Source organism: Hevea brasiliensis, chromosome 2, assembly GCF_030052815.1.
Source record: "Hevea brasiliensis isolate MT/VB/25A 57/8 chromosome 2, ASM3005281v1, whole genome shotgun sequence".
Taxonomy (NCBI): domain Eukaryota; kingdom Viridiplantae; phylum Streptophyta; class Magnoliopsida; order Malpighiales; family Euphorbiaceae; genus Hevea; species Hevea brasiliensis.
Genome location: NC_079494.1, coordinates 30054904 through 30199082, shown reverse-complemented (window position 1 = coordinate 30199082; position 144179 = coordinate 30054904).

Below are 144179 nucleotides of genomic sequence, written 5' to 3'. Positions count from 1 at the left end.
TGAATTTGTAACTTAAATGAATAAAAGTTATGTGTATGTCCACCATGATTTTTCGTAGCCCTAGAGAAGGAACATGATTGAGTGTCTTGATGGACTTAGAGTGAACTAGAGAGTATGTTTAAAATATATATATATATATATATATATGTAAGGAATGAAAGTGATTAATTAAGGTAGTTGTGAAAATTTATAATGGAAATTAGGGTTTTGAGGTGTGAAACTTGGATTTAGCTTATGAAATTTTGAAAGAACATTATAAGGGTCAATTAGTAACCATTTTAGGTAAGTTGACCATAATTTGGACTGAAATGTAGCATGGCAAAGGGAATGAGTAGGCTGCCTTGTAAGTGCAAAGCAGGTGATCAAATTTCAGTCCACTTGGACTGCCATATCTTGGGCTGTGTTGGTCCAATTGGTGTTTGGCCAATTGGACATGAAACTAGGCTTATAATGGCACATTTTTGCTGAAGAAACCATGCCCAAAAGACCAAAGCAAGTGGACCAAAAGTTGGCCCCAATCCGGATACCCTGCAATAAAGACTGCAGAAATGACCAAATGAACAAGAATCGCTCATTTGGCCATAACTCACTGTAGAGTTGGTCAATTGACCTGAAATTTTACAGCAACAAGATATGATATAGACAAACAACTTTCATGAAGAACATCACCCCAAATTATGCCATTAACCCATTCAAATTATTGAACAAACTTGAGTTATCAAACCTGCAACTCTGCAGATTTACATTTGAACAGTAATGTTTGGATGGCTATAACTCTCTCTAGAAAACTCGGATTTAGGCGATTCTTGAACCGATAGAAACCTAAGGCATGGTAGAACATTTCATATGAAGAAAGTTAGACCAAATTATGAACTCAACTTGGTCAAATTACTGACCAAATTTGGACCAAAATCTGCCCAAACCCAAAATTTCAGCATGAACAGTACACGTGAATAGTAAACTTATTTTGGCCATAACTTGAGCTACAAAACTCCGAATGGAGTGATTCAAAAAATGAAATTCAACTAGACAAAATAAGGAACAACTTTTATGTTTACCATTTCCTCAAATTCCCACTGTAACAGTGCTTAATGGAATAGTAAAGTTAAGCTTTAAAAACTAAAAATTTTGTTTCCCTTGGTTTAAGCCTAGAAATGGTAATGGTAATCACTTCCAACAAGTTTTAAATGAAAAATGTGGTATGTTTGAAGTGCCAAAGTCAATGTACCTACTTTCTATGCAAAAGTCAACTTTCTTGTTGACCAATGAAATGAATAGTGACACCAAAAGTTGAAATTAAAGATTGAAGAATTTTAAAGTATCAAATACCCTAGTATACCTAACAAGATTGGTTTGGATAATTTGGCATGCCAATAGGGTATTGTTTTAGCAGTACTGCGAAAGGCTTTATGCCCGTATTCATGGCTTTTATGCCCATATTCATGGCTTTTATGCCCGATTATGTGATATCATGGCTTTTTAGCCATACTGACTGCATACGTGGTAGACGTTCTGTGTCCCATGATATGACGGCCCGAGGCACCGCGTGTCCAACGACCGTTATCCATCCAATCGTCCAAAGATAGGTTACTTAGGCATGGAAAAGTATAACTGTGATTGAACTGATTATTAAAGAAAATACGAAAATTAAGAATCAGGAATGATTACAAAAATACAAAGAAGCTCAAGATCATGAAGAAAATAATTAACGAAATGCATGAAGAAGTTAATATCATAAATAATGATTAGCCCTCGACTAAACAATAAGTTAGTAATTATTCATTTCTTATGAACACAATAGCAAGGAAATTATTATTTTTATTTGCATATTATATTTTCTTGTATTATTTGCACCACTAAGCTTTATGCTTAGCGCGTCGCTTTTGCAACGCGTAGGTACTGAAGATTTGGACAGAGTGCCCAGTAGACCACAGATTCGGTAAGGCGCTCACGCTCAGATAGTATCCGTGTCACCTCACCTTCCACAGTGCATTGGTAGGACACTAGATTTCATTTTGATATTTTGTAACTAATTTCTATTTTCTCATATGTATTTGAACTTATGTAATGTATTTTGATATTCATGTAAATAATGAAAATTGTATTTGTGAATGGAAGAGTGAGTGTCTATTTATGACCTATACATGATTAATAAATGAGATGAATGATTAAGAAACGAATGGTTGAAAAATATTGAGATTTTGATATGGGAGTTTGTGAATGGATGAATATGATTATTAGAAGTGTTTTTCACAGGTTCCGAAGAACTGTTTTCTCCATTTTTAGCCAGACTCACTGAATTTTCTTTAAAATTTTCGGAACCTCAAATAAATTACAATTTCAATAAATGAATTATATTTCACAAGTTATATTCATAACTACGATAAAAATGAATTAAGATAAAATAGAGTGCTCTGGCACACTGAGTGACATAACTTGCTCGGCTACACTGTAGTCGAGTAAGGGGTGTCACATTTAGTGGTATCAGAGCGCGGTTTAGGCGTTTCTAGACCTAGATAGATTCATATCATGCATTGCATTCATAAGAGTCGAGGTGACACTATTGCAGATCTGTATTTCCTGTTTATTTTAGGTTAAGGTATGGAATAAGAGAGTGAAGAGACAATGAGATAGCAAATGGAGATGAGAAAGAGACTGTATTTAAGATGAAAAAGGATAAGTACATAACTGTTTGAGGATAGGATTGAGACTAAGGAGAAAGTGAAGTAGGATAACACGGAAAGGTGAAGAAATAAAGAGGTAGTAGCTCCTTGGCTATTTACATTGGGTAAATTTCGAGGACGAAATTTAAATAAGAGGGGAAGAGTTGTAACACCCTCCTCAGAGCAACTCCGCATACCATCGCTTTGTGACCGGTGTCGGTCCGGATAGCTAGAATGTCCGGAAAAATATTTAAACTAAAGCGAGAAACCATAAATAACTCAAATATTGACAAGAAAAATTTAGTAAAAATTTTAGAAATAAAATGCAACTAAGTCAAACGAGCCGGTGCCCAAGCGATGGGTAACCAGAGGTAAGTTGCAGTTCTCGCAACGAGGAGCCCTAGACCCGGGAAAAAATTCATAAAATAATTTTTGGGACTCCAGAGAAGAGTCATTGAGGTTTCTATGGCATTAGAATGCCAAGAAAATATTTAGAAAAAATTTTCAATCAGATGCATAATTTTGACCCGTTAAGCCAAATGGAGGGCATTTTGGTCATTTCGCCTTCAGAGGTGATTTTTGGCCGACTTGTCCAGTTAAGTAAATAATTAATATGACATAAAATATGAATAAACATTACTAAAAATGAAATTGGAAATGAGTAGTGGATAAATGAAAAGGAAAATGAAATAAAAAGCAATTTATGACATCTTGATGATGTCATTTAAAAGCCATAACCAATCACAATTAAGTAACCATTTGACTAATTAATAAAAGAGATAAATAAAGACCAAGGAAGACCAAAAACAAGCAGCCATCTTCTTCTTCAAAACGTGATCCTCTCCTCCATAACCCTCCATGGAAGTTTTCTTTAATTACTTCCATTTTCCCATGAATTTGCACTATAAAACCCTAAGTCCCTTCACTAAAAGCTTGTCTCTACCTCTTGGGAAGTGTTTGGCAGCCCAGAAAGTGAAGGAAAGTGAAGTTTTAGCTTGGAAAATTCTGCCCTACAAGAGGTTAGTGCACATATATACTTAAAACTCTTTAATCCCATGCTAGAGACTTGAAACAAGTATGAATTTGTAACTTAAATGAATAAAAGTTATGTGTATGTCCACCATGATTTTTGGCAGCCCTAAAGAAGGAACATGATTGAGTGTCTTGATGGACTTAGAGTGAACTAGAGAGTATGTTTAAAAAATATATATATATATATGTAAGGAATGAAAGTGATTAATTAAGGTAGTTGTGAAAATTTATAATGGAAATTAGGGTTTTGAGGTGTGAAACTTGGATTTAGCTTATGAAATTGTGAAAGAACATTATAAGGGTCAATTAGTGACCATTTTAGGTAAGTTGACCATAATTTGGACTGAAATGTAGCATGGCAAAGGGAATGAGTAGGCTGCCTTGTAAGTGCAGCAGGGTGACTGAAATTTCAGTCCACTTGGACTGCCATATCTTGAGCTGTGTTGGTCCAATTGGTGTTTGGCCAATTGGACATGAAACTAGGCTTATAATGGCACATTTTTGCTGAAGAAACCATGCCCAAAAGACCAAAGCAAGTGGACCAAAAGTTGGCCCCAATCCGGATACCCTGCACAAAGACTGCAGAAATGACCAAATGAACAGTAACTGTTCATTTGGCCATAACTCACTGTAGAGTTGGTCAATTGACCTGAAAGTTTTACAGCAACAAGATATGATATAGACAAACAACTTTTATGAAGAACATCACCCCAAATTAAGCCATTAACCCATTCAAATTATTGAACAAACTTGAGTTATCAAACCTGCAACTCTGCAGATTTACATTTGAACAGTAATGTTTGGATGGCTATAACTCTCTCTAGAAAACTCGAATTTAGGCGATTCTTAAACCGATAGAAACCTAAGGCATGGTAGAACATTTCATATGAAGAAAGTTAGACCAAATTATGAACTCAACTTGGTCAAATTACTGACCAAAATTGGACCAAAATCTGCCCAAACCCAAAATTTCAGCATGAACAGTACACGTGAATAGTAAATTTCTTTTGGCCATAACTTGAGCTACAAAACTCCAAATGGAGTGATTCAAAAAAAGAAATTCAACTAGACAAAATAAGGAACAACTTTCATGTTTACCATTTCCTCAAATTCCCACTGTAACAGTGCTTAATGGAATAGTAAAGTTAAGCTTAAAAACTGAAAATTTTGTTTCCCTTGGTTTAAGCCTAGAAATGGTAATGGTAATCACTTCCAACAAGTTTTAAATGAAAAATGTGGTATGTTTGAAGTGCCAAAGTCAATGTACCTACTTTCTATGCAAAAGTCAACTTTCTTGTTGACCAATGAAATGAATAGTGACACCAAAAGTTGAAATTAAAGATTGAAGAATTTTAAAGTATCAAATGCCCTAGTATACCTAACAATATTGGTTTGGATAGTTTGGCATGCCAATAGGGTATTGTTTTAGCAGTACTGCGAAGGGCTTTATGCCCGTATTCATGGCTTTTATGCCCGTATTCATGGCTTTTATGCCCGATTATGTGATATCATGGCTTTTTAGCCATACTGACTGCATACGTGGTAGACGTTCTGCGTCCCATGGTATGACGGCCCGAGGCACCGCGGTGTCCAAAGGCCAACGACCCATTATCCACCCAATCGCCCAAAGATAGGTTACTTGGGCATGGAAAAGTATAACTGTGATTGAACTGACTATTAAAGAAAATACGAAAATTAAGAATCAGGAATGATTACAAAAATACAAAGAAGCTCAAGATCATGAAGAAAATAATTAACGAAATGCATGAAGAAGTTAATATCATAAAAGATGATTAGCCCTCGACCAAATAATAAGTTAGTAATTATTCATTTCTTATGAACACAATAGCAAGGAAATTATTATTTTTATTTGCATATTATATTTTCTTGTATTATTTGCACCACTAAGCTTTATGCTTAGCGCGTCACTTTCGCAACGCGTAGGTACTGAAGATTTGGACAGAGGGCCCAGTAGACCACAGATTCGGTAAGGCAGTTCACAGTTCTGCATAGTGTCCGTGTCACCTCACCTTCCACAGTGCATTGGTAGGACACTAGATTTCATTTTGATATTTTGTAACTAATTTCTACTTTCTCATATGTATTTGAACTTATGTAATGTATTTTGATATTCATGTAAATAATGAAAATTGTATTTGTGAATGGAAGAGTGAGTGTCTATTTATGACCTATACATGATTAATAAATGAGATGAATGATTAAGAAACGAATGGTTGAAAAATATTGAGATTTTGATATGGGAGTTTGTGAATGGATGTATATGATTATTAGAAGTGTTTTTCACAGGTTCCGAAGAACTGTTTTCTCCATTTTTAGCCGGTACTCCGCCGGATTTTCTTTAAAATTTTCGGAACCTCAAATAAATTACAATTTCAATAAATGAATTATATTTCACAAGTTATATTCAAAACTACGATAAAAATGAATTAAAATAAAATAGAGTGCTCCGGCACACTGAGTGGCATAACTTGCTTGGTTACACTGTAGTCGGGTAAGGGGTGTCACACAGTGAGTACGGAGTTGCCCCACTTGATGTTCTTACAGAGGTCCGGTATGCATGAAGAGCGTTGGGAAGCATATCATGCCAATCCCTATACGTGACCGTCATTTTCCGGATTATCCTCTTGAGATTTTTGTTTGCGGCTTCCACTGCTCCATTCATCTGGGGACGGTATGGGGAGGAATTAAGGTGTCGAATCTTGTATTGATCACATAACTTCTGGATCTTTGGACCATTCAAATTCTTGGCGTTGTCAGTGACGATTTCATTGGGGAGGCCATGCCGGCAGATGATATTATTTCTGAGGAATTTGAGAAATGTGTTCTGTGTAATGTGAGCATATGATGTTGCTTTGACCCATTTAGAAAAATAGTCGATTGCTACTAGGATAAACCTGTGCCCATTGGATGCCTTAGGGTTGTGGGGCCAATCACATCGATGCCCCACATTGCGAAAGGCCATGGTGAAACGAGGTTGAACAATTGGCGAGGCGGAACATTTATCGGATCTGTGTAGATTTGACACTTATGGCACTTTCGGAAATACTCAACATAATCTTTTTCCATGGTAGTCCAAAAATATCCTCGTCTCATGATTTGTTTAGCCATCATATGCCCATTGGCATGGGTTGCACAGTTTCCCTCATGAGTCTCGAAAAGGATTCTCTTCGCCTCTTTTGCATCCACACATCTCAACAATTCGCCGTTGGAGCTCCTTTTGTATAGGGTTTCTCCACTGGGGAAGTATCCCAATGTTAATCTCCGAATCATCCTCCTTTCATTTTTACTTGCCCCTGAAGGGAACTCTCTGGTTCTGATGTAAACCAGGATGTCATGATACCAAGGTTTACCATCAGGTTCTTCTTCGATCATGAAGCACTAAGCCAGCTCATTCCTTGCTTTAATCTTTAATACCTGAGTCGTCTGCCCTTCTTCAATTTGAGCCATAACAGCCAAGGTGGCCAAGGCGTCTGCAAATTGATTCTTGTCTCGACTAAGGTGAGTGAAAGAAATTTCCTCGAATTTCTTAATCAGCTCCAGTAAATACTTCTGATATGGAATTAGCTTCGGATCCTTAGTTTGCCATTCTCCCTTGACTTGATAAATGATCAGGGCTGAGTCTCCATATACATCCAACTTCCTGACTTTCATTTTGATGGCAGCCTGTAGACCCAATACACAAGCTTCGTATTCTGCAATGTTGTTGGTGCAGTCAAATCTCAACTTAATAGCTATCGGAAAGTGTTTTCCATTCGGGGATACCAATACAGCTCCGATTCCATTACCGAACAAATTGACAACTCCGTCGAAATACATTTCCCATACATCAGCTGGCTCTTATTCTTTGCAGTCTACTTTGTTAATATGCTCATCAGGGAACTCAAAATCCAGAGCCTCGTAATCCTGGATAGGGTTTTCTGCTAGGAGGTCAGCGATCACGCTACCTTTCACTGCTTTCCGGGTCATATAGATAATGTCATATTGAGATAGTATGACCTGCCATTTGGCTATCCTTCCCGGCACGAATGGGCTTTCGAATACATACTTGATAGGATCCATTATGGAAATGAGCCATGTCTTGTGATTCAACATGTAGTGCTTGAGGCGATTCGCTGTCCAGGCTAACGCGCAGCAAGTTTTCTCTAGGAAAGAATACCTTGATTTACAATCATTGAACTTTTTGCTCAGGTAATAAATAGCCCTTTCCTTTCGACCGGTATTATCATGTTGCCCCAAAACACATCCCATTGAGTTTTGTTGGACTGCCATATATAGAATCAGAGGCCTTCCTGCCACCGGCGGAACCAATACTGGTGGGTTGGACAAGTACTGCTTGATTTTCTCAAAAGCCCCTTGACAAACTGAATCCCATTGAGTGGTGTTGTTCTTTCGGAGTAGCCTAAAAATAGGTTCAGCTTTAGCGGTGAGATTGGAAATAAACCTTGATATGTAGTTCAACTTCCCCAGGAAACTGCGCACCTCTCTTTCTGTTTTTGGGGATGGCATCTCTTGAATGGCTCAGACTTTGTCCGGATCAACTTCTATTCCTTTCTCGCTCACTATGAATCCCAACAATTTCCCAGATCTAGCTCCGAATATGCATTTGGCAGGGTTCAGTTTCAGCTGATATTTCCTGAGTCTCTCAAATACTTTCCTCATCACCTGCACATGACTCTCTTCTCCCCTAGATTTGATGATCATATCATCCACGTACACCTCCACTTCTTTATGCATCATATCGTGGAATAATGTGACCGTAGCGCGTTGGTAGGTAGCTCCAGCATTCTTTAACCCGAAAGGCATGACCCGATAGCAAAATACCCCCCATTGGGTGATAAAAGCAGTTTTCTCCTTGTCTCCCTCGTCTATTGGGATTTGATTGTATCCCGATGCCCCATCGATACACGAACACCTGCCCAATCCCGTAGCATTGTCTACTAACACATCAATGTGAGGGAGAGGGAAATCATCTTTCAAGCTCGCTTTATTAAGATCCCTATAATCAACGCACACCCTAACTCTCCCATCCTTCTTCATTACTGGGACAACGTTAGCTATCCATTGGGGATACTTGACTACTTCCAGAAACCCAGCATCATACTGTTTCTTGACCTCATCCCTAACTTTGAGCAGTGTGTCAGGATTCATTCTTCTTAATTTCTGCTTTACCGGGATTGTTCCTGGAATTAGGGGAGTTTTGTGCGTCACTATATGAGGGTCCAAACCAATCATATCGTCATAGCTCCATGAAAATACATCCAGGAATTCTTTGAGCAAACTGATCATATCTCCTAATTCTTCACTCTCTACAACCTTAAGTTCCCTTTTTACTTCTTCAGTGCCTGAGTTTATTGTATGCATTTCGTCTACACAAGGCACTAGGGAAGGTTCATCCCTTTCATCCCTTTCTTCTATGAGCTCCACCTCAGAATCACTTGATGTAATGGCAGTTATGGGTATTTCAAAATTAACCAGAGGAATTTCTAAGTCTATTGAATTATTAGGTGTTAATTGATGAATGGTCCTGAATGAACAAAAATAGAATATATTATAAGGATGGAATTCAAAAGGAAAGAAAAGGAGAATTGGATATAAAATGCGCTATTAATTCATTAAGATTTATGACATAAGAAAAGGCTCCATTTACAATATTACACTTGCCACCATGGACAAAGTGATCAAGTGTGAATAACCAAAGGTACTTTACTCAAAATTAAGTATAGGGATGTCCTCCGCTGTCCAGTTGTCCAGTTCTTGCCCTTCAGCCATTGGGGATACCAGAGCCTCATATAAGGAATCCAAGTGGATGACATCGATGGATGGTTCATTGGGTGATTCTTCCACCTCTGCCGGATTTTCAATGACCAGTTTAGTGAAGACTTCCATGATTCTCGGGACTACCTTCATCCTCCTAATTTTCTAATCGAATCTCTGATCCCGAAGTCTGTTCCTCATCCAAAATCGCCCATCCATGAGGGCATCCTCCTCATAACCCAAACCGCAATGGCCTACCTTCTGGATAGCCGGTATAGGTTCGACAATCCCTTGCAATGCAGCGCCTAGGCCTTTGCCCTCTTCATACCGACTCTTTGACATCACCTTGGCTACCATAGCCATAGCCCCTTCATTTTTTGAGATAGTTTCTTGTAATTCGAGGGCTTGGAAGGAGCTTTCCAACCACTCCTCAGCAGCTTCCACATAAGGAAGTGATTGTGGCTTGGTGACTAATATGGCTTCTTCCCCTCTCACAGTGATGATTTTGCCGTCCATAATGTACTTTATCTTCTGATGCAAAGTTGAAGGAACGGCATTCGCTGAATGGATCTAAGGCCTCCCCAGCAACATAGTGTAGGTCGGTTCAATGTTCATCACTTGGAATGTGACGTTGAAGGTGCATGCGCCAATTTGGAATGGCAAGTCGATGTCTCCTAGCACTTCTCTCCTTGTACCATCAAAGGCTCTTACCACCATAGCACTCTGATATATATCGGACCGGTTAACTGGCAGCCTAGCCAAGGTGGCACTAGGCAGTACATTGAGTGTCGATCCATTGTCAATAAGGACCTTGGCCACTATACAACCTTTACATTTCACTGTCACATGCAGAGCTTTAGTGTGCGTTAAGCCTGCAGGGTCTATCTCTTCTTCAGAAAAGGTAACAAAACTGGATGCCTGGATTTGTCCCACTATCTTCTCAAACTGCCCCAGTGTGATGTCGGGGTCCACAAAGGCCTGATCCAGAATTTTCTGCAGGGCTTGACGGTGCACCTCTGAGCTCAGAATTAGTGATAATAGTGAAATTCGGGCAGGTGTCTTTCTTAACTGCTTAACCACGTCATATTCACTCTGCTTCATTATTTGAAGCAACAGCTCCTCCTCTTCTTTAGGCCCGGCGGGTTCTACTTCCTCCGTTTTCTCAACCTCATCTTCTGTACTCTTCTGTAACTCTCCCATTTTTACTTTCGCTCTCTTCTTTTCTTTTTCATCAGACCCATAACATCTCCCACTTCTGGTTATAAACTCCACCTCTAATTCAAGCGGGGAAGATTTTGTGGCAGTGGCAGGCTGAGGATTAGGTTGGGGAGTAGTACTGCTGGTAGGTCCGACGTAAGTCATTCTGAAATGCTCATAGGGAGTGAAGCACGGTTTTGGAGGTGCCGGAGGTGAAGCAAGATTAGGAGCCAACGTACTGCTTGACGCTCATTGGGTGAAAACTTAGAAATTATAATTCCAAGGTATGGCATGGGTATTGGTGACAGGGAGCTGAGGCAGGGTTCGGATAATCGTCACTGGTGGTGAGGCTACTGGGGGTGAGAAGGTGATTCTGGGTTTAGAGGTGGAAGCATTTTGGCTGAATCTAGCTATGTTCACTCCCCCTTCCATCTTTGACCTTGTCTGACATCTCAGAACTTTGAGGGACAGTAAGTTCTGAACCTCTTGCTTAAACTCCTCATAATTTTACAGCTGGTGGTTAGCTGCCTCTCCATGATAGGAGCAACCTGCCCCATCTTCAGGTTCTGGTGCTTGAGGGTAGAGGTAACCTTCCCTTACTACCATCCTAAAAATTGCCTCAAAGTGAGGAATCTGATTATCTACTTCTGGGGTTGACCCTTCTCCGTCAGACTCTATCATATTTACACCATTGCCCGCATTATGATTGGGCAACGGATTTGAGGTAACATTGGGGAGGGAACCATTTCCCTCAATCTTCAACCACCCGTTCCTGATTAAAGCGTGCACTCTCCCTCTGAGTGCCCAGCAGTTGTCAGTTGAATGCCCTTGTGCCCCTCCATGATATTCACAACGGGCAGTGGCATCATACCACAGGGTATGGTGGTGGAATTAGTCTAGGGAACCAGTACTATCTGGTTTATACCGATGAGGTATCAATATATTTCACTGAGTGGGAGGGGAAGGGGTGGATCAGGGTTTCTTGGTGGTCTGGGGTTATTTTGAGGTGGTCTGGGTTGGGTAGGTGGAGGAGGCGGCCTGGGTTGATAATTCGTAGGCGGTGGATACTTTGGGCGTGGGTGCGGATAATTCGGGAAAGGGGGTAGAACGTTTGCAATGGTTTGGCCATGAGGGGGAGGATATGGCCGGTAGTTATTTTGAGGAAGTGGGGAGTAATTATTTTGCCGGGTGATGGAATGCACATCACCCTCCTTCTTTTTGCCAAAGCGCGATTTTCTTCGCAGATTCTCGGTCAACTCTGCCTGGTCCCATCCTTAAATTAGCCTCTATTCTCTCACCAGCTTGGATGATGTCCGAGAAGCTGTTAGAAGTGTTTCCAATCATCAAATTGAAGTAAGGAGCCTTCAATGTTTCGATGAACAGGGAGCATAGTTCATTGTCGGTTACTGGAGGATATACTTCTGCAGCCTTCTCCCTCCATCTTTGAGCATATTCCTTGAAGCTTTTCTTGTCTCTCTGGACCAGGTTTTGAAGGTCCCTCCTTGTGGGGGCCATCATCACAGTTAAATTTATATTGCTTTAAGAAGGCATCAGCTAAATCCTTTCAGGAGCGCAGTTTGCTACTGTCCAACTGTATACACCATCTCAGGGCTGCTCCGGAGAGGCTCTCATGAAAGAAGTGGACAAGAAGTTTGTCATCTTCTGTCAAGGCAGACATTTTGGCAATGTAGGTTGCTAGGTGAATGCGGGGATCTGAGTTCCCAGTATACTTGTCGAAATCTGGGACTTTGAATTTGGGTGGCACCACCACATCTGGCACCAATCTAAGTGACGCCACATCGACTGAACCATACATGTTCAACCCCTCTATTGCTCTCAACCTTTCCTCTAGAGCAGACAGCTTCTCATTTTCCCTGGTCTTATTTTCTCCTCCTAGTGCGTGAAATGCTCCCCCAGTTGGGAGATGAGGGGCGGAGTGAACCGAAGGAATTAGTATTGAAGGGTATGGGTCGGCATTTGAGACGGCTGGGTAATGGGAGAAAGGTAGGTCATTGTTTATGGTAGTCGGATTGACAGTGATTGTCGGATCCGGGATAGGTGACTGAAAGGTGAAAGAGGTTGAAGCCTGATGGGGATCCATTGTTGTAGGTAGTGGGGGAGGTAGTGGTAAGTTAAGTTCTGAAGCTGGTTTATTTTGGGACATCTCCCTCATTAGTCTCATAAGTTCTGAGACCTGATCTTTCAGCTCGGACACTTTCCCATGTAGGTTTTGTACTTGTTCCTGGTCTTCCATTAGTCTTCTTGTTCGTGATCTTGTTAAGTACACTCGTCTGGGTTGAACTGCGTGTTTGGTCAGACTTGCTATGTTTGAAGCAATGTTCATTTTCTGTAGGGAAGTAAAAAAAGCTTTTAATAAATTTTGAATTTTGTAAAAAAAACTAAAGGTACTAGTTCGGACAAAGGATACAGTGGCATTTGGGAGCCAAAATGAAGTCTGTAGAAGGATAGTTGCATCAATTTCATCAATGCATCGTTCGATAGTCTGATTGTGAATGACTGGATTAAATGCGCATCTATGATACCTGTCCATATGGCACATCCAATTTTTTGCATAACCCTGGCGAGGGGGTTCCTACGGGATTCATACTATTCATTCATAATTTTGCTAAACAATGGCCCAAAAATCATTCTATTAACTGAATAATTCATACACAGCATTCTTTACATCGGCCTAGGCTCAGGGAGGTTCTTTATAATGAGATTACATTTTCTGAGATACTCATATAACCTTTCTTCTTGTCTGGCAGGGTTGAACACTTTCAGAGCATATTCGGATTCAGGTAGGAGTTCTTGTTTTCCTTGTGCTATCATTCTCTCCAGCTGGTCAACATTCTCTTTCAGCTCCTGATAGAGAGCAGCTTGTCTTTCTTTTTCCTTTCTTTCCTTAGCACATTCTTTCAGAATATCGTTGATGAGTAGTGCCTGTTCCTTCAATTCGAGCTTCTTCTTTTTGTTTTCTTGTTTATACTCTTCTACGAGTATCTCTTGGTATTTCATTTTTTCCTGAAGCTTACTATTTTGTACTTCTACTTCTTTTACCAGAGCTTGGAGAGAGCTTTTTTCCTTTTCCCACCGTGCCTCTTGCTCTTCGAACCCCATCTTTTCGGTTCTTGCCTCTTCCCTGAGTCTTCTTACTTTTCTTTTAAGGTTCTGCTGTTGATCCTCCAACTGTTTTATTTGTTCTTGCAGTTGCGAGTTCTCGGTGTTTTCCTTCTGTAGTGAGTCAGCCAGATGATTATTAGCTTCTTCTGATAGGACATTTCGGCGAGGGTCGCTGTCTTCGAATTTTGTTGAATCTGCAGTTAAGTGTTCTTGGTCCCTGTCAGCCCTCCATTTAAGATAATCGCCCATGGCACTCAGACCTTTAGGCAACCTCTCCATCAGAGTGATGTTTTCCTAAAATTTGCGAGCTATTTTCAACCCCTCCTCTTCCTTGAGCTCATGGTGGAAATGACCTTGGTGGTATTCTTCAATGTTGATTCTAAACTGTGTTGAGCCAAACTGTCTCATTACTAATACCGGAGTGTAACTTGTGCATCCAGTCACTCCGAATAGGGATACCGATTGATTACCCCCCGTGCCGATCAAAATGGATTGACCCGACGTCCACAACTTCCTCCAGCAGTAGTATGGCTATTGAAGCTCAAAATCCGTTCTTGCCACTGCGGCTCATCCTTCGGGCTGATTACTAATCGGGTCATTTTCTTGATGAGAGGTTGGTCAAGGTACCATGTCAATCCCTTTGTCTCCACAGGACACATATGACTGATAATCCAGAGATGCAACAATTGAGAACAACACTTAATGGACCCCTTGCCTTGCTGTCTGCAATAAGTAAGGGTTAAGAAAGTCTCGGCAAGTATTACCGGTATCGGATTGACCTTCTGTTTCTCAACTGCCCAGAACATTTCCACAACACCACAGGTTATGATTCCGGAAGGTCCAGGGAACAAGATCAAGCCGTAGACTGCTAAAGCAAGCATCAATGAAGCTTGATCCCACTGCTCATCTTGGATGCATTGATCTAACCCCTTTTTGAGATAAGTCCAATACCATCCATGCGTGTTCCCTTTGACAGTTTCCCTCGCCTTTGCTTCTTCTGGTGGAATCCCCAGCATATGTGTGAACCGTTTCCAGGTCTGCCTATGCTCGAGGTGTAGGTAAATCCGATTCTGTGTTGCATAAGGGATTTCTAGCAATGCTTGATATTCTTCCATAGTGGGAGCAGTATCGATGTCATTGAAAGAGAACACCCCAAACTTAGGGGTTCCAAACTGGCAACATGGCCTTTAGTGCCGGGACTTAAACTTTAACTCGCATCGAGGTTGCAATCCTCCTATATTTCTTCTCAAATTGTGCTTTGACCTGATTGGGAAATGACTTCCAACTATTGGCCAGACCCTCGAGACTGTTCATTCTGACTTCAATCTTGCTCAGGTCCAATGGAGGTAATGAGCTAGTATCACTTTGTAGGGGTACTGAACTATTTTTGGGCCATGGTTTAGTATTCTGTTATGATTTAAGAACTTTTTCTGCCGACTGACTCGAGGATGCCATGTTAAAAAAAATGATGCTTATCCTTTTCCAGACCTTAATTTGGTGATGCCTACGGGAAAAACTTGTTAGCAGGATAGATTCAGGTAATCTTGAATTATACTGTTTGTAGAGTGACACATACACATTTATCAAAGTAGGAAAGTGTGTAGGTTTTCTTAACAGTATGATCCAAGATCACCCTCAAAAATAAGAACTAAATAGAACACAAGAAGAATAGGGTAAGAGTAAGTATGCCCCTTTTATCCTAAAATAAGGAGAGTCCTAGTACCAGCCGGGTGCTACCTAATTGGGTAGTTCTATCTTATAGGGCAGCTTGCTACGGCTTCCAGCTATCGTGATAGTTTAGCTCAAGGTCTAACTTTCTAAAAGCCACAGGTTCCCAAATTGCCCCTACTGTAAACAGTAGAGCCCCATTCTATCCCCCATGATATTATCGAGAAAGTTCCACAGGTATCACAATGAATAGAACGAGTTTCAATTTGAGCAGAAGCCTTCACGGTTACTAACGGGGTAAAACCCACGGGTACCGCTACATGACCCCCTCCTACTTTCCTAAAAGGGTAAGAAAGCCCGGGTATAGGGCTGAAGTGTGTGAGGACATCGTGTGAATGTTCAGTGTGTGAAGGGACACCTTTACCTCTTCCCAATACTGGGGGAAATTTTCTCTTTTTTTTTTCTTTTTTAAAAAAAGAGCGCTGTAGGAAGTAAAACAAGCAAGACAAGCAAAACAATTAGCAGGAATAACAATAATTAACGTATAAAATTTTGCGGAGTGAGCCCACCTAACTATGATTTGATTGCAAAATTAAATCTACTTTCGGACCTCTGGACCGGGGTTAAGTCATTGGCCCCTGAGTCCCCAGCGGAGTCGCCAAGCTGTCACAAGGTGTTTTGCGGTCGCCTGGACGAACACTCACCGAAGTGGGAAAGAGTGAGGAGTCGCCACTTTAATTTTGAGGGAAATTAAAGAAAACCACTTGCGAAAATAAATTAAAATGAAACCACTTCCAAAACAGAGATTCTAGGTTCGGGGTCCGTAAACGGGTGGGGAAGGTGTTAGGCACCCCACCTCATCCCTCAATGAGGGTAAGCAGATTTAACTTCAAGCTCTTTATAAACTAAAATTGATAGTTAGGAGGTTCGAACGGAGATGTTAATCCTCTTAGTAAAAAGGAATATTTGATTTTTCACCAATTCGGGTTGCCTAGATACATAAATAAATGAGTCAACCCTTAGTGAGTTATTATTGCGTATTAGTTTTGTTTAAGAGGCCATTTTGTATATTTGTTAGAATTCAATTTGAGAATCGGATAAGAACTCTCCTCTGATCTCTTTTAGATTAAAATTAGAATTTTGGATTGAGAATCGGATAAGAATTCTCCTCCGATCTCTTTTTAAATATTTGTTAAAATTTTGGATTGAGAATTGGATAAGAACTCTCCTTCGATCTCTTTTTAAATATTTGTTAAAAAAATTTCAAGCGAGAATCGGATAAGAACTCTCCTCCGATGAACTCTCCTCCGATCTCTTTTTAATATTTGTTAAAAATTTTAAGTAAGAATCGGATAAGAACTCTCCTCCGATCTCTTTTTAATTTTTATTAAAATTTGGGTGAGAACCGGATAAGAACTGTCCTCCGATCTCTTTTAATTTTTATTAAAATTTTGGGTGAGAATCGGATAAGAACTCTCCTCCGATCTCTTTTACTTGAATGGGAGCTGGATAAGGACTTTTCCGATCTCTTGAAATTTTACGTATCGTAAGAGCCTAAGACAAAAGATTCTGGTATTCAAAGATGCCAGGAACCTGAATAAAGCTTCTTTTGGCTCATTGGTACCCCGCGACTTGACAAGGGATACTAGACTGAATTTTACAGACCTCCTATGTAGTCACCTTACCAGCACCTTTTGGCAAACGACGCTCGATCTACCCTATTTGCTTATCTAAGGTTTGGTTTTGCTCCGCCTTGTGACGTCTTTCCCAATCATTTTCTGTGTTGTTCTAGTGATTCGACTTTACTATTTTCTGACTTATTATTTAGACCTTTTAATATTTTAAAGAAACTCTTAAGATACAATTACCTACATTTTGTACAACTACTTATACGCTACTCGGGACTAGAACATTCACATTTGGGAGTCAAAAAGAATGAACTGATGAACAAAAAGAAAATTTGAGAAAAGCCTTCTTTGGGGACCTTTTTAACACAATATGAAACTAACGAACATTGCTAGCATAAAGTGAAAGAAATACGTAAAATAAAAATGAGCACTAAATAAAGCAGCGGTAAAACACACTCACCTGTAGGGAATCGAAACTATGGGATTAACTATGGAGTCACAAAAGCGTGGTAAAGTTACGGGCTGATATCCTAAGGACTGAGGTTTGCCTTGAGATGATGAATATCTCGTTAAGATGCAGTAAAGCTGAAGCAGTAACCTAGTATGACGAGGATAAACTTGGGAAATGGGAACGGAAATGAAGATAACAAATACTGACTTGATGGTGAGAATATCACGGAGCAATGAATAAACTGAAAATAAAGAGTTTTAGTATTCAAGACCTCATTCAAGAAAATACTTTAGAAAACTGGTTTTTGAAGTTTTTTCTATCTTTCCAAACTTTAAAAAAAATAGCAGAGTAACAAACTGAATTGAGTTTCAGAGTTCTTCCGCTATAATTCCCACCCTTTTCTTTTTCTTCCCCCTTGAACAGTTTTCATGCAGGTATTTATAGGAACCGGGTGCTCCCCTTGAAGGGTCAAAATCTATTTTGAGGGAGATGGAGGGTCAGGATTCCAAAAGACATGATCTGAGGCTCAGGAATTAAAGAGAATCAGAACGGACGGCCGAGATCCCCTTCAGAATATTTTTCCTTTTACTGTTCTAATCTGACGGTCCCAAATTCTCTTGTCCGGGGCGATCTGAGGGTCGGGAATAAAATACGCCGGTCTTGTCGCCTTCTTCTTTAATCCAAAGGTCCCGGGCTTGTCCTTACAAGTGAGATCAACGGTGGAGATTGGGATGTACAGGGCTGTCATGGCATACTCTGGCACCTATGAGTAATGTGGGCAATTCTAAAGCGTGCGGTGGAAATCTCGTCTGCAACGCTTTAACTACCTCGGCTCTGATTATGACGACAGTAGTAGGCGTCTTATTCTCTTTGTTTTCCGATCTCCCGACTTTTTCCAACATGATTCTTTTCCGATCCCTAATGTCGGACTCCCCTCTTCCGACCTCTCCTACTCTGGTCTTTTCCTTTATCAGGTCCGGTCCAGTCAAAGCATTTATTCCCTCAATTTCTGAGGCATCCGCTTCGTTTTCTGCTTAGTACTAAATGCTCGGACCATCCCCTATATATATACCTTCAACAGGGAAACCTTCTGCATTTGATTTTCTCCCCTTTTCTCCTTATTTTTCCTATTCTAGCTGCTCCGGCAATAATCCCGAACATGATGACCGCTTTTGATCTTTTTCCGGTTGCCCTCTTTGCTCCTTACCTGGATCGAGGACCTCGATCTCATTGATCTCAAATCGTTCCACCGATACAAATGGAGAACTGATTTCGGGCGAGAAGACTGCTAATACTCCTCTTAACACCGGTGACTGCTCCCTGGCGTTCATCTGGCTCCTCACCACACTGGGTGTTCCGACAGCGGCTCGGTTTCGAGCGGTAACTTGGATGATGACCTCTCTCATTCTCATGAGAGTTATAGTCCCCCCATCTAAGCTGTACATCTATCCAATGTCAACAGCCGGTCTCCTGGTCAAACACATCTTTTGACTCAGCCACGAGACTAGGCTTTGACATAGGCCTTTTAGATAGGATGTTCCACCGATCTCTAAAGATCGCCCTTATGATGTAATCAGATATTTAATGTAATCCGATCTCTAGAGATCGCCCAAATGGTGTAATCAGACCTTTAATGTAATCTGATATCTAGAGATCGCCCAAATGATGTAATCCGACCTTCTTATCATTTTTATTATTATTTCATTGGTTATTTTCCGATCTCTGAAGTATTTACCCGATCCGACTTTTAATTTGAATGACCTTATCCGATCCGTAATTCAAAACACCTTAATCTTCCGCTCTATAGTTAACCGTTCTCTTTATGGAATCTTTGGAATATTCGTGAGACGTGTCAGAAAAGACTGCCGAATCTCGTTAATCGATGCGCTGCTTGGGACACTGTGAGCATTAAATGCTCGGACGGGTATAAATAGGGGAAGGGTTAGCCAGTTGCTCCCTTATGTCATTTTCAGCCTCTCGCGAACAACTTCAAAATTCTATCATTTTCTCAAGTTCTTCCGACACCGATCAGACTCCGATAAGGGTTTTGATCTTTCTTTTAGTTTAAATTCTTTGTTTCCTTTGAAAATGAGAGGCGCCGAGGGTCAGAGAGCAGCAAGCCCTTCTTTCATTCAGATCTCGTGGTCATCTGATGAAGTGGAGGTGGTCGGACCAAGCGTGCAACCTGAACCTCCTAGAGTCTCTGTTCCAGCTCGGGGGCAAGCAGCGCCATCAAGGCATGTACCTTATTGAGGGAGGGAAAATCTTCCCATGGACGAGCTGCCATCAATTCTTTAAGAAACTGACCTACAATCGTTCAGCCCATAATACAACATTTATCCTGATTCATTCGAACTCATCCGGTGTCACGGCGATCTCCGAGCCGATCATTTCTTCGAAGAGAACGACATGATTATAGTATACGAAGAGCAACTAAAAGCCGAGCTGCTGTTCCCTCTTGACGAATTCTTCAAGGAAGTCTTAAAATTTCACCAAGTGTGCATAGCCCAAGTCCACCTGAACTCGTGGCGTATCCTAGTAGCCTTCAGAGGCCTCTGTCAAGCTAAGGGATTCCGTCCTATAGCTAAGGTATTTGCCAAACTACATAGATTAACTCGTCGAAAGGACAACGAGTATTGGTTCTTCCAGGCGAAGCCGCATTGCGGGCTTTTCACCAATCTGCCCTCCTCCCTGAAGAATTGGAAGAATCGCTTCTTCATTCTAAGGAGCAAAATTCCGAACGGCTTTGAGGGTTTCCCTCGTAGCTAGCTGCACCAGGGCCCCGTACTTCCAAAGTGCCTCACCTTGAATAGGGAAGAAGGCCTGATGGTGATGGAGCTGAAAGATCAGGCGGGCAGAGATAAGTTCTCTTGTTTGGATGCAGTGACTGCCGAACTGCATCACTAGACAATGGAGTTGATCACTGGCGAAAATCGGGGGCTTCAGCTCTCTGACCTTGGCCTCGGTATTTTCTATATCTCATATCTTTAGACCTTAGCGATCTCACTGACCTCTTCTTTGTGCAGGCATGGCAAGCGGAAAAGCTTCCAAAGAGAGCCAAAAGCGGAAGAGAGAAATCTCCCGGAAGGTACGGGAGATGAAGCAAGCTGAAGCCCTGCAGACACCCAGCCATGACCCTGGGGAAATACAAGGGGGCTCATCTCAACCTTCGGGGCAGCCGATCCCCGAAGTAGAAGTGATCCGATCTCCTCCTCGCCAAGAAGAGCCACCTCCACCTCCACCACCTCCCTCTCCTGCAGTGCTCAGGTACTGATCCATTCCCTAAAGAAGAACTGAACTGTTCGGGAAAATCCGGGTTTGGATAAGGTTCTGGGGGCTTCTATCTGCCTTCGGGGGGATCGGGACAGGCTGTCCCCGGACAATCTTGATGACATCCTGACCCGATCCATGAGCCTGAATGTGGAGTGCTTGGTGAATCAGCATATTGTCCGGGAGAAGGCTCACCGCCTGGGTAAGGAGGTCTAGAAGATGGGTCATGAAGTGGCTTCCCTCCGATCCCAACTCTCATCCGCTCAGAACTACATATCTGAAATTGAGGGGCGGATGAAGTTCTACGAGGACAAACTGGCCGAGCAAGCTCATGTTCTGGTCGAGCGAACCCATGTTCTTGAAGAAGTTCAGGCACTCCTGGCTGGTGAAGTTGCTCACCTCACTGAGGAGCTCAAAGCGAAAGAGGAAGAGGCGGTAACAAGGGAGGCTGGCGCTTATGTAAATGCTCACAGGGATCTCTTGGCCGAGCTCAAGAAGCGTTATCCCTAAGAGGACTTCTCCTGGATGGTCGACTTGGCTCCCCAAGACAAAGAGGAAAGCGAGGAGGAGGCTGAGGGTGAGAGAGGAAGTGAGCAAAATGTAGATCAGGCTGGGGGTGATCCTCCAGCCGAATGACTTGCACAAATTTTAATATGAAATGAAATTCCCTTTTTGTTCAGTGAATGGATGTGATCGGAAAATCTCTAAATTACTTAAGCACTTGATTGTCTGAGCATTAAAACAACTACAAGTGATTATTAGTCTAAGTGTAAGAGATCGGAAAACACAATAAGCATGAGATCGGTAGGGAATCAATGCTAAACGGGACTTGATTAAAATTGGAAATTTGGCTTGAACACTTAAGATCGGGTTCATCATTAAACCGGATTGGAACCTTAACTTGATTATTCTTAAACTTTTAAAAGGGAGATCGGCAATAAAACTGGTGACATAAAGATCTAGTATTGGTTCAATTTCGTTTGTCAAGAGAGATCGAGAATGTAATTGGCTAGTCAGGAGATTTGACAATTGGTTTGAGAGGTCGGCGAGGCTTTAAATGACATGGGGACTTAATATTGATTCGATTCCTTCTAAGGAGAGATCGGAAATGTGGTTGTTCGGCAAAGAGAGATCGGAAATGTAATTGGCTGGCAAAGGGAGACTTAGTGCTGGGGATCGGTTTCGAAATTTATTGATTCTGGGGATCGGCCAAAATATGGTGTCGACAATCCCAAAGAAACATAAAAGAAATAAATCCAATCACATTGGTCTTTTATAGTCCATGATCATCCATCATGCATATCACTATTTAACAATTAAATAAAACATACATACTTAAATTAAATTGAATATCTCATATTCAACTTAAAAATCCAGATTTGAATATGATTCAAACAAATTTAAAAATTCAGATTTGAATCACATTCAAACAAATTTAAAAATTCAGATTTGAATCACATTCAAGCAACCTTAAAAATTTAGATTTGAATCGCATTCAAACAACCTTAAAAATTAAGATTTGAATCACATTCAAACAATTTATAAAATTAGATTTGAATCCCATTCAAATAATTTTCAAAAATTTAGATTTGAATATTACTCAAACAACTTTAAAAATTCAGATTTGAATATGATTCAAACAACTTTAAAAATTCATTTTGAATCACATTCAAACAACTTTGAAAATTCATATTTGAATCACATTCAAACAATTTTTACAATTCTAATTTGAATGAAAATTTAATTGTGTGATTATAACTCTAATTAAACAATAAAGGCCAAAAATGGTGCACGAATGATGGTGTTCATCACCCAAGCCGCCATCTTTTTTGCAACCAGCAATGGATCTATTATCTCATGATCATACCACATAATTAAATCATATAATCAACAATCTAAATGGCAAACATAGCGGCTCTGATACCAATTGAAGGAGCGGAAGCACGAAAAACACAAGTTTATACCATTGAATTCAAAATTTTTCACCTAGGGTCACATGCATCATGCAAGATTTATTTTTATCTATTTGATTTCAATGGTAAACAACATATTAAAACTCTTTTAATATGTTTTTAGATCTGTATTTGCTATTTGAGATTTAAGAATTAATCAGATTAATTTTAGAACCCTCGGTTAAATCAAGAACAAATACACTAACCTCTTGATGCACTGCAGTGTATTTGTGCCTTTAGGATGTGTCTTTAGCACACCAGATGTTGTCCCTTTAGCTTGTCCACACTAAGATCACCTATGGCAGCCCTTGAACAGCTTCTAAAGCTTTTTCTATGAATTAGAAAATCAAGTTTTGTCTTTTAAGAGATTACAGTTGCAAACAAAACACTAGAAACAATTTCTAGTATTTTTAATTCAAGAGATTGTTTGCTAATCTCTTGGAATAGATGAGAGATGAAGAAGAAGAGAGAATGGGAGCTTCAAGGGTGGCGGCACAAAGGAGGCAGCAGCTGGTTATTATTTTTTCTTTTTCATAACAACACTTATATAGCTAGGTCACCACTTAAAACCCTTGCCACTTGTCACCTTCTAATTGGTTCTAGGTTTAATTGACCCAATCACATTGTGCCAAGTGTCAAACCTATATTTAATCTTAATTTTAATCATCTTACATAATAAAAAGATATTTGACAAGCTTATGTATAATGCCATGTGTCACCATCTCATGGTGCCACATGTCACCCTGTGAAATGACCAAAATGCCCCTCTGCTTTAATTCTGAGTTCTCAACCCAAAATAATTATTTCTCTTCTTCTAATCAATTTATATCAAATATAAATTAATTAATTAATCTTTATTAATTAATTTCTGATTAATTAAATTAATATTTAAACACTTTAAATATAAATTAAATTTATACTATACATCCAATAATCTAGATTTGGTTTCAAGTTATGCTAGGGACTTTGCAATCTAATTACAAACCAAACCTATTTAATTAATCAATTAAACCATTTAATTAATTAATTAATTAAATCATATTTATTTGGTGATTACTTGTGTATGTGTGTGACTCACTAGGCTCATCACTAATTGGCAATGAGACATGATATCAACTCTTAATATAATCAGAACTCTTTCTTACCATAAATGATTTCTCTAAATCATTTTATGCACCCCATAGACCATGGTTAACACCTAGCATTGCATGCCATGGCCACACAATCAGTAATAAGGTTTACCTTAAATGAAGCTATAATCATATGTTACCATGCACTAGAATCCCTCTGTTACAAAATCCCAACTCAAGCTGGAGTAATGGTTTATGTCAAACCCCATTTGCTATGAATATTATTTTCTCTTTTAATTCCAGTTCTTGATTAAAAGATTTTCTCATGAGAAACTCTTTTCTGATAAAATCTATCTGTCCTGGCCAGGAACTTGAAACATCAAGAATAATTAAATGAATATAGGATTTTATCCCTATTTACTTAGAGGAACAAATTCCATCTTGATCAACACCTACCTTCATATATAACTAGTAGGAGCCAACACATGCCTATATACCCATACACAGTACAAGTATGAAAGTAGTATCAAACTCAAACCACCTATATACAAGATAACTGTGCTATCTCAGGTCTAAAGATATTATGCACTGATATGATTTATGACAATACATTGACAAGAGTAAACTCCATGTGCTTATCATAAGTGTCACTGGTTCGGCCTACTTATCATGTATAAGTGCCTATTATGTTTGTTATATGGCATGAGACTCACCATTCCATCTTATTTATATCTCATATAAATAACTTGAGAATAAACATGAATACAATCTTTATGGATAATTCATGTCCTTATTATAAAGTATCCTCGATTGTGAACCTATTTATGATACTTTGTGCTAGAAATACTGTCACTCATATTCTTAACGACTTAAGAATAGGGTTTCTAACAAAATATCAGTGGACCTTTTCTATTACACATAAATATATTATGTAAATGGAAAAGTGGAAAATGCCTTTTATTAATAAAAGATGTACAAGATATATAATAAATGATATACTCTAGGGCATACTACTAACAACTAGTAGGTTTCAATCTAATCTAGGTTTGAAACACTGGATAGCTATCAAGAATATCCTTAAGTAATTGAGAAGGACTAAGAATTTATTCTTGATATATGGAGGAGGTGAACTTCAATTAGAAGGATTTTCAGATTCTGATTTTCAATCAGATATTGATGACAGAAAGTCTATCATAAGTTTTATATTTTTTTGTAATGGAGGCACTGTCTGTTGGAAAAGTTCTAAGCAGACAACTACAGCAGACTCCACGATTGAAGTCGAGTATATTGTTGCTTGTGATGCTACAAAAGAGGCTATTTGGATCAAGAAGTTCATTTTAGAACTACAAGTGGTTCCTTCTATTGAGTCAGCAGTTCCTCTCTACTGTGACAACAATAGAGCCATTGCTTAGGCAAAGGAGCCAAGGTGTCACCAACGATCCAAACACATAGAGCGGCAATTTCATATTATCAGAGAGATAGTTGGAAGAGGCGACATCACCATGTAGAAAATAGCTTTGGCTGATAACCCGGCTGATCCACTGACCAAGGCCATGACACAGCAACAGTTAGATAAACATCTTGAGAAGATGGGTATTAGATAGTGTAGTGAATGGCTCTAGGCCAAGTGCGAGATTGTTAGTTATGTGTGCCCTAGAGCATACACTAATCTTGTAACTTGTAAATAACATTGTAAATAATATAATTGCAATGAACATTTCATTTAAATATTATGCGTGTTTAATACCATATTTATTTGAAATTGTCCATTAACAGTATGTTATGTGTTCTATTCTTATGAGATAAGAATATGAGTGGTAGAATACATGGGACATTTGTTATAAATTAGAGTTCCCAGCTAAAGGATATTTTTGTAGGCACATTATATCCAAAGAGTTGTGACCTCTTTTTATCTCCATTGATCAGTATGAGATGCTAATGAATATGGAATGGTAAGCCTCATGCTATCTGATATGAGATATCGGGATAAATACAGTGGACACTTATGAGATAAGTAGGTCGAACTTGTGACGTTCAGATAACATGAACATGATGTTTACTCAAGTCAATAAAATGTTATATGTGTCATACTAGTGCATATAATTCTTAGACCTAAGATGACATGGTTGTCTCTTATATGGGTGGTTTGAGTTTGATACCACTTACATATCTGTACTGTCTATGGATTCTTCGGTGTATGTTGTCTCAGATTAGTCATATGTTGGGACAGGTGTTCAATGAAAAGGGGATTTGTAGCCTTGAGTTAGAAGGGTCCTATGTGGATTTGAGCTGTTCTTAATATGATTAAGTTCCTGGCCAGGACGAATGACTTTATCAGGAAAGGTGTTTCCTGATGATAAAGTCTTAAATGTCAAGAATCAAATTTCAAATGAGTGCATAAGATTCCAAAAAAGGGGTATAACTAAACCATGACCCTAAATGGAATTGGGACATAATACGGAGGGATTTTAGTGCATGGTAACATATGGTTAAAGGGGAAGGAGTGGAAGCATGATTATTGGACATTAGAATCTTGAATTTCAAAAATTATTCCAAGGTTACATGCACCATATCAAGTTTCTTATGAACATAATCAATTTCAATGTCCAATTGCATACCAAGACATATTTTAGCATGCATTAAAATTTCATTTGCCATTAATGATTATGAATTAACATTTCATTCAATCAAACCCTAACTAAAAGACGGATTTTTAGATATTAACCTGTTGATGCACAATTGATGCAATCTTAAGATGCTCTTAGGACCCCAAATGTTGTCCCTCTATCTTGTCCACCACAAACACACCAAGAAGCAACCATGGCAGCCCCAAATATTGCCTCTCAAGCTTTGCCAACCACTTGAAGATGAGGGTTAGTGCTTTAGTAAAGGTTAATTGGTATTTAGGACACTAGAAACCTTTTCTAGCAATTTTAATTCAAAGAAACAAAGGGATTTTTCTTTGAATCAAGTGAGAAAAGAAGAGAGGAGAGAGAGACTTCTTGTTGCTGTCCCATATGAGAGAAAAGAGAGAATGGGCTGATTTTCTTTATAACCTCTCTTTATATACTTAGGTCAAACCTTAATTCACTTCCCACATGTGATCACAAGATCCCATCTTGTTATTATTTGATTTAATCCTATGAAGCCAAGTGTCGAGCTCCATTTAAATCATAACATGCGGTCTTCCATCATAGGAAGACAAGTGGCAAGATCATATGGTATCATGTGTCACCATCTCATGGTGCCACATGTCACCATGTGAAAAGACCAATTTGCCCTTACTCTTTAATTTGAGTTCTCAATCCAAAATTATAACTTCTCCTCTTTAAATCAATTTATATCAAATATAAATTAATTTATTAATTAATCTCTATTGATTAATTTCTCATAATTAAATTCATATTTAATCAAATTAAATATAAATTTAATTTATACTATACATCCAATAACCTAGATTTGGTTTCAAGTCATGCTAGGGACTTTGCAATCTTATTTCAAACCAAACCTCTTTAATTAATTAATTAAACTCTTTAACTAATCAATTAAATCACATTTTAAATGGTGATTAGCTTGTATAGATGTATGACTTACTAGGGTCATTACTTATTGGCAATGAGAAATGATATTAACTCTTAATATCATTAGAACTCTTTCTTACCATAAATGATTTCTCCAAATCATTTCAGGCATCTCATAAACTATGGTTAACACCTAGCATAGTATGCCATGGCCACCCAATCAATAACAAAAAATACCTTAAATGTAATCATATGTTACCATTGTAACACCCCTATGTTCAATAGTGCGTTCTACTGTTCTGATGACCAGTGTCTGTCCGGACAGCTAGAATGCCTAGAACTACACTTAGATATAGATGAGGAGACATAAAATAATGAAATACAAGAAAAGAAAATACAAGAAAAACAAAGGAAAAATAATAACAATGAAATGTAACCAAGTTAAATGAGTCGAGAACCCTAGCGATGGGTGACCACACCGATAAGTCGCAGCGTAGACCGTTGACTAGCCCTGGACCGCGGGGAACCCTGGAAAATATTTTTAGGACTTAAATAAATGTCTATTGAAGTATAAATACCATTACAAATATCAAAGAAAAATTAATTAATTAGTACAAAGAAAAGTGAGAAATCGAGAAAACAACAAAACCCAGTGTTACAAAAAAATCGGGAATGCAACCCGAACAAGGGCATTGTGGTCATTTGACACCTTGAGTTGTCTCTTGACCTAAATGTCCATTAAAAATAAATGATATTACACTTGGAAAATGACATAAAAAATTAAATTGGTGGTACCTAATGTAAATAGCAAAAATTGAGAGTTAAATGAGGGAAAATGAAACTTTAGAATAAATAAAAGCAGATTGTCATCTTCCTCACCTCTTAAAGAACTAGCCGAATTGCTCCCAAGAAAGAACCTCCATGGCCGCATGGTTTTAAAGCTTCATGCAAGCATGATCGAAGCCTCTTTCCTTGCACTTTCCTTCATTAAAAGTTGTCCATGCACCTTGGGCAGTAGATAGGCAGCAAGAAGATCAAGTTTTGGTGAAGTTTTGAAGAGCTTCCAAAGTGGTAAGTAGGTATTTTTGATGCTTGCTTCATTAATGTTTGTGTAGATGTTATGGATAGATGAATTGTGGAAGGATTTTTGGAGTTTGATGTTTTAAGGGAGATGTATATTTTTGGCAGCCATGGAAACTCTATAAGAACAGTTTATCCTTGTATGTAAATGGTAGATTAAATTGTTAATGAAGTGTTTATATGTGTAGGAATTAATTTGGGTGATGTATACTAAGTATATGTGAATGTACACTTGATTTTGGAAGCTTGAAAGTTAATTGAGTGAGATGTGTGAATCGGCAGCTTCAATGGTGAACCAAAATATGTTATTTCATGGTTTGGTTTATGGAAATATATGGTTGAATTATGGTACTTGTTATGGCAGCTTGTACATGTGTATGAAGGTGTGAGTTTGGACATGTAAATGAGCTAGGTTATATAGTTAAATTGTGTGTAAATTGGACTTGGTAAATTCTGTACTATAAGGCACATATTGAGTGTGATTATAATCTGCCAAAATGACCAATAATGTAAAGTAAAATGTGTTTAGGTTATGGTACAAACTAGAATTGGCATGAGTGTGTAACTTGGTAATGTTAAATGTGTCCTTTGATGAGTGATGGACAATGTGCAATAAGGCAGTGTGTGTTTTGGCTTAGAACCTTAAGTGTGTGGCTCCAATTAGTATGAGACCAATTGAAGGTCAAACTAGGCACAAAAAGTGCCAACTTTCATGAAGGAAGCTTACCAAAATTCTACTTGGAAGGTAACTTGAAAAATGACCAAATCTGGATTAGTGCATTGAAAGCCTGAAAATTGAACATTTGGGCAGTAGTTAGTGTTTTGGCCATAACTCACATAAAACAGGTCCAATTGACCTTAAAGTTTTACCATGAATAGTTTAGACATATATCTACAAGTCTTATGCAGACACCAAAGCCCAGAAATGACCATTAGCAAGTCAAATAGCTTGCACAATTTCGAGTCCAAAAACTGGCCGAACCTAAAATGACCTAAAGTGACAAATTTTTGTGCATTCTGACCAGCAATAGTAAATTAACCATAACTTGGTATACATAACTTAGAATGACCTGAAATTTTGCCTCGCGTGCAATAAGACATAGATCTACAAGTTTGTAGTTTTGATCAAAACCCGAAAACTAAGGGAACTAGGTCATCCGACTAGGTCAAATTAGTATACCGAAATCTGAAAAATTACCATAAAACGCAAAATACATGGAAAAGAATTTGGTAACATGTACCAATACTAAAAGGCTACAAATGTGACATATTGGTAACATTAAAACCTAATCCACCTAGAATGCATCGAGGGTCAACATCTTAGGTTGACTAAGAAAATAATAGAATTCAATAAACTAATTATTAAACCTTATTATTAGAGACAGTTTAAATGAGTACTGAAACACTTCAAATTGTGTGTTTCAGTTAGCAAAGACTCAGGGAAAGCGAAGGAAACACTGAGTCAAAGGCAAGAGACAGTTATCAGAGGTTTGTACACAATAGTTATTTCTTTTGAATTTTTCAATTAAAATAAATTATCATTATTTGTATGTTATCGTTTTAAATTGTGTTTATGCATAATAATTTTGATTTCTTATTTTCTACTTAAAAATTTATTTGAACATTATAGTTTTAAATTGTGTCTGTGCACAATACTTTTTATATTCACTGCTTTTACTAGAAAATTTATTTGGAGAAATGAGTTATGAATAATTTTTTATTGTCTTGGTTTTGGGAATATTATTTGGAAATTATTGTGTTGCCAACTTTGCAAATGGAAATTTTGAGATAAAATGTGATTTGTGGTTTGTATGAAATATTGTGATTTGAAATTGTTTTGATTCACACTTGGCATGACACTGTTACTATATTCCTCCCTCTTTGACTTATCAGTCTGGGGTGAGTGTGATTATGTTCCTCCCTTTTTGACTTGCCAGTGTGAGGTGAGTGTGGATGAGTACTCATTATTTAGCTAGCTTCCTCCCTCATTGATTTCGATTATTGGGGTGAGTGTGTCTTGTCGTGGTGTACAACACGATATGTGACGAAAAATTGTATCATGGCCTAAATTGTGTTATTGATTGGCAAAACTGTATTATTCAGTTATTTGATCAAATTGTGTTATTGATTGGCAAAACTGTAGTATTCAGTTATTTGATCAAATTGTGTTATTGATTGGCAAAACTGTATTATTCAATTATTTGATCAAATGGTGTTATTGATTGGCAAAACTGTATTATTCAGTTATTTGATAAAATTTTTGTTATATAAACTTTGTAAATTGTGAAATGGAATTGTGAACTATTTGATTTGTGAATTGTCAATAAAAGATTTATATATAGCATTTCAAATTGTTATTGTGCACCACTGAGTAAATTTTACTCAGCGATAGCTTTTCATTGCTATCGCAGGTAGACAGACTGACAGGGCAGCAGACTAGGCTGCTAATGTTATATTGAGAGTTCACCGGGTATATTAAGTATACCATATTTTGCATTTTGTATTGTAATATATGTTCACTATATGTATATAGTGATCTTGATTTTGAGCAGTTGTAAATTAAAATTGTACATTGAAGTTGTAAAATAAATTGTAAATTATTTTGGTTTACAAATATTGTGATATATTTCTTTTATCTCAGCCTTTGAAAACACTGAAAAATTATTGTGGATTTGAGTTGATAAATGTTGAAAAACATATTGTGTTGATTAAATGTTGGAGTTTGAGATTAAGAAATATATTTGAAGTGCTTTTTACTGATTTTTGAAGAACTGCTTTATTCAAAATACAAATGGTACTCTGCAAAAATTTTTATAAAAATTATTATTTCTTCAAATGTGTTAGCTGTTTCACTTCAGTTCAAAAATTTTTTAACACACCTGTAAATAACACTCACCACTGTAAAAAGAAGTAAGAAAAGTTTTAAAATCCATTGTAGTGTATTTAATGGGTTATCAGTAGACAAAGTTGGTAATTCATTAGGTATACTACGGGATCATGTTATGCCTTACAGAGGGGTAGGGTGTGACATGTTTTAGTAGTATTAGAGCTAGTTTTTAAATTCTATTTTCACCTATAATTTGAATATTCTTTCTTCATAGTACAACTGCTCAATGTCATTGTTTGATACATACAGTACATTACATTATAATATGCACTAATGGGAGGAAATCTCCTTGTGTTATTTGTTTAGGAGGTCTAAGATCCTCGAATTGACTATGGAAGAGGGTGATAATTCAGTCGATCAATCGATAGAGGCTGAGGTACAAATTAAGGCCCCAATTCCACAAAGTGTCGAAGGCCCGACTGTACCAATTTTACCGGTACAAATTACTGCATAAATGGCCCAGCAAATGGCCACTTTCTTTTAACAAATGGCTGATAATCTATCAGCCCAAACCCAAGTACAAACCCAACCCCCACAAGGGCAGTGTGAAATGTAGAAGAGGGAGAAACCTATGGGTCAGAGCTCGAGCAGTAATTTAGGGAAGAGAAAATAATTTGAGGAGCCCGAGTGCAGGAATATAACAGAGGCAGATCATCAAGGTAGAAACCACCAAGGTCTAGTCGTCGAACAACTAGAAGTTCCTACCCTCCTCGCCAATGTGAAACTTGTGGTAGAAATCATGGTGGGGTATGCTACAAGGCCATAGAGCCTGTTATAACTGTGGAGGCATAGGACATTTTGCCAAGGATTGCACCAGTGCCCGTAGAGTTAGACCACCTCGTACTACTACTGAAGGGTCAGTTCAAAGCCCTGTCACCAGAGGTTCACAACGACCCAGCAGAGGTAGAGGCAGGGGTAGAGGTAACCCAGCAAGCAGCCAAGGCTCAGTGAATCAATCAGGGCAAAGTAGTGCTCCAGTCAGAGTCTATGCAATGAGACAGAGGGAAGAGGCTGAAACATCTGATGTTGTGGCTGGTACCTTCTCAACTTTTAATCAAGATGTGTTTGTGTTATTTGATCCGGGTTCTACCCATTCTTATGTGAGTGCTAGCATCATTGATTGCATTGCTGTTCCATGTACAAATACTTTGAGTTGCTAGTAACAAGTCCGTTAGGACAAGAGATTAGGGTTAATAGAATGTATAGGGATTGTCCTTTGGTTATCCAACGACATACTTTTCTGTCTAATCTCATTGAAATGCCCTTCAGAGATTATGATATCATCTTGGGCATGGATTGGTTAGCCAGGCATTACGCCATGATTGACTATAGACTGAAGACAGTCACTTTTGGTCTCCCTCAGTATAGTGAAGTGGTAATATACGGGGAGAGGCAGCTATTGCCATCAAACATCATTTCAGCTGCACTAGCAAGAAAAATGATCAGAAAGGGGTGTGAAGCATACTTGGCACATGTGGTAGACACCCAAGTAGGAAGTCCAGCATTGAAGGACATCCCTACAATATATGACTTTCCAGATGTGTTTCCTGATGAATTGCCAGGATTACCTCCAGAAAAAGAGGTGCTGTGACACCCCTTACCCGTGTACAGTATACCCGAGTAAGTAATGCCACACGGTGTGCCGGCACATTCTAACATACCTTAATTAATTTATACCATGCTTGTGAATATAATTTATGAAATATAATTTATTTTAGCCATTTATCAAAAGTATTATTTATTTGAGGTTCCGAAGATTTTAAAGAAAATCCGGCGGAGTACCGGCTAAAAATGGAGAAAACAGTTCTTGAACTGTTAAAAACACTTCCAATATTTGTATTCCATCATTTCAAACTCCAATATCCAAAATCTCAACAATATTTCTCAATTTCAGTTCTCAACAACCTTTTCATTTCTCAAACATCCATCACATGTGATAATCAAGTATAAATCACAAATAAACATTTACTTTTCCATTCAGAAATAAAATTTTCATAATTTACATGAACATTAATATACATTACACAAGTTTAATTACATATGAGAAAATCAAAATTTATTACAGAATGCCAAAATGACACCTAGTGTCCTACCAATCCACTGCAGAAGTTGAGGTGACACGGACATCGTGCGTAATCGCAGGATGGATTCACCCAGTCTACGGTTTACTGGGCTCACGATCTGTATCTCCAGTACCTACGCGTGGCAAAAGCAACGCGCTAAGCAATAATGCTTAGTGGTGCAATAATATAATAAAAGAAAATAGCAGAAAATAAATATGTATAGAATGTGTATGATTTGTTTGTTCGGTATTGGTATATCCATCATTTCATTAACTTTGTTCACTTTCATTCATTTGGTTGCCCAAGTAACCTACACTAGACGATCGGATCAGAGTATAACGGGTAAACTGGCACTGGGTACCTAGTACCTCGGGCCGTCACACCATCGGTCACATATGCATCTCCCGGTGTGCAACAGAACAGCTAACAAGCTGTAAATACATCAGGCACAATGCCAAATCTCAATACAAGGTCAGAATGGCTAAAAGCCATAGAATCACGGAATGGCATGTTGCCATGTGCAGTACTGCTAACTGAACCCTATTGGCATGCCAAACTATCCAAACCAATCTTGTTAGGTATACTAGGGCATTTGAAACTTTTAAATTCTTCAATCTTTGAATTTCAAATTTCGGTGTCACTATTCACCTCTTTGGTCAACTAATATGTTGACTTTTAGGTAGAAATTACGTACATTGGTTTTGGTGAAGGAACTAAAGCGTGAAAAACACAAGATTATACCATTGAATTCAAAAATTTTCACCTAGGGTCACAAGCACCATGCAAGATTTATTTTTATCTATTTGATTTCAATGATAAACAACATATTAAAACTCTTTTAATATGTTTTTTGGATCTATATTTGCCATTTAAGATTTTAAAATTAATCAGATTAATTTTAGAACCCTAGATTAAATCAAGAACGATTACACTAACCTCTTGATGTCTTTGCCGCGTCTGCGCCTTTGAGATTCGTCTTCAGGACACCAGATGTTGTCCCTCTAGCTTGTCCACACCAAGAACACCTATGGCAGCCCTTGAACAGCTTCTAAAGCCTTTTCTATTAATTAGAAATTCAAGTTCTGCCTTTTAAGAGATTAGAGATGCAAACAGGACACTAGAAACAATTTCTAGTGTTCTTAATTCAAGAGATTGATGGCTAATCTCTTTGAATTGATGAGAGATGAAGAGAAATAGCTGGAGAGGCTCAAAGTGGCGTGAAATATGAGAGGAGAGGCTGCTGGTTATGTTTTCTTTTCATAACCCCACTTAAATAGCTAGGTTAACACATTAAACCCTAGCCACATGTCACCTTTTGATTAGCTCTAGGTTTAAGTGACCCAATCACATTGTGCCAAGTGTCAAACCTATATTTAATCTTGATTTTAATCATCTTACATGATTAAAAATATTTGGCAAGCTTATGTGTTATGCCATGTGTCACCATCTCATGGTGCCACGTGTCACACTGCAAAATGACCAAAATGCCCCTGTGTCTTAATTTTGAGTTCTTAACCCAAAATAATTATTTTCTTCTTCTAATTAATTTATATCAAATATAAATTAACTAATTAATCTCTATTAATTAATTTCTCATCAATTAAATTCATATTTAAACACTTTAAATATAAATTTAATTTATACTATACATCCAATAATCTAGATTTGGTTTCAAGTCATGCTAGGGACTTTGCAATTTAATTGCAAACCAAATCTATTTAATTAATCAATTAAACTCTTTAATTAATTAATTAAATCATATTTAAATAGGTGATAACTTGTGTATGTGTGTGACTTACTAGGCTCATCACTAATTGGCAATGAGACATGATATCAACTCTTAATATCATCAGAACTCTTTCTTACCATAAATGATTTCTCTAAATCATTTTATGAACCTCATAGACCATGGTTAACACCTAGCATAGCATGCCATGGCCACCCAATTAGTAATAAGATTTACCTTAAATGAACCTATAATCATATGTTACCATGCACTAGAATCTCTCTGTTACAAAATCCCAACTAAATCTGGAGTCATGGTTTATGTCAAACTCCATTTGATATGAATATTATGTTCTCTTTTAATTAAAGTTCTTGATTAAAAGGATTTTCTCATCAGAAACACTTTTACGAATAAATCTATCTGTCTGGCCAGAACTTGAAACATCAAGAACAATTAAATGAACATAGGATTTTAACTCTATTTACTTAGAGGAACAGATTCCATCTTGATCAACACCTACCTCCATATATAACTAGTAGGAGCCAACAGATGCCCATATACCCATACACAGTACAAGTATGAAAGCAGTATCAAACTCAAACTACCTATATACAAGATAACTGTGCTATCTCAGGTCTAAAGATTATATGCACTGATATGATTTATGACAAAACATTGACAAGAGTAAACTCCATGTGCTTGTCATAAGTGTCACTGGTTCGGCCTACTTATCATGTATAAGTGCCTATCATGTATGTTATATGGCATGAGACTCACCATTCCATCTTATTTATATCTCATATAAATAACTTGGGAACAAACATGAATACAATCTTTCTGGATAAGTCATGTCCTTATTATGAAGTATCCTTGATTGTGAACCTATTTATGATACTTTGTGCTAGAAATATTGTCACTCATATTCTTAACAACTTAAGAATAATATTTCTAACAAAATATCAATGGACCTTTTCTATTACACATAAATATATTATGTAAACGGAAAAGTGGAAATGCCTTTTATTAATAAAATATATACAAGATACATACTAAATGATATGCTCTAGGGCATACTACTAACATTTGGCACTCCCAACATACCACATTTTGCCTTTAAAACTTGTTGGAATTGGTCACCATTACCATTTCTAATTTAAAACCAAGAGGGCAGAAAATTTCAGTTTTTGAAGCATATGTTTACTGTTCCATTAAACACTGTTGCAGTGGGAATTTGAAGAAATGAAAAACATGAAAGTTGTTCCTTATTTTGTCTAGTTGAATTTCCATTTTTGAATCACTCCATTTGGAGTTTTGTAGCTCTAGATATGGCTCAAAAACCACAGCTGGCCGGATTGCCAATCTGCAGAATTGACCATATCTACAGTAACATGAACAGTGACTGTGATTGCATTTTTGAATTGGTTCTGGCCATAATTTGGGGTAGGTTTATTCATGAAAGTTATTTGCCTATGTCTTAACTTGTTGCTGTAAAAATTTCAGGTCAATTGACCAAATCTACAGTGAGTTATGGCCAAATGAACAGTTACTGTTCATTTGGTCATTCTGCATAATCAGTTGCAGGGTATCCGGATTGGGGCTAAGTTTTTGTCCTCTTGCTTTGGTCTTTTGGGCATGGTTTCTTCAGCAAAAATGTGCCATTATAAGCCTAGTTTCATGTCCAATTGGCCAAACACCAATTGGACCAACACAGCCAAAGTTATGGCTGTGTAATTGGACTGGAATCTCAGTCACCATTCTGCTGTCTTTAGGCAGCCTACCATTCCACTTTGCCATGCCATTTTTCAGTCCAATTTAAGGTCAACATACCTCAAATGGTCACTAATTAACCATTAGAGTGTTCTTTAATAGTTTCATAAGCCAAGTCAATTTTTACTTCTCAAAACCCTAATGTCCAATTCAATTTACCACCCATAAACCTCAATTAGCACACTAGTTCAACATCCATGCATATTCATGCCTTAAACATCATTTCTAGCCACTCTAAATTCATCACAACAATCAAACTCATCCTTCCTTAGGGCTGCCAAAAATTGAAGATACTCTAACATATATGATTTACTTCAAATTCTTACAATTTCTTAACTTAAAATGATGCTCTAGCAAGGATTAAAGGAGTGAGAGTGAAAGTATAGCACTAACCTTTAAGTGGCAGAATTTTCAGCCACCCAAACTCCTTTCTTTCTTCCTCTTTTGGCTGCCTAAAGCTTCCTTAGGGCGTGTAGATAAATTTTAGTGAAGATGACTTAGGGTTTTGGGGTGAGGTTTGAGAGGTTTTTCAAGCTTGAAAATGAAGAAAATGGAGGTTTAGGGCAAGGCTTGATTTCGGCTGCAATTGGGGAGGATGATGGCTGCTAGATTTTTACTTATTTTAGTCTTTGTTTTGTCTTTTTTAAGTATTTAAGAAAGCTTATTAGCTTGTGATTGGTTGGTAATTTATAAATGACATCATTATGATGTCATAAATTGCTTTATTTTGATTTTTCTTTTCTTTTCATCACTACTCAATTTCAATTAAATTTTTAGTAATGTTTCTTCATATTTTATGTCATATTAATTATTTACTTAACTGGACAAGTCGGCCAAAAATCACCTCTGAAGGCGAAATGACCAAAATGCCCTCCGTTTGGCTTAACGGGTCAAAATTGTTTGTACCGATTGAAAAAATTTTCTAGGTATTTTCTTGGCATTCTAATGCCATGGGAACCTCAATAACCCTTCTCTGGAGTCCCAAAAATTATTTTATGAATTTTTCCCCGGGTCTAGGGCTCCTCGTTGCGAGAACCGCAACTTCCCTCTGGTTACCCATCGCTAGGGCACCGGCTCGTTTAACTTGTTTGTATTTTATTTCTAAAATTTTTACTAAATTTTTCTTATCAATATTTGAGTTAATTATGGTTCCTCACTTTAGTTTAAATATTTTTTCGGACATTCTAGCTATCCGGATCGACACCGGTCACCGGAACAGTAGGATGTACGGAGTAGTTACCGGGAGGGTGTTACAACTCTTCCCCTCTAATTTAAATTTCGTCCTCGAAATTTACCTGATGCAAACAGTTGAGGGAACTATTGCCTCATCGTCTCTTCAGTTTCCCAAGTTGCCTCCTCAGTGTTGTGGTGCCTCCAAAGCACTTTCACCAGTGGAATCTGTTTGTTCCTCAACTCTTTCACTTCCCGAGCCAAGATCCGTAGAGGTTCTTCTTCATATGTCAAATCCGGTTGTATTTCAATTTCTTCTCTGGAGATGACATGTGAAGGATCTCGAGGTATCTTACGAGCATGGATACGTGAAACACATTGTAAATCTTGTCCAGCTCTGGTGGTAAAGCTAGCCTATAGGCCACTGGACCCACACGTTCGATGATTTCATATGGGCCAATGAACCTAGGGCTCAACTTACCTTTCCTTCCAAACCTCAATACCTTCTTCCATGGTGACACCTTGAGGAACACTTTGTCGCCAACCACATATTCTATTTCTTTTTTCTTCAGGTCGGCATAAGATTTCTGTATGTCTGAGGCAACCTTTAAGTTGGCTTTGATTGATTTTACCTTCTCCTCAACCTGTTTCACCAGGTCTGGCCCTACCAGTTTGTCTTCGCCCAATTCAGTCCAGCACACTGGAGTTCTACATTTTCTCCCATACAGTGCTTCATATGGGGCCATTTGGATGCTAGCTTGGTAGCTATTGTTGTATGCAAATTCTGCCAGTGGGAGGTATCTATCCCAACTTCCCTTAAATTCAATGACACAACTCCTCAGCATATCCTCAAGGACCTGACATATATTTCATGTTATTGTTATCATTTCAGTTCAATATTTGTATTAATTCAATTGGTTCAGTTGTTTACCTGGATTACTCTTTCTGATTACCCATCCGTCTGAGGATGGAAAGCTGTGCTGAAGTGGAGTTGTGTACCCAAGGACTCATGCAACTTCTTCCAAAATCTCGATGTGAACCTTGGGTCTCGATCAGATATGATGGAAAGTGGAATTCCATGCAGTCTAACTATCTCACTGATATACAATTCTGCTAACTTTTCCAAAGGAGTAGTCCCTAATCGGCGTAAAGTGTGTTGACTTCGTCAGTCGGTCCACTATCACCCATGCTGCATCATGTTTCTTCCGGGTGAGAGGTAGACCACTTACAAAATCCATGGTGACCCGATCCCATTTCCATTCAGGCATGTGTATAGGCTGTAGCAAACCTGATGGAACTTAATGTTCTGCCTTTACTTGCTGACATGTCAAGCATTTAGTCACATAGTCAGCTATGTCCTTCTTCATACCAGGCCACCAATATTGGAGCTTTAGATCATGATACATCTTTGTACTTCCTGGGTGCATAGCATATACACTGGTGTGTGCCTCTTTTAGAATACTGGCTTTCAATTTCCCATTATCTGGTACACACAGTCTTCCTTTGTAGTGCAGACACCCATCTGCTTTCACCTCATAGTCAGCTGTTTTTCCCTCTGGGATTTTGCTCATAATAGCCATTAGCTTCTCATCTACCTTCTGCCCATCTAAAATCTGCTGTAGCAGGTTTGGCCTCACTTGCAACTCAGCTAAAATAGCTCCATCTCTAATCAAAGTGAGACGGGCATTCAATGATCTCAAAGCTGTGATGGACTTTCTGCTCAAAGCATCAGCAACTACATTTGCCTTCCTAGGATGGTAGTCAATTACACAATCATAGTCCTTCAAGAATTCAATCCATCGCCTCTGTCTAAGGTTGAGCTCCTTCTGGGTTGGCAAATATTTGAGACTCTTGTGGTCTGTGTAAATGTAGCACTTTTTACCATACAAGTAATGCCTCCATATCTTCAGTGCAAAGATAATTGCTGCAAGCTCTAGATCATGGGTAGGGTAGTTCTGTTCATGTGGCCTTAGCTGTCTGGAAGCATAAGCGACCACCTTCCCCTCTTGCATCAGTACACACCCTAACCCATTATGAGAAGCATCACTATAGACCACAAAGTCCTTTCTCGAGCATCAATGTGCACACCGTGCCTCACAACATAGCCTTCAACTTCTCAAAACTGGTCTGACACTTGTCATTCCAGTCAAATCTGACATTCTTGTGTAATAGCTTGGTCATTGGAGCAGCTATTAAGGAAAATCCCTTCACAAATCTTCTGTAATACCCATCTAGCCCCAAGAAGCTTCTAACCTCAGTTGTATTTCTGGGAGGCTTCCATTCCATCACTGTTTCTATTTTCTTGGGATCCACCTATTAGTAGTATGCCCTAGAGCATATCATTTAGTATGTATCTTGTACATATTTTAATAATAAAAGGCATTTCCACTTTTCCGTTTACATAATATATTTATGTGTAATAGAAAAGGTCCATTGATATTTTGTTAGAAATATTATTCTTAAGTTGTTAAGAATATGAGTGACAATATTTATAGCACGAAGTATCATAAATAGGTTCACAATCGAGGATACTTCATAATAAGGACATGACTTATCCAGAAAGATTGTATTCATGTTTGTTCCCAAGTTATTTATATGAGATATAAATAAGATGGAATGGTGAGTCTCATGCCATATAACAAACATGATAGGCACTTATAAATGATAAGTAGGCCGAACCAGTGACGCTTATGATAAGCACATGGAGTTTACTCTTGTCAATGTTTTGTCATAAATCATATCAGTGCATATAATTTTTAGACCTGAGATAGCACAGTTATCTTGTATATAGGTAGTTTGAGTTTGATACTGCTTTCATACTTGTACTGTGTATGGGTATATGGGCATGTGTTGGCTCCTACTAGTTATATATGGAGGTAGGTGTTGATCAAGATGGAATCTGTTCCTCTAAGTAAATAGAGATAAAATCCTATGTTCATTTAATCGTTCTTGATATTTCAAGCTCCTGGACAGGACAGATAGATTTATTCAGAAAAGAGTTTCTAATGAGAAAATCTTTTTAATCAAGAACTGGAATTAAAACAGAACATAATATTCAAAGCAAATGGAGTTTGACATAAACCATGACTCCAGCTTGAGTTGGGATTTTGTAACAGAGAGATTCTAGTGCATGGTAACATATGATTATAGGTTCATTTAAGGTAAACCTTATTACTAATTGGGTGGCTATGGCATGCTATGCTAGGTGTTAACCATGGTCTATGAGGTTCATAGAATAATTTAGAGAAATCATTTATGGTAAGAAAGAGTTCTGATGATATTAAGAGTTGATATCATGTCTCATTGCCAATTAGTGATGAACCTAGTAAGTCACACACATACACAAGTTATCACCTAATTAAATATGATTTAATTAATTAATTAAAGAGTTTAATTGATTAATTAAATAGGTTTGGTTTGCAATTAGATTGCAAAGTCCCTACCATGACTTGAAACCAAATCTAGATTATTGGATGTATAATATAAGTTAAATTTATATTTAAAGTGTTTAAATATGAATTTAATTAATGAGAAATTAATTAATAGAGATTAATTAATTAATTTATATTTGATATAAATTATTTAGAAGAAGAAAATAATTATTTTGGGTTAAGAACTCAAAATTAAGACACAGGGGCATTTTGGTCATTTTGCAGTGTGACACGTGGCACCATGAGATGGTGACACATGGCATAACACATAAGCTTGCCAAATGTTTTTTAATCATGTAAGATGATTAAAATCAAGATTAAATATAGGTTTGACACTTGGCACAATGTGATTGGGTCACTTAAACCTAGAGCTAATCAAAGGGTGACATGTGGCAAGGGTTTAATGTGTTAACCTAGCTATTTAAGTGTTGTTATGAGAAAATAAAATACAACCAGCAGCCACACTCCTTTTTCACGCCACTTTGAGGGTTTTTATCTCTTCTTCTTCATCTCTTATCAATTCAAAGAGATTAGCCATCAATCTCTTGAATTAAGAACACTAGAAATTGTTTCTAGTGTCCTGTTTACATCTTTAATCTCTTAAAAGGCATAACTTGATTTTCTAATTAATAGAAAAAGCTTTAGAAGCTATTCAAGGGCTGCCATAGGTGTTCTTGGTGTGGACAAGCTAGAGTGACAATATCCGTGTCCTCAAGACGAATCTTAAAGGCGCAGACACGCCGCAAAGGCATCAAGAGGTTAGTGTAATCGTTTTTTATTTAATCTAGGGTTCTAAAATTAATCTGATTAATTTTAAAATCTTAAATGGCAAATACAGATCCAAAAACATATTAAAAGAGTTTTAATATGTTGTTTATCATTGAAATCAAATAGATAAAAATAAATCTTGCATGATGCATGTGACCCTAGGTGAAAATTTTTGAATTCAATGGTATAAACTTGTGTTTTTCACGCTTCCGTTCCTTCAATTGGTATCAGAGCCACTATATTTGCCTTTTAGATTGTTGATTATATGATTTAATTGTGTGTTTGATCATGAGATCAAAAGTTCATTGCTGGTTGCAAAGCAAGTTGGCGGCATACGTGAAAAAACACCATCAATGGTTCGCATGGTTTGGCTTCCATGGGTGGTTTAAGGTTTGGCTTTTAATTCTGCAATTGTTGTATGATCTAAGGCCTATTCTTTGACTAATTAAAGTGTTTAATTAGTAGTTTTTATCACACAATTAAATTATGATTCAAATCAGAATTTTAAAAATTGTTTGAATGTGATTCAAATCTGAATTTTAAAAGTTGTTTGAATGTGATTCAAATCTGAATTTTTAAAGTTGTTTGAATCATATTTAAATCTGATTTTTTAAAATTGATTGAATAAAATTCAGATCTGATTTTTTAAAAAATGTTTGATTGTGATTCAAATCTGATTTTTTAAAAAATATTTGAATGTGATTCAAATCTGAATTTTTGAAGTTGTTTGAATGTGATTCAAATCTGAATTTTTAAATTTGTTTGAATGAGATTCAAATCTGAATTTTTAAATTTATTTGAATCATATTCAAATCTGGATTTTTAAGTTGAATATGAGATATTCAATTTAATTTAAGTATGTATGTTTTATTTAATTGTTAAATAGTGATATGCATGATGGATGATCATGGACTATAAAAGACCAATGTGATTGGATTTATTTCTTTTATGTTTCTTTGGGATTGTAAATTAATTAATTTATTTTAATTTATTTTGGGCATGTATTATTAAGTTTGTAATAATTTTTGGGTTGTAATTTCATTTATTTAAGTTCTTGTAAATTCACCTTGGTATGCTAAGGATTACTATGTAATATTGGATTGCAAGAAGTTCAAGGAGGTCAAGAGCATTGGTGGGACCAGTGGGAGGAATTCAAGATCAAGTATTGATTATGTACTCCTTCAGCAACTCTTGTAAAATGAATGAATGAAATGCACCTAGGAATGCCCTGATTCAATTCTTGGTGGCTCAGAATTGAATCCCTTAGAAAGTCCATGATCATACCATATTTACTGCTTATCCATGAATGCATGAGATGTATGGGAATGTATGCAATTATATGATATATGCATGCTAAATGGATAATGTGCAAAGTGAGACCTTAATAGTAAATAGAATGACCATAAAATCTTCCAAACAAATGATTAAGTTGGAAATGCTATAATTAAAGTAATTATAACATAGGCCCTCCATTGGGGCAATTATATTAAGAAGTTTTAAATAGTTGCATGAGATGTAATTAATTTAAGAGATTTTCTTAAGAATAATTGTTAAGCATGAGATGTTGTAAATATGTAAATGGTTTGGTGCCCAATATTGGATGTACCTGAGGACATTAAAATTATTTGCATAATTACTGGCTCAATGGGATCAACTTAACTAATGCAAGATAAGTCAATAATGGATGTACCTGAGATTTTGAGCATTAGGGGCTAGGTAAAGGATTGAACCTCACATGAGATGTGATGGGCAAGGAGTTGCTCACTTATAGTTTATTGTAATTCCAATAATGGATGTACCTGAGGATGATCAATAGAATTATAAGAATTCAATCACCCACTAGAAATCCATCCAACTAGGATTTCCGTTTTCTACTTTGGAAGTGTAGGATTCGCTAAGTTAGTTGGAGGACCAATTTGATTAAAAGACCATAATCATTTTGGTTAATTACATGATACATTTACTAATTAATCTGGTTATTTTCTGCAGTTAATTTTCTGATAAAAATGAGCACAGAACAACCACCACCATCCAATATCCTTGCAAGCATACTTGATCGCAATAGGTTGACAGGACCTAATCTGTCTGATTGGCTAAGAAATTTGAAACTTGTCCTGAACCTTGAACATATAGGATATGTTCTAGATTCAAATGTTCCTGGTCCCTTACCTCCAGAGGCCACACAAGAGGAACATGAAACTTTGGACAAGTGGAAGGAGCATGATATGAGAGCTAAGTGTTACATGCTTGCTTCCATGAGTAATGAGTTACAAAAGCAGCATGAGAACATGTTGAGTGAGAGTGAGATCCTCCTTCACCTACAAGAGTTGTATGGTGAGCACAGCAGGAATGCTAGGTATGAGATATCTAGACAGCTATTCCGTATGAGGATGTCTGAGGGACATAATGTTGGGGATCATGTCCACAAGATGATTCGGCTGATTGAGCAGTTGGAACATCTTGACTTCAACATGGATTTCCAACTACATACGGATTTGATCCTTCAGTCCCTTCCTGAGTCTTTTGGGAATTTTGTGACAAATTTCCATATGACTCAACAGGAATGCACCTTAGCTGGTTTACTCAACATGCTGATTATTGCCTAAAAGAATATGCCGGGCAATAAAGGAAAAGAGGTTGCTTTGATTGCATCTTCTTCACTGGAAAGTCCAATAAGAGGAAGGGCAATAAGAAAAAGAAACCTCGATTCCCGGTCCTTCTAAGAAAATAGCTAAATGTAAAAGGAAGACTAAAGTCGATAAAGGCAAAGGAAAGTGTCTCCACCGCCAACAGAAAGTGTTTCCATTACCAACAGAAAGTGTTTCCATTGCCGAAGAAAGTGTTTCCACTGGCCAGAGTATAGCAATCTAAATGAATGCAATGCCATGGTGAAAACCAACTCAAGTTCAAAATATATTTGGCACTTAAGGTTATGTCATGTTGCAGAAGATAAGATTGCAAAACTGGAGAAAATGGGGATTTTATCCTCATTGGGCTCTGAGCCTACTCCAACTTGTGAATCTTGCCTTCAGGGCAAAATGACTAGATCACCCTTTGTTGGACAAGGGCTATGAGCTGAAAATATTTTAGAGCTAATACATAGTGATGTATGTGGTCCATTTAAAGAAATGGCTAGAGGGGGCTTTCATTATTTTATTATCTTTACTGATGATAAATCAAGGTTTGGGTATTTGTATTTGATGAAATACAAACATGAATTTTTTGAAATATTCAAAGAATTTGAATCTGAAGTAGAAAATCAAACAGGAAAGAGTATTAAAGCTCTTCGATCAGATCGTGGAGGTGAATATTTGAGTACTGAATTTGATAAATACTTGAGAGAGCATGGCATTGTTTCTCAGCTAACTCCTCCAGGAATGCCACAGCTAAATGGTGTATCTGAAAGGAGAAATCGTGCTCTATTGGATATGGTACGTAGTATGATGAGTCAGATCGATATGCCAATCTCCTTTTGGGGATTTGCATTAGAATCAGCTTTGTATATTCTGAATAGGATTCCATCAAAATCAGTTTCTTCCATACCTTATGAGATATGGCATGGAAGAAAACCAAGTCTTAAGCATGTTAAGATTTGGGGTTGTCCAGCTTATATCAAAAGTCAACACTGATAAATTGGAGACCAGATCAGAAAAAGGTCGATTTGTTGGATATCCAAAAAATAGTTTTGGATATTATTTTATTTGCCTACTTCACAAAAGGTTGTGATAAGTAGAGATGCCACATTTCTTGAACAACATTTTGTTCAAGAAGGAGGCAAAGGAAGGCAAATAGAGTTAGAATTGGAGAATTTTGACCAACCAACAGATCAGATGGATATAGATCCATCTAGTCAACCAATACCCGTTGATGAAACATCTACAACTGTTCCTCGTAGAACAACCAGGGTATCTCACCCACCAGTGAGATATGGTTTTCTTCATGAAGAAGAACAAGAGTTGTCTACTCATGAAAAAGTAGATCATGGAGATGATCCACTTACCTATGGAGAAGCTATATCAGATATAGACTCTTCAAAATGGATTGATGCTATGAAATTCGAGATTGATTCCATGTATAAGAATCAAGTTTGGGATCTTGTTGACCCACCTAAAGGTATTATACCTATAAGGAACAAATGGGTTTTCAAGAAGAAAATTGGTTCTGATGGAAAGGTAGAGACCTATAAGGCAAGGCTAGTAGCGAAAGGGTTTCGCCAAAGGCAAGGAATCGACTATGAGGAGACTTTTTCGCCTGTTGCCATGCTTAAATCAATTAGGATTTTATTAGCAATAGCTGCATACTATGATTATGAGATTTGGCAGATGGATGTCAAAACAGCTTTTCTCAATGGATACATTGAAGAAAACATTTTCATGGAACAACCTAAGGGATTTGAATCCCAAGATGGTTCCAAGGTATGCAAGCTAAAGCGATCCATTTATGGGTTGAAACAAGCTTCGAGGAGTTGGAACATTCGTTTTGATGAAGCCATTAAATCCTTTGTTTTTATCAAAAATGAGGATGAGCCATGTGTATATAAGAAGGTTAGTGACAGTGCTATCACTTTCCCTATCTTATATGTGGATGACATACTGTTGATGGGTAATGACACAGGTATGTTGACGACTATAAATGTATGGTTGTCAAATACATTCTGCATGAAAGACTTAGGGGAGGCAACCTATATTCTTGGGATTCGCATCTATAGAGATAGAGCGAAAAGAATAATTGGTTTATCCCAAAGTCTACACTTGGAAAAGGCGTCAAAGAGGTTTAACATGCTTGATTCCAAGAGAGGATTGTTACCAGTGAGACATGGTATCCATCTTTCTAAAGAGATGTCTCCAAAGACACCTGAAGAAAGAGATAAGAAGGCCAGGATTCCATATGCTTCGGCTATTGGAAGTTTAATGTATGCAATGTTGTATACTAGGCCCAATATCGCATATGCTGTTAGTTTGACTAGCAGGTATCAATCCAATCCAGGTTTGGAACACTGGATAGCTGTCAAGAATATCCTTAAGTACTTGAGAAGAACTAAGGTTTTATTCTTGATTTATGGAGGTGGAGACTTGCAATTGGATGGTTATACTGATTCTAATTTCCAATCAGATATCGATGATAGAAAGTCTACCTCTGGATATGTGTTCATTTGTAATGGAGGTGCAGTCAGTTGGAAGAGTTCCAAACAGAGCACGACTGCAGATTCCACTACAGAGGCTGAGTATATTGCTGCATCAGATGCTGCAAAGGAAGCTGTTTAGATAAAGAAGTTCGTGACAGAACTTACAGTAGTTCCTTCCATTGAGTCAGCAGTTCCACTACACTGTGACAATAATGGAGCAGTCATACAGGCTAAGGAACCAAGGTCTCACCAGAAATCTAAACACATAGAAAGGCGCTACCATATTATCAGAGAATAGTTGGGTGAGGCGATGTAGCCATGCAGAAAATAGCATCAGCTGAAAATCCAGCTGATCCATTCACTAAGCCTATGTCACAGACTCAGTTAGACCGACATCTTGAGAAGATAGGCCTAAGATATTGTAATGAATGGCTCTAGTGCTAGTGGGAGATTGTTAGTAGTATGCCCTAGAGCATATCATTTAGTATGTATCTTGTATATATTTTATTAATAAAAGGCATTTCCACTTTTCCGTTTACATAATATATTTATGTGTAATAGAAAAGGTCCATTGATATTTTGTTAGAAATATTATTTTTAAGTTGTTAAGAATATGAGTGACAATATTTCTAGCATGAAGTATCATAAATAGGTTCACAATCGAGGATACTTCATAATAAGGATATGACTTATCCAGAAAGATTGTATTCATGTTTGTTCCCAAGTTATTTATATGAGATATAAATAAGATGGAATGGTGAGTCTCATGCCATATAACAAACATGATAGGCACTTATAAATGATAAGTAGGCCGAACCAGTGACGCTTATGATAAGCACATGGAGTTTACTCTTGTCAATGTTTTGTCATAAATCATATCAGTACATATAATCTTTAGACTTGAGATAGCACAGTTATCTTGTATATAGGTAGTTTGAGTTTGATACTGCTTTCATACTTGTACTGTGTATGGGTATATGGGCATGTGTTGGCTCCTACTAGTTATATATGGAGGTAGGTGTTGATCAAGATGGAATCTGTTCCTCTAAGTAAATAGAGATAAAATCCTATGTTCATTTAATTGTTCTTGATGTTTCAAGTTCCTGGACAGGACAGATAGATTTATTCAGAAAAGAGTTTCTGATGAGAAAATCTTTTTAATCAAGTACTGGAATTAAAACAGAACATAATATTCATAGCAAATGGAGTTTTGACATAAACCATGACTCCAGCTTTGTGACACCCCTTACCCGACTACAGTGTAGCCGAGCAAGTTATGCCACTCAGTGTGCCGAAGCACTCTATTTTATCTTAATTCATTTTTATCGTAGTTTTGAATATAACTTGTGAAATATAATTCATTTATTGAAATTGTAATTTATTTGAGGTTCCGAAAATTTTAAAGAAAATCCAGCGGAGTACCGGCTAAAAATGGAGAAAACAGTTCTTCGGAACCTATGAAAAACACTTCTAATAATCATATTCAATCAATCCCAACTCCAATTATCAGCAAAGTCTCAGAATAATTTCCTTGCTATTGTGTTCATAAGAGATGAATAATTACTAACTTATTGTTTAATCGAGGGCTAATCATGTTTTATGATATTAACTTCTTCATGCATTTCGTTAATTATTTTCTTCATGATCTTGAGCTTCTTTGTATTTTTGTAATCATTTCTGATACTTAATTTTCGTATTTTCTTTAATAATCAGTTCAATCACAATTATACTTTTCCATGCCCAAGTAACCTATACTGGACGACTGGACTGGATAACGGGTCGTTGGCACTGGACACCGCGGTGCCTCGGGCCGTCATACCATGGGACGCAGAACTTCAACCATGTATGCAGTCAGTATGGCTAAAAAGCCATGATATCACATAATCGGGCATAAAAGCCATGCATACGGGCATAAAAGCCATGAATACGGGCATAAAGCCATGAATACAGGCATAAAGCCTTTCACAGTACTGCTAAAACAATACCCTATTGGCATGCCAAACTATCCAAACCAATCACATTAGGCCTACTAGGGCATTTTGGATTTTTAAGTTTCACATTTTTGAATTTCAAGTTTTGGTGTCACTATTCACTTCATTAGTCAAACAAAAAGTTGAATTTTGCATAGAAAGTAGGTACATTGGCTTTGGCACTTCAAACATGCCACATTTTTTATTTAAAACTTATTGGAAGTGATCACCATTACCAGTTCTAGGCTTAAACCAAGAGAAGCAAAATTTTCAATTTTTGTAACTCAACTTTACTATTCCATTGGGCACTGTTGCAGTAAGAATTTGAGAAAATGGTAAACATGAAAGTTGTTCCTTATTTTGTCTAGTTGAATTTCCTTTTTTGAATTACTCATTTGCAGTTTTGTAGCTCAAGTTATGGCCAAAATAAGTTTACTGTTCACGTGCACTGTCCATGCTGAGATTTTGGGTCTGGCAGATTTTTGGTCCAAATTTGGTCAGTAATTTGATCAAGTTAAGTTCATAATTTGGTTTAACTTTCTTCTTATGAAATGTTCTACCATACCTTAGGTTTCCATCGGTTCAAGAATCGCCTAAATCCGAGTTTCCTAGAGAGAGTTATAGCCACCCAAACATTACTGCTCAAGTGAAAATCTGCAGAGTTGCAGGTTTGATAACTTAACTTTGCCCAATAATTTGAATGGGTTAATGGCATAATTTGGGGTAATGTTCTTCATGAAAGTTGTTTCTCTATATCATATCTTGTTTCTGTAAAAATTTCAGGTCAATTTGACCATTCTACAGTGAGTTATGGCCAAATGAACAGTTACTGTTCATTTGGTCATTCTGCAGGGGCTGTTTGCAGGGTATCCAGATTGGGGCTAACTTTTGGTCCTCTTGCTTTGGTCTTTTGGGCATGGTTTCTTCAGAAAAAAATGTGCCATTATAAGCCTAGTTTCATGTCCAATTGGCCAAACACCAATTGAACCTACACAGCCAAAGATATGGCAGTCCAAGTGGATCAAATCTCACCACCTATTGCACTCATTGGGCAGCCTGCCCATTCCACTTTGCCATGCAATAATTCACTTCTAATTATGGTCAACTTACCTCAAATGGTCACTAATTGACCATTAGAATGTTCTTTAATAATTTCATAAGCAAAGTCAAATTTTCACTCCTAAACCCTAGCTCAAAGTCATGGTTTTCACAATTTCTTTAGTTAACTCTTTCATTCTTTGTATATATATATATGTATACACTTTAAATATAATCTCCAATTCACTCTAAGTCCATTAATACAATCAAACTCATTCCTTCCTAGGGCTGCCAAAAATTCAAGGGATGCATACACTTAACTTTTATTCATTTAATTTACAATTTCTCACTTATTTCAAGCTTCTAACATGGAATCAAAGAAGTATATATATAAGTAGGCACTAACCTCACTTTAACCTCTTGTAGGGCAGATTTCTTCAAGCTAAAACTTCACATTCCTTCCTTTTCTAGGCCGCCAAACACGTCCCAAGAGGTAGAGACAAGTTTTTAGTGAAGGAACTTAGGGTTTTATAGTGCAAATTCATGGGAAAATGGAAGTAATTAAAGAAAACTTCCATGGAGGGTTATGGAGGAGAGGATCACGTTTTGAAGAAGAAGATGGCTGCTTGTTTTTGGTCTTCCTTGGTCTTTATTTATCTCTTTTATTAATTAGTCAAATGGTTACTTAATTGTGATTGGTTATGGCTTTTAAATGACATCATCAAGATGTCATAAATTGCTTTTTATTTCATTTTCCTTTTCTTTTATCCACTACTCATTTCCAATTTCATTTTTAGTAATATTTATTCATATTTTATGTCATATTAATTATTTACTTAACTGGACAAGTCGGCCAAAAATCACCTCTGAAGGCGAAATGACCAAAATGCCCTCCGTTTGTTTTAACGGGTCAAAATTGTCTGTACCGATTGAAAAATTTTTCTAAATATTTTCTTGGCATTCTAATGCCATAGGAACCTCAATGACCCTTCTGTGGAGTCCCAAAAATTATTTTATGATTTTTTTCCTGGGTCTAGGGCTCCTCGTTGCGAGAACCGCAACTTACCTCTGGTTACCCATCGCTTGGGCACCGGCTCATTTGACTTGGTTGTATTTTATTTCTAAAATTTTTACTAAATTTTTCTTATTAATATTTGAGTTATTTATGGTTTCTGACTTTAGTTTAAATATTTTTCCAGAAGTTCTAGCTGTCCGGACCGACACCGTCAAGCAAAATGGAGATCAGTAAATTGCTACCGGGAGGATGTTACAACTCTTCCCCTCTTATTTAAATTTCGTCCTCGAAATTTACCCAATGTAAATAGCCAAGGAGCTAATACCTCTTTATTTCTTCACCTTTCCGTGTTATCCTACTTCACTTTCTCCTTAGTCTCAATCCTATCCTCAAACAGTTATGTACTCATCCTTTTTCATCTTAAATACAGTCTCCTTCTCATCTCCATTCACTACCTCATTGTCTCTTCACTCTCTTATTCCATACCTTAACCTAAAATAAACAAGAAATACAGATCTGCAATAGTGTCACCTCGACTCTTATGAATGCAATGCATGATATGCAATCTATCTAGGTCTAGAAACGCCTAAACCGCGCTCTGATACCACTAAATGTGACACCCCTTACCCGTCTACAGTGTAGCCGAGCAAGTTATGCCACTCAGTGTGCCGGAGCACTCTATTTTATCTTAATTCATTTTTATCATAGTTTTGAATATAACTTGTGAAATATAATTCATTTATTAAATTGTAATTTATTTGAGGTTCCGAAAATTTTAAAGAAAATCCAGCGGAGTACCGGCTAAAAATGGAGAAAACAGTTCTTCGAAACCTGTGAAAAACACTTCTAATAATCATATTCAATCAATCCCAACTCCAATTATCAGCAAAGTCTCAGAATAATTTCCTTGCTATTGTGTTCATAAGAGATGAATAATTACTAACTTATTGTTTAGTCGAGGGCTAATCATGTTTTATGATATTAACTTCTTCATGCATTTCGTTAATTATTTTCTTCATGATCTTGAGCTTCTTTGTATTTTTGTAATCATTCCTGATACTTAATTTTCGTATTTTCTTTAATAATCAGTTCAATCACAGTTATACTTTTCCATGCCTAAGTAACCTATACTGGACGACTAGACTGGATAACGGGTCGTTGGCACTGGACACAGCGGTGCCTCGGGCCGTCATACCATGGGACGCAGAACGTCAACCATGTATGCAGTCAGTATGGCTAAAAAGCCATGATATCACATAATCGGGCATAAAAGCCATGCATACGGGCATAAAAGCCATGAATACAGGCATAAAGCCATGAATACGGGCATAAAGCCTTTCGCAGTACTGCTAAAACAATACCTTATTGGCATGCCAAACTATCCAAACCAATCACATTAGGCCTACTAGGGCATTTTGCATTTTTAAGTTTCACATTTTTGAATTTCAAGTTTTGGTGTCACTATTCACTTCATTAGTAAAAAAAAAAGTTGACTTTTGCATAGAAAGTAGGTACATTGGCTTTGGCACTTCAAACATATCACATTTTTCATTTAAAACTTGTTAGAAGTGATCACCATTACCAGTTCTAGGCTTAAACCAAGAGAAGCAAAATTTTCAATTTTTGTAACTCAACTTTACTATTCCATTGGTCACTGTTGCAGTAAGAATTTGAGGAAATGGTAAACATGAAAGTTGTTTCTTATTTTGTCTAGTTGAATTTCCTTTTTTGAATCACTCCATTTAGAGTTTTGTAGCTCAAGTTATGGCCAAAATAAATTTATCGCTCACGTGCAATCGCTCATGCCGAGATTTTGGAGTCCGCAGATTTTTGGTCCAACTTTGGTCAGTAATTTGATCAAGTTAAGTTCATAATTTGGTTTAACTTTCTTCTTATTAAATGTTCTACCATACCTTAGGTTTCCATCGGTTCAAGAATCGCCTAAATCCGAGTTTTCTAGAGAGAGTTATAGCCACCCAAACATTACTGCTCAAGTGAAAATCTGCAGAGTTGCAGGTTTGATAACTTAACTTTGCCCAATAATTTGAATGGGTTAATGGCATAATTTGGGGTAATGTTCTTCATGAAAGTTGTTTGTCTATATCATATCTTGTTTTTTTAAAAATTTCAGGTCAATTTGACCATTCTACAGTGAGTTATGGCCAAATGAACAGTTACTGTTCATTTGGTCATTCTGCAGGGGCTGTTTGCAGGGTATCCGGATTGGGGCTAACTTTTGGTCCTCTTGCTTTGGTATTTTGGGCATGGTTTCTTCAGCAAAAAATGTGCCATTATAAGCCTAGTTTCATGTCTAATTGGCCAAACACCTATTGAACCTACACAGCCAAAGATATGGCAGTCCAAGTGGACTGAAATCTCAGCCACCCCGCTGCACTCATTGGGAAGCCTGCCCATTCCACTTTGCCATGCAATAATTCACTTCTAATTATTGCCAACTTACCTCAAATGGTCACTAATTGACCATTAGAATTTTCTTTAACAATTTCATAAGCAAAGTCAAATTTTCACTCCTAAACCCTAGCTCAAAGTCATGGTTTTCACAATTTCTTTAGTTAACTCTTTCATTCTTTGTATATATATATGTATACACTTTAAACATAATCTCCAATTCACTCTAAGTCCATTAATACAATCAAACTCATTCCTTCCTAGGGCTACCGAAAATTCAAGGGATGCATACACTTAACTTTTATTCATTTAATTTACAATTTCTCACTTATTTCAAGCTTCTAACATGGAATCAAAGAAGTATATATATAAGTAGGCACTAACCTCACTTTAACCTCTTGTAGGGCAGATTTCTTCAAGCTAAAACTTCACTTTCCTTCCTTTTCTAGGCTGCCAAACACTTCCCAAGAGGTAGAGACAAGTTTTTAGTGAAGGGACTTAGGGTTTTATAGTGCAAATTCATGGGAAAAGGGAAGTAATTAAAGAAAACTTCCATGGAGGGTTATGGAGGAGAGGATCACGTTTTAAAGAAGAAGATGGCTGCTTGTTTTTGGTCTTCCTTGGTCTTTATTTATCTCTTTTATTAATTAGTCAAATGGTTACTTAATTGTGATTGGTTATGGCTTTTAAATGACATCATCAAGATGTCATAAATTGCTTTTTATTTCATTTTCCTTTTCTTTTATCCACTACTCATTTCCAATTTCATTTTTAGTAACATTTATTCATATTTTATGTCATATTAATTATTTACTTAACTGGACAAGTCGGCCAAAAATCACCTCTGAAGGCGAAATGACCAAAATGCCCTCCGTTTGGCTTAACGGGTCAAAATTGTCTGTACCGATTGAAAAATTTTTCTAAATATTTTCTTGGCATTCTAATGCCATAGGAACCTCAATGACCCTTCTCTGGAGTCCCAAAAATTATTTTATGATTTTTTTCCCGGGTCTAGGGCTCCTCGTTGCGAGAACCGCAACTTACCTCTGGTTACCCATCGCTTGGGCACCGGCTCATTTGACTTGGTTGTATTTTATTTCTAAAATTTTTACTAAATTTTTCTTATTAATATTTGAGTTATTTATGGTTTCTGACTTTAGTTTAAATATTTTTCCAGAAGTTCTAGCTGTCCGGACCGACACCGGTCACCGGAATAGTAGACTGTGCGAAATTGCTACCGGGAGGATGTTACAAGCTTGAGTTGGGATTTTGTAACAGAGAGATTCTAGTGCATGGTAACATATGATTATAGGTTCATTTAAGGTAAACCTTATTACTAATTGGGTGGCTATGGCATGCTATGCTAGGTGTTAACCATGGTCTATGAGGTTCATAAAATGATTTAGAGAAATCATTTATGGTAAGAAAGAGTTCTGATGATATTAAGAGTTGATATCATGTCTCATTGCCAATTAGTGATGAGCCTAGTAAGTCACACACATACATAAGTTATCACCTAATTAAATATGATTTAATTAATTAATTAAAGAGTTTAATTGATTAATTAAATAGGTTTGGTTTGCAATTAGATTACAAAGTCCCTAGCATGACTTGAAACCAAATCTAGATTATTGGATGTATAATATAAGTTAAATTTATATTTAAAGTATTTAAATATGAATTTAATTAATGAGAAATTAATTAATAGAGATTAATTAATTAATTTATATTTGATATAAATTATTTAGAAGAAGAAAATAATTATTTTGGGTTAAGAACTCAAAATTAAGACACAGGGGCATTTTGGTCATTTTGCAGTGTGACACGTGGCACCATGAGATGGTGACACATGGCATAACACATAAGCTTGCCAAATGTTTTTTAATCATGTAAGATGATTAAAATCAAGATTAAATATAGGTTTGACACTTGGCACAATGTGATTGGGTTACTTAAACCTAGAGCTAATCAAAGGGTGACATGTGGCAAGGGTTTAATGTGTTAACCTAGCTATTTAAGTGTTGTTATGAGAAAATAAAATACAACCAGCAGCCACACTCCTTTGTCACGCCACTTTGAGGGTTTTTATCTCTTCTTCTTCATCTCTTATCAATTCAAAGAGATTAGCCATCAATCTCTTGAATTAAGAACACTAGAAATTGTTTCTAGTGTCCTGTTTACATCTTTAATCTCTTAAAAGGCAGAACTTGATTTTCTAATTAATAGAAAAAGCTTTAGAAGCTATTCAAGGGCTGCCATAGGTGTTCTTGGTGTGGACAAGCTAGAGGGACAACATCTGGTGTCCTGAAGACGAATCTCATAGGCGCAGACACGCTGCAGTGCATCAAGAGGTTAGTGTAATCGTTCTTGATTTAATCTAGGGTTCTAAAATTAATCTGATTAATTTTAAAATCTTAAATGGCAAATACAGATCCAAAAACATATTAAAAGAGTTTTAATATGTTGTTTATCATTGAAATCAAATAGATAAAAATAAATCTTGCATGATGCATGTGACCCTAGGTGAAAATTTTTGAATTCAATGGTATAAACTTGTGTTTTTCACGCTTCCGTTCCTTCAACCCTAATCCCATCAGCTGACACTATGTGTCCAAGGAATGCAATCTCATTCAGCCAAAAGTCACACTTGGACAACTTAGCATACAGTTCCTTTTCTCTCAGGGTTTGCAGAACAATCCTCAAATGCTCATCATGTTCTTCCCTGGTCTTAGAATACACCAAAATATCACCAATAAAGACCACTACGAACCGATCTAGGTATGGATGGAAGATATAGTTCATAAGGTCCATAAATGCCACTGGTGCATTTGTTAGGCCAAAGGGCATCACCAGAAACTCATAATGCCCGTATCGGGTCCTGAATGCAGTCTTGGGCACATCTACATCCTTCACCCTCAACTGATGATACCCTGATCTGAGATCAATCTTAGAAAATACTCCTGCTCCCTTCAACTGATCAAACAGATCATCAATTCTAGGCAACGGATATTTATTCTTCACAGTCACTTTATTCAACTGCCGGTAATCGGTGCATAGCCTCAAAGTCCCATCCTTCTTTTTCACAAACAGCACTGGAGCTCCCCATGGTGACACACTGGGGCGTATGAACCCCTTATCAAGCAACTCTTGCAACTGAGTTTTCAACTCCCTCAATTCAGTGGGTGCCATCCTATAAGGAGCAATGGAAATAGGTGCTGTACCTGGCAGTGTCTCAATAGCAAATTCAACTTCCCGTTCTGGTGGCAAACCAGGCAATTCTTCAGGAAATACCTCTGGGAAGTCTCTCACTGTGGGTATATTACTCAGGTTTGGCTTAGCCTGCCTAGTATCCACCACATGTGCTAGGTAGGCTTCACAGCCTTTTCTCATCATTCTTCTTGCAATCGTGGTGAGATGACATTGGACAAGAAATCATCCTTTCACCCACAATCCGTAATCTCATTACCTCGGAGTTTTCGGAGAAATTCTCTTTAATTTGCAATCAACTATTGCACGATGGCGTGACAACCACCCATTCCCAAAATCACGTCAAACTCATGGAAGGGCAACTCAATCAGGTCTGCCAAGAATTCATACCCCTGAATCCTTAACGGGCAACCCTTGTATACCTTGTTCACCACTACACTGTGGCCCAATGGATTAGTGACCAGAATGTCTTGGTCACTCTCTCCTGTTAGTATCCCCCTTTCTACGGGTAAGTTGATGCAAATGTAGGAATGAGTGGATCCTGGATCCACCAATGCATGCACAGGTGTAGTGTAGAGGGAGAACGTACCCCTGATGACATCCGGGGCATCTTACTCCTCCTGAGCTCTCAGGGCATAATTTCTGGCAGGTGGTCTGTTATCTGGCCTCTCTGCTGGCTCGGATGCAGGCCTCTGTGATGGTCCCACTGCGTCAGATCTGCCAGATTTTCTACCTCTCTGTGGTGCAGGAGCAGGTCTTTCTGCTTGTGTTGGAGCAGCTGTAGTAGTTCTGCGTGGACAGTTCTTCAACTGATGCTCTGTTGACCCACATCTCAGCGAGCACACCACTCTCCAACACTCCCCCTTGTGCCATTTCAGACAGTGTGGACATGCAGAAGATGTTGGGGCTGGTCCCTTGAACCCCATCCTTGGAGAGCTGCCCACTGATGGTGTGGACTGACCTCTCCTAGGGGTGAAGCGTGGCACAGGCCCCGAGACCACGACCATGTGGCCGACTGAACTCTGTGCGGGTAGACCTCGAACTTCTTCCTGTGTGCAGGAGATGAGCTAGACCGACCGGGCCCTCTTCTCGCCTCTCCCTTCCAGTGCGCTCACTTATTCTTACTTTTTCAACCCTTATTGCAGCTTCTACTAACTTGCTAAATTCTGTGATTCCCAAGGCAGTGAGCTGGATCTTGATGTTATCATTTAGTCCCTCTTCAAATCTCTTACACCTTTCAACTTCATTAGGGACTATCTCCCTTCCGTAGCGGCTTAATCGGACAAATTCCTTCTCATACTCGCCACCGATAGTGTCTCGCCTCGAGTTAATGAACTCTCTTCTTCTCTCTTCCGTATCTGATCCACATATTTCTTCTTGAACTAGGAGAGAAAGAAGTCCCAAGTTACAGCTTCTGGCTGTACTTCACTGGACATAGTGTCCCACCATTCGTAGGCATCATCTTGCAACAAGGATACTGCAGCTTCTAGATTTTTGCCCTGAGGTGCAGTGAAGTTGTTTTAAGACTCTGCCCGTTCTGTTCAACCAATTCTCGACTGCAACAGAGTCATCTTCTCTCTTACCGAAAAAGTCCACTGCTCCAAACTTTCTTAGCCTTTCCAGGTGTGATTTCTGCTGTGTAGCTGGTGGTGGTGGTGGTGGTGATGGCATTACTCCAGCCATTTGTCTAAAGAAGTCGACCATTTGTTGGAACATGGCTTGTGGAGGCTGAGCAGGCTCTGCTTGAGCTGGTGGAGTAGGTTCGCCCCTACCCCCAGTATCAGCTGCTGCAGGTGGAGCATGACTCTCCACTTCCTCCTCGACTGCTCTCTGAGATGAAGGATCCATATCCTATTCAAAATAAGAAAGACAAATAGATCTGCATTAGTGTCACCTCGAGTGACACCCCTTACCCGTGTACAGTATACCTGAGTAAGTAATGACACACAGTGTATCGGCACACTCTAATATACCTTAATTAATTTATATCATGCTTTTGCATATAATTTATGAAATACACTTTATTTAAGCCATTTAGCAAAATTTTTATTTATTTGAGGTTTCGAAAATTTTATAGAAAATCCAGCGGAGTACCGGCTAAAAATGGAGAAAACAGTTCTTCGGAACCTGTTAAAAACACTTCCAATAAACAAATTCATTCATTCTCAACTCCAATATCATCATAAAACTCAATATCAAGATCTCAACAATTTTTCAATTTCAGGTCTCAACAACCTTTTCATTTCTCAAACATCCATTTCTCAGGGTTCTCATATATAAACAACAATTAAATACTCAAATTACTTCCATACATAACCATAAATCTTTATTATTTACATGAACCTCAAAATACATTACATAAATCCCAAATACATATGAGAAAATAAAAATTTAATTACAAAATGACAAAATGACATCTAGTGTCCTACCAATGCACTGCAGGTGACGAGGTGACACGGACACTGTACATAACTGCAGGATGGACTCACCCAGTCTGCGGTCTACTGGGCTCACGATCTGTATCTCCAGAACCTACGCATGGCAAAAGCAACGCGCTAAGCAATAATGCTTAGTGGTGCAATAATAAAATAACAAGAAATAACAGAAAATCAATATGTATAGCATGTGCATGTTTTGTTTGTTTTGTATTTGTATATCCATTCATTTAGTTAACTTTGTCCACTTTCATTCATGTAGTTGCCCAAGTAACCTACACTAGATGACTGGACTGGATAAACGGGTAAACTGGCACTGGGTATCAAGTACCTCGGGCCGTCACACCATCGGTCACATATGCATCTCCAGGTGTGCAACAGAACAGCTAACAAGCTGTGATAACATCAGGCACAAGGCCAAAGCTCAATACAAGGTCAGAATGGCTAAAAGCCATAAAGTTACAGAATGGCATATTGCCATGTGTAGTACTGCTAACTGAACCCTATCGGCATGCCAAACTATCCAAACCAATCTTGTTAGGTATACTAGGGCATTTGAAACTTTTAAATTCTTCAATTTGTGAATTTCAAGTTTTGGTGTCACTATTCACCTCATTGGTCAACAAAAATGTTGACTTTTGGATAGAAAATAGGTGTATTTGTTTTAACACCCCAAACATACCACATTTTGTATTTAAAACTTGTTGGAATTGATTGCCATTTCCATTTCTCAACTTAAATCTAGGAGGGCAGAAATTTCAGTTTTTGAGACCCAACTTTACTGTTCCATTGGGCCCTGTTGCAGTGGGAATTTGAAGAAATGGCAAACATGAAAGTTGTTCCTTATTTTGTCTAGTTGAATTTCATTTTTTGAATCACTCAATTTGGAGTTTTGTAGCTCCAGATATGGTCTAAAAACCACAGCTGGCCGGATTACCATTCTGCAGAAATTACCATATTTACAGTAACATGAACAGTGACTGCCACTGCCATTTGGATTAGGTTTTGGCCATAATTTGGGGTAGGTTCTTTCATGAAAGTTGTTTTTCTATGTCTTAACTTGTTGCTGTACAAATTTCAGGTCAATTGACCATATCTACAGTGAGTTATGGCCAAATGAACAGTTACTGTTCATTTGGTCAATTCTGCAGAATCAGTTGCAGGGTATCCGGATTGGGGCCAAGTTTTGGTCCTCTTGCTTTGGTCTTTTGGGCATGGTTTCTTCAGCAAAAATGTGCCATTATAAGCCTAGTTTCATGTCCAATTGGCCAAACACCAATTGGACTAATACAGCCAAAGTTATGGCTGTGTAATTGGACTGAAATCTCACCATTCTTTGCTGTCCCTAGGCAGCATAGTCATTCCCTTTACCATGCTATTTTTCAGTCCATATTATGGTCAAATCTCCTCAAATGGTCACTAATTGACCATTAAAATGTTCTCTAACAATTTCATAAGCCAAATCAATTTTCACTCCCCAAAACCCTAGCTTCACAATATGTTTTCTACAAAATGCCTTAGTTAGCATGCCAACTTATTATTCTTATGTTTATAAACTTCCAACATGATTCTAGTTCACTTCAAGCTCATCAAAAACACTCCTTCCTATTCCTTCACTAGGGCAGCCGAAATTCATGTACACATACACATGAATTTTGTTCATTTAAATTACATTTTCTTACTAAATTCAAGTTCCTATTCATGAAATTAAAGAGTTTTAGGTATATAGTGCACTAACCTTGAATAGGGCAGATTTTTCCCAACTCTAAACTTCACTTTCCTTCACTTTCTAGGCTGCCAAAAGGTTGTTTAAGGTGTGGGGTAAAATTTTAATGAAGAGAGGTTAGGGTTTTGTGGTGAAACAAAGTAGAAATCAAGCTTGAGAAGTGAGGTTTAATGGAGGTTGAGAGAGGGAGAGAGAGGCTGCCGTTTGATGAAGGAAGAAGAACAGAATTTTTGTTTCAATTTTGCCTCATTTTCCCTTTTTAATGAAATTGCTTGATTGTCATTGGTGGAGAGAAAGTTTAATGACATCATGTGATGTCAAAAGTCCCATTTTTTTCATTTTTCTTTTCTTTTCTTTTCTACTTGATTTCAATTCAATTTTTAGTAATGTTTATTCATATTTTATGTCATATTAATTATTTACTCAACTGGACAAGTCGGCCAAAAATCACCTCTGAAGGCGAAATGACCAAAATGCCCTCCGTTTGGCTTAACGGGTCAAAATTGTCTGTACCGATTGAAAAATTTTTCTAGGTATTTTCTTGGCATTCTAATGTCATAGGAACCTCAGTAACCCTTCTCTGGAGTCCCAAAAATTATTTTATAATTTTTCCCCTGGGTTTAGGGCTCCTTGTTGCGAGAACCGCAACTTCCCTCTGGGTTACCCCTCGCTAGGGCACCGGCTCGTTTAACTTGGTTGTATTTTATTTTTAAAATTTTTACTAAATTTTTCTTATTAATATTTGAGTTGATTTTGGTTCTTCACTTTAGTTTAAATATTTTTTCGGACGTTCTAGCTGTCCGGACCGACACCGGTCACCGGAACAGTAGAATGTACAGAGTTGTTACCGGGAGGGTGTTACAACTCTTCCCCTCTAATTTAAATTTCGTCGTCGAAATTTACCTGATGCAAACAGTTGAGGGAACTGTTGCCTCATCGTCTCTTCACTTTCCCAAGTTGCCTCCTCGGTGTTGTGGTGCTTCCAAAGCACTTTCACCAATGGAATTTGCTTGTTCCTCAATTCTTTTACTTCCCGAGCCAGGATCTGTAGGGGTTCTTCTTCATATGTCAAATCCGGCTGTATTTCAATTTCTTCCCTGGAGATGACATGTGAAGGATCTGAGCGGTATCTTCTGAGCATGGACACGTGGAACACATTGTGGATCTTGTCCAGCTATGGTGGTAAAGCTAGCCTATAGGCCACTAGACCCACACGTTCAATGACTTCATATGGGCCAATGAACCTAGGTCTCAACTTACCTTTTCTTCCAAACCTCAACACTTTCTTCCATGGTGACACCTTGAGGAACACTTTGTCGCTAACCACATATTCTATTTCTTTTCTCTTCAAGTCGGCATAGGATTTCTGTCTGTCTGAGGCAACCTTGAGATTGGCTTTGATTAGTTTTACCTTTTCCTCAGTCTGTTTCACCAAGTCTGGCCTCACCAGTTTGTCATCGCCTAATTCAGTCCAGCACACTGGAGTTCTACATTTTCTCCCATACAGTGCTTCATATGGGGCCATTTGTATGCTAGCTTGGTAGTTATTGCTGTATGCAAATTCTGCCAGTGGAAGATATCTATCCCAACTTCCCTCAAACTCAATGACACAACTCCTCAGCATATTTTCAAGGACCTGACATATATTTCATGTTATTATTATCATTTCAATTCAATATTTGTATCAATTCCACTGGTTTCAATTGTTTACCTGGATTACTCTTTCTGATTGCCCATCCGTCTGAGGATAGAAAGCTGTGCTGAAGTGGAGTTGTGTACCCAAGGACTCATGCAACTTCTTCCAAAATCTCAATGTAAACCTTGGGTCTCGATAAGATATGATGGAAAGTGGAATTCCATGCAGTCTAACTATCTCACTGATATACAATTCTGCTAACTTATCTAGTGAGTAGTCAGTCCTAACTGGCAGAAAGTGTGCTGACTTTGTCAATCTATCAACTATCACCCATGCTGCATCATGTTTCTTCCGGGTGAGAGGTAGCCCACTTACAAAATCCATGGTTACTCGATCCCATTTTCATTCAGGTATGCGTATAGGCTGTAGCAAACCCGATGGAACTTGATGTTCTGCCTTGACTTGCTGACATGTCAAGCATTTAGTCACATAGTAAGTTATGTCTTTCTTCATACCAGGCCACCAATACTGAAGCTTCAGATCATGATACATCTTTGTACTTCCTGGGTGCATAGCATATACACTGGTGTGTGCCTCTTTTAGAATATTAGCTTTCAATTCCCCATCATCTGGTACACACAGTCTTCCTTTGTAATGCAGACACCCATCTGCCTTCACCTCATAGTCAGTTGCTTTTCCCTCTGAGATTTTGCTCATAATAGCAATTAACTTTTCATCTGCCTTTTGCCCATCTAAAATCTGCTGTAGCAGGTTTGGCCTCACTTGCAACTCAGCCAAAATAGCTCCATCTCGAACCAAGGATAGACGGGCATTCAATGATCTCAAAGCTGTCATGGATTTTCTGCTCAAAGCATCAGCAACTACATTTGCCTTCCCAGGATGGTAGTCAATTACACAATCATAATCCTTCAGGAACTCAATCCATCGCCTCTGTCTAAGGCTGAGCTCCTTCTGGGTTGGCAAGTATTTTAGGCTTTTGTGGTCTGTGTAAATGTAGCATTTTTCACCATACAGGTAATGCCTCCATATCTTCAGTGCGAAGATAATTGTTGCAAGCTCTAGATCATGGGTAGGGTAGTTCTGTTAATGTGGCCTTAACTTCCTGGAAGCATAGGCGACCACCTTCCCCTCTTGCATCAATACACACCCTAACCCATTATGTGAGGCATCACTATAGACCACGAAGTCCTTTCCTGACACCGGCTGTGTTAACACTGGTGCCTCTGTCAACATAGCCTTCAACTTCTTAAAACTGGTCTGACACTTGTCATTCCAGTCAAATTTGACATTCTTGTGTAACAACTTGGTCATTAGAGCAGCTATTAAGGAAAATCCCTTCACAAATCTCCTGTAATACCCAGCTAGCCCCAAGAAGCTTCTGACCTCAGTTGTATTCCTGGGAGGCTTCCATTCCATCACTGCTTCTATTTTCTTGGGATCCACCCTAATCCCATCAGCTGACACTATGTGTCCAAGGAATGTAATCTCATTCAACCAAAAGTCACACTTGGACAACTTAGCATACAGCTTCTTTTCTCTCAGGGTTTGCAGAACAATCCTCAAATGCTCATCATGTTCTTCCCTGGTCTTGGAATACACCAAAATATCATCAATAAAGACCACTATGAACCGATCTAAGTATGGATGGAAGATACGGTTCATAAGGCCCATGAATGCTGCTGGTGCATTTGTTAGGCCAAAGGGCATCACTAGGAACTCATAATGCCCATATCGGGTCCTGAATGCAGTCTTTGGCACATCTACATCCTTCACCCTCAACTGATGATACCCTGATCTGAGATCAATCTTAGAAAATACTCCTGCTCCCTTCAACTAATCAAACAGATCATCAATTCTAGGCAACGGATATTTGTTCTTCACAGTCACTTTGTTTAACTGCCGGTAATCAATGCAAAGCCTCAAAGTCCCATCCTTCTTTTTCACAAACAGCACTGGAGCTCCCCATGGTGACACACTGGGGCATATGAACCCCTTATCAAGCAACTCTTGCAACTGAGTTTTCAACTCCCTCAATTTAGTGGGTGCCATCCTATAAGGAGCAATGGAAATGGGTGTTGTACCCGGCAGTGTCTCAATAGCAAATTCAACTTCCCTTTCTGGTGGCAAACCAGGCAATTCTTCAGGAAATACCTCTGGGAAGTCCTTTACTGTGGGTATGTCACTCAGATTTGGCTTAGCCTGCCTAGTATCCACCACATGTGCTAGGTAGGCTTCACAGCCTTTTCTCATCATTCTTCTTGCAACAAGGTGAGATGACATTGGACTAGAAATCTGTCCTTTCCCCCACAACTGTAATTTCATTACCCTCAGGAGTTTTCAAAGAAATTCTATTCAATTTGCAATCAACTATTGCCTGATGACGTGACAACCAGTCCATTCCCAAAATCACGTCAAACTCATGGAAGGGCAACTCAATCAAGTCTGCCAAGAATTCATACCCTTGAATCCTTAACGGGCAACCCTTGTGCACTTTGTTCACTACCACACTGTGGCCCAATGGATTAGTGACCAGAATGTCTTGGTCACTCTCCCCTACTAGTATCCCCCTTTCTACGGGTAGGTTGATGCAGATGTACGAATGAGTGGATCCTGGATCCACCAATGCATGCACAGGAGTATTGTAGAGGGAGAACGTACCCCTAATGACATCCGGGGCATCTTGCTCCTTCTGAGCTCTCAAGGCATAAGCTCTGGCAGGTGGTCTGTTATTTGGCCTCTCTGCTGGCTCAGATGCCGGCCTCTGTGATGGTCCCACTACCTCTGATTTACCAGATTTTCTACCTCTCTGTGGTGCAGAGGCGGTGCATGCGCTTGTGTTGGAGCAAATTGTAGTAGTTCTGCGTGGACAGTTTCTCAGCTGATGCTTTGTCGACCCACATCTTAAGCAGGCACCAGTTACTCTCCAACACTCCCCCTTGTGCCACTTCAGGCAGTGTGGACATGCAGAAGATGCTGGGGCTGGTCCCCTGAACCCCATCCCTGGAGAGCTGCCCACTGATGGTGTGGGTGACCTCTCCTAGGGGTCAATCGTGGCTCTGGGCCCCCGAGGTGACCCTAACCACGTGGTGAACTGCGTGCGGGAGGACCCTTGAACTTCTTCCCAAATGCAGAGCCGAACTAGGCGACACTGGCCCCTCTTCTGCTGTCTTTCCCTTCTAGTCTGCTCACTGATTCTTACTTTTTCAACCTTTATTGCAGCTTCCACTAACTTGGTAAATTCTGTGATTCCTAAGGCAGTGAGCTGGATCTTGATGTTATCATTTAGTCCCTCTTCAAATCTCTTACATCTTTCAGCTTCATTAGGGACTATCTCCCTTCCATAGCGACTTAATCGAACAAATTCCTTCTCATATTCGCCCTTGTGGTGTCTCTGCCTCGAGTTAATAAACTCTCTTCTTCTCTCTTCCGGTATCTGATGCCCACATATTTATTCTTGAATTCGAGAGGAAGAAGTCCCAAGTTACTGACTTACGCTGCACTTCACTGGACACGGTGTCCCACCACTCATATGCATCGTCTTGCGGAAAGATATGGCGACTTCCGTGTTTTGCTGCGAGTGCAATGGAGTTGTTTAGGACTCTGCCTGTTGCTCAACCAATTCTACCGCACAGAGTCATCTTCTCTATTGCCATAGAAATCCACTGCCCCAAACTTTCTTAGTCTTTCCAGGTGTGATTTCTGCTGTGGAGCTGGTGGTGGTGGTGGTGGTGCTGGTGCTGGCATTACCCCGACAATTTGTCTAAAGAAATCAGCCATTTGCTGAAACATGGCCTGTGGAGGCTGAGCGGGCTCTGCCTGTGACACCCCTTACCCGACTACAGTGTAGCCGAGCAAGTTATGCCACTCAGTGTGCCGGAGCACTCTATTTTATCTGATTTCATTACAGTCCTTGATTTATTTATTCAAAAACTTTATTGAAGATTTAGGCTATTTTTACTTTTATCAAAATCTAACTAAATTGGAAATTTCAAAAATTTTAACGATAATCCGACAAAGTGTCGGCTGTAATTTGGACTAACAGTTCTTCTGAACCTGCCAAAGACAATTTCAATATATACTCAATTTCTCAAACTTAATAGTCTCAAAAATTTTCAAACATAATGTTTCTCAATACAGTATTCAGATTTCTCAGAAATCTCATTAGATTTTCAATATCTCAATATTCACAAGTATAATCTCATTATAACTCAAATTCAATTCACATACTAAAATACTTACTTTGAATAGCTTCCATAATTCATAGGTTAATTACATGAGTTTATTTTGTACAAGATATACAAATAATTTACAATGTGCTAGGAATGAAAAATATACATAACATGTATAAAATAAGCCCTATCTACATGCATTGTTGAGGAGGTGACAATCTTGAACTCTTCTGACACTTCTGCAGATCTGGACTCCAAAAATCTCAGTCGACAGTCTACTGGTTTTACCTTCAGTACCTGCGCGAGGAAGCAATTCCATCGCGCTAAGCATTTCTGCTTAGTGGTGCAATAATATAACCAGAAATAATATATACAAGTAAAGAAAGAAATAAATGATAATTCAGATACTCAGAGTCAATTTAATTTGGTATGGTATTTCTAGTATCAACGATCTTATATACTAGTTTGTTCCTCTTTGGAAGTGCTTAGTTTATAACTTTTCAGTAATACTAGCAGGTATATAATTTATTCTATCTGTATTGTATTTCAAGTCTGTACGGTTCTGCAATTTATATTTTTGTTATGTTTCTTTTGCTAATCTCTTTTGCCTATTCATTCAATACTTAATTTAATTGTACTGGATTTTCATTATACTTAACTTAACTTAGCTGCCTGAATTGAATAATACTTTAATTGACTGCCCAAGTAACCTATACTAGACGACTGGACTGGATAACGGGTCGTTGGCACTGGACACCGTGGTGCCTCGGGCCGTCATACCATGGGACGCAGAACGTCAACCATGTATGCAGTCAGTATGGCTAAAAAGCCATGATATCACATAATCGGGCATAAAAGCCATGAATACGGGCATAAAAGCCATGAATACGGGCATAAAGCCATGAATACAGGCATAAAGCCTTTCGCAGTACTGCTAAAACAATACCCTATTGGCATGCCAAACTATCCAAACCAATCTTGTTAGGTATGCTAGGGCATTTGATATTTTAAAATGTTAATATATTGTGCTTTATGACTTCATTATTTCATGGTAAATTTCAATCATAATTCATACATTCATTTGATCATTTATATGATCACAATTCACATCAATTATCCTTTTATACCATTGTACTCAAAATACTTCTCCTCTTTACAATAATGAGAACTAATGTCTCATTCATACATTAATACGGTTTATTTGTCCATTCATTATGTTATTCATATTGATCACATCAATTAGGTGACTTATCTTTCATGTTTCAAGTAATCCATGAATATTTCATGGATTTCAAATTTATGGCCTAAATTTCTTTTTAACAATTTTGACTAGGATGCATAGTCCATATTTATCATACAATTCTAAGCATTTAAGCTTAGAATTGGTTCTAGGTCTTCATCTTAATTTACTAATCATTTTGATTACTATTCACCTTGCTAGTCAACCAAAATGTTGACCTTTTTATACTTAATGGATATATTAATTCTAATTACACCAAGATCCCACATTTTGAGTTTTACATTTACTAGTATTAATTGCCAATTGCAATTTAAAGTCCCCTAGATGCATTTCAAATTTCAAATTTTGAATTTCAAGTTTTGGTGTCACTATTCACCTCATTGGTCAACAAAAATGTTGACTTTTAGAATAAAAATGTGTACATTGACTTTGGCACTCCCAACATACCACATTTGGTGTTTAAAACTTGTTGGCATTAAGTGTTAATACCATTCCAAAGTATAACTCCACTTAAACAGAATTTTCAGTTTTGGTGAGACAACTTCACTGTTCCATTGGACACTGTTACTGTTGGAATTTGAAGAAATGTAAAACATAAAAGTTGTTCCTTATTTTGTCTAGTTGAATTTCCTTTTTTGAATCACCCCATTTGGAGTTTTGTAGCTCCAGATATGGCTCAAAAACCCAAGCTGTCCGGATATGCATTCTGCAGAAATTTACCATATGTACAGTGCATGAACAGTAACTTGAGTCACTTGGTTGAATGGGTTATGGCCATAATTTGGGGTAGGTTACTTCATGAAAGTTGTTTTTCTATGTCTTAACTTGTTGCTGTAAAAATTTCAGGCCAATTGACCAAATCTACAGTGAGTTATGGCCAAATGAATAGTTACTGTTCATTTGGTCAATTCTGCAGAATTCAGTGCAGGGTATCCGGATTGGGGCCAAGTTTTGGTCCTCTTGCTTTGGTCTTTGGGGCATGGTTTCTTCAGCAAAAATGTGCCATTATAAGCCTAGTTTCATGTCCAATTGGCCAAACACCAATTGGACCTACACAGCCAAAGTTATGGCTGTGCAAATGGACTGAATTTTCAGTCACCATTCTGCACCCTCTAGGCAGTACACACCTTCCCTTTGCCATGCTTTATTCCAGTCCCAATTAAGGTCAAATTCCTTCAAATGGTCACTAATTGACCATTAGGATGTACTTTAACAATTTCATAAGCCAAGCTAATTTTTACTCCCCAAAACCCTACTTTTCATATTCATTTCATGCAACCTATACTTTATCAACCCATCCATCACATATATACATATCTCATACCATCTCTAGGCAAGTTTAATATCAATTAAACTCATCATACCCTTATACATCAAAGCTGCCGAAATTCATGCACACTCCCACAGATATGTTTTGTTCAATTTTTTCATCAATTTCTCATTCAATTTAACTTCCTAACAAAATTTAAGAAAGGAAGATAAGTATATGCACTAACCTTTTTGAAACCAACCTTGAGCTTGTTATTCTTCAAGATTTCTCCTAGAACCATAATAATCATAATCAATTATAACTTCACTTTCCTAAATTAAATATCCAATATAAATTCAATAGCATTTCCCCTTAAATTGGACTAAACTCCCATCATAAATCTTAAATCCACAACCCATTAATACCCAATCTGGCAGCTTGTGCATTCAAATTTATATATAATGATCTAACCGTTAGATAAATCCGAAATTTATACCATATATTCAAGACATCCCTATACAATATCAGTAAAAATTTCAGCATCAAATCATCTCTATATCATGAGATATCAAAACATTCATTCAACCCTTCACAATCTGAATTTTTGCAGAAATCATTCTTACTCAGACAGCTCATGCAAAACAATTTATATCTCATAAACCACAAGTCTAAAATTTACCAAATTTTAACACAGCAGCCTCAACATCCCAAATATCATTTGTACCAAATTTCATAATTTTATAAGCATCCTAACTATTTATTTTTCTCAAATTTCAGTAGCTAAAATTCAGAATTCAACCTACAGACAGCCTGTGTTCAACAATATGTTTCTCCAAATCCAACCGTTGAACAATCACCAAATTTTTACCATAACTTCCACACATACATAGCTTAAACATATCCAAAAATCAGCCTTAGATGTTGAGCCAAACTCACCTGGACGGAAAAGAAATATGCTGCCCTGCTGAACCCCTATTTCTGCTACTTCTCCTTCTCCTTCTTCCTTTCTTTCTTTCTTTCTTTTCCTTTTCTCTCTCTTTCTCTCTTATTCCAGCCCGTATGAAGAAGGAAACTGCTGGTTCTTTTGTTTTTTTATCTCATGTTAAGTTCATTTTATCTCTTTTTATTAGTTTTGTCAAGTGGTGATTGGGTGGGGTAAGTGAGTGACATCATGTGATGTCATTATTTGCTTAATTTTTTGATTTTTCTTTTCTTTTCTTTTCTTTTCTACCACATTTCAATTTAATTTTTAGCAATATTTATTCATATTTAAGATCATAATAATTATTTACTTAACTGGACAAGTCGGCCAAAAATCACCTCTGAAGGCGAAATGACCAAAATGCCCTCCGTTTGGCTTAACGGGTTAAAATTGTCTGTACCGATTGAAAAATTTTTCTAAATATTTTCTTGGCATTCTAATGACATAGGAACCTCAATGACCCTTCTCTGGAGTCCCAAAAATTATTTTATAATTTTTCCCCCCGGTCTAGGGCTCCTCGTTGCGAGAACCGCAACTTACCTCTGGTTACCCATCGCTTGGGCACCGACTCTTTTGACTTAACTGTATTTTATTTCTAAAATTTTTACTAAATTTTTCTCATTAATATTTGAGTTAATTATGGTCCCTGACTTTAGTTTAAATATTTTTCCGGACGTTATAGCTGTCCGGACCGACACCGGTCACCGGAACAGTAGAATGTACGGAGTTGCTACCGGGAGGGTGTTACACTGCCTGAGCTAGTGGAGCAGGTTCTCCAATGCCCCCAGTCTCAGCTGCTGCAGGTGGAGCATGACTCTCCACTTCCTCCTCAACAGCTCTCTGAGATGAAGGGTCCATATCCTTTTCAAAATAACAAAGACAAACAGAACTGCATTAGTGTCACCTCAGCTCTTACAAATGCAATGCATGGTATGGACTCAATCTAGGCCCAGAAACGCCTAAACCGTGCTCTGATACCACTAAACGTGACACCCCTTACCCGTGTACAGTATGCCTGAGTAAGTAATGCCACACGGTGTATCGGCACACTCTAATATACCTTAATTAATTTATATCATGCTTTTGCATATAATTTATGAAATATACTTTATTTAAGCCATTTAGCAAAATTTTTATTTATTTGAGGTTCCGAAAATTTTATAGAAAATCCGGCGGAGTACCGGCTAAAAACGGAGAAAACAGTTCTTCCAAACCTGTTAAAAACACTTCCAATAAACAAATTCATTCATTCTCAACTCCAATATCATCACAAAACTCAATATCAAGATCTCAACAATTTTTCAATTTCAGGTCTCAACAACCTTTTCATTTCTCAAACATCCCTTTCTCAGGGTTCTCATATATAAACAACAATTAAATACTCAAATTACTTCCATACATAACCATAAATCTTTATTATTTACATGAACCTCAAAATACATTACATAAATCCCAAATACATATGAGAAAATAAAAATTTAATTACAAAATGACAAAATGACATCTAGTGTCCTACCAATGCACTGCAGGTGATGAGGTGACACGGACATCTTGAACTGCAGGATGGACTCACCCAGTCTGCGGTCTACTGGGCTCACGATCTGTATCTCCAGAACCTACGCGTGGCAAAAGCAACGCGCTAAGCAATAATGCTTAGTGGTGCAATAATAAAATAACAAGAAATAACAGAAAATCAATATGTATAGCATGTGCATGTTTTGTTTGTTTTGTATTTGTATATCCATTCATTTCGTTAACTTTGTCCACTTTCATTCATGTAGTTGCCCAAGTAACCTACACTAGATGACTGGACTGGATAAACGGGTAAACTGGCACTGGGTATCAAGTACCTCGGGCCGTCACACCATCGGTCACATATGCATCTCCAGGTGTGCAACAGAACAGCTAACAAGCTGTGATAACATCAGGCACAAGGCCAAAGCTCAATACAAGGTCAGAATGGCTAAAAGCCATAAAGTCATAGAATGGCATATTGCCATGTGCAGTACTGCTAACTGAACCCTATCGGCATTCCAAACTATCCAAACCAATCTTGTTAGGTATACTAGGGCATTTGAAACTTTTAAATTCTTCAATTTGTGAATTTCAAGTTTTGGTGTCACTATTCACCTCATTGGTCAACAAAAATGTTGACTTTTGGATAGAAAATAGGTGTATTGGTTTTAATACCCCAAACATACCACATTTTGTATTTAAAACTTGTTGGAATTGATTGCCATTTCCATTTCTCAACTTAAATCTAGGAGGGCAGAAATATCAGTTTTTGAGACCCAAATTTACTGTTCCATTGGGCCCTGTTGCAGTGGGAATTTGAAGAAATGGAAAACATGAAAGTTGTTCCTTATTTTGTCTAGTTGAATTTCCTTTTTTGAATCACTTCATTTGGAGTTTTGTAGCTCCAGATATGGTCCAAAAACCACAGCTGGCCGGATTACCATTCTGCAGAAATTACCATATCTACAGTAACATGAACAGTGACGGCCACTGCCATTTGGGTTAGGTTCTGGCCATAATTTGGGGTAGGTTCCTTCATGAAAGTTGTTTGTCTATGTCTTAACTTGTTGCTGTAAATATTTCAGGTCAATTGACCATATCTACAATGAGTTATGGCCAAATGAACAGTTACTGTTCATTTGGTCAATTCTGCAGAATCAGTTGCAGGGTATCCGGATTGGGGCCAAGTTTTGGTCCTCTTGCTTTGGTCTTTTGGGCATAGTTTCTTCAGCAAAAATGTGCCATTATAAGCTTAGTTTCATGTCCAATTGGCCAAAAACCAATTGGACTAACACAGCCAAAGTTATGGCTGTGTAATTGGACTGAGATCTCAGTCCATTGCTGCTGTCCGTAGGCAGCATAGTCATTCCTTTTACCATGCTATTTTTCAGTCCATATTATGGTCAAATCTCCTCAAATGGTCACTAATTGACCATTGAAATGTTCTCTAACAATTTCATAAGCCAAATCAATTTTCACTCCCCAAAACCCTAGCTTCACATTATGTTTTCTACAAAATGCCTTAGTTAGCATACCAACTTATTATTCTTATGTTTATAAACTTCCAACATGATTCTAGTTCACTTCAAGCTCATCAAAAACACTCCTTCCTATTCCTTCACTAGGGTAGCCGAAATTCATGTACATATACACATGAATTTTGTTCATTTAAATTACATTTTCTTACTAAATTCAAGTTCCTATTCATGAAATTAAAAAGTTTTAGGTATATAGTGCACTAACCTTGAATATGGCAGATTTTTCCCAACTCTAAACTTCACTTTCCTTCACTTTCTAGGCTGCCAAAAGGTTCTTTAAGGTGTGGGGTAAAATTTTAATGAAGAGAGGTTAGGGTTTTGTGGTGAAACAAAGTGGAAATCAAGCTTGAGAAGTGAGGTTTAATGGAGGTTGAGAGAGGGAGAGAGAGGCTGCCGTTTGATGAAGGAAGAAGAATAGAATTTTTGTTTCAATTTTGCTTCATTTTCCCTTTTTAATGAAATTGCTTGATTGTCATTGGTGGAGAGAAAGTTTAATGACATCATGTGATGTCAAAAGTCCCATTTTTTTCATTTTTCTTTTCTTTTCTTTTCTACTTGATTTCAATTCAATTTTTAGTAATGTTTATTCATATTTTATGTCATATTAATTATTTACTCAACTGGACAAGTCGGCCAAAAATCACCTCTGAAGGCGAAATGACCAAAATGCCCTCCGTTTGGCTTAACGGGTCAAAATTGTCTGTACCGATTGAAAAATTTTTCTAGGTATTTTCTTGGCATTCTAATGCCATAGGAACCTCAGTAACCCTTCTCTGGAGTCCCAAAAATTATTTTATAATTTTCCCTGTCTAGGGCTCCTCGTTAAACCGCAACTTCCCTGCAGGTTACCGTCGCTAGAACAGGCTCGTTTAACTTGGTTGTATTTTATTTCTAAAATTTTTACTAAATTTTGCTTATTAATATTTGAGTTGATTTTGGTTCTTCACTTTAGTTTAAATATTTTTCCGGACGTTCTAGCTCTCCGAACCGACACCGGTCACCGGAACAGTAGAATGTACGGAGTTGTTACCGGGAGGGTGTTACACCTCGACTCTTACAAATGCAATGCATGGTGTGGACTCAATCTAGGCCCAGAAACACCTAAACCGTGCTCTGATACCACTAAATGTGACACCCCTTACCCGTGTACGATATGCAGGTAAGTAATGCCACGGTGTCTTGGCACATTATAATATACCTTAATTAATTTATACCATGCTTGTGAATATAATTGATGAAATATAATTTATTTTAGCCATTTATCAAAAGTATTATTTATTTGAGGTTCCGAAGATTTTAAAGAAAATCCGACGGAGTACCGGCTAAAAATGGAGAAAATAGTTCTTCGGAACCTGTTAAAAACACTTCCAATATTTGTATTCCATCATTTCAAACTCCAATATCCAAAATCTCAACAATATTTCTCAATTTCAGTTCTCAACAACCTTTTCATTTCTCAAACATCCATCACATGTGATAATCAAGTATAAATCACAAATAAACATTTACTTTTCCATTCACAAATAAAATTTTCATAATTTACATGAACATTAATATGCATTACACAAGTTTAATTACATATGAGAAAATCAAAATTTATTACAGAATGCCAAAATGACATCTAGTGTCCTGCCAATGCACTACATAAGTTGAGGTGATACGGACACTGTGCAGAACTGCAGGATGGATTCACCCAGTCTGCGGTCTACTGGGCTCACGATCTGTATCTCCAATACCTACGCGTGGCAAAAGCAACGCGCTAAGCAATAATGCTTAGTGGTGCAATAACATAATAAAAGAAAATATCAGAAAATAAATATGTATAGAATGTGTATGATTTGTTTGTTCGGTATTGGTATATCCATCATTTCATTAACTTTGTTCACTTTCATTCATTTGGTTGCCCAAGTAACCTACACTAGACGACTGGACTGGATAAATGGGTAAACTGGCACTGGGTACCTAGTACCTCGGGCCGTCACACCATCCGTCACATATGCATCTCCCGGTCTGCGACGGAACAGCTAACAAGCTGTAAATACATCAGGCACAATGCCAAATCTCAATACAAGGTCAGAATGGCTAAAAGCCATAGAATCACGGAATGGCATGTTGCCATGTGTAGTACTGCTAACTGAACCCTATTGGCATGCCAAACTATCCAAACCAATCTTGTTAGGTATACTAGGGCATTTGAAACTTTTAAATTCTTCAATCTTTGAATTTCAAATTTCGGTGTCACTATTCACCTCTTTGGTCAACTAATATGTTGACTTTTAGGTAGAAATTAGGTACATTGGTTTTGGCACTCCCAACATACCACATTTTTCCTTTAAAACTTGTTGGAGTTGGTCACCATTACCATTTCTAATTTAAAACCAAGAGGGCAGAAAATTTTAGTTTTTGAAGCATATGTTTACTGTTCCATTAAACACTGTTGCAGTGGGAATTTGAAGAAATGACAAACATGAAAGTTGTTCCTTATTTTGTCTAGTTGAATTTCCTTTTTTGAATCACTCCATTTGGAGTTTTGTAGCTCCAGATATGGCTCATAAACCACAGCTGGCCGGATTGCCAATCTGCAGAATTGACCATATCTACAGTAACATGAACAGTGACTGTGATTGCATTTTTGAATTTGTTCTGGCCATAATTTGGGGTAGATTTCTTCATTAAAGTTGTTTTTCTATGTCTTAACTTGTTGCTGTAAAAATTTCAGGTCAATTGACCAAATCTACAGTGAGTTATGGCCAAATGAACAGTTACTGTTCATTTGGTCATTCTGCAGAATCAGTTGCAGGGTATCCGGATTGGGGCTAAGTTTTGGTCCTCTTGCTTTGGTCTTTTGGGCATGGTTTCTTCAGCAAAAATGTGCCATTATAAGCCTAGTTTCATGTCCAATTGGCCAAACACCAATTGGACCAACACAGCCAAAGTTATGGCTGTGTAATTGGACTGGAATCTCAGTCACCATTCTGCTGTCTTTAGGCAGCCTACCATTCCACTTTGCCATGCCATTTTTCAGTCCAATTTATGGTCAACATACCTCAAATGGTCATTAATTGACCATTAGAGTGTTCTTTAACAGTTTCATAAGCCAAGTCAATTTTTACTTCTCAAAACCCTAATGTCCAATTCAATTTACCCATAAACCTCAATTAGCACACTAGTTCAACATCCATGCATATTCATACCTTAAACATCATTTCTAGCCACTCTAAATTCATTACAACAATCAAACTCATCCTTCCTTAGGGCTGCCAAAAATTGAAGATACTCTAACATATATGATTTACTTCAAATTCTTACAATTTCTTAACTTAAAATGATGCTCTAGCAAGGATTAAAGGAGTGAGAGTGAAAGTATAGCACTAACCTTTAAGTGGCAGAATTTTCAGCCGCCCAAACTCCTTTCTTTCTTCCTCTATTGGCTGCTTAAAGCTTCCTTAGGGTGTGTAGATAAATTTTAGTGAAGATGACTTAGGGTTTTGGGGTGAGGTTTGAGAGGTTTTTCAAGCTTGAAAATGAAGAAAATGGAGGTTTAGGGCAAGGCTTGATTTCAGCTGCAATTGGGGAGGATGATGGCTGCTGGATTTTTAATTATTTTAGTCTTTGTTTTGTCTCTTTTAAGTATTTAAGAAAGCTTATTAGCTTGTGATTGGTTGGTAATTTATAAATGACATCATTATGATGTCACAAATTGCTTTATTTTGATTTTTCTTTTCTTTTCATCACTACTCAATTTCAATTAAATTTTTAGTTCATCACTACTCAATTTCAATTAAATTTTTAGTAATGTTTCTTCATATTTTATGTCATATTAATTATTTACTTAACTGGACAAGTCGGCCAAAAATCACCTCTGAAGGCGAAATGACCAAAATGCCCTCCGTTTGGCTTAACGGGTCAAAATTGTCTGTACCGATTGAAAATTTTTTCTAGGTATTTTCTTGGCATTCTAATGCCATGGGAACCTCAATAACCCTTCTCTGGAGTCCCAAAAATTATTTTATGAATTTTTCCCCTGGTCTAGGGCTCCTCGTTGCGAGAACCGCAACTTCCTCCAGTTACCCATCGCTAGGGCACCTACTGCTTAACTTGTTTGTATTTTATTTCTAAAATTTTTACTAAATATTTCTTATCAATATTTGAGTTAATTATGGTTACTCACTTTAGTTTAAATATTTTTCCGGACATTCTAGTCGTCTGCATCGACACCGGCACCGAATAAAGAGGATGTACGGAGTAGTTACCGGGAGGGTGTTACAGGTGCAGTTTGAAATTAATATTATGCCTGGTGTGGATCCAATCTCCATAACATCATACAGAATGGCACCGGCAGAGTTGAAGGAATTTAAGGTATAGTTGCAAGAACTACTTGAAAAGGGCTTCATCTGCCCTAGTGTGTCACCATGGGGAGCGCCAGTATTGTTTGTTAAGAAGAAGGATAGCACTCTTCGTTTATGTATTGTTTGACCTAGGGTCCGCATACTTTTATGTTAGTGTTAGAACTATATGTTCTATTGTTATTCCTTTACAGGGGAATAAATTTTGATGCATTAGTGATTAGTCCTTTAAGATAAGGACTGTGATAATAAGTGAAATTAGTTTTGGAAGAGTTTATCGGCGAAAAGTATTTTCTAACACACCATAAATCATAAAGTTAATTGGCGAGCCTACTTAATATAAGGCAAGAGGACATAAAAGTAAGTTGCGATAATAAACTTGCTCTAGATGAGGGCAAAGATGTTACAGTTAGTAATTGTCAGTGGATATTGTAATCATAATAAGTTTAGAATATCACTAAATTTGAAAAGGATAAAATATAGGAAAGTTTGATCTATGGGAATGTATCGTAGTAACTATGGAATGTTTTTGATGTTTGTACTGTAAGCTGCAGATTACAGTACTGACTTGAGATTATTGTGTAGAGCTACGCACTACTCGATAGTACACCAAGATGAGAATAGTTGCCAACGACATCTGTTTTGGTATAGTTATGCCAGGATAGAATTTAATTGTTAGAAATAAGTTTGAAAATCCTACTCAGGGATTTAAAACTCAAAATTTAGAACACTGAAAGGTTATAGTTTAGTACAAAAAGAAGTAAGTTAGAGAATATTAATAGATAAAAAGAGTTGTGAAAGTAAAAATTTGAACAGTTGGTTCAGAGATAACAAAGAAATGTTACGAATGTAAGGAAGACTATTGACTATAATGGTCAAAGGACCAATGACTAGATAAATCATTCTAACATGACCTCAAGGGTCATTCAAGAAGGAACATGAACCGAAATATTAGACAGCATAATAGTAAGAGAAGATTGGTGTTATACAAACAAATTAAATGTTGTATTATATTGTTAAAAGTCTTATACAACGTCGAGGGAAATAAGATTATACGATCATATAGAAAAGAGAAAATAAATATATGACTATTGTAAAATGGCTATTGGGTAAAATTTCGCAGACGAAATTTATTTTAACGGGGGGAGAATTGTAAAACCCCTATGTTCGATAGTGCGTTCTACTGTTTCGGTGACCAGTGTCTGTCTGGACAGCTAGAATGCCTAGAACTACACTTAGATATAGATGAGAAGACAGAAAATAATGAAATACAAGAAAAGAAAATACAAGAAAAACAAAGGAAAAATAATAGCAATGAAATGTAACCAAGTTAAACGAGCCGAGAACCCTAGCGATGGGTGACCGCACCGGGAAGTCACGGCGTGGACCGTTGACTAGCCCTGGACCGCAAGGAACCCTGGAAAATATTTTTAGGACTTAAATAAATGTCTATTGAAGTATAAATACCATTAGAAATATCAAATAAAAATTAATTAATTAGTACAAAGAAAAGAGAGAAATCGAGAAAATGACAAAACTCAGTGTTATCAAAAAATCGGGAATGTAACTCGAACAGGGGCATTCTGGTCATTTGACATCCCGAGTTGTCTTTTGACCTAAATTTCCATTAAAAATAAATGATAGTACACTTGGAAAATATCATGAAAAAGTAAATTGGTGGTACCTAATGTAAATAGCAAAAATTGAGAGTTAAATGAGGGTAAATGAAACTTTAGAATAAATAAATAATTAAACTTTCACATGGTGCTCCACTAACTCACCTAAGTGGACCGCTACATCTTCATTTGGACAGCAGATTGTCATCTTCCTCACCTCTCAAAGAACCAGCTGAATTGCTTCCAAGAAAGAACCTCTATTGCCACATGGTTTTGAAGCTTCATGCAAGCATGATCCAAGCCTCTTTCCTTGCACTTTCCTTCATTAAAAGTTGTCCGTATAACTTGGGCAGTAGATAGGCAGTAAGAAGATCAAGTTTTGGTGAAGTTTTGAAGAGTTTCCAAAGTTGTAAGTAGGTATTTTTTATGCTTGCTTCATTAATGTTTGTGTGGATGTTATGGGTAGATGAATTGTGGAAGGATTTTTGGAGTTTGATGTTTTAAGGGAGATGTATATTTTTGGCAGCCATGGAAACTCTATAAGAATAGTTTATCCTTGTATGTAAATGGTAGATTAAAGTGTTGATGAAGTGTTTATATGTGTAAGAATTAATTTGGATGATGTATACTAAGTATATGTGAATGTACACTTGATTTTGGAAGCTTGGAAGTTAATTGAGTGAGATGTGTGAATCGGAAGCTTGAATGGTGAACCAAAATATGTTATTTCATGGTTTGGTTTATGGAATTATATGGTTGAATTATGGTACTTGTTATAGCAGCTTGTACATGTGTATGAAGGTGTGAGTTTGGACATGTAAATGAGCTAGGTTATGTAGTTAAATTGTGTGTAAATTGGACTTGGTAAATTCTGTACTATAAGGTGCATATTAAGTGTGATTATAAGCTGCCAAAATGACCAATAATGTGAAGTAAAATGTGTTTAGGTTATGGTCCAAACTAGAATTGGCATGAGTGTGCAACTTGGTAATGTTAAATGTGTCCTTTGATAAGTGATGGACCATGTGCAATAGGGCAGTGTGTGTTTTAGCTTAGAACCTTAAGTGTGTGGCTCCAATTGGTATGAGACCAATTGGAGGTGAAACTAGGCACAAAAAGTGCCAACTTTCATGAAGGAAGCTTACCAAAATTCTGCTTGGAAGGTAACTTGAAAAATGACCAAATCCGGATTAGTGCATTGAAAGCCTGAAAATTGACCATTTGGGCAGCAGTTAGTTTTTTGGCCATAACTCACTCAAAACAGGTCCAATTGGCCTGAAATGTTTACCGTGAATATTTTAGACATATATCTACAAGTCTTATGAAGACACCAAAGCCCATAAATGACCATAAGCAAGTCAAATAGCTTGCACAAGTTCGGGTCCAAAAACTGGCCGAACCTAAAATGACCTAAAGTGACCAATTTTGGAACATTCTGACCAGCAATAGTAAATTGACCATAACTTGGTCTACATAGCTCAGAATGACCTAAAATTTTGCCCTGCGTGCAATAAGACATAGATCTACAAGTTTGTAGTTTTGATCGAATCTCGAAAACTGAGAGAACTAGGTCATCCGGCTAGGTCAAATTAGTATACCGAAATCTGACAAATTGCCATAAAACTCAAAATATATGGAAATGAATTTGGTAACATGTACCAATACTAAAAGGCTATAAATGTGACATATTGGTATCATTAAAACCTAATTCACCTAGAATGTGTAATGGTTCGGCCCACTAATGATATTGTCCGCTCTGGACCGAAGCCCTCACGGTTTTAAAATGCGTCACTAGGGGTTACGAACCACCAACTTATAAACCCAGCATCTCTCTCATGTTTTGCCGATGTGGGATTTGCCTAGGGTGTTACAATCCACCCCCCTTATGGGACTCAGCGTCCCTGCTGAGGTTTGCCCCACCATCGCTCAAGGTTGCACGCGTAGCGGCTTTGATACCACAAATGTAATGGTCCGGCCCATTAGTGATATTGTCCGCTCTGAACCGAAGCGCTCACGGTTTTAAAACGCGTCACTAGGGGTTACGAACCACCAACTTATAAACCCAGCATCTCTCCCGTGTTTTGCCGATGTGGGATTTGCCTAGGGTGTTACAGAATGCATCGAGGGTCAACATCTCAGGTTGACTAAGGAAATAATAGAATTCAATAAACTAATTATTGAACCTTATTGTTAGAGACAGTTTAAATGAGTACTGAAACACTTCAAATTATGTGTTTCAATTAGCAATGACTCAGGGAAAGGGAAGGAAACACTGAGTCAAAGGCAAGAGATAGTTATCAGAGGTTTGAACACAATAGTTATTTCTTTTGAATTTTTCAATTGAAATAAATTATGATTATTTGTATGTTATCGTTTTAAATTGTGTTTATGCACAATAATTTTGATTTCTTATTTTCTACTTAAAAATTTATTTGAACATTATAGTTTTAAATTGTGTCTGTGCACAATACTTTTCATATTCACTGCTTTTACTAGAAAATTTATTTGGAGAAATGAGTTATGAATAATTTTTTATTGTCTTGGTTTTGGAAATATTATTTGAAAATTATTGTGTTGCCAACTTTGCATGTGACACCCCTTATCCGTCTACAGTATATCCGAGTAAGATATGTCACACAATGTACCGGAACACTCAATTTTATCTCAATCATTTTTATTCTTCCTTAATTTATTTTTATCATAGTTTTGAATATAATTTGTGAAATATAATTCATTTAAGTCATTTATTGAAATTATAATTTATTTGAGGTTCCAAAAATTTTATAGAAAATCCGGCAGAGTACCGGCTAAAAATGGAGAAAATAGTTCTTCAGAACCTGTGAAATACACTTCCAATAATCATTTCCAATCATTCTCAAACTCCAATAATCATCAAAATCTCAATATTTTTCAACAACATTTCCATTTCTCAATCATTCACTTCTCATGGTATTCATATATAAGCAACAAATAAATACTTAATTTTCCATTCATAACCACAATTTCCACTATTTACATTAACATCAAAATATATTACATAAGTCTCAATTACATAAGAGAAAATAAAAGTTAGTTACAAAATACCAAAATGAAACCTAGTGTCCTACCAATGCACTGAAGATGGTGAGGTGACACGGATACTATGCAGAGTTGCAGGAGGTCTTACCCAGTCTGTGGTCTACTGGGCTCTCGGTCAGTATCTCCAGAACCTACGCGTGGCAAAAGCAACGCGCTAAGTAATAATGCTTAGTGGTGCCAATAATAAAATAAAAAGAAATAACAGGAAGTAAATATGCAGTGCATGTTTTGATGTCTTATGCGGACAAATTTTTTTTTTTTATAATTATTGGTAATCTTATTTATTATGTACTAGTTCTATTCATTATTTCATTAAATTTGTTCACTTTCATTTTTGGGTGCCCAAGTAACCTATACTGGATGACTGGACTGGATAAACGGGTAAACTGGCACTGGGTATCTAGTACCTTAGACCGTCACACTATCGGTCACATATGCATCTCCTGGTGTGCAACAGAACAGCTAATAAGCTGTAATAACAATAGGCACAAGGCCAAATATCAACACAATGTCAGAATGACTAAAAGCCATGAAATCACAGAATGGCATATTGCCATGTGCAGTACTGCTAACTGAACCCTATTGGCATGCCAACCTATCCAAACCAATCTTGCTAGGTGTACTAGGGCATGTTATACTTTTAAAATTTACAATTCTTGAAATTTAAATTTAGGTGTTACTATTCATTTCATTAGTCAACTAAAATGTTGACTTTTGCATTGACAATAGGTATATTGGTTTAAATATCATCAACATACCATATTTTGCATTTTAAATTTGTTGGTATTGGTTGCCAATACCAATTCTAAGCTTAAAGTTAATTGGACAGAATTTTCAATTTTCAAGCTTTGGGTTTACTGTTCCATTGGTCATTTTTGCAGTGGGAATTTGGCAAAATGATCAACATGAAAGTTGTTCCTTATTTTGTCTAGTTGAATTTCTTTTTTTGAATCACTCCATTTGGAGTTTTGTAGCTCAAGTTGTGGCCCAAAGGCCACAACTGGCCAGATTGAAAGTTTGTCGAGAATTTCTGGACTGACAAAATCTACAGTGATTGCAACTCACTTTTTCATTATGTTCTGGCCATAATTTGGGTTAGGTTTCTTCATGAAAGTTGTTTTTCTATATCTCAGCTTGTTTCTGGTAAAATTTAAGGTCAATTGGACTTTTCTACACTGAGTTATGGCCAAATGACCAAATACTGTTCATTTGGTCATTTTGCCCAGGCAGACTGCAGGTCACCCGGATTAGGGCAATCTTTTGGTCCAATTGGTTTGGTTTTCTGGGCATAGTTTCTTCACCAACATTGTGCCATTATGTGTCTAGTTTCATTTCCAATTCGCATTTCACCAATTGGACCTCAACAATTCAAGTTATTGCTGCCCAAACCTGCTGCACTCATGATCAGTCTTGCAGGTTACCAAGGGCAGCTCACCCACACTCAATTGCCAAGCCAAAACTCATTTCATTTCCTCATCAAACACAGCCAAATGGTCACTAATTGACCATTTAAACTTTCATTCACCAACACATGAACAACATCCAAGTTTTGTGCCTCAAAACCCTAACTCCAACAACTAAAATTTTCATACACATACAATCCATGGTTTACAACACCAAAATCATGTTCAATGGCAGCCATACACAAAATTTTTAGAAGAATTTGACACTAAACTTGACTTAGGCACTTTCCAAGGCTTCACAACTTCACTTTCTTCCTTTCTTTTTGCTCTCCAAAGCTTGCTCTAGGTGTAAGGATGAGTTTTTGTGAAGGGAGACATTTCAAGCTCACCTTAAGCTTTCATGGTGGTTGGGGTGGGAAGGGTGACGCCTAGTTTTTCTTGAGGAAGAAAGTAGATGGCTTTTGTTTATTTTTTACCTCCTTTTACCTCTTTTTATTTGTTTTAAGTGGCTTGGTTAAATGTGATTGGTGGAGAAGGGTTTAATGACATCATCTGATGTCAAAATTGGCATATTCTTTCATTTTCTTTTCCTTTCTTCTCTACTCATTTTTAATTTAATTTTTAGCAATATTTATTCATATTTTATGTCATAATAATTATTTACTTAACTGGACAAGTTGGCCAAAAATCATCTCTGAAGACGAAATGACCAAAATGCCCTCCGTTTGGCTTTTTGAGCCAAAATTGTCTGTACCGATTGAAAAATTTTTCTAAGCATTTCCTTGGCATTCTAATGCCATAGAAACCTCAATGACCCTTCTTTGGAGTCTCAAAGATTATTTTATGAATTTTTTCCTGGGTCTAGGGCTCCTAGTTGCGAGAACCGCAACTTCCCACTAGGTTACCCATCGCTGGGCACTGCCTCATTTAACTTGATTGTATTTTATTTCTAAAATTTTTCCTAAGTTTTTCTTATTAATATTTGAGTTAATTATGGTTCCTCACTTTAGTTTAAATATTTTTTCGGACGTTCTAACTGGCCGGACCGACACCGATCACCGGAGCAGTAGAATGTACAGAATGGATACAGTGAGGGTGTTACATTGCAAATGGAAATTTTGAGATAAAATGTGATTTGTGGTTTGTATGAGATATTGTGATTTGAAATTGTTTTGATTTACACTTAGCATGACACTATTATTATATTCCTCCCTCTTTGACTTATTAATCTGGGGTGAGTGTGATTATGTTCCTCCCTTTTTGACTTGCCAGTGTGAGGTGAGTGTGGATGAGTACTCATTATTTAGCTAGCTTCCTCCCTCATTGATTTCGATTATTGGGGTGAGTGTGTCTTATCGTGGTGTACAACACGACAAGTGCAAAAAAATTGTGTCATGGCCTAAATTGTGTTATTGATTGGCAAAACTGTATTATTCAGTTATTGGATCAAATTGTGTTATTGATTGGCAAAACTATATTATTCAGTTATTGGATCAAATTGTGTTATTGATTGGCAAAACTGTATTATTTAGTTATTTGATCAAATGGTATTATTGATTGGCAAAACTGTATTATTCAGTTATTTGATCAAATTTGTGTTATATGAACTTTGTAAATTATGAAATGGAATTGTGAACTATTTGATTTGTGAATTGTCAATAAAAGATTTATATATCGCATTTCAAATTGTTATTGTGCACCACTGAGTAAATTTTACTCAGCGATAGCTTTTCATTACTGTCACAGGTAGACAGACTGACAGGACAGCAGACTAGGCTGCTAATGCTATATTGAGAGTTCACCGGGTATATTGAGTATACTATATTTTGCATTTTGTATTGTAATGTATGTTCACTGTATGTATATAGTGTTCTTGGTTTTGAGCAGTTGTAAATTAAAATTGTACATTGAAGTTGTAAAATAAATTATAAATTATTTTGGTTTGTAAATATTGTGATATATTTCTTTTATCTCAGCCTTTGAAAACACTGAAAAATTATTGTGGATTTGCGTTGACAAATGTTGAAAAACATATTGTGTTGATTAAATGTTGGAGTTTGAGATTGAGAAATATATTTGAAGTGCTTTTTACAGGTTTTTGAAGAACTGCTTTATTAAAAATACAAATGGTACTCTACCAAAATTTTTGCAAAAATTATTATTTCTTCAAATGTGTTAGCTGTTTCACTTTAGTTCAAAAAATTTTTAACACCTGTAAATAGCGCTCACCACTGTAAAAAGAAGTAAGAAAAGTTTTAAAATCCCTTATAGTGTATTTAATGGGTTATCAGTAGACGAAGCCGGTAATTCATTAGGTATACTACGGGATCATGTTATGCCTTACAGTGACAACCATGCACTAGAATCTCTCCGTTACAAAATCCCAATTCGAGCTGGAGTCATGTTTAATGTCAAACCCCATTTTCTATGAACATTATATTCTATTTTAATTCCAATTCTTGATTAATTAGATTTTCTTATCATAAATTCTTTTCTGACTAAATCTATCTGTCCTGGCCAAAAACTTAAAACATCAAGAACAATTAAATGAACATAGGATTTTATCCCTATTCACTTAGGGTGACGGATTCCATCTTGATCAACACCTATCTCCATATAAAACTAGTCGGAGCTAACACATGCCCATATACCCATACACAGTATAAGTATGAAATCAGTATTAAACTCAAACCGCCTATATACAAGATAACTGTGTTATCTCAGGTCTAAAGATTATATGCACTTATATGATATATGACAATGCATTGACAAGAGTAAACTCCACGTGCTTATCATAAGCGTCACTCGTTCGGCCTACTTATCATGTATAAGTGCCTATCATGTTTTTTATTTGGCATGAGACTCACCACTCCATCTTATTTATATCTCAAATAAATACATTGGGAACAAACATGATTATAATCTTTTTGAATAAGTCATGTCCTTTGTGAAGTATCCTCGATTGTGAACGAATTTATGATACTTTGTGTTAGAAATATTGTTACTCATATTCTTAACAACTTAAGAATAAAATTTCTAACAAAATATTAATGGACCTTTTATATTACACATAAATATATTATATAAATAGAAAAGTGAAATTGCCTTTTATTAATAAAATATGCACTAGATACATACAAAATGATATGCTCTAGGACATATTACTAACAATCTCCCACTAGCACTAGAGCCATACATTACAATAACTTAAACCTATCTTCTCAAGATGTCGGTTTAACTGAGTTTGTGACATAGGCTTTCTGAATGGATCAGTTGGACTTTCAGCTGATGTTATTTTCTGCATGGCTACATCGCCTCGCCCAACTATCTCTCTGATAATGTGGTAGCGCCTTTCTATGTGTTTGGATTTCTAGTTAGACCGGGGTTCCTTAGCCTATATGACTGCTCCATTGTTATCATAGTATAGATGAACTGCTGACTCAATGGAAGGAACTACTGCAAGTTCTGTCATGAACTTCTTTATCCAAATAGCCTCTTTTGCAGCATCTGATGCAGCAATGTGCTCAGCCTCTATAGTAGAATCAATAGTTGTAGTCTGTTTGGTACTCTTCCAACTAACTGCACCTCCATTACTAATGAACACAAACCCAAAGGTAGACTTTCTATGATCAATATTTGATTGAAAATTAGAATCAGTATAACCATCCAATTGCAAGTCACCACCTCCATAAATCAAGAATAAATCCTTAGTTCTTCTCAAGTACTTAAGGATATTCTTGATAGCTATCTAGTGTTTCAAACCTAGATTGGATTGAAACCTGCAAGCCAAACTAACAACATATGCGATATCCAGCTTAGTACACATCATTTCATACATTAAACTTCCAATAGTCGAAGCATATGGAATCCTGGCCATTTTATCTCTTTCTTCAGGTGTCTTTGGAGACATCTGTTTAGAAAGGTGGACACTATGTCTCACTGTTAGCAATCCTCTCTTGGAATCAAGCATGTTAAACCTCTTTAACACCTTTTCCAAGTATAGACTTTGGGATAAACTAATTATTCTTTTCGCTCTGTCTCTATAGATTCGAATTCCAAGAATATAGGTTGCCTCCCCCAAGTCTTTCATGGAGAATGTATTTGATAACCACACCTTAACAGTTGTCAATATACCTATGTCATTACCTATTAACAGAATGTCATCCATATATAAGACAAGGAAAGTGGCAGCACTATCACCAACCTTCTTATATACACATGGTTCATCCACATTTTTTATAAAACCAAAAGACTTAATGGCTTCATCAAAATGGATGTTCCAACTCCTCTTAGCTTGTTTTAACCCATAAATGGATCGCCTTAACTTGCATACCTTGGAACTATCTTGAGATTCAAAACCCTTAGGTTGTTCCATGAAAATGTTTTCATCAATGTAACCATTGAGAAAAGCTATTTTGATATCCATCTGCCAAATCTCATAATCATAGTATGCAGCTATTGCTAATAGAATCCTAATTGATTTCAGCATGGCAACAAGCAAGAAAGTCTCCTTATAGTGGATTCCTTGCCTTTGGCGAAACCCTTTCACTACTAGCCTTGCTTTATAGGTCTCTACCTTTCCATCATAATCAATTTTCTTCTTGAAAACTCATTTATTCTCGATGGGTATAATACCTTCAGGTGGGTGAACAAGGTCCCAAACTTGGTTCTTGTGCATGGAATCAATTTCGGACTTCATAGCTTCGATCCATTTTGAAGAGTCTATATTTGATATAGCTTCTTCATAGGTAAGAGGATTATCTCCATGATCTATTTCTTCATGAGTAAACAACTCTTGTTCATCTTCTTGAAGAAAACCATATCTCATTAGTGGGTGAGATATCCTGGTTGATCTGCGAGGAATTACTGTAGATGTTTCATCAATAGGTGTAGGTTGACTAGGTGGATCTGTATCTGTTTGATCTATTGGTTGATCAGAATTCTCCAATTCTAACTCTATTTGCCGTCCCTTGCCACCTTCTTGAATAAACTATTGTTCAAGAAATATGGCATCTCTGCTTACCACAACCTTTTGTGATGTAGGCAAATAAAAATAATATCCAAAACTTTCTTTTGGATATCTAACAAATCGACCCTTTTCTGATCTGGTTTTTAATTTATCAGTGTTCAGCTTTTTAATGTAAGCTGGACAACCCCAAATCTTAACATGCTCAAGACTTGGTTTTCTTCAATGCCATATCTCATAAGGTGTGAAAGAAACTGATTTTGGTGGAATCCTATTTAAAATATGTAAAGCTGATTCTAATGCAAATCCCTAAAAGGAGATTGGCATATCAGTATAGCTCATCATACTGCATACCATATCTAATAGGGTACGATTTCTCCTTTCAAATACACCATTTAGTTATGACATTCTTGGAGGAGTCAGTTAGGAGACAATGCCATGCTCTTTCAAGTATTCATCAAATTCAGTACTTAAGTATTCACCTCCATGATCTGATTCGTGTTTGTATTTCATCAAATATAAATACCCAAACCTTGATTTCTCATAAAGTAATGAAAATTGCGTCTAACGATTTCCTTAAATAGACCACATACATCACTATGTATCAATTCCAAAATATTTTCAACTCTTAACCCTTGTCCAATAAAAGGTGGTCTAATCAATTGCCTTAAAGACAGGATTCGCAAGTTAGAGTAGGTTCAGAACCTAATGAGGATAAAATCTCCATTTTTTTTAGCTTTGCAATCCTATCTTCTGTAACATGACTTAATCTTAAGTGGCAAATATATTTTGAACTTGAGTTGATTTTCATCATGACATTACATTCATTTAGATTGCTTGTATTGGATTTGTATTTAACATTATTAACTAAATAATAAAGTCTATTATGCATATGACCCGAACCAACATATTTATTTCTAAAATAAATATTGTAAACATCATGTATGAACTGAAATGTGTAACCATTTCTAGTCAAACTAAATATAGAAATGATGTTCTTAAAAGCATCAGGTACATGCAAATATTATTTAAATACAAAACATGTCCACAAATGTATAAAGATTTAGATCCTATGGCTAAAGCTTCAATAGTTAAGCCATTGCCAACCCGGAGTCTAATATCTCGTCACCGCAAGCTTCTACTATTTGCTAGTTCATGCATATCATAAGTAATGTGAGAACTAGCACCAGTATCTAAAACCCAAGCTGTAGATGAACTATGAGTATCATCAGAATCTAAATAACAAGACACAGACATACCTTCTGAAGGTCTATCCTTCTTGTCCTTCAGAGAAACAAGATGCTCTGGGCAGTTCCTTTTCCAGTACCCATCCTTCTGGCAATGGAAACACTTTTCTTTGCCTTTTTCAGCTTCGGTCTTGCCCTTCTGTTTGGCTATCTTCTTGGAAGGTCATGAATTTGAGGTTTCTTATTCTTATTGCCCTTATTCTTTTTGGACTTTCTAGTATAAGAAGAAGATGCAATCAAAGCCACCTCTTTTCCTTTATTGCCCGGCATATTCTTTTGGGCAATAACCAGAATGTTAAGTAAACTAGTCAAAGTACATTCTTACTTTTTCATATGAAAATTTGTCACAAAATTCCCAAATGACTCAAGCAGGGACTGAAGGATCAAATCCATCTGCAGTTGGAAATCTATGTGAAAATCAAGATGTTTCAGCTGCTCAATAAGCCGAATCATCTTGTGGACATAATCTTCTACATTCTGTCCCTCAGACATCCTCATGCGGAATTGTTGTCTAGATATCTCATACCTAGCATTCCTGCTGTGCTCACCACACAACTCTTGCAGGTGAAGGAGGATCTCACTTGCATTTTGCATATTTTCATGCTGCTTCTGTAACTCATTGCTCATAGAAGCAACCATGTAACATTTGGGTCTCATATCATGCTCCTTCCACTTGTCCAAAGTGTCTAGTTCTGCTTGAGTGTCCTCTGCAGGTAAAGGACCAAGAACCTTTGAGTCTAAAAAATATCCAATATGTTCTAGGTTCCGGACAAGTTTTAAATTTCTTAGCCAACCAGAAAGATTAGGTTCCGTCAACCTATTGTGATCAAGTATGCTTGTAAGGATATTGGATGGTGGTGGTTATTGTGTGCTCATTATTATCAGAAAATTAACTACAGAAAATAACTAGATTAATTAGTAAATGTATCAAGTAATTAACCAAAATGATTATGGTCTTTTAATCAAATTGGTCCTCCCACTAACTTGGAAAATCCTACACTTCCAAAGTAGTAAACGAAAATCTTAGTTGGATGGAATTCTAGTGGGTGATTAAATTCTTATAGTCTTATTGATCATCCTCAGGCATATCCATTATTGGAATTACAATAAACTATAAGTGAGCAACTCCTTGCCCATCACATCTCATGTGAGGTTCAATCATTTGCTTAGCCCTTAATGCTCAAAATCTCAGGTACATCTATTATTGATTTATCTTGCATTAGCTAAGTTGATCCCATTGAGCCAATAAACATGCAAATAATTTTAATGTCCTCAGGCACATCCACCATTGGCCACTAACTATTTACATATTTACAATGTCTTATGCTTAACAATTATTCTTAAGAAAATTTTTTAAATAAATACATCACATATAAGTATTTAAAATTTCTTAAAATAATTGCCTTAATAGAGGGACCATGATCTAATTACTTTAATTATATCATTTCCAACTTAATCATTTGTTTAGATGATTTAGTGATCGGCTTAATTACTATTATGGTCTCACTTTTCATATTATCCAATTGGCATGCATATATCATATACTTGCATACATTCACTGTAACACCCTCCCGGTAACCACTCCGTACATCCTACTGTTCCGGTGACCGGTGTCGGTCCGGACAGCTAGAACGTCCGGAAAAATATTTAAACTAAAGTCAGGAACCATAATTAACTCAAATATTAATAAGAAACACTTAGTAAAAATTTTAGAAATAAAATACAACCAAGCAAAACGAGCCGGTGCCCAAGCGATGGGTAACCGGAGGGAAGTTGCGGTTCTCGCAACGAGGAGCCCTAGACCCGGGGAAAAAATTATAAAATAATTTTTGGGACTCCAGAGAAGGGTAATTGAGGTTCCCATGGCATTAGAATGCCAAGAAAATACCTAGAAAAATTTTTCAATCGGTACAGACGATTTTGACCCGTTAAGCCAAACGGAGGGCATTTTGGTCATTTCGCCTTCCGAGGTGATTTTTGGCCGACTTGTCCAGTTGAGTAAATAATTAATATAACGTAAAATATGAATAAACATTACTAGAAATTAAATTGAAAATGAGTAGTGGAGGAAAGAAAAGAAAATGAGGAAAAAAGGTATTTATGACATCATGGTGATGTCATTAAGAAAACAATGACCAATCAAAATTAAACTATTATTTGACTAACTATTAAAAGAGATAAGAGAAGACCAAATTGGCAAAAATTGCAGCAGCCATCCTCCCCAAAACAAACCAGCCGAAACACACTAGAACCCTCCTCCATTGAAGTTCACTTCAAACCTTCAATTCCCTCCTTCATTTCACCCTAAAACCCTAGTTTCCTTTCACTAAAATTTGTCCTAGCACCTTGCATAATCTTTTGGCAGCCAAGAAGAAGAAAGAAAGTGAAGCTTTCTCAAGCTTGGATTGGCATACAACAAGGTTAGTGCATATATACACTTAAAACTTTTAATTTCTATGTTAAGGACTTGAAACCAACAAGTATTTGTGAATGAAATGAACCAAACTCATGTGTATGTCCAATATAGAATTCGGCAGCCCTATTGAAGGTATAGGAATAAGTGTTTTGTTGGTCTTAAAGTGGACTAAAAATGATGTTGAGGATATATATATATATATATATATATATATATATATATATATATATATATATATATATATATATATATAGGTGATGAATTGGTATGCTAACTAAGGCACCTTGTAGAAATTATATTGTGAAGCTAGGGTTTTGGGAAGTAAAAATTAGCTTGGCTTATGAAATTGTTAAAGTACATCCTAATGGTCAATTAGTGACCATTTGAAGGAATTTGACCTTAATTGGGACTGGAATAAAGCATGGCAAAGGGAAGGTGTGTGCTGCCTAGAGGGTGCAGAATGGTGACTGAAAATTCAGTCCCTTTGCACTGCCATAACTTGGGCTGTGTTAGTCCAATTGAAGTTTGGCTAATTGGACATGAAACTAAGCTTATAATGGCACATTTTTGCTGAAGAAACCATGCCCAAAAGACCAAAGCAAGAGGACCAAAACTTGGCCCCAATCCGATACCGCACTGGTTCTGTTGGAATTGACCAAATGAACAGTAACTGTTCATTTGGCCATAACTCACTGTAGATTTGGTCAATTGACCTGAAATTTTACAGCAACAATTTAAGACATAGACAAACAACTTTCATGAAGGAACCTACCCCAAATTATGGCCAGAACCTAACCCAAATGGCTATGGCAGTCACTATTCATGCTACTATAGATATGGTATTTTCTGCAGAATGCAAATCCGGCCAGCCTGGGTTTTTGGGCCATAACTGGAGCTACAAAACTCCAAATGGAGTGATTCAAAAAATTAAATTCAACTAGACAAAATAAGGAACAACTTTCATGTTTTACATTTCTTCAAATTTCCACAGTAACAGTGTCCAATGGAACAGTGAAGTTGACTCACCAAAATTGAAAATTCTGCTTGTGTTGAGTTACACTTTGGAATGGTATTAACGCTTAATGCCAATAAGTTTTAAACACAAAATGTGGTATGTTGGGGATGCCAAAGTCAATGTACACATTTTTATTCTAAAAGTCAACATTTTTGTTGACCAATGATGAATAGTGACACCAAAAATTTGAAATTCACAAATTGAAGAATTTAAAAGTTTCAAATGCCCTAGTATACCTAACAAGATTGGTTTGGATAGTTTGGCATGCCAATAGGGTTCAGTTAGCAGTACTGCACTGTTAGTAGTATGCCCTAGAGCATATCATTTAGTATGTATCTTGTATATATTTTTATTAATAAAAGGCATTTCCACTTTTCTGTTTACATAATATATTTATGTGTAATAGAAATGGTCCATTGATATTTTGTTAGAAATATTATTCTTAAGTTGTTAAGAATATGAGTGACAATATTTCTAGCACGAAGTATCATAAATAGGTTCACAATCGAGGATACTTCATAATAAGGACATGACTTATCCAGAAAGATTGTATTCATGTTTGTTCCCAAGTTATTTATATGAGATATAAATAAGATGGAATGGTGAGTCTCATGCCATATAACAAACATGATAGGCACTTATAAATGATAAGTAGGCCGAACCAGTGACACTTATGACAAGCACATGGAGTTTACGCTTGTCAATGTTTTGTCATAAATCATATCAGTGCATATAATCTTTAGACCTGAGATAGCACAGTTATCTTGTATATAGGTAGTTTGAGTTTGATACTGCTTTCATACTTGTACTGTGTATGGGTATATGGGAATGTGTTGGCTCCTACTAGTTATATATGGAGGTAGGTGTTGATCAAGATGGAATCTGTTCCTCTAAGTAAATAGAGATAAAATCCTATGTTCATTTAATTGTTCTTGATGTTTCAAGTTCTGCCAGACAGATAGATTTATTCAGAAAAGAGTTTCTGATGAGAAAATCTTTTTAATCAAGAACTGGAATTAAAAGAGAACATAATATTCATAGCAAATGGAGATTGACATAAACCATGACTACAGCTTGAGTTGGGATTTTGTAACAGAGAGATTCTAGTGCATGGTAACATATGATTATAGTTTCATTTAAGGTAAACCTTATTACTAATTGGGTGGCCATGGCATGCTATGCTAGGTGTTAACCATGGTCTATGAGGTTCATAAAATGATTTAGAGAAATCATTTATGGTAAGAAAGAGTTCTGATGATATTAAGAGTTGATATCATGTCTCATTGCCAATTAGTGATGAGCCTAGTAAGTCACACACATATACAAGTTATCACCTAATTAAATATGATTTAATTAATTAATTAAAGAGTTTAATTGATTAATTAAATAGGTTTGGTTTGCAATTAGATTGCAAAGTCCCTAGCATGACTTGAAACCAAATCTAGATTATTGGATGTATAATATAAGTTAAATTTATATTTAAAGTGTTTAAATATGAATTTAATTAATGAGAAATTAATTAATAGAGATTAATTAATTAATTTATATTTGATATAAATTATTTAGAAGAAGAAAATAATTATTTTGGGTGAAGAACTCAAAATTAAGACACAGGGGCATTTTGGTCATTTTGCAGTGTGACACGTGGCACCATGAGATGGTGACACATGGTGTCACACCCTACCCCTCTGTAAGGCATAACATGATCCCGTAGTATACCTAATGAATTACCAACTCCGTCTACTGATAACCCATTAAGTACACTACAAGGGATTTTAAAAACTTTTCTTACTTCTTTTACAGTGGTGAGCACTATTTACAGGTGTTAAAAACTTTTGTGAACTGAAGTGAAACAATTAACTCATTTGATTTATTTGGAATTTCTGTAAAAATTTTGGCAAAGTGCCATCTGTATTTTGGATAAAACAGTTCTTCAGAAAACCTGTAAAAAGACACTTCAATAATTTTCCAAATCTCAACTCCGATACATTTCTCAACACAACAATTTATCAACTAAATTCCATAGAAATTTTTCAAAGTCTGAGATAAGGAAATATAATACAGTTTTTACAAGTCAAATAGCTCATAATTAATTTACAACTTCAAGGTACAATTTGAATTTGCAACTGCTCAAAACCAAAAACAAAATATACATACAGTGAATATACATTACATTACAAAATACAAAATGCGGTATACTCACTATACCTAAAAATCTCTCACATGGCGGTACTAGCGACCTAGTCTCACGCCTCTATCTGTCTGTCTACTGCATAAAGAATATAAAGCTATCGCTGAGACAATGTCTCAGTGGTGCACAACATTAACCAAATACAAATTTTAAATCACAATTCATAAATCATATCAATAGTGGATACTTAAAACCATAGTTAAATTCAAGACAATGAATGTCATAAGGAATTTAAACTCCAATTCACAAATTATCAAAATTCATAATAACACAATTTAGTCAAATAGTTTCAGAATACCGTATTGCCAATTCATACACAATTTGATCAAATTACTGAATAACACAGTGTTGCCGATCAATATCACAATTTGATCAAATAACTGAATAATATCGTTTTGTAATTCAATAACACAATTCGATCAAATAATCAATAATATCGCTTTGCAAATCAATAACACAATTCGATCAAATAACTGAAGAATACAGTGTTGCCAATCAATATCACAATTTAAGCCATGACACAATCTTTCCGTACATGCCGTGTTGTACACCACGACAAGACATACTCACCCCAATAATCGAAATCAATGAGGGAGGAAGCTAGCTATATAATGAGTACTCATCCATACTCACCTCGATCGAAGTCAAAGAGGGAGGAACATAATCATACTCACCCTGCATCGTAAGTCAAAGAGGGAGGAATAACCACACTCACCCCATTAATGGAGGAGGAACATAGTATCAATGTCATGCCAATTGTGAGTCAAAACAATTCCAAACATTTTATTCAAATGATCCGTAAGAATCCAATAAATTTCCAAAGTTATAATTTCATTCACAAAATGGCAACACAATTCGTAATTCACTTCAATTTCCACAAAAACCATTTACAGTGCTTTTCAATCAATAAGTTTCCATCAATATCATTCAAACAATTTTTCACAGTTTCAAACCATTCACAATGTTTTTCAATCAATAAGTGTCCATCAAACACATTTCCACAATTTAAAACAATAATATACAAATAGTCAATATTTATTTCAATTGAAAAATTCAAGAGAAATAGTTGTTGTGCACAAACCTCTGATATTTGTCTCCTGATCCTGACTCAGTATTTCTTTCCCTTTTGCTGAGTCCTTGTTAACTGAGAAACACAATCTGAAGTGTTTCAGTACCAAATTAAATTGTCTCTATCGATGGTGTTTGGTAAATAATGCACTGAACTCAATTATTCACTTAATCACCTAATATACCGACCCTCATTGCGTTTTAGGTAAATTAGGTTTTAGTGTCGTTAATATGTCACATTCGATAGGGTTTTAGGTTTGGTACGTTTTGCCAAACTCGTTTCCTTATTTAGTGCATTTTAATGCAACTTGCTGGATTCCGAGATACTGGTTTGACCTAGCCGGACGGCCTAGTTCCCTCGGTTTTCGGGTTTCGGTCAAAACTACAAACTTGTAGATCTAGGTCTTATTGCACACGGGGCAAAATTTCAGGTCAATCCGAGTTAAGTAGACCAAGTTATGGTCATTATACTATTGCTGGTCAATTGGTATCAAATTAGGTCAATTTTTGGTCAATTTGGTCAACTTTGGTTCGGCCAGTTTTTGGACCCGAATTTGTGCAAGCTTTTTGACTTGCTTCTGGTCATTTCTGGGTTTTGGTGTCTTCATAAGACTTGTAGGTATGGGTCTTAACTATTCTTGGTCAAAATTTCAGGTCAATTGGACCTGTTTTGAGTGAGTTATGGCCTAAACACTCACTGCTGCCCAAATGGTCAGTTTTTAGGTCTCAAGTGTACCTAATCCGAATTGGTCATTTTTCACATCACCTTGCAAGCAGAATTTTGGTATGTTCTCTCAATGAAAGTTGGCACATTTTGTGCCTAGTTCCACCTCCAATTGGTCTCATACCAATTGAGGTTACACATTTAAACTTATTGGCTAAAATGTACACTGCCCTTGGTTACTTTGCTTAACACACATCAATTACACACATTTACCTTGCAATTTGTTTACTTCTCTACCAATCTGTTTTGGTACATTACCAAAAGCATTTTCTACATTACATTAACATGACTTTGGGCAGATTACCATTACCCTCAACACACCAAATATAATTCACATTTACAATTTCTAAGTACCATTACATACACACCTAACCATTACAAATTTTACATACACTTTACAATATTAATCTACATACATATCATCAATCCTTCTAGGTCAATATTCTGCCTACACTTCCTTCAATATATACATTTACTCAAGTGTTCCCAAGCTGCCGCAAACCTTCTTCAACATCAAAGTGCCGTCCAACTTACCAATTCCCATCCAAGTGCATAAATCACCATATAAACATGAAGTAATTCACTAGGTTACTAATTCACCATGATCAACATTATTTCTCATCAATTATATGCATAATAAATCATTAAATGTGTGACCCCATGGCTGTCCAAAAATGGCTATCTCAATAACTATTTAAACTTTAAAATTTCCTTCACAAAACTAACACCCATAACATGAACATAAAGTTTAACAAAGGAATTCTCAAAAGTGTAAACTTACCTTTGATTGTAACTTGCTAAACCTTCACCAAACTTCTCAAATTTGGTATCAATATCTTCCTTGTGATGTGTAGACAAAGTTTAATGAAGAAACCTAAGAGGTTGGAGTTGAAAATGGAGAGTTAAGAAAGCTTGCATGAAAAATGGCTATGGAGTTTCCTCTCACCTTCATTCACGGCAATGTTGAGATAACTTTGAGGAAGATGAAGTTCAGCTGGTTAGTGGACTTGCATCAGCACCTTTTTATGTTTAATTAAATCTTTAGTGGTCCACTAACAAAGATTAAATCATATAATAAGGTAATTGTTCATTTATTCCACATTTAACCCATAATTTCCACTATTTATTTTAGGTACCACCAATTTAATTTTTCATTTTATTTTCTAAGTGTAATACTATTTATTTTTAATGGACATTTAGGTCAAAAGACACTTTGGGATATCAAATGACCATAATGCCCCTGTTCGGGCGGCATTCCTGATTTTTCGGTAATACCGGGTTTTGTCTGTTTTTCGATTTCTCACTTTTCTTTGTACTAATTATTTAATTTTTCTTTGATATTTCTAATGAGATTTATTCTTCAACAAGGTTCTATTTAAGTCCTAAAAATGTTTTCCAGGGTTCCCCGCACTCCAGGGCTAGTCAACGGTCCATGCCGTGACTTCCCGGTGCGGTTACCCATCGCTAGGTTTCCCGGCTCGTTTAACTTGATCACATTTCTTTGCTATCATTTTTCCTTTGTTTTTCTTGTACTTTCTTTTCTTGTATTTCATTATTTTATGTCTCCTCACTCATATTGAAGTGTGGTTTTAGGCATCCTAGCTGTCCGGACAACACTGGTCACTGGAGCAGTAGAACACACTACTGAACTTAGGGGTGTTACAATTCTCCCCCCCTTAAATAAATTTCGTCCATGAAATTTTTACCCAGTAGCCATCTTACAATAGTCATACGTTTATTTCTCCTTTCTATATGATCGTAAGACTTTTAACAATCTAATACAATGTTTAATTTGTTTGGATAACACCAATCTCCTCTTACTATTATGCTGTCTAATTATTTGGTTCACGTTGCTCCTTGAATGACCCTTGAGGTCATGTTAGAATCATTCATCAGGCATTGGTCCTCTGACCATTCTAATCCATAGTCTTCCTCACATTCGTAATATTTCTTTGTTATATATGAATTAACTGTTCAATTCTCTACTTTCATAACTCTTTTTATCTGTCAATATTCTATAACTTACTTCCTTTTGTACTGAACTATAACCTTTCGATATTTTAACTTTTGAGTTTTAGATCCCTAAGTAGGATTTTCAAACTTATTTCTAACAATTAAATTCTGTCTTGGCATAACTATACCAAAACAGATACCGTTGGTAACTATTCTCATCTAGGTGTACTATCGGGTAGTACGTAGCTCTACACAATAATCTCAAGTTAGTACTGTAATCTGCGACTACAAGTATAAACATCAAGAACATTGCATAGTTACTACGATGCATCCCAATAGATCAAACTTTGTTATCTTTTATTCTTTTTGAATTCACTGATATTCGAATCTTATGCTGATTACAATATCCATTAGCAATTTCTAACAGTAACCTCCTTGCCCTCATCTAGAGCAATTTCATTACTGCATCTTACTTTTACGTCCTCTTGCCTTACATTAAGTAGGCTCGCCAATTGGCTTTATAATTTATAGTGTGTTAGAAAATACTTTTCGCCGATAAACTCTTTCAAAAGTAATTTCACTTATTATTAAAATCCTTATCTTAAAGGACTAATCGCTAATGCATCAAAATTTATTCCCCTGTAAAGGAATAACAACAGAACATATAGTTCTAACTCTAACATAACAGTATGCAAACTCCAGGTCAAACAATACATATATATATCTTAGTTGCTAATTGAGAAAGTACCAGCAATGATGTCAAAAGTCTCAGTCTCTTTTCTGTCGTATAGCGTATACTCTAGTTGAGGCATCACCCTGTTTTGGCTGATTCACAGTAGTCTGACTTCTAGGTGTACTACCCCTACCTCTACCTTTGCCTCTACTAACTGATGGTGAACTCTTTGGGGTAGAAACTTGGGTTGATCCCTTTGGTGTAGTAAATGATCCAGAACGACCTGCATTTACACAATCCCTAGCAAAATGGCCAGTCTCTCCACAGTTAAAACATGCTCCTACGGCTCTATAACATACCCCACTATGTGGTTTACCACAAATTTCACAAAATCGATCTGACAGCGCATTCCTGGGTTTCTGTTGAGTTTGCTGATCTGATCGAGGTGGTTTCTGTCCAAAAGATCTATCTCTAACGGACTTCTTAATATCTCTGTCGTATCCCCCAAAGTTTTTCCTCTTTCCAGTAGGACCACTAGAACTCTGTTCTGCTGACTTTCCCTCTTTTTCTGTCTTCTCTGATTTCTTTTTCTCAAGAGCCGCTTCAGATTCAATTCTTTCTAATTCTAGTGCTTGAGAAATAAGTTCAGAGAAGTTGTTATGTTTGAAGCCTATCACTTGTACTCTGATACTGGGCTTCAAGCCAGTTTCAAACCTCTTGCATCTTTCCCTGCTGGTAGAGAGTAGACTCATTGCATAATGGCTAAGGCGGGAAAATTCTCTTTCGTACTCAGCCACTGATCTGTTCCCCTGTTTCAGACATAGAAATTCTTGCAGCTTCTGGTTTACATAAGCATCAGGGATATATTTCTGCCTGAATTCCCTGAGGAAGTCATTCCATGTTAGCACTGCAGGCTCTACCAGACTGTGGGGAATGATTTTCCACCAGTCATAAGCATCCCCCTGTAGTAAGGACACTGAGTATTCAAACCTAAGCTCTTCTGTACAATGTAGCTTCTTGAACACCCTATCCATCCTCTCTAACCATTGTTCAGCTTCTAGAGGATCTACTGTCCCCTTAAACTCTGTAGCCCCATATTTCATCAATTTGTCATACTGCCTTGTAGGAGACTGTGGTTGTACCACTGGAGTCTGTATTGGGACTTGAGTAGGCGCATTACCAGCCATTTGTTGGAACATTGCAGCCGTTCTTGTCGAGCGAATCGAGCAGAATCGCGATCTGCGGGGCCGGTGTCTTGAACCACTGACGTTATGTAGGGCTGGGGCATCCCCTTGCACCTCAGCCTCTATAGATTGATCGACTGAACGACCATCCTCTTCCATAGTCAATTCGAGGATTTTAGACCTCCTGTACAATAATACAAGGAGATTTCCTCCCGTTAGTGCATTTTTATAATGTAATGTACTGTATGTATCAAACAATGATATTGAGCAGTTGCACTGTGAAGAAAGAATATTCAAATAACATGTGAAAACAGAATTTAAAAACTTTGCTCTGATACCACTAAAACATGTCACACCCTACCCCTCTGTAAGGCATAACATGATCCCGTAGTATACCTAATGAATTACCAACTCCGCTTCATCGATAACCCATTAAGTACACTACAAGGGATTTTAAAAACTTTTCTTACTTCTTTTACAGTGGTGAGCACTATTTACAGGTGTTAAAAACTTTTGTGAACTGAAGTGAAACAATTAACTCATTTGATTTATTTGGAATTTCTGTAAAAATTTTGGCAAAGTGCCATCTATATTTTGGATAAAACAGTTCTTCAGAAAACCTATAAAAAGACACTTCAATAATTCTCCAAATCTCAACTCCGATACATTTCTCAACACAACAATTTATCAACTCAATTCCATAGAAATTTTTCAAAGTCTGAGATAAGGAAATATAATACAGTTTTTACAAGTCAAATAGCTCATAATTAATTTACAACTTCAAGGTACAATTTGAATTTGCAACTGCTCAAAACCAAAAACAAAATATACATACAGTGAATATACATTACATTACAAAATACAAAATGCGGTATACTCACTATACCTAAAAATCTCTCACATGTACTAGCGACCTAGTCTCACGCTCTATCTGTCTGTCTACTGCGACAAAGAATATAAAGCTATCGCTGAGACAATGTCTCAGTGGTGCACAACATTAACCATATACAAATTTTAAATCACAATTCATAAATCATATCAATAGTGGATACTTAAAACCATAGTTAAATTCAAGACAATGAATGTCATAAGGAATTTAAACTCCAATTCACAAATTATCAAAATTCATAATAACACAATTTAGTCAAATAGTTTCAGAATACCGTATTGCCAATTCATACACAATTTGATCAAATTACTGAATAACACAGTGTTGCCGATCAATATCACAATTTGATCAAATAACTGAATAATATCGTTTTGCAATTCAATAACACAATTCGATCAAATAACTGAATAATATCGTTTTGCAAATCAATAACACAATTCGATCAAATAACTGAAGAATACAGTGTTGCCAATCAATATCACAATTTAAGCCATGACACAATCTTTCCGTACATGCCGTGTTGTACACCACGACAAGACATACTCACCCCAATAATCGAAATCAATGAGGGAGGAAGCTAGCTATATAATGAGTACTCATCCATACTCACCTCAGACTGGGAAGTCAAAGAGGGAGGAACATAATCATACTCACCCCAGACTGGTAAGTCAAAGAGGGAGGAATAACCACACTCACCCCATTAATGGAGGAGGAACATAGTATCAATGTCATGCCAATTGTGAGTCAAAACAATTCCAAACATTTTATTCAAATGATCCGTAAGAATCCAATAAATTTCCAAAGTTATAATTTCATTCACAAAATGGCAACACAATTCGTAATTCACTTCAATTTCCACAAAAACCATTTACAGTGCTTTTCAATCAATAAGTTTCCATCAATATCATTCAAACAATTTTTCACAGTTTCAAACCATTCACAATGTTTTTCAATCAATAAGTGTCCATCAAACACATTTCCACAATTTAAAACAATAATATACAAATAGTCAATATTTATTTCAATTGAAAAATTCAAGAGAAATAGTTGTTGTGCACAAACCTCTGATATTTGTCTCCTGATCCTGACTCAGTATTTCTTTCCCTTTTGCTGAGTCCTTGTTAACTGAGAAACACAATCTGAAGTGTTTCAGTACCAAATTAAATTGTCTCTATCGATGGTGTTTGGTAAATAATGCACTGAACTCAATTATTCACTTAATCACCTAATATACCGACCCTCGTTGCGTTTTAGGTAAATTAGGTTTTAGTGTCGTTAATATGTCACATTCGATAGGGTTTTAGGTTTGGTACGTTTTGCCAAACTCGTTTCCTTGTTTAGTGCATTTTAATGCAACTTGCTGGATTCCGAGATACTGGTTTGACCTAGCCGGACGGCCTAGTTACCTCGGTTTTCGGGTTTCGGTCAAAACTACAAACTTGTAGATCTAGGTCTTATTGCACACGGGTCAAAATTTCAGGTCAATCCGAGTTAAGTAGACCAAGTTATGGTCATTATACTATTGCTGGTCAATTGGTATCAAATTAGGTCAATTTTTGGTCAATTTAGTCAACTTTGGTTCGGCCAGTTTTTGGACCCGAACTTGTGCAAGCTTTTTGACTTGCTTCTGGTCATTTCTGGGTTTTGGTGTCTTCATAAGACTTGTAGGTATGGGTCTTAACTATTCTTGGTCAAAATTTCAGGTCAATTGGACCTGTTTTGAGTGAGTTATGGCCTAAACACTCACTGCTGCCCAAATGGTCAGTTTTTAGGTCTCAAGTGTACCTAATCCGAATTGGTCATTTTTCACATCACCTTGCAAGCAGAATTTTGGTATGTTCTCTCAATGAAAGTTGGCACATTTTGTGCCTAGTTCCACCTCCAATTGGTCTCATACCAATTGAGGTTACACATTTAAACTTATTGGCTAAAATGTACACTGCCCTTGGTTACTTTGCTTAACACACATCAATTACACACATTTACCTTGCAATTTGTTTACTTCTCTACCAATCTGTTTTGGTACATTACCAAAAGCATTTTCTACATTACATTAACATGACTTTGGGCAGATTACCATTACCCTCAACACACCAAATATAATTCACATTTACAATTTCTAAGTACCATTACATACACACCTAACCATTACAAATTTTACATACACTTTACAATATCAATCTACATACATATCATCAATCCTTCTAGGTCAATATTCTGCCTACACTTCCTTCAATATATACATTTACTCAAGTGTTCCCAAGCTGCAGCAAACCTTCTTCAACATCAAAGTGCCGTCCAACTTACCAATTCCCATCCAAGTGCATAAATCACCATATAAACATGAAGTAATTCACTAGGTTACTAACTCACCATGATCAACATTATTTCTCATCAATTATATGCATAATAAATCATTAAATGTGTGACCCCATGGCTGTCCAAAAATGGCTATCTCAATAACTATTTAAACTTTAAAATTTCCTTCACAAAACTAACACCCATAACATGAACATAAAGTTTAACAAAGGAATTCTCAAAAGTGTAAACTTACCTTTGATTGTAACTTGCTAAACCTTCACCAAACTTCTCAAATTTGGTATCAATATCTTCCTTGTGATGTGTAGACAAAGTTTAATGAAGAAACCTAAGAGGTTGGAGTTGAAAATGGAGAGTTAAGAAAGCTTGCATGAAAAATGGCTATGGAGTTTCCTCTCACCTTCATTCACGGCAATGTTGAGATAACTTTGAGGAAGATGAAGTTCAGCTGGTTAGTGGACTTGCATCAGCACCTTTTTATGTTTAATTAAATCTTTAGTGGTCCACTAACAAAGATTAAATCATATAATAAGGTAATTGTTCATTTATTCCACATTTAACCCATAATTTTCACTATTTATTTTAGGTACCACCAATTTAATTTTTCATTTTATTTTCTAAGTGTAATACTATTTATTTTTAATGGACATTTAGGTCAAAAGACACTTCGGGATATCAAATGACCATAATGCCCTCATCAAGCGGCATTCGATTTTTCAGTATAAGGGTTTGTCTGCTTTTTCGATTTCTCACTTTTCTTTGTACTAATTATTTAATTTTTCTTTGATCTATCTAATGAGATTTATTCTTCATTAAGTTTCTATTTAAGTCCTAAAATGTTTTCCAGGTTCCCCACTCGAGGCTAGTCAACGGTCCATGCCGTGACTTCCCGGTGCGGTCACCCATCGCTAGGTTTCCCGGCTCGTTTAACTTGATCACATTTCTTTGCTATCATTTTTCCTTTGTTTTTCTTGTACTTTCTTTTCTTGTATTTCATTATTTTATGTCTCCTCACTCATATTGAAGTGTGGTTTTAGGCATCCTAGCTGTCCGGACAACACTGGTCACTGGAGCAGTAGAACGCACTACTGAACTTAGGGGTGTTACACATGGCATAACACATAAGCTTGCCAAATATTTTTTAATCATGTAAGATGATTAAAATCAAGATTAAATATAGGTTTGACACTTGGCACAATATGATTGGTTCACTTAAACCTAGAGCTAATCAAAGGGTGACATGTGGTAAGGGTTTAATGTGTTAACCTAGCTATTTAAGTGTTGTTATGATAAAATAAAACACAACCAGCAGCCACACTCCTTTGTCACGCCACTTTGAGGGTTTTCATCTCTTCTTCTTCATCTCTTATCAATTCAAAGAGATTAGCCATCAATCTCTTGAATTAAGAACACTAGAAATTGTTTCTAGTGTCCTGTTTACATCTTTAATCTCTTAAAAGGTAGAACTTGAATTTCTAATTAATAGAAAAGGCTTTAGAATCTGTTCAAGGGCTGCCATAGGTGTTCTTGGTGTGGACAAGCTAGAGGGACAACATCTGGTGTCCTGAAGACGAATCTCAAAGGCGCAGACACGCTGCAGTGCATTAAGAGGTTAGTGTAATCGTTCTTGATTTAATCTAGGGTTCTAAAATTAATCTGATTATTTTTAAAATCTTAAATGGCAAATACAGATCCAAAAACATATTAAAAGAGTTTTAATATGTTGTTTATCATTGAAATCAAATAGATAAAAAATAAATCTTGCATGATGCATGTGACCCTCGGTGAAAATTTTTGAATTCAATGGTATAAACTTGTGTTTTTCACGCTTCCGTTCCTTCAATTGGTATCAGAGCCACTATATTTGCCATTTAGATTATTGATTATATGATTTAATTGTGTGTTTGATCATGAGATCAAATGTTCATTGCTGGTTGCAAAGCAAGTTGGCGGCATGCTTGAAAAAACACCATCAATGGTGCGCATGGTTTGGCTTCCATGGGTGGTTTAAGGTTTGGCTTTTAATTCTGCAATTGTTGTATGATCTAAGGCCTATTCTTTGACTAATTAAAGTGTTTAATTAGTAGTTTTTATCACACAATTAAATTATGATTCAAATCAGAATTTTAAAAAATTGTTTGAATGTGATTCAAATCTGAATTTTAAAAGTTGTTTGAATGTGATTCAAATATGAATTTTTAAAGTTGTTTGAATCATATTTAAATCTGATTTTTTAAAATTGATTGAATAAAATTCAGATCTAATTTTTTAAAAAATGTTTGAATGTGATTCAAATCTGATTTTTTAAAAAATGTTTGAATGTGATTCAAATCTGAATTTTTGAAGTTGTTTGAATGAGATTCAAATCTGAATTTTTAAATTTATTTCAATCATATTCAAATCTGGATTTTTATGTTGAATATGAGATATTCAATTTAATTTAAGTATGTATGTTTTATTTAATTGTTAAATAGTGATATGCATGATGGATGATCATGGACTATAAAAGACCAATGTGATTGGATTTATTTCTTTTATGTTTCTTTGGGATTGTAAATTAATTAATTTATTTTAATTTATTTTGGGCATGTATTATTAAGTTTGTAATAATTTTTGGGTTGTAATCTCATTTATTTAAGTTCTTGTAAATTCGCCTTGGTATGCCAAGGATTACTATGTAATATTGCATTGCAAGAAGTTCAAGGAGGTCAAGAGCATTGGTGGGACCAGTGGGAGGAATTCAAGATCAAGTGTTGATTATGTACTCCTTCAGCAACTCTTGTAAAATGAATGAATGAAATGCACCTAGGAATGCCCTGATTCAATTCTTGGTGGCTCGAATTGAATCCCTTAGAAAGTCCATGATCATACCATATTTACTGCTTATCCATGAATGCATGAGATGTATGGGAATGTATGCAATTATATGATATATGCATGCTAAATGGATAATGTGCAAAGTGAGACCTTAATAGTAAATAGAATGACCATAAAATCTTCCAAACAAAAGATTAAGTTGGAAATGCTATAATTAAAGTAATTATAACATAGGCCCTCCATTGGGGCAATTATTTTAAGAAATTTTAAATAGTTGCATAAGATGCAATTTATTTAAGAGATTTTCTTAAGAATAATTGTTAAGCATGAGATGTTGTAAATATGTAAATGGTTTAGTGGCCAATATTGGATGTACCTGAGGACATTAAAATTATTTGCATAATTCGGCTCAATGTGATCAACTTAACTAATGCAAGATAAGTCAATAATGGATGTACCTGAGATTTTGAGCATTAGGGGCTAGGTAAAGGATTGAACCTCACATGAGATGTGATGGGCAAAGAGTTGCTCACTTATAGTTTATTGTAATTCCAATAATGGATGTACCTGAGGATGATCAATAGAATTATAAGAATTCAATCACCCACTAGAAATCCATCCAACTAGGATTTCCGTTTTCTACTTTGGAAGTGTAGGATTCGCTAAGTTAGTGGGAGGACCAATTTGATTAAAAGACCATAATCATTTTGGTTAATTACATGATACATTTACTAATTAATCTGGTTATTTTCTGCAGTTAATTTTCTTATAAAAATGAGCACAAAACAACCACCACCATCCAATATCCTTGCAAGCATACTTGATCACAATAGGTTGACAGGACCTAATCTGTCTGATTGGCTAAGAAATTTGAAACTTGTCCTGAACCTTGAACATATAGGATATGTTCTAGATTCAAATGTTCCTGGTCCCTTACCTCCAGAGGCCACACAAGAGGAACCTGAAACTTTGGATAAGTGGAAGGAGCATGATATGAGAGCTAAGTGTTACATGCTTGCTTCCATGAGTAATGAGTTACAAAAGCAGTATGAGAACATGTTGAGTGCGAGTGAGATCCTCCTTCACCTACAAGAGTTGTATGGTGAGCACAGCAGGAATGCTAGGTATGAGATATCTAGACATCTATTCCGTATGAGGATGTCTGAGGGACAGAATGTTGGGGATCATGTCCACAAGATGATTCGGCTGATCGAGCAGTTGGAACATCTTGACTTCAACATCGATTTCCAACTACAGACGGATTTGATCCTTCAGTCCCTTCCTGAGTCTTTTGGGAATTTTGTGACAAATTTCCATATGACTAAACAGGAATGCACCTTAGCTGGTTTATTCAACATGCTGGTTATTGCCCAAAAGAATATGCCAGGCAATAAAGGAAAAGAGGTAGCTTTGATTTCTTCTTCTTTTGCTGGAAAGTCCAACAAGAAGAAGGGCAATAAGAAAAAGAAATCTCAGATTCCTGGTCCTTCTAAGAAAATAGCTAAACAGAAAAGGAAGACTAAAGCTGATGAAGGCAAAGGAAAGTGTTTCCACTGCCAACAGGAAAGTGTTTCCATTGCCAATAAGAAAGTGTTTCCATTACCAGTAAGAAAGTGTTTCCACTGGCCAGAGTATAGCAATCTAAATGAATGCAATGCCATGGTGAAAACCAACTCAAGTTCAAAATATATTTGGCACTTAAGGTTATGTCATGTTGCAGAAGATAGGATTGCAAAACTGGAGAAAATGGGGATTCTATCCTCATTGGGCTCTGAGCCTACTCCAACTTGTGAATCTTGCCTTCAGGGCAAAATGACTAGATCACCCTTTGTTGGACAAGGGCTAGGAGCTAAAAATATTTTGGAGCTAATACATAGTGATGTATGTGGTCCATTTAAAGAAATGGCTAGAGGCGGTTTTCATTATTACCTTTACTGATGATAAATCAAGGTTTGGGTATTTGTATTTGATGAAATACAAACATGAATCCTTTGAAAAGTTCAAAGAATTTAAATCTGAAGTAGAAAATCAAACAGGAAAGAGTATTAAAGCTCTTCGATCAGATCATGGAGGTGAATATTTGAGTACTGAATTTGATGAATACTTGAGAGAGCATGGCATTGTTTCTCAGCTGACTCCTCCAGGAACGCCATACGGTGAATGGTGTATCTGAAGGAGAAATCGCACTATTGGATATGGTACGTAGTATGATGAGCTATACTGATATGTCAATCTTCTTTTGGGGATTTGCATTAGAATCAGCTTTGTATATTCTGAATAGGATTCCATCAAAATCAGTTTCTTCCACACCTTATGAGATATGGCATGGAAGAAAACCAAGTCTTAAGCATGTTAAGATTTGGGGTTGTCCAGCTTATATCAAAAAGCTGAACACTGATAAATTGTAGACTAGATCAGAAAAAGGTCGATTTGTTGGATATCCAAAAGATAGTTTTGGATATTATTTTTATTTGCCTACTTCACAAAAGGTTGTGATAAGTAGAGATGCCACATTTCTTGAACAACAGTTTGTTCAAGAAGGAGGCAAAGGAAGGCAAATAGAGTTAGAATTGGAGAATTCTGACCAACCAATAGATCAGATGGATATAGATCCATCTAGTCAACCAATACCCGTTGATGAAACATCTACTTCTGTTCCTCGTAGAACAACCAGGGTATCTCACCCACCAGTGAGATATGGTTTTCTTCATGAAGAAGAACAAGAGTTGTCTACTCATGAAGAAGTAGATCATAGACTTACCTATGAAGAAGCTATATCAGATATAGACTCTTCAAAATGGATTGATGCTATGAAATCCGAGATTGATTCCATGTATAAGAATCAAGTTTGGGATCTTGTTGACTCACCTGAAGGTATTGTACCTATAGGGAACAAATGGGTTTTCAAGAAGAAAATTGGTTCTGATGGAAAGGTAGAGACCTATAAGGCAAGGCTAGTAGCGAAAGGGTTTCGCCAAAGGCAAGGAATCGACTAGGAGGAGACTTTCTCGCCTGTTGCCATGCTTAAATCAATTAGGATTTTATTAGCAATAGCTGCGTACTATGATTATGAGATTTGGCAGATGGATGTCAAAACAGCTTTTCTCAATGGATACATTGAAGAAAACATTTTCATGGAACAACCTAAGGGATTTGAATCCCAAGATGGTTCCAAGGTATGCAAGCTAAAGCGATCCATTTATGGGTTGAAATAAGCTTCGAGGAGTTGGAACATCTGTTTTGATGAAGCCATTAAGTCCTTTGGTTTTATAAAAAATGAGGATGAGCCATGTGTATATAAGAAGGTTAGTGACAGTGCTATCACTTTCCTTGTCTTATATATGGATGACATACTGTTGATGGGTAATGACACAGGTATGTTGACGACTATAAAGGTATGGTTGTCAAATACATTCTCCATGAAAGACTTAGGGGAGGCAACCTATATTCTTGGGATTCGCATCTATAGAGATAGAGCGAAAAGAATAATTGGTTTATCCCAAAGTCTATACTTGGAAAAGGTGTTAAAGAGGTTTAACATGCTTGATTCCAAGAGAGGATTGTTACCAGTGAGACATGGTATCCATCTTTCTAAAGAGATGTCTCCAAAGACACCTGAAGAAAGAGATAAGATGGCCAGGATTCCATATGCTTCGGCTATTGGAAGTTTAATGTATGCAATGTTGTGTACTAGGCCGGATATCGCATATCTTTATTAGTTTGACTAGCAGGTATCAATCCAATCCAGGTTTGGAACACTGGATAGCTGTCAAGAATATCCTTAAGTACTTGAGAAGAACTAAGGATTTATTCTTGATTTATGGAGGTGGAGACTTGCAATTGGATGGTTATACTGATTCTGATTTCCAATCAGATATCAATGATAGAAAGTCTACCTCTAGATATGTGTTCATTTGTAATGGAGGTGCAGTCAGTTGGAAGAGTTCCAAACAGAGCACGACTGCAGATTCCACTATAGAAGCTGAGTATATTGCTGCATCAGATGCTGCAAAGGAAGCTGTTTGGATAAAGAAGTTCGTGACAGAACTTACAGTAGTTCCTTCCATTGAGTCAGCAGTTCCACTACACTGTGACAATAATGGAGCAGTCATACAGGCTAAGGAACTAAGGTCTCACATAGAAAGGCGCTACCACATTATCAGAGAAATAGTTGGGCGAGGCGATGTAGCCATGCAGAAAATAACATCAGCTGAAAAAATTCAGCTGATCCATGCACTAAGCCTTTGTCACAAGCTCAGTTAGACTGACATCTTGAGAAGATGGGTCTAAGATATTGTAATGAATGGCTCTTATGCTAGTGGGAGATTGTTAGTAGTATGCCTTAGAGCATATCATTTAGTATGTATCTTGTATATATTTTTATTAATAAAAGGCATTTCCACTTTTCCGTTTACATAATATATTTATGTGTAATAGAAAAGGTCCATTGATATTTTGTTAGAAATATTATTCTTAAGTTGTTAAGAATATGAGTGACAATATTTCTAGCACAAAGTATCATAAATAGGTTCACAATCGAGGATACTTCATAATAAGGACATGACTTATCCAGAAAGATTGTATTCATGTTTGTTCCCAAGTTATTTATATGAGATATAAATAAGATGGAATGGTGAGTCTCATGCCATATAACAAACATGATAGGCACTTATAAATGATAAGTAGGCCGAACCACTGACACTTATGACAAGCACATGGAGTTTACTCTTGTCAATGTTTTGTCATAAATCATATCAGTGCATATAATCTTTAGACCTGAGATAGCACAGTTATCTTGTATATAGGTAGTTTGAGTTTGATACTGCTTTCATACTTGTACTGTGTATGGGTATATGGGCATGTGTTGGCTCCTACTAGTTATATATGGAGGTAGGTGTTGATCAAGATAGAATATGTTCCTCTAAGTAAATAGAGATAAAATCCTATGTTCATTTAATTGTTCTTGATGTTTAAAGTTCCTGGACAGGACAGATAGATTTATTCGTAAAAGAGTTTACGATGAGAAAATCTTTTAATCATGAAATGGAATTTAAAGAGAACATAATATTCATAGCAAATGGAGTTTGACATAAACCATGACTCCAGCTTGAGTTGGGATTTTGTAACAGAGATATTCTAGTGCATGGTAACATATGATTATAGGTTCATTTAAGGTAAACCTTATTACTAATTGGGTGGCCATGGCATGCTATGCTAGGTGTTACCAATGGTCTATGAGGTTCATAAAATGATTTAGAGAAATCATTTATGGTAAGAAAGAGTTCTGATGATATTAAGAGTTGATATCATGTCTCATTGCCAATTAGTGATGAGCCTAGTAAGTCACACACATATACAAGTTATCACCTAATTAAATATGATTTAATTAATTAATTAAAGAGTTTAATTGATTAATTAAATAGGTTTGGTTTGCAATTAGATTGCAAAGTCCCTAGCATGACTTGAAACCAAATCTAGATTATTGGATGTATAATATAAGTTAAATTTATATTTAAAGTGTTTAAATATGAATTTAATTAATGAGAAATTAATTAATAGAGATTAATTAATTAATTAATTTATATTTGATATAAATTATTTAGAAGAAGAAAATAATTATTTTGGGTGAAGAACTCAAAATTAAGACACAGGGGCATTTTGGTCATTTTGCAGTGTGACACGTGGCACCATGAGATGGTGACACATGGCATAACACATAAGCTTGCCAAATGTTTTTTAATCATGTAAGATGATTAAAATCAAGATTAAATATAGGTTTGACACTTGGCACAATATGATTGGTTCACTTAAACCTAGAGCTAATCAAAGGGTGACATGTGGTAAGGGTTTAATGTGTTAACCTAGCTATTTAAGTGTTGTTATGATAAAATAAAACACAACCAGCAGCCACACTCCTTTGTCACGCCACTTTGAGGGTTTTCATCTCTTCTTCTTCATCTCTTATCAATTCAAAGAGATTAGCCATCAATCTCTTGAATTAAGAACACTAGAAATTGTTTCTAGTGTCCTGTTTACATCTTTAATCTCTTAAAAGGCAGAACTTGAATTTCTAATTAATAGAAAAGGCTTTAGAAGCTGCTCAAGGGCTGCCATTGGTGTTCTTGGTGTGGACAAGCTAGAGGGACAACATCTGGTGTCCTGAAGGCGAATCTCAAAGGCGCAGACACGCTGCAGTGCATCAAGAGGTTAGTGTAATCGTTCTTGATTTAATCTAGGGTTCTAAAATTAATCTGATTAATTTTAAAATCTTAAATGGCAAATACAGATCCAAAAACATATTAAAAGTGTTTTAATATGTTGTTTATCATTTAAATCAAATAGATAAAAAATAAATCTTGCATGATGCATGTGACCCTAGGTGAAAATTTTTGAATTCAATGGTATAAACTTGTGTTTTTCACGCTTCCGTTCCTTCATGCACATGGCAAAAATGCCATTATGTGATTTCATGGCTTTTAGCCATTCTGACCTTGCATTGAGACTTGGCCTTGTGTCTGAGATTATTTACAGCTTGGTAGCTGTTCTGTTGCACACCGGGTGATGCATATGCGACCGATGGTGTGACGGCCCGAGGTACTAGATACCCAGTGCCAGTTTACCCGTTATCCAGTCCAGTCGTCTAGTGTAGGTTACTTGGGCAACCAAATGAATGAAAATGAGCAATGTAGAAGAAATAAATGAATGGATATACAAATACATGACAAACAAAACATGTACATGCAATACATATTTATATCTGTTATTTCTTGTTATTTTATTATTGCACCACTAAGCATTATTGCTTAGCGCGTTGCTTTTGCCACGAGTAGGTACTGGAGATACCGATCGTGAGCCCAGTAGACCACAGACTGGGTGAGTCCATCCGACAGTTCTGCTCAGTGTCCATGTCACCTCACTACCTGCAGTGCATCGGTAGGGCACTAGGTGTCATTTTGTCATTTTGTAATTAAATTTTTATTTTCTCATATGTATTTGGGATTATGTAATGTATTTTGAGGTTCATGTAAATAATAAAGATTTATGGTTATGTATGGAAGTAATTTGATCTTTTCATTGTTATTTCTATATATGAGAACCCTGAGAAATGGATGTTTGAGAAATGAAAAGGCTATTGAGAACTGAAATTGAGAAATATTGTTGAGTTTTTGATATTGAGACTCTGTTGATGAATTGAAGTTGGGTTTGATTGAAAATTATTTGGAAGTGTTTTCACAGGTTCCGAAGAACGGTTTTCTCCATTTTTAACCGGTACTCCGCCGGATTTTCTTTAAAATTTTCGGAACCTTAAATGAATAATACTTTTGATAAATGACTTAAATAAATTGTATTTCATAAATTATATGCAAAAGCATGATATAAATTAATTGAGGAATATTAGAGTGTGCCGGTACACCGTGTGGCATTACTTACTCGGAGTATCTTGTACGGGTAAGGGGTGTCACATTTAGTGGTATCAGAGCACGGTTTAGGCGTTTCTGGGCCTAGATTGAGTCCATACCATGCATTGCATTTGTAAGAGTCGAGGTGATACTAACGCAGATCTGTTTATCTTTCTTATTTTGAATAGGATATGGATCCTTCATCTCAGAGAGCCGTCGAGGAGGAAGTGGAGAGTCATGCTCCACTGTGGTGAGGCCCGGGGCATGAGAGAATGCCTCCGCCGACTCAAGCGAGCACCTTTCGGCCTCCACGAGCCATGTTCTAACAAATGGCCGACTTCTTTAGACAAATGGCCGGGGTAATGCCTGCACCACCACTACCACCACCAGCTCCACAGCAGAAATCACACCTGGAAAGGCTAAGGAAGTTTGGAGCTGTGGACTTCTATGGCAAGAGAGAAGATGACTCTGTTGCAGCTGAGAATTGGTTGAACAGAACAGGCAGAGTACTAAAACAACTCCACTGCACTCTAGAGCAAAACCTAGAAGCTGCCATCTCTTTACTGCAAGATGATGCATATGAGTGGTGGGACACCATGTCCAGTGAAGTGCAGCCAGAAGCTGTAACTTGGGACTTCTTTCTCTCTGAGTTCAAGAAGAAATATGTGGGTACTGTATACTTAGAAGAGAGAAGAAGAGAATTTATTAACCTGAGGCAGAGACAATTGTCAGTGGCTGAGTATGAGAAAGAATTCGTCCGATTAAGCCGCTATGGAAGGGAGATAGTCCCAAATGAAGCTGAAAGATGCAAGAGATTTGAAGAGGGACTAAATGACAACATCAAGATCCAGCTCACTGCCTTGGGAATCACAGAATTTACCAAGTTAGTGGAAGCTGCAATAAAGGTGGAAAAAGTAAGAATTAGTGAGCAGACCGGAAGGGATAGGCAGCGAAGAGGGACCAGTCGATCTAGTTCCGCTCCTGGATTTGGGAAGAAGTTTAAGGGTCCTCCTGCACAGAGTTCGGATCAGCCACAGGGTCAGGGTCAGTCTCAGGGGCCCAGGCCACAGTTCACCCCTAGGAGAGGTCAGTCCACACCATCAGTGGGCGCTCTCTAGGGATGGGGTTCGAGGACTAGCCCGGCATCTTCTCGCGTGTCCACACCGCCGAGAAATGGCATAAGGAGTGTTGGAGAGTGGCGGTGCTTGCTTGAGGTGTGGGTCAGTGAGCATCGGTTGAGAGAGCCCACGCAGAACTACTACTACTCCAACATAAGCGAGCAGCACCTGCTCTGCACCTACGAGAGGTAGAAAATCGCAAGTCGAGGTCATTGGACCATCACGAGGCTGCATCTGAGCCAGCGAGAGGCTGACGGTAGACCACCAGCAAGGGCTTATGCTATTAGAGCTCGGGAGGAGCAAGATGCCCGGGCGTCATAAGTGCGTTCTTCCTCTACACTACACTGTGCATGCATTGGTGGATCCAGATCCACTCATTCCTACATTTGCATCAACCTACCCGTAGAAAGGGGATCGATAGGGGAGAGTGACCAAGACATTCTGGTCACTAATCCATTGGGCCACAGTGTGGTAGTGAACAAAGTATACAAGGGTTGCCCGTTAAGGATTCAGGGGTATGAATTCTTGGCAGACTTGATTGAGTTGCCCTTCCACGAGTTTGACGTGATTTTGGGAATGGACTGGTTGTCACGTCATCAGGCAATAGTTGATTGCAAATTGAAGAGAATTTCTCTAAAAACTTCAGAGGGTAATGAAATCACAGTTGTGGGGGAAAGGACAGATTTCTTGTCCAATGTCATCTCAGCCACTGTTGCAAAAAGAATGATGAGAAAAGGCTGTGAAGCCTACCTAGCACATGTGGTGGATACTAGGTAGGCTAAGCCAAACTTGAGTGACATACCCACAGTAAGAGACTTCCCAGAGGTATTTCCTGAAGAGTTGCCTGGTTTGCCACCAGAAAGGGAAGTCGAATTTGCTATTGAGACACTGCCGGGTACAGCACCCATTTCCATTGCTCCTTATAGGATGGCACCCACTGAATTGAGAGAGTTGAAAACTCAGTTGCAAGAGTTGTTAGATAAGGGGTTCAAACGCCCCAGTGTGTCACCATGGGGAGCTCCAGTGCTGTTTGTGAAAAAGAAGGATGGGACTTTGAGGCTTTGCATTGATTATCGGCAGTTGAATAAAGTGACTGTGAAGAACAAATATCCGTTGCCTAGAATTGATGATCTGTTTGATCAGTTGAAGGGAAGCGAGTATTTTCTAAGATTGATCTCGGTCGATGTATCATCAGTTGAGAGTGAAGGATGTAGATGTGCCCAAGACTGCATTCAGGACCCGGTATGGGCATTATGAGTTTCTGGTGATGCCCTTTGGCCTAACAAATGAACCAGCGGCATTTATGGACCTTATGAACCGTATCTTCCATTCATACCTGGATCGGTTCGTAGTGGTCTTTATTGATGATATTCTGGTGTACTCCAAGACCAGGGAAGAACATGATGAACATTTGAGGATTGTTCTGCAAACCCTGCGGGAAAAGAAGCTGTATGCTAAGTTGTCCAAGTGTGACTTTTGGCTGAATGAGATTGCATTCCTTGGACACATAGTGTCAGCTGATGGGATTAGGGTGGATCCCAAGAAGATAGAAGCAGTGATGGAATGGAAGCCTCCCAGAAACACAACTGAGGTCAGAAGCTTCTTGGGGCTAGCTGGGTATTACAGAAGATTTGTGAAGGGATTTTCCCTAATAGCTGCTCCAATGACCAAGTTGTTACACAAGAATGTCAGATTTGATTGGAATGACAAGTGTCAGACCAATTTTAAGAAATTGAAGGCTATGTTGACAGAGGCACCAGTGTTAACACAGCCAGTGTCCGGAAAGGACTTTGTGGTCTATAGTGATGCCTCACATAATGGGTTAGGGTGTGTATTAATGCAAGAGGGGAAAATGATCGCCTATGCTTCCAGAAAGCTAAGGCCACATGAACAGAACTACCCTACCCATGATCTAGAGCTTGCAGCAATTATCTTCGCACTGAAGATATGGAGGCATTACTTGTATGGTGAAAAGTGCTACATTTACACAGACCACAAGAGCCTGAAATATTTGCCAACCCAGAAGGAGCTCAACCTTAGACAGAGGCGATGGATTGAGTTCCTAAAGGATTATGACTATGTAATTGACTACCATCCTGGGAAGGCAAATGTAGTTGCTGATGCTTTGAGCAGAAAATCCATGACAGCTTTGAGAACATTGAATGCCCGTCTATCTTTGGTTCGAGATGGAGCTATTTTGGCTGAGTTGCAAGTGAGGCCAAACACCTGCTGACAGAATCTTTGGATGGGCAAAGGCAGATGAGAACTTAATGGCTATTATGAGCAAGATCTCAGAGGGAAAAGCAACTGACTATGAGGTGAAAGCCGATGGGTGTCAGTACTACAAAGGAAGACTGTGTACGGATGATGGGGAATTGAAGGCCGAGATTCTAAAAGAGGCACACACGGTGTGTATGCTATGCACCAGGAAGTACAAAGATGTATCATGATCCAAGCTTGATATTGGTGGCACAGTATGAAGAAGGACATAGCTGATTATGTGACTAAATGCTTGACATGTCAGCAAGTCAATCCAGAACATCAAGTTACATCGGGTTTGATACAGCCTATACGCATACCTGAATGGAAATGGGATCGGGTCACCATGGATTTTGTAAGTGGTCTACCTCTCACCCGGAAGAAACATGATGCAGCATGGGTGATAGTTGATAGATTGACAAAGTCAGCACACTTTCTGCCAGTTAGGACTGACTACTCACTAGAGAGGTTAGCAGAATTGTATATCAGTGAGATAGTTAGACTGCATGGAATTCCACTTTCCATCATATCTGATCGAGACCCAAGATTTACATCGAGATTTTGGAAGAAGTTGCATGAATCCTTGGGTACACAACTCCATTTCAGCACAGCTTTCCATCCTCAGACGGATGGGCAATCGAAAGAGTAATCCTGTAAATAATTGAAACCAATGAAATTGATACAAATCTTTGAATCAAATGATAATAATAACATGAAATATATGTCGAGTCCTTGAGGATATCTTTGAGGTGTTGTGTCTTTGAGTTTGAGGGAAGTTGGTATAGATTCCTCCCAGCAGCGAGTTTGCATACAACAATAGCTACCAAGCTAGCATTCAAATGGCCCCATATGAAGCACTGTATGGAAGAAAATGTAGAACTCCAGTGTGCTGGACTGAATTGGGCGAAGATAAGCTGGTAGGGCCAGACTTGGTGAAACAGACTGAGGAGAAAGTGAAACTAATCAAAGCAAATCTGAAGGTTGCCTCAGACAGACAGAAATCTTATGCCGACCTGAAGAGAAAAGAAATAGAATATGTGGTTGGCGATAAGGTGTTCCTCAAGGTGTCACCATGGAAGAAAGTATTGAGGTTTGGAAGGAAAGGTAAGTTAAGCCCTAGGTTCATTGGCCCATATGAAGTTATTGAACGTGTGGGTCCAGTGGCCTATAGGCTAGCTTTACCACCAGAGCTGCACAATGTGTTCCATGTGTCCATGCTCAGAAGATACCGCTCAGATCCTTCGCATGTCATCTCTAGAGAAGAAATTGAAATACAGCCGGATTTGACATATGAAGAAGAACCTCTACGGATCCTAGCTCGGGAAGTGAAAGAGTTGAGGAACAAATAGATTCCATTGGTGAAAGTGCTTTGGAGGCACCACAACACCGAGGAGGCAACTTGGGAAAGTGAAGAAACAATGAGGCAACAGTTCCCTCAACTGTTTGCATCAGGTAAATTTCGAGGACGAAATTTAAATTAGAGGGGAAGAGTTGTAACACCCTCCCGGTAACCACTCCGTACATCCTACTGTTCCGGTGACCGGTGTCGGTCCGGACAGCTAGAACGTCCGGAAAAATATTTAAACTAAAGTCAGGAACCATAATTAACTCAAATATTAATAAGAAACACTTAGTAAAAATTTTAGAAATAAAATACAACCAAGCAAAGCAGTAGGTGCCCAAGCGATGGGTAGCAGGAGGGAAGTTCGGTTCTATAACGAGGAGCCCTAGACCCGAGGGAAAAATTATAAAATAATTTTTGGGACTCCAGAGAAGGGTAATTGAGGTTCCCATGGCATTAGAATGCCAAGAAAATACCTAGAAAAATTTTTCAATCGGTACAGACGATTTTGACCCGTTAAGCCAAACGGAGGGCATTTTGGTCATTTCGCCTTCCGAGGTGATTTTTGGCCGACTTGTCCAGTTGAGTAAATAATTAATATAATGTAAAATATGAATAAACATTACTAGAAATTATATTGAAAATGAGTAGTGGAGGAAAGAAAAGAAAATGAGGAAAGAAAAGAAAAATGAGGAAAAAATGTATTTATGACATCATGGTGATGTCATTAAGAAAACAATGACCAATCAAAATTAAACTATTATTTGACTAACTGTTAAAAGAGATAAGAGAATACCAAATTGGCAAAAATTGCAGCAGCCATCCTCCCAAAGAGATAAGAGAATACCAAATTGGCAAAAATTGCAGCAGCCATCCTCCCCAAAACAAACCAGCCGAAACACACTAGAACCCTCCTCCATTGATGTTCACTTCAAACCTTCGATTCCCTCCTTCATTTCACCCTAAAACCCTAGTTTCCTTTCACTAAAATTTGTCCTAGCACCTTGCATAATCTTTTGGCAGCCAAGAAGAAGAAAGAAAGTGAAGCTTTCTCAAGCTTGGATTGGCATACAACAAGGTTAGTGCATATATGTACTTAAAACTTTTAATTTCTATGTTAAGGACTTGAAACCAACAAGTATTTGTGAATGAAATGAACCAAACTCATGTGTATGTCCAATATAGAATTCGGCAGCCCTATTGAAGGTATAGGAATAAGTGTTTTGTTGGTCTTAAAGTGGACTAAAAATGATGTTGAGGATATATATATATAGGTGATGAATTGGTATGCTAACTAAGGCAACAAGTATTTGTGAATGAAATGAACCAAACTCATGTGTATGTCCAATATAGAATTCGGCAGCCCTATTGAAGGTATAGGAATAAGTGTTTTGTTGGTCTTAAAGTGGACTAAAAATGATGTTGAGGATATATATATATATATATATATATAGGTGATGAATTGGTATGCTAACTAAGGCACCTTGTAGAAATTATATTGTGAAGCTAGGGTTTTGGGAAGTAAAAATTAGCTTGGCTTATGAAATTGTTAAAGTACATCCTAATGGTCAATTAGTGACCATTTGAAGGAATTTGACCTTAATTGGGACTGGAATAAAGCATGGCAAAGGGAAGGTGTGTGCTGCCTAGAGGGTGCAGAATGGTGACTGAAAATTCAGTCCCTTTGCACTGCCATAACTTGGGCTGTGTTAGTCCAATTGAAGTTTGGCTAATTGGACATGAAACTAGGCTTATAATGGCACATTTTTGCTGAAGAAACCATGCCCAAAAGACCAAAGCAAGAGGACCAAAACTTGGCCCCAATCCGGATACCCTGCAGCTAGTTCTGAAGAATTGACCAAATGAACAGTAACTGTTCATTTGGCCATAAATCACTGTAGATTTGGTCAATTGACCTTAAATTTTTACAGCAACAAGTTAAGACATAGAAAAACAACTTTCATGAAGGAACCTACCCCAAATTATGGCCAGAACCTAACCCAAATGGCTATGGCAGTCACTGTTCATGCTACTGTAGATATGGTATTTTCTGCAGAATGCAAATCCGGCCAGCCTGGGTTTTTGGGCCATAACTAGAGCTACAAAACTCCAAATGGAGTGATTCAAAAAAGGAAATTCAACTAGACAAAATAAGGAACAACTTTCATGTTTTACATTTCATCAAATTTCCAGAGTAACAGTGTCTAATGGAACAGTGAAGTTGACTCACCAAAACTGAAAATTCTGCTTGTGTTGAGTTACACTTTGGAATGGTATTAACACTTAATGCCAATAAGTTTTAAACACCAAATGTGGCATGTTGGGGATGCCAAAGTCAATGTACACATTTTTATTCTAAAAGTCAACATTTTTGTTGACCAATGATGAATAGTGACACCAAAAATTTGAAATTCACAAATTGAAGAATTTAAAAGTTTCAAATGCCCTAGTATACCTAACAAGATTAGTTTGGATAGTTTGGCATGCCAATAGGGTTCAGTTAGCAGTACTGCACATGGCAAAAATGCCATTCTGTGATTTCATGGCTTTTAGCCATTCTGACCTTGCATTGAGACTTGGCCTTGTGCCTGAGATTATTTACAGCTTGGTAGCTATTCTGTTGCACACCGGGTGATGCATATGCGACCGATGGTGTGACGGCCCAAGGTACTAGATACCCAGTGCCAGTTTACCCGTTATCCAATCCAGTCGTCTAGTGTAGGTTACTTGGGCAACCAAATGAATGAAAATGAGCAATGTAGAAGAAATAAATGAATGGATATACAAATACATGACAAACAAAACATGTACATGCAATACATATTTATATCTGTTATTTCTTGTTATTTTATTATTGCACCACTAAGCATTGTTGCTTAGCTCGTTGCTTTTGCCACGCGTAGGTACTGGAGATACCGATCGTGAGCCCAGTAGACCACAGACTGGGTGAGTCCATCCGGCAGTTCTGCTCAGTGTCCGTGTCACCTCACTACCTGCAGTGCATCGGTAGGGCACTAGGTGTCATTTTGTCATTTTGTAATTAAATTTTTATTTTCTCATATGTATTTAGGATTATGTAATGTATATTGAGGTTCATGTAAATAATAAAGATTTATGGTTATGTATGGAAGTAATTTGATCTTTTCATTGTTATTTATATATATGAGAACCCTGAGAAATGGATATTTGAGAAATGAAAAGGCTATTGAGAACTGAAATTGAGAAATATTGTTGAGTTTTTGATATTGAGACTCTGTTGATGAATTGAAGTTGGGTTTGATTGAAAATTATTTGGAAGTGTTTTCACAGGTTCCGAAGAACGGTTTTCTCCATTTTTAGCCGGTACTCCGCTGGATTTTCTTTAAAATTTTCGGAACCTTAAATGAATAATACTTTTGATAAATGGCTTAAATAAATTGTATTTCATAAATTATATGCAAAAGCATGATATAAATTAATTGAGGAATATTAGAGTGTGCCGGTACACCGTGTGGCATTACTTACTCAGGTATACTGTACACGGGTAAGGGGTGTCACATTCACATACATCTCATGCATATATGGATAAACAAATAATATGGTATGATCATGGACTTTCTAAGGGATTCAATTCTAAGCCAACAAAAATTGAATCAGGGCATTTCTAGGTGTATTTCATTCATTCATTTTACAAGAGTTGCTGAAGGAGTACATAATCAATACTTGATCTTGATTTCCTCCCACTGGTCCCACCAATGCTCTTAACCTCCTTGATCTTCTTGCAATCCAATTACATTGTAATCCTTGGCATACCAAGGCGAATTTATAAGAACATGGACTTTAAAGTCTTCAAATAAATGAAATTACAACCCAAATTATTACAACCTTTATAATATATGCCACTAAAATAAAGTTAATTATTTTACAACCCAAAGAAAAATAAAAGAAATAAATCCAATTTTGTTGGTCTTTTATTGTCCATGATCATCCATCATGCATATTAAAATTGAACAATTAAATAAAATATACATACTAAAAATTAAATTGAATATCACATATTCAACAAAAAATTTCAGATTTGAATCTCATTCAAATAATTTAAATTTAGAAACCCTTTTCCAAATTTAATTATATGAAAACAATTTTCATTAATTAATTGTGTGATTAAAATTTATAATTAAAAAATTTAATTAGGTATGGGCTTAATTATGTGTGACGCCCCTTACTCGTCTACAGTGTAGCCGAGCAAGATATGTCACACAGTGTATCAAAACATCATATTTTATCTCAATTATTTTTATCCTTCCTTAATTTATTTCTTCATGGTCATAAAGTGTAATTTGTGAAATTTAACTCATTTAAGTCATTTATTAAAATTATAAATTCATTTAAGATTTTGAAAATTTTATAGAAAATCCAGCAGAGTACCGGCTAAAAATGGATAGAACAATTCTTCGGAACCTGTGAAAAATACTTCCAATACATTTTCAATCATTCTCAAACTCCATTATATCAACATAATCTCAATATTTCTCAACCATTTCTCAAAAATTCTTCTATTTATCATTCATTCATTTCACATGATAATCATGTACAAATCATAAATAAATACTAAATTTTCATTTATAAACACAAATTACAAATATTTGCATTAATACCAAAATATATTACATGATTTTCAATTATACATGATAAAATAAAAGTTTAATTACAAAATACAAATAGTGCAAAATACCAAAATGGGACCTAGTATCCTACCAATGCACTGTAGTCTGTGAGGTGACATGAACACTATGTAAATCTATATACAAGTCTCACCAAGTTTATGGTTTGCTTGTGACACCCCTTACCCGTGTACAGTATACCCGAGTAAGTAATGCCACACGGTGTACTGGCACACTCTAATATTCCTCAATTCATTTATATCATGCTTTTGAAGTTAATTTATGAAATATGATTTACTTTAACCATTTATCAAAAGCATTATTCATTTGAGGTTCCGAAGATTTTAAAGAAAATCCGGCGGAGTACCGGCTAAAAATGGAGAAAACAGTTCTTCGAAACCTGTTAAAAACACTTCCAATATTTGTATTTCATCATCTCAAACTCCAATATCCAAAATTTCAACAATATTTCTCAAGTTCAATTCTCAATAATCTTTTCATTTCTCAAACATCCATTTTCTCATATACAAGCGATAAATACATGCTCAAATTTTTGCATTCATAGTCATAACTTTCATTATTTACATGAACATCAAAATATATTACATGAGTTCAAATACATATGAGAAAGTAAAAATCTGCTACAAAATATCAAAATGACAAAATGACACCTAGTGCCCTACCAATGCACTGCAGGTAGTGAGGTGACACGGACACTGTGCAGATCTACAGGATGAACTCACCCAGTCTGCGGTCTACTGGGCTCACGATCGGGATCTCCAGTATCTACGCGTGGCAAAAAGCAACGCGCTAAGCAATAATGCTTAGTGGTGCAATAATATAATAGAAGAAAATAGCAAGAAAATGAATGTGTATAGAATGTGTATGCTTTCTTTGTTTGGTATTGGTATATCCATTATTTCGTTAACGTTGTTCACTTTTATTCATTTGGTTGCCCCAAGTAACCTACACTAGACGACTGGACTGGATAACGGGTAAACTGGCACTGGGTACCTAGTACTCGGCCACACCATCGGTCACATATGCATCTCCGGTGCAATGTAATGCTAACAAGTCAGAATAATATCAGGCACAAGGCCAAGTCTCAATATAAAGTCAGAATGGCTAAAAGCCATGAAATCACGGAATGGCATATTGCCATATGCAGTACTGCTAACTGAACCCTATTGGCATGCCAAACTATCCAAACCAATCTTGTTAGGTATACTAGGGCATTTGAAACTTTTAAATTCTTCAATTTGTGAATTTCAAATTTTTGGTGTCACTATTCATCATTGGTCAACAAAAATGTTGACTTTTAGAATAAAAATGTGTACATTGACTTTGGCACTCCCAACATACCACATTTGGTGTTTAAAACTTGTTGGCATTAAGTGTTAATACCATTTCAAAGTGTAAACCCACACAAGCAGAATTTTCAGTTTTGGTGAGTCAACTTCACTATTCCATTGGACACTGTTACTGTGGGAATTTGAAGAAATGTAAAACATGAAAGTTGTTCCTTATTTTGTCTAGTTGAATTTCCTTTTTTTAATCACTCCATTTGGAGTTTTGTAGCTCCAGATATGACCCAAAAACCCAGGCTTGCCGGATTTACATTCTGCAGAAAATACCATATCTACAGTAGCATGAACAGTGACTGCCATAGCCATTTGGGTTAGGTTCTGGCCATAATTTGGGATAGGTCCTTCATGAAAGTTGTTTGTCTATGTCTTAACTTGTTGCTGTAAAAATTTCAGGTCAATTGACCAAATCTACAGTGAGTTATGGCCAAATGAGCGATTCTTATTCATTTAGTGGTCTCTGAACCAGTGCGGTATCCGGATTGGGGCCAAGTTTTGGTCCTCTTGCTTTGGTCTTTTGGGCATGGTTTCTTCAGAAAAAATGTGCCATTATAAGCCTAGTTTCATGTCCAATTGGCCAAACTTCAATTGGACTAACACAGCCCAAGTTATGGCAGTGCAAAGGTACTGAATTTTCAGTCCCTATCTTTCTGTCTAGGCGCTTTATACCTTGACTTTGCCATACCATTTTTCAGTCCAAATTGTATTCAACATACCTCAAATGGTCACTTATTGACCATTAGATTGTTCTTTAACAATTTAGTAAGTCAAGTCAATTTTTCATGCCTCAAAACCCTAATATCCAATGCAATTTACCCATAAACCTCAATTAGCACCCTAGTTCAACATCTATATAGGTATATAGCTTAAACATAACCTCCAATTCATGCTAAGTCCATTAAAAACATCCAAAACCATTCCTCTATTAGGGCTGCCGAATTCTTTGGTGGAGATATACATTGAATTTGTTTCATTATTTCACAATTTCTAATTCATTACAAGCCTAAATCATGGAATTAATGAACTTTAACTACATATATGCACTAACCTTGTTGTATGCCAATCCAAGCTTGAGAAAGCTTCACTTTCTTTCTTCTTCTTGGCTGCCAAGAGCTTGTTTAAGATGTGGAGTAAAGCTTTAATAAAGAGAAGTTAGAGCTTTGTGGTGTAAACAAGGGAAAAATCAAGCTTGATTGAAAAAAATCAATGGAGGTGTCTAGGGCAATTTTCGGCTAGCTTTTGGGGAGGGAAGTAGCTGCTGCAATTTTTATTATTTTGGTCTTCTTTTAGTCCATTTTAATAGTTAGTCAAATGAGGGTTTAATGGTGATTGGTGGAAAATCTTGAATGACATCATAATATGTCATTATTTGCATTATTTTTCATTTTCTTTTCTTTTCTTTCACTACTCATTTCTAATTTCATTTTTAGTAATGTTTATTCATATTTTATGTCATATTAATTATTTACTCAACTGGACAAGTCGGCCAAAAATCACCTCTAAAGGCGAAATGACCAAAATGCCCTCCGTTTGGCTTAACGGGTCAAAATTGTCTGTACCGATTGAAAAATTTTTCTAGGTATTTTCTTGGCATTCTAATGCCATGGGAACCTCAGTAACCCTTCTCTGGAGTCCCAAAAATTATTTTACAATTTTTCCCTCGGGTCTAGGGCTCCTCGTTGCGAGAACCGCAACTTCCCTCCGGTTACCCATCGCTTGGGCACCGGCTCGTTTTACTTGGTTGTATTTTATTTCTAAAATTTTTACTAAGTGTTTCTTATTAATATTTGAGTTAATTATGATTCCCAACTTTAATTTAAATATTTTTCCAGACGTTCTAGCTGTCCGGACTGACACCAGTCATCGGAACAGTAGAATGTACGGAGTGGTTACCGGGAGGGTGTTACATTGCTGGGCTCTCTAGCCAAATCTTCAGTACCTACGCGTTACAAAAGTGACGCGCTAAGTATAAAGCTTAGTGGTGCCAATAATAAAAGAAAATATAATATACAAATAAAAGTAAAAATTTCCTAGTTATTGTGCTTATAAGCAATAAATAATTACTAACTTATTGTTTAGCTGAAGTCTAATTACATCTTATGATATTAACTCTTTCTAGCATTTTATTAATCGTTTTCTTTATGATTTTGAGCCTCTTTTCATTGTAATCATTCTTGTTCTTTATCTTGATATTTAATCTCCTTAGTTCCTTTAATAATGAATTCAATTACATTTATACTTTTTCATGCCCAAGTAACCTATACAAATTGACCAGACTGGATAAATAGGTAAACTAGCACTGGGTACCAGGTACCTCGGGCCGTCACACCATCAATCACAATATGTCTCCCGGTGCGCATACAGAATGGCTAATAAGCCATAAAAGCAATAAGGCATAAAGCCAAGTATAACAATATAATCAGTATAGCCATAGGCTATTATATCACAGAATGGCATGAAACCATATGCAGTACTGCTATCAGAACCCTATTAGCATGCCAACCTATCCAAACCAATCACACTAGGCCTACTAAAGCATATTACAAAGTTATTTCTTGAATATTTGTACTTAACATGTAAGGTTACTATTCATTTGGTCATTTAAGTCAAAATATTGACTTTCTCATATATAATGGTTACATGAGTTTTAATCACATAGATTTACCACATTTTGGTTCCCAAAAGTGTTGACATTAGTTGCTAATCATTGCTTCTAACCAATGGAGAATAAATCAGAAATTTTAATTTTTGGGTGCTAGAGTTCATTGTTCTATTAGGCCATTCTACCGTGAGAATTTGGCCAAGTGTTCTTAATAAAAGTTGTTCTTTATTGTGTCTAGTTATATTTCACTTTTTGAATCACCCCATTTGGAGTTTTTTAGCTCAAGTTATGGCTATTGCACCATAACTGGTCGGATTGCCTTTACCCAGAATTTCTTGGCAATTTTTGGTTCTGCTAGATTTGATAGTCCAACTTTGGCTAGCAATTTCATTTAGTTAAGTCCAGAATTTGAGTTTGTGTTCTACGTGAAAGTTGTTATAATTTGCCTAAGCTTTCCATTGATATAAATTTCAAGTCAATTGGACCTTTCTACACTGAGTTATGACAAAATGAATGAACACTATTCATTTGGTTATTTTGCCCAGGCAGAATGTGTGTTACCCAGATTTGGTCAATTTTTAAGGCATCCTAAGTTTATTTTCTGAACAGGTTTCCTTCATCAAAGTTGTGCCATTATGTGTCTAATTTCATGTCCAATTGTCCTTGCACCAATTGAACCTACACGACTCAAAGTTATAGCTTCCCAAACATGCTGAATTCACATCCAGACTTGCAGGGCACTCAAGGCAGCACACCCAACCTCAAATCCAAAGCTACAATTCACTTCAATTCCTCATTATACTTAGCCAAATGGTCATTAATTGACCATTAGAACTCCACTTAACATTACAATACAATAACCCTCAATTCATCACAAACCCTAATTAATCAAAGTCTCAATCTCATGCAACTCCTAAAATCCCCAACTCCAATCCATATATACACATCAATTTACACCAATACACAAGTTTACTTGTAAGTAAATCATCAAAACCCTCACCCTCTCTTGGCTGCCAAAATTTGAAGAGGTCCTATCATGCATATTTTTCTCCTTTTTCCATCATTTCTAGTTGATTTTTGTATCCTATCATGAAAACAAGAGAAGAGAAAGAGAGAAAGATGGCACTAACCTTACTTGTGTCCCAACTTGAGCTTGTAATTCTTCAATATTTTTCCTTCTAATGGCTGCCCCAGGCTTGATCTAGTAGTAAGTGTTAATTTTAATGAAGGGAGGATGAGGTTTTATGGTATAAAATTCAAGTTAGCAAGGTGGGGTGAAGGTTAACAATGGTGAACATGGGGGAAGAGGGCTGTTGGCTGGGTTTAGAGAGGAAGATGACATAATTTCTTTGTTAATTTTCTGCCCCTTTTATGCTTTTAATTAAGTTTATAGATAGGTGTCACAATATGATTGGGTAAGGGCATTTTAATGACATCATGTGATGTCATAATTCCAAATTTCCTTCATTTTCTTTCCCTTTCTTTTCTATTCACTTTGAATTAAATTTTTAGCAATATTTATTCATATTTTATGTCATAATAATTATTTATTTAACTGGACAAGTTGGCCAAAAATTATCTTTGAAGACGAAATGACCAAAATGCCCTCCGTTTGGCTTATTAAGCCAAAATAGTTTGTACCGATCTAAAAATTTTTCTAAATATTTTCTTGGTATTCTAATGCTATTGAAACCTCAATGACTCTTCTCTGGAGTCCCAAAAATTATTTTATGAAATTTCTCCTCGGTTTAGGCCTCCTAGCTGCGAGGACCGCAACTTCCCACTGCGTTACCCATCGCTGGGGCACCGGCTCATTTTACTTGGTTGTATTTTATTTCTAAAATTTTTTCTAAATTTTTCTTATTATTATTTTAGTTATTTATGACTTCTCACTCTAGTCTAAATATTTTTCCAGAAATACTAGTTGTCCGGACCGACATCGGTCATTGGAACAGTAGAATATACAGAATTCCTACAGTGAGGGTGTTACATTATGGGTCTAAAAACCAAGCCCATACACCAAACACACCCTTTCACATTCAAGCCGCCACACATGAGCACCATCACATTCATGCCGCCATATATGAGCACCCAAATAGCTTTAGATCAATCCAAATTTAATCCAATCACACAATTCAACCTCATATTCAATCCTAATGGCAAATATAGTGGCTCTGATACCAATTGAAGGAGTGGAAGCGTGATTATTGGACATTAGAACCTTGAATTTTAAAAATTATTTCTAAGGTTACATGTACCATACCAAGTTTCTTATGAACTTAATCAATTTTCAATGTCCAATTGCATACCAAAACATATTTTAGCATGCATTAAAATTTTATTTGCCATTAAAGATTATGAATTAACATTTAATTCAATCAAACCCTAACTAAAAGAGGGATTTTTAGATACTAACCTGTTGATGCGCAACTGATGCAATCTTAGGATGCTCTTAGGACCCCAAATATTGTCCCTCTAGCTTGTCCACCACAAGCACACCAAAAAGCAACTATGGCAGCCCAAATATTGCCTCTCAAGCTTTGCAACCACTTGAAGAAGGGGTTTAGTGCTTTATTGAAGGTTAATAGGTATTTAGGACACTAGAAACCTTTTCTAGCAATTTTAATTCAAAGAAACCAAGGGATTTTTCTTTGAATCAAGTGAGAAAGGAAGAGAGGAGAGGGAGACTTCTTGTTGCCATCCCATATGAGAGAAAAGAGAGAGTGGGCTGATTTTCTTTATAACCTCTCTTTATATACTTAGGTCAAACCCTAATTCACTTGCCACATGTGATCACAAGATCCCATCTTGTTATTATTTGATTTAATCCTATGAAGTGAAGTGTCAAGCTCCATTTAAATCATAACATGTGGTCTTCCATCATAGGAAGACAAGTAGAAAGATCATATGGTGCCATGTGTCACCATCTCATGGTGCCACATGTCACAATGTGAAAAGACCAATTTGCCCTTACTCTTTAATTTGAGTTCTCAACCCAAAATTATAATTTCTCCTCTTTAAATCAATTTATATCTAATATTAATTAATTAATTAATTAATCTCCATCAATTATTTTCTCGTAATTAAATTCATATTTAATCAAATTAAATATAAATTTAATTTATACTATACATCCAATAACCTAGATTTGGTTTTAAGTTATGCTAGGGGCCTTGCAATCTTATTGCAAAGCAAACCTCTTTAACAAATTAATTAAACTCTTTAATTAATCAATTAAATCACATTTTAAATGGTGATTAGCTTGTGTAGATGTGTGACTTACTAGGCTCATTACTTATTAGCAATGAGAAATGATATTAACTCTTAATATCATTAGAACTCTTTCTTACCGTAAATGATTTCTCTAAATCATTTCAGGCATCTCATAGACCATGGTTGACACCTAGCATAGTATGCCATGGCCACCCAATCAGTAATAAGGAATACCTTAAATGAAACTTTAATCATATGTTACCATGCACTAGAATATCTCTGTTACAAAATCCCAATTCGAGCTAGATTCATGTTTAATGTCAAGCCCCATTTGCTATGAACATTATGTTCTCTTTTAATTCCAGTTCTTAGTTAATTAGATTTTCTTATCAGAAACTCTTTTCTGACTAAATCTGTCTGTCCTAGCTAGGAACTTGAAACATCAAAAATAATTAAATGAACATAGGATTTTATCCCTATTTACTTAGGGTAACGGATTCCATCTTGATCAACACCTATCTCCATATATAACTAGTAGGAGCCAACACATGCCCATATACCCATACACAATATAAGTATGAAAGCAGTATCAAACTCAAACCACCTATATACAAGATAACTGTGTTATCTTAGGTCTAAAATTTATATGCACTAATATGATATATGACAATGCATTGACAAGAGTAAACTCCATGTGCTTGTCATAAGCGTCACTGGTTCGGCCTACTTATCATGTATAAGTGCCTATCATATTTGTTATATGGCATGAGACTCACCACTCCATCTTATTTATATCTCATATAAATACCTTGGGAGCAAACATGATTACAATCTTTTTAGATAAGTCATGTCCTTTGTGAAGTATCCTCGATTGTGAACCAATTTATGACACTTTGTGCTAGAAATACTGTCACTCATATTCTTAAAAACTTAAGAATAGAATTTCTAACAAAATATCAATGGACCTTTTCTATTACACATAAATATATTATGTAAATGGAAAAGTGAAATTGTCTTTTATTAATAAAATATGTACTAGATACATACAAAATGATATGCTCTAGGCCATACTACTAACAAAAGGTTCATTGTAAGGTAAACCTTATTGCTAATTGGGTGACCATGGCATGCTATGCTAGGTGTCAACCATGGTCTATGAGATGCCAAAAATGATTTCGGGAAATCATTTGCGGTCTGGAAGAGTTCCAATGATATTAAGAGTTAATATCATTTCTCATTGCCAATTAGTAATGAGCCTAGTAAGTCACACACTTACACAAGTTAACCACCAAGTAAATTATGATTTAATTGATTAATTAAAGAGTTTAATTAATTAATTAAATAGATTCGGTTTGTAATAAGATTACGAAGTCCCTAGTATGACTTGAAACCAAATCTTGATTATTGGATGTATGATATAAATTAAATTTATATTTAAAGAGTTTAAATATGAATTCAATTGTAAGATTAATTAATGGCGATTAATTAATTAATTAATTAATTTATATGTGATATAAATTAATTTGAGGGAGAAATTACAATATTGGGTTGAGAACTCAAAATTCAATACGAGGGCAAAATGGCAATTTTACATGGTGACACATGGAACCTATTGATGTGTGCCATTTGTCTTCCATGTGATGGAAGATGACATTTAGATGATTTAATCTTGTCCTGACAAATGGATTAATGAGATTAAGACACACTAAAAGCAAGATAAAATAGGATCTTGACATGTGGCACATTATTAACTATTTTGTCTCTTGTATATAAATACATGATAAGAAGAGGACCAAGTAAGTTGAATCTTCTTCTTTTTCTTCTACCTTGGATGACAACAAGGGGCTCTCTTTCCTTTTGTTTTTCTTTCATGGATTCACAAGGAAAAACTTGTTTTCCTTTGGATCAAAATCACTAGAAAGGGTTTCTAGCCAAGATACATCCAATTAAATATCACCGAAGGCAAATACCTTAATAATTAGTGGTTGGCAAACACCTAAGAAAGGATTTGGTTTGTCAAAGGTGACCTTGGTGGTAGCTTGTGGTGCACAAGCTAGAGGAACTACAAGTGGAGCTCTAGAAGACTACCTAAGGGAGTAAGAAGTGTGATTCAGTGCCTTTGATGTTAGTCTCTTTCAATCCCTATTAAAGCTATGGTTTGATTTGATTAATAGTTAATCAACAATCCTTGATAGCAAATGAATATCAAATGCATGTTAAAAGAGTGTTTTGACATGCTTTTGGGCATTAGTTGTTAGCTAGGATTATAATACACTTATATGTTTGCATGAAATCCTAGAAAATTGTTTAAATCCAACTTCTAAGGCTGTCGACACCATATTTTGGCCAATCCCCGAAATCAATAGACTTTGAAATTGATCCCCAGCATCGAGTCTCCATGTCGTTCAATTCATTTCTAATATCTCTTCAAAGGGATCAAACCGACACCAAGTCTCCTTGTCAGTCAATCACATTTTCGATCTCTCTTCAAAGAAATTGAACCAATACCAAGTCTCCATATCGTTCAAATCCTTACCGATCTCTCAAACCAATTATAAAGTCTCCTGGCCAGTCAATCACATCTCCTATCTTTCGTCAAATGAAATCAAACCAACATTAGGTTTTCGTGCCATCCAGTCTTATTTCCGATCTCCCTTTTACAAATATTGCGGATAATTGTTTAATAAAGTTAAACTTTTAATCCGGCTTAATGTTGCTTCCGATCTTAAGTGTTCAAATCAGGTTTCCAATTTTAATAATCTTAAGTCCCGTTCGGTGTTTGTTCTCAGCCGATCTCATGCTTACAATGTTTTTCCGACCTCTTATACTTGGATTAATAATCACTTTTAAGTTTGATGTTCTAATTGGTTTAGACAGTCAGGCGCTTGTACAATTTAGATACTTTCCGATCTCATCCAGTCATTGAACAAAAGAGAGAATTTCATTTCATTTCAAAATAAAATACAAGTCATTCGGCTGGAGGATCACCCCTAGCCTGTTCTACATTTTGCTCACCCTCTCTATCTCCCTCAGCTTCCTCCTCGCTCTCCTCTTCGTCTTGGGGAGCCAGGTCCACCATCCACGAAAAGTCCTCCTTGGGATAATGCTTCTTGAGCTCGGCCAAAAGGTCCCCGTGGGCGTTCACATAAGCACCGGCCTCCCTCGTCACTGCCTCTTCTTCTTTCACTCTAAGTTCTTCAGTAAGGCGAGCGATATCAGCAGCTCAGAGCGCTTGAGCTTCTTCAAGAGCATGAGCCTGCTTGGCCAATTTATCCTCATAGAATTTCAACCGCCCCTCAATTTCAGGTATATATTCCTGGGAAGATGAAAGTTGGGCTCGGGCGGAAGCCGCTTCCTGACCCACCTTCTGGATCTCCTACCTCAAATGATGAGCCTTTTCCCTGATGATATGCTAGTTCACTAAGCTCTCCACGCTCAAGCTCATCGTCTGGGTTAGGAGACCGTCAATGTTGCCTTGGGTCAGCATGTTCCGATCCTCCTAGAGGTAAATGGAAGCTCCCAGAACCTTTGCCAAGCCCGAATTCTCTCGAACAGATCAGTTCTTCTCTGGGGAGTAAATCAGGACCTGAGCGCCGCGAGAAAGGGTCATTGAAGTAGGTTGGGAGGGACCCCCTTTCGAACTCGAAGCAACCGGTGGATGTGGTGGTGGCTCTTCTTGTCGATGAGGAGACCGAACCACTTCTACTTCAGGAATCAGCAGTCCCGAGGGTCGGGATGAGCCTCCATGCATCTCTCCGGGATCGTTCCTTGGCGTCTGTGAGGCCTCAGCACGCTTCATCGCCCGCATTTTCTTGGAGACCTGGCTCTTATGCTTTCGGCTCTCTTTGGAAGCCTCGTCGCTCGCCATACCTGCACAAAGAAAAAGTCAGTGAATTCACTTAGGCCCAGAGATCAGAGATATAGAAAGTATCGAGGCCGAGGTCAGGGAGTTGAAGCCCGTGTTGTTCACCGGTAACCAGCCGCATCATCAAATGATACAGTTCGGCCATCACCGCATCTAAACAGGAAAGCTTCTGATTGGCCGCCTGTGTCACACCCTACTCCCCTGTAAGATGCAACATGATCCCGTAGTACACCTAATGAATTGCTGTACTTCGCCTACCGATAACCCATTAGATATACTACAAGGGATTTTAAAACAATTTTTGTGAAATTTAAATCATCGGTTAAAATCTGGTGTTATAAATTTTTTTTCAAAATTTCGGCAAAGTGCAGACTGTATTTTGAGAAAACAGTTCTTCAATCCTGCAAAAGAAAATGCTCCCAATATGTTTTCTCAAATACAACTTCAATAACTTCATTTCAATTCACAATTCAATTCTCAATAAATAATCAATTCATTTTCAAACTACTCTCATCATAAAGAAACATTTCATTAATTACAAGACTCAAAATTTATGATATAAAACTATTTAAGTAAATGAAATCTCAACTTTATATTTACAATAATTTAATTATATACCAAAATATTTTACAAGAGTTTTTATACAACTGCTCAAATAATTTACATACATATTATTACATGCATACATCAAAATCTATGTACATGGGTATACCTATAATATACCTAGAGTTGATCTGAAAGTGTCTTCAAAGAAACTTACTCACTGCTCTATGCTCTTCTTACCTGCGACAGCATACAAAGCTATCGCTGAGTGGTGAACTCAGTGGTGCACAACTATAATTTAAAACATAGTACAATATACATTGACAAAATTTACAGTAAATAATTTGGAAATCTGAATACTCATCAAATTCCAAAACCCAAAATATTCATTGCCAATAATGTAAATCATTTGTATAAATGACTTTGATCACAAAATTCAATTTATCAAATCATGACTAACCATTTAAGTAATTCCAACAAAATCAATTATACATAAATCATAATTGAAATCACAATTCTTTACCATTCAAAAGCCATTCTGTATCTCAAAAATCATTATGTATCTCAAAAACCATGTTGTATCTCAAAAATCAATCTTTATCTCACTAACTATGCAAGACTAATCCGAAAGGGCCATATTCGATGTGATTCTAACTCCCTATGGTCGGGGAGGTTAAATCAGATTCTAACTCCCTATGGTTGTGGAGGTCGAATCATCGTGCACAGTACCATCACAATAATGAATCTTCCGCAAGGGCCATAACGATAAAATAAACTTAGATCTAACCTCAAATCAGAGGAAAATCTAAGCCTGTGCACGTACCATGGTAATCAAAACACAACTAACTCCATTGTCTTCTCAACAAATGAGAGAGACGGGTAATAACCTAGTCAAGCATCTATAGTGAGATATAAAACAATATCACAATCCTTTTAGTGAGCATAAATCACAATATAATTCGATTTAAAGTCAATTCCAATATCCAATAATTTTTATGCTCATCACAATTCATATCATAAATTTGCATTTTTCCATGAAAATTACCATCACAATTCAAAATATGTTATATCACAATTTTTCAAAACATAATTTATTCAATCCATAACAATGCTTAATACTTGTGGAAATACCATTTCACAAAGCTAAATTCATACATACTATAACAATTTCAATAATCATTGAATTAAATCCAATGCTTGCTGAACATAATACATAAGAAAAATATGTCATTTAATCATATGAAATATTCAAAACAAAATCAGTTAAAAACTAGTTGTGCACAAACCTCTGATAATTGTCTCTTGGTCTTGACTCAGTGTTTCCTTCCCTTTCCCTGAGTCTTTGCTAACTGAGAAACACAATTTGAAGTGTTTCAGTACTTAATTAAACTGTCTCTAACGATAATATTTGATAAATAATTCACTGAATGCTATTATTTTCTTAATCAACTTAATATATCGACCCTCGATGCGTTTTAGGTAAATTAGGTTTTAACGTTACTAATATGTCACATTCGATAGTCTTTTAAGGTTGGTACATGTTACCAAGTTCATTTCCGTGTATACTGCATTTTCTTACAATTTGCTAGATTCCGGGATACTAGATTGACCTAGCCGGACGACCTAGTTCCCTTAGTTTTCGGGTTTCGGTCAAAACTACAAACTTGTAGATCTATGTCTTATTGCACGCGGGGCAAAATTTCAGGTCATTCCGAGTTATGTAGACCAAGTTATGGTCATTTTACTATTGCTGGTCAAATTGCACCAAAATTGGTCATTTTAGGCCACTTTAGGTCATTTTAGGTTCAGCCAGTTTTTGGACCCGAACTTGTGCAAGCTGTTTGACTTGCTTATGGTCATTTCTGGGCTTTGGTGTCTTCATAAGACTTGTAGGTATGGGTCTTAACTATTCATGGTTAAAATTTCAGGTCAATTGGACCTGTTTTGAGTGAGTTATGGCCTAAACACTAACTGCTTCCCAAATGGTAAATTTTCAGGCCTCATTTGCACTTAATCCGGATTTGGTCATTTTTCAAGCTATCTTGCAAGCAGAATTTTGGCAAGCTTCTTCATGAAAGTTGGCACATTTTGTGCCTAGTTTCACCTCCAATTGGTCTCATACCAATTGGAGTCACACACTTAAAGTTATAGGCCTAAAACTCAAACTGCCTTATTGAAATTCTTGCATACACATCAAGCATTACTTTTAACAGTCACCAAACTTAACCTTCAAACCAATTCTGGTTATACCACAACCTAAACATAATTTATAACATATTATAGGTCATTTTGGCAGCTTACAATTACATTCAATATGTACCAACAAGTGCAGAATTTGTCCAACTCAATTTACAACAATTCAATCACCAATTCATGCCCATTTACATGTCCAACTTCACACCATCATACATGCACTCAAACTGCCATAACCACTATCACAATTCAACACCATTATTTCATAAACCAAGCATGAATTCCAGCATTCCTCAAGAGTTAACAAACTGTCACAATGGTACATTTACATTCCATTAGTTTCCAAGCTTTAAATTTCATTTCACATTTACATATACCAAGTATACATCACCCAAACAATTTCCTACACAATATATATTTAATCAATCATTTAATTCACCATTTACAAGCACAAATAAACTGCCTTCAAGGTGTTTCCATGGCTGCCAAAAGTACACACTGCCATTTAGCATCAAACTTAAAAAATTTCTCCATAAATCAAACACCCATAACCTTCTCACAAACTTTAATGAAGCACTAATAAAAAATACATACTTACCACTTTGGAAACTCTTCAAAACTTCACCAAAACTTGATCTTCTTGCTGCCTATCTACTGCCCATGGTGTGAGGATTAACTTTAATGAGGGAAGTGGAGAGAAAGAAGCTTGGATCACCCTTGTATGGAGCTCCAAAACCATGCGGCAATGGAGTTCTTCCCTTCTCCATTTTTGGCTGAATTTTGAGAAATGAGGAAGATGACAATCTGCTGGTCCAAGATGAAGATTAAATGGTCCACTTTAATGAGTTAGTGGAGCACTATTTCAAGTTTAATGTTAATTTATTCAAAAGTTTCAATTTCCCACATTTAACTCCCCATTTTTGCTATTTACATTAGGTACCCCTAAATTAATTTTTCATTATATTTTCTAAGTATAATATTATTTATTTTTGATGGACATTTAGGTCAAAAGACAACTCGGGGTGTCAAATGACCACAATGCCCCTGTTTGGGTTGCATTCCCGATTTTTCGGTAACACCGAATTTTGTCCGTTTTCCGATTTCTCACTTTTCTTTGTACTAATTATTTAATTTTTCTTTGATATTTTTAATGATATTTATACTTCAATAAATATTTATTTGAGTCCTAAAAATATTTTTCAGGGTTCCCCGCAGTCCAGGGCTAGTCAATAGTCCACGCCGTGACTTCCCGGTGCGGTCACCCATCGCTAGGGTTCCTGGTTCGCGTAACTTGGTTGCATTTCTTTACTATTATTTTTCCTTTATTTTTCTTGTATTTTCTTTTCTTGTATTTCATTATTTAATGTCTCCTCACTCATATCGAAGTGTAGTTCTAGGCATCCTAGCCATCGCATAACACCGGTCACCGAATGAGAGAACGACACGAACATAGGGGTGTTATAGCCTGATCCTTTAGTTCCATTACCATTGCGCCCTCTTCCCTACTCAGGGCGATGTGCTTCGAGAGTGATGGGCCCAGATGCAGCCAGCTACATGGGAAACCCTTAAAACCGTTCGAAATCTTGCTCCTTAGAATAAAGAAGCGATTCTTCTATTTCTTCAGCGAGCAGGGCAGATCGGTAAAGAGCCCACAATGCAATTTCGCCTGAAAGAACCAGTACTCATTGTCCTTTCGACAAGTTAGCCTATGTAGCTTGGCGAACACCTTCGCTGTGGGACAGAGTCCCTTAGCTCGGCAGAGGCCTCTGAAGGCTACCAGGATCCGCCATGAGTTCGGATGTACTTGGGCTATACATACTTGGTGGAATTTCAGAATGTCCTTGAAGAAGTCATCAAGAGGAAACCGCAGCCTGGCTTTTAATTGCTCTTCATATATCATGGTCATATCATTTTCTTCGAAGAAATGATCGGCTCGGAGGGCATCTGATAAGCTCGTATGAGTCAGTCTGAAGGTTGTATTCTTGGCTAATCGTATGCAGATCAGTTTCTTGAAGGATTGACGGCAGCTCATCCATGGGAAGGCTCTCTCTCCCTGAGGAATGTGTTCGTTTTGAGGGTGCCGCTTGACCATGGGCTAAAATGGAGGTCCTAGGAAGTTCAGATTGCCCGCTTGGCCCGACCACTTTAACTTCATCTGACGATCATGAGACATGAACGGAAGGGGGGCTCGCCACTCTCTGACTCTTGGCGCCGTTCATTTTCAAAGAAAAGAGAAAATTTAACTAAAATAAAGATCAAAACCCTTACCGTAGTGTGATCGGTGTCGAAAGAACTTAAAAAAACGAGAGAATTTTGGAATCGCTCGCGAGATGCTGAAAATGACATAAGGGAGCAACTGGCTGACCCATCCCCTATTTATACCCATCTGAGCATTTAAATGCTCACAGTGTCCCAAGCGGTGCATCGGTTTGCGGGATTTGCCAGTTTTTCTGACACGTCGCAAGAATATTCTAGAAACTCCTTATGTAAATAAGGGGAGATCGGCTAGCTAAAGATCGACAAATTAAGGTAGATATTTAGAATTACAGATTGGCTAAGGGCTATTCAGTTAGGAATCGGATCGGATAAACACATTAGAGATCGAAAAATAACCAATGCAATAATATTAAAGTGATAATTGTCAAAATAAAATTTCATTTCCAAAAGGTCAGATTACATCATTTGGGCGATCTCAAGAGATCAGATTACATTAAAGGTCATATTACATCATTTGGGCAATCTCTAGAGATCGGATTACATTAAAGGTCAGATTACATCATTTGGGCGATCTCTAGAGATCGGCGGTACATCCTACCTAGTAAAGACCTATGTCATAGCCTAGTCTCATGGCTGAATCAAAAGATATGTTTGATCAGGAAACCAGCCATCGACATCGGATAGATGTACAGCTTAGATGGGGTAACTATGACTCTCATGAGGATAGGAGAGGTCATCGTCAATGTTATCGCTCGGAACTGAACCGCTGTCGGGACACCCGATGTGGTGAGGAGCCAAGTGAACTTCGAATGGCAGTCACCAATGATAAGAGGGAAATTAGTAGTCTTCTCACCTGAAATTGGTTCGCCGATTATATCGGTCGGCCGACTCGAGATGGACATGATCGATATTCTCGATCTGGATCGGTAAATTAGTCCGGTTCTCTCACTGTCATCAGAGGTGGCCATCGTGATTTTCTGATCCCCAGGGTCATAAATTTTCAATCCATAAACAAAGTGAACAGTCGGAAAAAGATCAAAAGCAGCTGCCATGGCCGGGATTGTTGCTGGTGTGGCTAGAAAAGGAAAAGTGAGAAGCGGAAAGAGGAGAAAATGAAATGCGGAAGGATGTCCCGTTGAAGGTATATATATAGAGAAGGTCTAAGCATTTATTGCTAGCGGAAAATGAAGTGGATGCCTTGGTAATCAAAGGAATAAATGCTTTGACTGAACCAGCCCGGATAGAAGAGAAGATTCTAGAATGGGAGAGATCGGGAGAGGGGCCCGGCATGAGAGATCGGAAAAGGATCGTATTAGAAAGATCGGAAAGCAAAGAGAGAATAAGACAACTTCCAATAACTGTCATCATAATCAGAGCCGAGAGAGTTAAAGCATTGCAGACGAAATCAAATCTCCACCGCACGCCTCATTTGCAGAATCGTCCACATTACTGACAGGTGCCAGGACGTGTCATGACAGTCCTGTACATCTCAATCTCCATCGTTGATCTTACTTGCAAGGACAAGTCCGGAGCCCTTGGATCAAAGAGAAGACGACAAGATCGGCGTCTTTTATTCCCGGCCCTCATATTTCCTTGATATAAAGATTTTGAACCGTTGGATCAGAAAAGAGAAAGGGCAAATATTCTAAATCGGATCTCAGCCATCCACTCTGATTCTCTTCAATTCTCAGACATCAAATCATGTCCTTTAAAATCGAAACCTTCCATCTCCCTCAGAGGAAATCCTGACCCTTCATTAGGAGCACCCATTCCCTATAAATACCTGCATGCAATACTGTTGAAAAAAGGACGGACGGACGAAGAAAAGAGTGGTGATTATAGTGGAAAGGCTCTGAAAATTGATTCAGTTTTGCTACTCTGCTATTTTTAAGCTTTCAAAATAGAAAAACTTTAGAAACTAGTTTTCTAAAGTACTTTCTTTGAAGGAGTGTTGGACACTGAAACTCTTTATTCTCAATTTGTTCATTACTCTGTGATACCCTCTCTTAGTTTCAGTTCTGTCTTCATTATCTTTATATCCACTTTTATTTTCTAAGCTCAGTCTCATTCAAACCTGGTTATTGTCATTTCGGCTCGACTGCATTCCAACTTGGTACTCTTTATTTCAAGGCAAGCATTAGTCCCTAGACTATTAGCACGCAGCTTTACTATATTTGTGACTCCATAGTTAGTTCAATAGATTTAACTCCCTACAGGTGAGTGTTTAGACTGTTGCTTTACCAAGTGCTCGTTTTTTTTTTTTTGTATTTATTTTCTTTGTTTTCATGCTCATAATTTTCGTCAAGTTTATGTTAAGTTAAAGACCCCACGAAGGTGGTTATTCTCTTGAATTTACCTTTTGTTCATCAGTTCATGATATTTACTTATTTTTTTTAGCCTTTATTACCTTCAAATGTAGGTGTTCTAGTCCCGAGTAACGTATAGATAATTTGAAAAATGTTGGTAGCTGTATCTTAACATGAGATTTTCTTCAAAATAATAAAAGTTTGGATAATAAATCAGAGGAAAATTATGAAGTCGAACCACTAGACTAGCTCCGGAGATAACTTGGTATAGTGGGAGATCAAGGTAAGATCAGATCCCAGACTAGTAAATGGAAGAGATTGAATATTGCCAGGCAAAAGGCGTTGGTAAGGCGATCACATAAGAGATTGGTAAAAATTTAGTCTGTATCCCCTACTTAGTTATAAGGTACCAACGGATTAAGAGAAGCCTTGTTCGGGCTCTCAGCGTCTTCGGATGTCAGAACCCCTGGTCTTAGGTCTTTACGACAAACGATTGCTATTAAATCTCAAGAGTTTGGGGGAGAGTTCTTACCCGATCCTCATTTAAACGAAAAACGAGAGATCGGAGAAGAGTTCTTATCCGATTCTCAATAAAAAATTTCAATAAATATTAAAAGAGATCGGAGGAGAGTTCTTATCCAATTCTCAATTAAAATTTTTAATAAATATTAAAAGAGATCGGAGGAGAGTTCTTATCCAATTCTCAATAAAATTTTTTAATAAATATTAAAAGAGATCAGAGGAGAGCTCTTATCCAATTCTTAATCAAAATTTTAATAAATGTAGGAAAATCGGAGGAGAGTTCTTATCCGAGATTCCCACTCAAACTTTAAACAGACTACCCCTAGAGATCGGGAGAGGTTTTTACTCGGATTCTCTCAAATCCCAACTAAAATAACACAACATGCAAAGTAACTCTCTAAACTAAAACTGCTACGTAACACCAACTCACTAAGGGTCGTCTCATGTACTTATGTATCTGGGCAACCTGAAATAGTGAAAAATCAAATATTCCTTTCTATCAAAGGGATTAACATCATCATTCTAACTCCCCCCCTAACTTCCGATTTTAATTTGTAAGGAGCATAATATTAAATCTGTTTACCCTCATAGAGGGACGAGGCGGGGTGCCTAACACCTTCCCCGCCCGTATATGGACCTTGAACCTAGAATCTCTATTTTCGAAGTGGTTTCTTTTAATTTATCCTTTTGTTTTGTGTGTAAATGGTTTCTTTTAATTTCCCTCAAAATTAAAGTGGCGACTCCTCACTCTTTTCCACTTCGGTGAGTGTTCGTCCAGGCGACTGCAAAACACCTTGCGACAGCTTAGCGACTCCACTGGGGAGGTCGATTTCAACTTAATCTCGGTTTAGAGGTCCAAAAGCAGATTTGATTTTATGCTCCTATAAACTAGAACTTTAGTTAGGTGGGTTCAATTTACAAAATTCAAAAACCTCAATCTATTAATTATTGTTATTTTCGCTAACCGCTTTGTTTATTTTTGTCTTATTTCCCTACAGCACTTTTCATTTAAAAAAAAAAAGGAAGAAAAACTCCCCCGTACTGGGAAGAGGTAAAGGTGTCCCTTCACACACTGAACACTCACGCAATGTCCTCATACACTTCAGCCCTATACCCGAGCTTTCTCATCCTCTAGGAAAGTAGGAGGGAGTCATGTAGTGGCACCCATGG